General features: G+C 44.0%; 1 protein-coding gene and 1 pseudogene across 1 annotated transcript; one reads left to right on the forward strand and one right to left on the reverse strand.

The window, feature by feature from the left end:
* The first annotated feature begins 48188 nt into the window (after positions 1–48188).
* LOC123110605 (disease resistance protein Pik-2) lies at positions 48189–56436 on the forward strand. Its single transcript, XM_044531163.1, has 4 exons — positions 48189–48397; positions 48603–49656; positions 53258–53932; positions 54370–56436. Exons 2-4 carry the CDS (start codon positions 48607–48609, stop codon positions 56287–56289), a joined length of 3645 nt encoding a protein of 1214 aa, XP_044387098.1. The 5' UTR covers positions 48189–48397; positions 48603–48606; the 3' UTR covers positions 56290–56436.
* A 23730-nt stretch (positions 56437–80166) lies between these two features.
* On the reverse strand, positions 80167–107146 carry LOC123110606 (endoribonuclease Dicer homolog 2a-like; annotated as a pseudogene).
* Positions 107147–144179: the final 37033 nt, after the last annotated feature.

The following is a 144179-nucleotide window of genomic DNA, read 5'->3' on the forward strand; positions in this document are numbered from 1 at the left end:
CACTTGCGGTGCCGCCCCTAGGCAACTTGGGGTATCGTCGGTCGCCGTACGTAGTGTTCATCTGGTCGTGGCCTGAGAGGAGATAGGCGCGGCTACTATCAGGATGTCGGCACGCCGGGAGGCTTTGCTGGTCTTGTTTTACCATTGTCGAAATGTCTTGTAAACCGGGATTCCGAGACTGATCGGGTCTTCCTGGGAGAAGGTCTATTCCTTCATTAATCGCGAGAGCTTGTCATGGGCTAAGTTGGGACACCCCTGCAGGGTATAAACTTTCGAGAGCCGTGCCCGCGGTTATGTGGCAGATGGGAATTTGTTAATGTCCGGTTGTAGATAACTTGACACCAGATCCGAATTAAAATGCATCAACCGCGTGTGTAGCCGTGATGGTCTCTTCTCGGCGGAGTCCGGGAAGTGAACACGGTTTCTGTGTTATGCTTGACGTAAGTAGGTGTTCAGGATCACCTCTTGATCATTGCTAGATTCACGACCATTCCTTTGTTTCTCTTCTCGCTCTCATTTGCGTATGTTAGCCACCATATTTGCTTAGCCGCTGCTGCAACCTCACCACTTTACCCCTTCCTTTCCCATTAAGCTTTGCTAGTCTTGATACCCATGGTAATGGGATTGCTGAGTCCTCGTGGCTCACAGATTACTACGACAACAGTTGCAGGTACAGGTTGTGCGATGATCTTGACGCGAGAGCGATGTTTGCTTGTTTTGGAGTTCTTCTTCTGCTTCTTCGATCAGGGGATAGGTTCCAGGTCGGCAGCCTAGGCTAGCAGGGTGGATGTCGTTTGAGTTTCTGTTTGTGTTTCATCCGTAGTCGGATGTTGATCTCTTGTATTATAATGTTGTATTCGTGTGGCATTGTATGCCTTAGGTATGTATCCCCATCTATTATGTAATGTTGATGTAGTGATATCCACCTTGCAAAAGCGTTCCAATATGCGGGTCTATCCTTGGTGGGACCTTCGAGTTCCTTTTGGATAGGGTCGCATATTGGGCGTGACATCTAGTGTGTTCCATTTGCAGTGCCCAAAGTGCAAGGACCCTGCAGGTTTCTGCACCCTTGGCGAGACGCCACACTTGTTCCTTCTCATCCTAACACAGGATCTTAAAATGCGCACAGTATGTTCCTAGAATCCCCTTTTCTATCCGGGAGGGTGGGGTTTTTTGAACATGTTATCGACTAATTTGGAAATTTTGATTGCTATATTTGGATAAAAGTTACTAGTACCATGGTCAACAATGACGTGAAGGAGGAAATTCTTTCTAGATTTGCATAGGGAATTGCTACCTCTTGAGCACTGCATTGGATTTTCCCGAAGAGCAGAGGATGATGCAGCAAAGTAGCGTAAGTATTTCCCTCAGTTTTTGAGAACCAAGGTATCAATCCAGTAGGAGACCATGCACAAGTCCCTCGTATCTACACAAAACGATAGCTCCTCGCAACCAACGCGATTAGGGGTTGTCAATCCCTTCACGGTCACTTACGAGAGTGAGATTTGATAGAGATGATAAATAATATTTTTGGTATTTTTGGTATATAGATGCAAAGTGAAAAGTAAAAGGCAAAGTAAAAACAAAGCAAGTAATAAAGTAATGGAGATTGATATGATGAGAATAGACCCGAGGGCCATAGGTTTCACTAGGGGCTTCTCTCAAGAGCATAGATATTCTACGGTGGGTGAACAAATTACTGTTGAGCAATTGACAAAATTGAGCATAGTTATGAGGATATCTAGGTATGATCATGTATATAGGCATCACGTCCGAGACAAGTAGATCGAAACGATTCTGCATCTACTACTATTACTCCACTCATCGACCGCTATCCAGCATGCATCTAGAGTATTAAGTTAAAAACAGAGTAACGCCTTAAGCAAGATGACATGATGTAGAGGGATAAATTCATGCAATATGATAAAAAAACCATCTTGTTATCCTCGATGGCAACAATACAATACGTGCCTTGCTGCCCCTTCTGTCACTGGGAAAGGACACCGCAAGATTGAACCTAAAGCTAAGCACTTCTCCCATTACAAGAACTACCAATCTAGTTGGCCAAACCAAACGGATAATTCGAAGAGACTTGCAAAGATAACTCAATCATACATAAAAGAATTCAGAGAAGATTCAAATATTATTCATAGATAAGCTGGATCATAAACCCACAATTCATCGGTCTCAACAAACACACCGCAAAAAGAAGATTACATCGAATAAATCTCCACGAGAGAGGGGGAGAACATTGTATTGAGATCCAAAAAGAGAGAAGAAGCCATCTAGCTACTAGCTATGGACCCGAAGGTCTGAAGTAAACTACTCACACTTCATCGGAGGGGCTATGGTGTTGATGTAGAAGCCCTCCATGGTGGATGCCCCCTCTGGCAGAGCTCCGGAACAGGCCCCAAGATGGGATCTCATGGATACAGAAGGTTGCGGCGATGGAATTAGGTTTTTTGGCTCCTGTTCTGATCGTTTGGGGATACGTAGGTATATATAGGAGGAAGGAGTACGTCGGTGGAGCAACAGGGGGACCCACGAGGCAGGGGGCGCGCCCTAGGGGGGGCGCCCCCCACCCTCGTGACCGCCTCTTTTGTTCCTTGGAGCAGGGTCCAAGTCTCCTGGATCACGTTCGGTGAGAAAATCACGTTCCCGAAGGTTTCATTCCGTTTGGACTCCGTTTGATATTTTGTTTCTTCGAAACACTAAAATAGGCAAAAAACAGCAATTCTGGGCTGGGCCTCCAGTTAATAGGTTAGTTCCAAAAATAATATAAAAGTGGAAAATAAAGCCCAATATAGTCCAAAACAGTAGATAAAGTAGCATGGAGCAATCAAAAATTATAGATACGTTGGAGACGTATCAGGAATACATTGTGTTCTCATATTATTTTTCCTACAGTGCATTCCTTGCTCTGCCAGAACACATGTTCTCAACATGCTCGGCCTTGCCATAACTGAATACACCAGTTTGATGGTCACATTGAAGACAAGCCATGGATATAAGTTCCGAGTTGGGTTCATGAACCAAGAAGATCACTGCTATTTTATGGCTGAACTTGGATAAACTTTCATGTGTTACAGACTGAAAGTTGGCGCACAAATGTTGATGGAAATAGCAGAACCTGGTCTCATCTTCACTATGGTCTTCCACCCCGACGTTGTTACAATTGTTCATCCATGTTAGTTTTGTATCTGGTTCTTGTTTGTTGCATCAATTACTTCTTAATCCACCTATTCTGTCTAATTAATCACAATTTAACTTTAGAGGTAGCAACGAATATCTCACGAAGATGCTACTTCTAACTAATATTTCTTATAATTGGTGACACGTGTAGGTTTTTTCAAAGTTAAGCAGGCTACTCATTTGTTATTCTATAAGAACTCGACTTACTAATGGTACTAAAGTTGACTGGGACGACATCCACAAGTTCCTACACTTTATTGATCATCTTGAGGTCCTTGTGGGGCGTTTCAATGGTGGAAGGCCACGTGAGATATGTGTGCCACTGCTGCACTCATTGAACAGGTCCAACTGTGTCGAGAAACTTATGGTACGAGCTGTTTTCTGTTATATATGTTGTTCATAAACTCTTGCTTATACATAGTTTTACAGTTGTGATCTTCTTGAAACAGAAACTGCCCAGTTCTACTGTTCCTATACAGATGCCTGACCATGGTCGGGTCAGACTTGCGCTTGGTCACAACATGATGTTTATGTCGACCTACTCCATTCCCCTTGGAGGTGAAAAGATACTTATTCATGGGTGGTCTCAAATAATGAAGGCCCGTCCATCTTGGAGAATAGGACAGAAGGTTATGTTCATGCTTTTCCACGGCTCTAAAGTGAATATCATGTTTATTGGCCACATTGCCAGATGAAGCCGCTTTCAGAAGGTTTTGGATGCGCGGGGTGGCGCCTGGGCCTTGTCCTGGGGCTTGGCGGCCTCACCATTGGTTAACTGTAGGCAAAGTAGCACTATTTGAGGTGTGCTTTGTACGGTTGAACCTGTATAAGTACTCATACTGCTTTCAGCTATGGTTGTTAAGTGTCCCTGCTGGTTTCAGTTAAGGTTGTTAAGTACTCCTGGTGCATTTACAATCTCTCGTGTTTCTTCAGTCCTGTCTTCCTCCAGCCGCCAAAACCAAACCAGTGTCGGCGGGACCGCCCACTTCCGCCTCCCACGGCTGGCTGCGCCTCGGCGCACGCATCACCGCCCTACCATCTCCTAAATTGTTAACATTGACGTCCGAAGCCTCGTTGTCGTCCTCCGTGTGCTTTGGTGCGCTCGCCGCGGCGCCACCCTCTTGCGTTGTCAACATGGTCAACAAACAAGAGGAATTGGGAGAGGACTATACATGGAGAGGATGACAGTAGCGGCCCACCATGTGCATGGTCGTACGCAAGGAAGTTCCTCATTTTTTGTTATATATACTCCATTGTCAGCGTATGGAAAAAAGAAAATGCTTCCTCCTAGTGGTTTCCTGACATCTGGGACCCACGGCATTGTCAGCGTATATAGTCAATAGACAAGAGAACAACACAAGATCGACTGACACCTGGAACGTAGCTACTCGAGCAGTTTTTTTGGTTATCGTTGAGACGGAGCAGGGTTTCAACTGGGCTGTAGCCCGTCTAGCCTAGGCTTATATTTTATGTTCACCACATGACCAGCCCAGCTTTTTTTGTGAAAATGAGCCCAGTTTATTTTTTCTGAAGAATACCCAATCCAGGCCTACTTATTTTTCTATGCTTGATGGGCTACAACTCTTTCAAGACGCCTGCAAATCTTGAAAGTAATATGAAATGGGTTGTAAATATAAAAAACAGATGATAAGTTGGCAATTACTTTATAATTTCTTTTTTTCACATTTTCAGATTCCAATTTCACTGGGCTTTCACTGGTACGTGTCGGTGCTATACAAACGGGTTTTAACACCTTTCCATGACGGCATTTGGAACCGTCACCAAGTGAGTGTCAGCGATAGGGGGGTCCTTCCCACATGACCAAGAAACCGTCGGGGATAGGCCCTCCTGGCACACAAGCTGGCTCGTGTGCGATCGGATGAGGCATCGAAACCCAATTGTTTCCATTCGTATGTACATCCCACATGGTGAATCCCAGAAAAACATTTCCATTCGTTTGTATATCACACACAGTCAATCCAAGGAGTACGTTTCCGTTCTTAAGTACATCCCACACAGTGAATTTAGGGAAAACGTTTCCGTTCGTATGTACTTCCCACACAGTCAATCTAGGGAAAGCGTTTCCATTTGTATGTACATCCCAAACGATTATGCCGATATAGTCGTGTGAAAAAGGTGGACATCAACATTTAGTCTGCCGATATATTTGTGATAGGTACATTATTGCACACGGTTCAAGAATGTAAAATGTGTGCGGTGCCTCTACTAACACCAACGTATACATTTTTGTAACTGTGTGCGATTGGTATTCCTATCACACACGCACACTGGTTTGAAACGTTTGTCATATTACCATGAATCGCACACGCATATGAGACAAAACTGTGTGTGCGTCCGAAGGGCATCGCAAATGTTTCACGTCAAAGAACCGTCTGTTTTCTTTTTTCATCGCACATGCTGTTTTCTTTCTAACCATGTGCACATTATTTTGTTCGCTCTTGTACAACTTTTTTGGGTGTAATTTATTATTCGAATTGGAAATTTTGAAATATGAAATGTGCAATTCAAACTCTCAGCACAATGGTTCAACAACGAATCCATAAATAAAATTATCAGTACAATATATTTAGTAATTACAGGATTAGACAGCAATTAACTATGATGAACTACAATATTTGCAGGCGGTAAAGGTGAAGAGACAAGTGTGAATCATTTTGACTGCCGATGTTGTTGAAGAAGCGGAATTCCCATAATGTGCCTTCCTGCATGCCATAGGCATAAACAACTTTTGTCCAACCCCTTATGACAATCGCCCGCTCATCCTTCACCGCCTTCAGGAACACTTCTAGAGCATTATCATGGTAGCATGAATTATATACTTTAACCTTAGTTGCCTCCACTCCGATCATGTAGTTTGCAAGGTAATCATCAGTAAATAGCTTCGGAAACCACTGAAAAGAGAAAAATATCAAATCATGAGGTCTAATAGAGTAACTTGTTGTGGGCAGGGGGAAAAGGCAACAGATTACTTACCATCCTAAAGTTCACTGATGTCTTGGACAAAGTATAAATAAAGAGCTTAATTCCCATCACCCATTTCTTTCGCCTAACAATCTTTCTTAGTTTCCTCACTTGACATTTGTTCATGAATATCTCATTGCCCCATACGCAAAAGGGGTCGAAGCATGGATCAGTACCGCTCATATACGTACCTACAAGCAACCAATTAATGTTTGAATCTAAATGAGATTGCACAAATGATGTTAAATACAACTACCTACATTCCTAGGTACAAGTATTTTTAGATATTTCAATATGAACTACATACGGATGTATATAGAATTATAGATATAGTTTAGATTAGAATCTAGGTTCACTCATTTTGCTCCTTATGTAGTCTATATTGGAATCTCTAAAAATACTTAAATTTAGGAATAGATGGTGTATAAGACATGGGATGCAGCTAACCTCAAAGACAAACAACAACATCCCCCATTGTAGCCCTGTGTAAGTACATGGAAAGCCAATGTTAACTACAACAGGGTTAACATCCATCAAACATAGCAAATGGTAATAAAACGGCAGCATCTGTAGTGATATCTTTATTGCGAAAGAGTAGCACGGTAGCAAAGGGACAGGTTAAAAAATGGATACAACTATTAATTGCAATAGGCTTAACAACATCCTAATTCATGTTTTGTAAGTTTATATCCATTGAAATACAACTGTTTAAAAAGGGATACAACTGTTAATTGCAACATGCTTAATGTCCATTGAAACCGGTACTGATAAAAATGCAATTGGCAGAGTTAAACATCACAAGACAGGTGTTGTCAGAGCAGATATGTCCCAGTTGTCTATAAAAAGGTAGGGAAAATAGCTAAAACGTGTTAGGCATGTTTACTACAAGATGCTTAAGACATCGACCGTACAAAACATAGCCATTAATTGCAACTGGTATTGGTAAGATTGAACTGGTGAGTTCATACTTGGTAAGTCCTGAGAGGTAGTTGCTGGGGCACTTCATCTTGGCCAGATCCCACCCAAAGTCAGCAGCGGCGGAGGCGAGCTCTTCCTCCGGGTCGAAGCGTGGATCAGTGCCCCCGACATGTGTAGCTACAAGAAGCAAGTAAATGTTAGAAGCCAAACTGCAGTTGCACAAATGATGTAAAATACTGTAAGACATGGGATGCAACTAACCTCAATGACAAACAACAGCATCGCCCGTTATGGCCCTGCGTAAGTACATGAATAGGCATGTTAAGTACAACAGGGTTAGCATCCACCAAAAATAGCAAAGGGGCAGCATCTCTAGTATATCTTCATTGCGGAGAGTAACATGGTAGCAAAGTTTGTTGCTGGTATTGATGAAACTGAACTAAACAGTTAATACTTGAACATCACACAGTGTGCAATACTGAAATAAACAAGGCATGAACATGCTTAATACATCAACCGTAAAAAAACATAGCCATTGCAAGTGGTATTGGTAAGATTTAGCTGGTCAGATCATACTTGTTAAGTCTTGGGGGTAGTCGCCGGGGCACTTCTTCTGGGCCAGAGCCAGCACCATGTCGGCGAGGGCGGAGGCAAGGTGTTCCTCTGGGTCAACACGCACAACGGCCATCACGCCATGGACCGCCATCAGCTCCTCGACCTCCATGTGATATGTGGTTGGGCTTGCGCGACGATGCTCTGGAGGCAGGGACGATGGGGATTTGGAGGCATGAGGATGTTTCGCAGGCGCCATTTAAGCAATCAGGCCAGAGCCGTGATAGAGATCGGTTGGTTACCTGACTGGATCCGAGCAGAACATAGATGTGGTTGAAGCTGTGGTTGCGGTGGCAGTGGTTTGAGATGACGGTAGGGGGAGGCACGGGGGGAGAGGGGAAGTGGGGGTGGGGGAGATACTGAGGAAATTTGATGGGTGAGGATGTGGTTGAAGGAATAAATTCTGAAATCGTGCGCCTAACGAAAATTTCGCTGTGAAATTTGAAACTTGGGCGGGGGAAACACACAACAGAGACGAAGCGCGTAAAATACTCGTGTGCGACAAAACAGAAAATTAGCAGTTCCCGTCTCCAAAATATGCGCCTAATGAAAATTTCGCTGCGAAACTTGAAACTTGGGCGGGGGAAACACACAACGGAGATGAAGCACGTAAAATACTCATGTGCGAGAAAACAGAAAATTGGTAGTTCCCGTCTCCAAAAAAATTACACCTATAGTCAATTTTTTCGGTCAATAGTACGCCTGCTTTATTAGGAACCATCGCACAGGTAACAGACTTATGGATCATTAACGCAAAAAAATGCACACGGGTACGGCATAGAAACCGTGTTTTGTGATCTTCTAATGATTAATGCAAAAAAGCGCACACAGTCACACATGGTAATCAATGCTCAAAGCCCTCAAAGGATGCTCTTACCGACATTGTACGTTAATACTACAAAATTAAAGTACTACTGGTAATTTGCTCTAATACTACAAACTTAAACTACTTCTCATATGCTGCCATCGGGGCATGCTGGCCAGACGCCGGCGTTCTCCTTCCCGGTCTTCTAGGCGGCAGCCAACCGTGCTTCGATCTCTTCCAAGATCTCCTCATCACAGCGTGTGGCCTCTTCTTTCTTGCGGCGGCGGGACTCTCTTTTCTTGACTGCTTTCTGTTGGGAATGTAGTAATTTCAAAAAAATTCCTACGCACACGCAAGATCATGGTGATGCATAGCAACGAGAGGGGAGAGTGTGTCCACGTACCCTTGTAGACCGAAAGCGGAAGCGTTAGAACAACGCGGTTGATGTAGTTGTACGTCTTCACGGCCCGACCGATCAAGCACTGAAACTACGGCACCTCCGAGTTCTAGCACACGTTCAGCTCGATAACGTCCCTCGAACTCCGATCTAGCCGAGTGTCGAGGGACAGTTCCGCCAGCACGACGGCGTGGTGACGATCTTGATGTTCTACCGTCGCAGGGCTTCGCCTAAGCACCGCTACAATATTATCGAGGAGGACTATGGTGGAGGGGGGCACCGCACACGGGTAAGAGATCGAGAGATCAATTGTTGTCCCTAGAGGTGCCCCCTGCCCCCGTATATAAAGGAGCAAGGGGGGAGGGGCGGCCGGCCTAGGAGGGTGCGCGCCATGGGGAGTCCTACTCCCACCGGGAGTAGGACTCCTTCCTTGTTAGACGAGGAGAGGGGGAAGGAAAGGGAGAGGAGGAGAAGGAAAGAGGGGGCCGGCCCCCCTTGCCCTAAATCAATTCGGTTTGGGCCTTGGGGGCGCGCCCCACACTCCCCTTGATGCCCTCTATTTCCACTAAGGCCCATGTAGGCCCATTAAGCCCCAGAGGGGTTCCGGTAACCTCCCGGTACTCCGGTAAAATCCCAATTTCACCCGGAACACTTTCGATATCCAAATATAGGCTTCCAATATATCAATCTTCATGTCTCGACCATTTCGCGACTCCTCGTCATGTACATAATCACATCCGGTACTCCTAACAACCTTTGGTACATCAAAACTCATAAACTCATAATATAACTGTCATCAAAACCTTAAGCGTGCGGACCCTACGGGTTCGAGAACTATGTAGACATGACCGAGACACATTACCGGTCAATAACCAATAGCGGAACCTGGATGCTCATATTGGCTCCTACATATTCTACGAAGATCTTTATCGGTCAAACCGCATAACAACATACGTAGTTCCCTTTGTCATCGGTATGTTACTTGCCCAAGATTCGGTCGTCGGTATCCCAATACCTAGTTCAATCTCGTTACCGGCAAGTCTCTTTACTCATTATGTAATGCATCATTCCGTACCTAACTCATTAGCTACATTGCTTGCAAGGCTTATAGTGATGTGCATTATCGAGAGGGCCCAGAGATACCTCTTCGACAATCGGAGTGACAAAACCTAATCTCGAAATACACCAACTCAACATGTACCTTTGGAGACACCTATAGAGCTCCTTTATAATCACCCAGTTACGTTGTGAAGTTTGGTAGCACACAAAGTGTTCCTCCGGTAAATGGGAGTTTCATAATCTCATAGTTGTAGGAACATGTACAAGTCATGAAGAAAGCAATAGCAACATACTAAACGATCAAGTGCTAAGCTAACGGAATGGGTCATGTCAATCACATCATTCTACTAATGATGTGATCCCGTTAATCAAATGACAACTCATGTCTATGGTTAGGAAACATAACCATCTTTGATTAATGAGCTAGTCTAGTAGAGGCATACTAGTGACATTATGTTTGTCTATGTATTCACACATGTATCATGTTTCCGGTTAATACAATTCTAGCATGAATAATAAACATTTATCATGATATAAGGAAATAAATAATAACTTTATTATTGCCTCTAGGACATATTTTCTTCAGTCTCACACTTGCACTAGAGTCAATAATCTAGATTACACAGTAATGATTCTAACACCCATGGAGCCTTGGTGCTGATCATGTTTTGCTCGTGGAAGAGGCTTAGTCAATGGGTCCGCAACATTCAGATCCGTATGTATCTTGCAAATCTCTATGTCTCCCACCTGGACTTGGTCCCGGATGGAATTGAAGCGTCTCTTTATGTGCTTGGTCCTCTTGTGAAATCTGGATTCCTTTGCCAAGGCAATTGCACCAGTATTGTCATAGAAGATCTTCATTGGTCCCGATGCACTAGGTATGACACCTAGATCGAAAATGAACTCCTTCATCCAGACTCCTTCATTTGTTGCTTTCGAAGCAGCTATGTACTCTGCTTCGCATGTAGATCCCACCATGACGCTTTGTTTAGAACTGCACCAACTGACAGCTCCACCGTTCAATATAAACACATATCCGGTTTGCAATTTAGAATCGTCCGGATCAGTGTCAAATCTAGCATCGATGTAACCATTTACGACTAGCTCTTTGTCACCTCCATAAACGAGAAACATATCCTTCGTCCTTTTCAGGTATTTCAGGATATTCTTGACCGTTGTCCAGTGATCCACTCCTGGATTACTTTGGTACCTCCCTGCTAAACTTATTGCTAAGCATACATCAGGTCTGGTACACAGCATTGCATACATGATAGAGCCTATGGCTAAAGCATAGGGAACATCTTTCATTTTCTCTCTATCTTCTGCTGTGGTCGGGCATTGAGTCTGACTCAACTTCACACCTTGTAATACATATCAAGGTATGTGCTTTGTGAAAGTCCAATTAAGCGTCTTGATCTATCTCTATAGATCTTGATGCCCAATATGTAAGCAGCTTCACCGAGGTCTTTCATCGAAAAACTTTTATTCAAGTATCCCTTTATGCTATCCAGAAATTCTATATCATTTCCAATTAACAATATGTCATCTACATATAATATCAGAAATCCTACAGAGCTCCCACTCACTTTCTTGTAAATACAGGCTTCTCCAAAAGTCTGCATAAAACCATATGCTTTGATCACACTATCAAAGCGTTTATTCCAACTCCGAGAGGCTTGCACCAGTCCATAAATGGATCGCTGGAGTTTGCACACTTTGTTAGCACCTTTTGGATCGACAAAACCTTCTGGTTGCATCATATGCAAACCTTCTTCCAGAAATCCATTCAGGAATGCAGTTTTGACATCCATTTGCCATATTTCATAATCATAAAATGCGGCAATTGCTAACATGATTCGGACAGACTTAAGCATCGCTACGGGTGATAAAGTCTCATCGTAGTCAACCCCTTGAACTTGTCGAAAACCTTTCGCAACAAGTCGAGCTTTGTAGACAGTTACATTACCATCAGAGTCAGTCTTCTTCTTGAAGATCCATTTATTCTCGATGGCTTGCCGATCATCGGGCAAGTCAACCAAAGTCCATACTTTGTTTTCATACATGGATCCCATCTCAGATTTCATGGCCTCAAGCTATTTTGCGTAATCTGGGCTCATCGTCGCTTCCTCATAGTTCGTAGGTTCGCCATGGTCTAGTAACATGACTTCCAGAATAGGATTACCGTACCACTCTGGTGCGGATCTTACTCTGGTTGACCTACGAGGTTCGGTAGTAACTTGATCTCAAGTTTCATGATTAATATCATTAGCTTCCTCACTGATTGGTGTAGTTGTCACAGGAACCGGTTCTTGTGATGAACTACTTTCCAATAAGGGAGCAGGTACAGTTACCTCATCAAGTTCTACTTTCCTCTCACTCACTTCTTTCGAGAGAAACTCCTTCTCTAGAAAGGATCCGAATTTAGCAACAAAAGTCTTGCCTTCAGATCTGTGATAGAAGGTGTACCCAATAGTTTCTTTTGGGTATCCTATGAAGACACATTTATCCTATTTGGGTTCGAGCTTATCTGGTTAAAGTTTCTTCACATAAGCATCGCAGCCCCAAACTTTAAGAAATGACAACTTTGGTTTCTTGCCAAACCACAGTTCATAAGGCGTCGTCTCGACGGATTTTGATGGTGCCCTATTTAACGTGAATGCGGCCGTCTCTAAACCATAACCCCAAAACGATAGCGGTAAATCAGTAAGAGATATCATTGATCGCACCATATCTAGTAAAGTACGATTATGATGTTCGGACACACCATTTCGTTGTGGTGTTCCGGGTGGCGTGAGTTGCGAAACTATTCCGCATTGTTTCAAATGTAAACCAAACTCGTAACTCAAATATTCTCCTCCACGATCAGATCATAGAAACTTTATTTTCTTGTTACGATGATTTTCCACTTCACTCTGAAATTCTTTGAACTTTTCAAATGTTTCAGACTTGTGTTTCATTAAGTAGATATACCCATATCTGCTCAAATCATCTGTGAAGGTGAGAAAATAACGATATCCGCCGCGGGCCTCAACATTCATTGGACCACATACATTAGTATGTATGATTTCCAACAAGTCTGTTGCTTGCTCCATAGTTCCGGAGAAAGGCGTTTTAGTCATCTTGCCCATGAGGCATGGTTCGCAAGTACCAAGTGATTCATAATCAAGTGATTCCAGAAGTCCATTAGTATGGAGTTTTTTCATGTGCTTTACACCAATATGACCCAAACAGCAGTGCCACAAATAAGTTGCACTATCATTATCAACTCTGCATCTTTTGGCTTCAACATTATGAATATGTGTATCACTACTATCGAGATTTAATAAAAATAGACCACTCTTCAAGGGTGCATGACCATAAAAGATATTACTCATATAAATAGAACAACCATTATTCTCTAATTTAAATGAATAACCGTCTCGCATCAAACAAGATCCAGATATAATGTTCATGCTCAACGCTGGCACCAAATAACAATTATTCAGGTCTAAAACTAATCCCGAAGGTAGATGTAGAGGTAGCATGCCGACCGCGATCTCATCGACTTTGGAACCATTTCCCACGTGCATCGTCACCTCGTCCTTAGCCAATCTTCGCTTAATCCATAGTCCCTGTTTCGAGTTGCAAATATTAGCAACAGAACCATTATCGAATACCCAGGTGCTACTGCGAGCATTAGTAAGGTACACATCAATAACATGTATATCACATATACCTTTGTTCACCTTGCCATCCTTATCCACCAAATACTTGGGGCAATTCCGCTTCCAGTGACCAGTCTGTTTGCAGTAGAAGCACTCAGTCTCAGGCGTAGGTCCAGATTTAGGTTTCTTCTCTTGAGCAGCAACTTGTTTGCTGTTCTTCTTGAAGTTCCCCTTCTTCTTCCCTTTACCCTTTTTCTTGAAACTGGTGGTCTTATTGACCATCAACACTTGATGCTCCTTCTTGATTTCTAGCTCCGCGGCCTTTAGCATTGCGAAGAGCTCGGGAATTGTCTTGTCCATCCCTTGCATATTATAGTTCATCACGAAGCTCTTGTAGCTTGGTGGCAGTGATTGAAGAATTCTGTCAATGACACTATCATCAAGAAGATTAACTCCCAGTTGGATCAAGTGATTATTATACCCAGACATTTTGAGTATATGTTCACTGACAGAACTATTCTCCTCCATCTTGCAGCTATAGAACTTATTGGAGACTTCATATCTCTCAATTCAGGCATTTGCTTGAAATATTAACTTCAACTCCTGGAACATCTCATATGCTCCATGACGTTCAAAACGTCGTTGAAGTCCCGGTTCTAAGCCGTAAAGCATGGCACACTGAACTATCGAGTAGTCATTAGATTTTCTCTGTCAGACGTTCTTAACATCGTCAGTTGCATCTGCAGCAGGCCTGGCACCTAGCGGTGCTTTTAGGACGTAATTCTTCTATGCAACAATGAGGATAATCCTCAAGTTACGGACCCAGTCCTTGTAATTGCTACCATCATCTTTCAACTTAGTTTTCCCAAGGAACGCATTAAAATTCAACGGAACAACAGCACGAGCCATCTATCTACAACAAACATAGACAAGCAAAATACTATTAGGTACTAAGTTCATGATAAATTTAAGTTCAATTAATCATATTACTAAAGAACTCCCACATAGACAAACATCTCTCTAGTCATCTAAGTGATCACGTGATCCAAATCAACTAAACCATGTCCGATCATCACGTGAGATGCAGTAGTTTTCAATGGTGAACATCACTATGTTGATCATATCTACTATATGATTCACGTTCGACCTTTCAGTCTCCGTGTTCCGAGGCCATATCTGTATATGCTAGGCTCGTCAAGTTTAACCTGAGTATTCCGTGTGTGCAACTATTTTGCACCCGTTGTATCTGAACGTAGACCCTATCACACCCAATCATCACGTGGTGTCTCAGCACGAAGAACTTTCGCAACGGTGCATACTCAGGGAGAACACTTCTTGATAATTAGTGAGAGATCATCTTAAAATGCTACCGTCAATCAAAGCAAGATAAGATGAATAAAGGATAAACATCACATGCAATCAATATAAGTGATATGATATGGCCATCATCATCTTGTGCTTGTGATCTTCATCTCCGAAGCACCGTCATGATCACCATCGTCACCGGCGCGACACCTTGATCTCCATCGTAGCATCATCGTCGTTACGCCATCTATTGCTTCTACGACTATCGCTACCGCTTAGTGACAAAGTAAAGTAATTACAGGGCGCTTGCATTTCATACAATAAAGCGATAACCATATGGCTCCTACCAGTTGCCGATAACTTGGTTACAAAACATGATCATCTCATACAATAAAATATAGCATCACGTCTTGACCATATCACATCACAACATGCCCTGCAAAAACAAGTTAGATGTCCTCTACTTTGTTGTTGCAAATTTTACGTGGCTGCTACGGGCTGAGCAAGAACCGTTCTTACCTACGCATCAAAACCACAACGATAGTTCGTCAAGTTAGTGTTGTTTTAACCTTCGCAAGGACCGGGCGTAGCCACACTTGGTTTAACTAAAGTTGGAGAAACTGACACCCGCCAGCCACCTGTGTGCAAAGCACGTCGGTAGAACCAGTCTCGCATAAGCGTACGCGTAATGTCGGTCCGGGTCGCTTCATCCAACAATACCGCCGAACCAAAGTATGACATGTTGGTAAGCAGTATGACTTGTATCACCCACAACTCACTTGTGTTCTACTCATGCATATAACATCTACGCATAAAACCTGGCTCAGATGCCACTGTTGGGAACATAGTTATTTCAAAAAAAATCCTATGCACATGCAAGATCATGGTGATGCATAGCAACGAGAGGGGAGAGTGTGTCCACGTACCCTCGTAGACCGAAAGCGGAAGCGTTAGAACATGTTCAGCTCGATGATGTCCCTTGAACTCCGATCCAGCCGAGTGTCGAGGGAGAGTTCCGTCAGCACGACGGCGTGGTGACGATCTTGATGTTCTACCGTTGCAGGGCTTCGCCTAAGCACCGCTACAATATTATCGAGGACTATGGTGGAGGGGGGCACCGCACATGGCTAAGAGATCAAGAGATCAATTGTTATCTCTAGAGGTGCCCCCCTGCCACCGTATATAAAGGAGCAAGGGGGGAGGGGCAGCCGGCCTAGGAGGGGGCGCGCCATGGGGAGTCCTACTCCCACCGGGAGTAGGACTCCCTCCTTCCTTGTTGGACTAGGAGAGGGGGAAGGAAAGGGAGAGGAGGAGAAGGAAAGAGGGGGGCCGGCCCCCCTTGCCCTAAACCAATTCGGTTTGGGCCTTGGGGGGAGCGCCCCACACTCCTCTTGATGCCCTCTATTTCCACTAAGGCCCATGTAGGCCCATTAAGCCCCCGGGGGGTTCCGGTAACCTCTCGGTACTCCAGTAAAATCCCGATTTCATCCGGAACACTTCCGATACCCAAATATAGGCTTCCAATATATCAATCTTCATGTCTCGACCATTTTGAGACTCCTCGTCATGTCCGTAATCACATCTTGGACTCCGAACATCCTTCGGTGCATCAAAACTCATAAACTCATAATATAATTGTCATCGAAACCTTAAGTGTGCGGACCCTACGAGTTCGAGAACTATGTAGACATGACCGAGACACGTTACCGGTCAATAACCAATAGCGGAACTTGTATGCTCATATTGGCTCCTACATATTCTACGAAGATCTTTATCGGTCAAACCGCATAACAACATACGTAGTTCCCTTTGTCATCTTTATGTTACTTGCCCGAGATTTGATCGTTGGTATCCCAATACCTAGTTCAATCTCGTCACCGGCAAGTCTCTTTACACATTATGTAATGCATCATTCTGTAACTAACTCATTAGCTACGTTGCTTGCAAGGCTTATAGTGATGTGCATTACCGAGAGGGCCCACGGATACCTCTCCGACAATCGGAGTGACAAAACCTAATCTCGAAATACGCCAACTCAACATGTACCTTTGGAGACACCTGTAGAGCTCCTTTATAATCACCCAGTTACGTTGTGACGTTTGGTAGAACACAAAGTGTTCCTCTGGTAAACGGGAGTTGCATAATCTCATAGTTGTAGGAACATGTATAAGTCATGAAGAAAGCAATAGCAACATACTAAACGATCAAGTGATAAGCTAACGGAATGGGTCATGTCAATCACATCACTCTACAAATGATGTGATCCCGTTAATCAAATGACAACTCATGTCTATGGTTAGGAAGCATAACCATCTTTGATTAATGAGCTAGTCTAGTAGAGGCATACTAGTGACATTATGTTTGACTATGTATTCACACATGTATCATGTTTCCGGCTAATACAATTCTAGCATGAATAATAAACATTTATCATGATCTAAGGAAATAAATAATAACTTTATTATTGCCTCTAGGGCATATTTCTTTCACTTTCTGCCTTTTCCGATCCTCTTGTGCGGCTTTGGCCGCCTCTAGATCCACCACCCATTCGACCATGGCAGCCTCAAAGTCTGCCCACGTAATTGTGTGGCCACCGGCGGCGATGAACTCGGCGCGCCGAGATGCCATCGCTTCCTTACCATGTGTGCGGGCGCGGGCAGCGAGGAACGCGGTGCCGCGGGATGCCATTGCTTCCTTACCAGTTACTGTGCACCACAATGCCATGAAGGACGCTTGGAAAGAGCTCTGGGACAGAGGGGTCGGGTAGCCGTACAGTGTAGTGGTTTTTAAGAGCTCAACGACAAACGATAAAGGAAATTTGGCTTCCCTTACAATTTTCCTCGTTCATTATCGCACACGGCTCATCTCGGTCGCTTCCATAAACAGTGTGCGCTGAGGCTATTGTGTGTTGCATTATGATTGGCCAGAACCCCAGCCACGCGGATCACGCGTGTGCACCGTAGGATGCGCCGCGATTGAACGGCAATCCACGTCCCTCACATCACATCCGTGCAACTGTAGCTGGATTGGATTTATATGCGCGAAATGCCTAGAAAATGCACATAATCCCTTAAATATGGTAAATGAGCCTGGAAAAATGCCAAATTTGAACACGGTGATATGCAGGGTGTATGTTCTTCGTAGAAAAAAAACTCCAGGGCAAAGAACAAACAAAATTTGGATTCCCCTTCAATTTTGGTGATTTCCCTCTCGAAAGCATGGAACGTCCCCGACGATGGTTCGATTTATGAAGGGCGTGCATGACGACATAAGCCAAACCTTCTCAAATTTTCACCAGGGCATGGTGAGGTCATACCATGGCACGATACCAGGCGTCATGTTTTTCAATCATTTATTTCATTTTTTCTAAAGTTGAAAACACAATAAACAAATGTTTGTGGTTGACTATTGCCACACATTTCATCGAAATATCTGTCAATTCCTTATAAAAGGCATGAGAATTTAGTAAATGGCACAAGCATCGTTTTCCAGACCTTTCTTGTGCACCCTTTCATGCACCGATTGTTTGAACTTGAATTATGTGCATTAATGCCTAGAAAATGCACATAATCCCCTAAATATGCTAAATTTGAACGTGGTGATTTGCAAGTGTATGTTCATCTTAGAAAAAAACTCATGGACAAAGTACAAAGGAAATTTGGATCCCCCTTCAATTTTGGTGATTTCCCTCTCAAAACCATGAAACTTCCATGGTGATGGTCTGATTTATGAAAGGCATGCATGACAAAATAAGGATAACATTCTCAAATTTTTACCAGGGCATGGTGAGGCCATACCATGGCACCATGATACGTCTCCAACGTATCTATAATTTATGAAGCATTCATGCTACTATATTATCTGTTTTGAATGTTTATGGGCTTTACTAAGCACTTTTATATTATTTTTGGGACTAACCTATTAACCGGAGGCCCAACCCATAATGTTGTTTTCTTGCCTATTTCAGTGTTTCGAAGAAAAGGAATATCAAACGGAGTCCAAATGGAATGAAACCTTCGGGAGCGTGATTTTTGGAACAAACGTGATCCAGGAGACGTGGAGCTGAAGTCAGTGAAGCTTTGAGGAGGCCGCGAGGCAGTGGGGCGCGCCCACCCCCCTGGGCGCGCCCTCCACCCTCATGGGCCCCTCGTGGCTCCCCTGACCGACTTCTTTCGCCTATATAAGTCCATATACCCTAAAACCTTCAGGGAACACAATAGATCGGGAGTTCCGCCGCCGCAAGCCTCTGTAGCCACCAAAAACCTCTCGGGAGCCCGTTCCGGCACCCTGCCGGAGGGGGGACCCTCACCGGTGGCCATCTTCATCATCCCGGCGCTCTCCATGATGAGGAGGGAGTAGTTCACCCTCGGGGCTGAGGGTATGTACCAGTAGCTATGTGTTTGATCTCTCTCTCTCTCTCTCTCTCTCGTGTTCTTGATTTGGCATGATCTTGATGTATCGCGAGCTTTGCTATTATAGTTGGATCTTATGATGTTTCTCCCCCTCTACTCTCTTGTAATGGATTGAGTTTTCCCTTTGAAGTTATCTTGTCGGATCGAGTCTTTAAGGATTTGAGAACACTTGATGTATGTCTTGCCGTGCTTATCTGTGGTGACAATGGGATATTCACATGATCTACTTGATGTATGTTTTGGTGATCAACTTGCGGGTTCAATGAACTTATGCATAGGGGTTGGCACACGTTTTCGTCTTGACTCTCCGATAGAAACTTTGGGGCACTCTTTGAAGTACTTTGTGTTGGTTGAATAGATGAATCTGAGATTGTGTGATGCATATCGTATAATCATGCCCGCGGATACTTGAGGTGACAATGGAGTATCTAGGTGACATTAGGGTTTTGGTTGATTTGTGTCTTAAGGTGTTATTTTAGTACGAACTCTATGATAGATCGAACGGAAAGAATAGCTTCGTGTTATTTTACTAAGGACTCTTGAATAGATCGATCAGAAAGGATAACTTTGAGGTGGTTTCGTACCCTACCATAATCTCTTCATTTGCTCTCCGCTATTAGTGACTTTGGAGTGACTCTCTGTTGCATGTTGAGGGATAGTTATATGATCCAAGTATGTTATTATTGTTGAGAGAACATGCACTATTGAAAGTATGAACCTTAGGCCTTGTTTCCTACCATTGCAATACTGTTTACGCTCATTTTTATCATTAGTTACCTTGCTGTTTTTATATTTTCAGATTACAAAAACCTGTATCTACCATCCATATTGCACATGTATCACTATCTCTTTGCTGAACTAGTGCACCTATACAATTTGCCATTCTATTGGGTGTGTTGGGGACACAAGAGACTCTTTGTTATTTGGTTGCAGGGTTGTTTGAGAGAGACCATCTTCATCCTACGCCTCCCACAGATTGATAAACCTTAGGTCATCCACTTGAGGGAAATTTGCTACTGTCCTACAAACCTCCGCACTTGGAGGCCCAACAACGTCTACAAGAAGAAGGTTGTGTAGTAGACATCAAGCTCTTTTCTAGCGCTGTTGCCGGGGAGGTGAGTGCTTGAAGGTATATCTTTAGAGCTTGCAATCGAATCTTTTTGTTTATTGTTTTATCACTAGTTTAGTCTATAAAAGAAAACTACAAAAAATGGAATTGAGTTTGCCTCATACGCTTCGTCTTTTTAATATCTTTCATGAGAATGATGGAAAGGAAAATTGTGCTGAAGTGCTTGAAGAAGAATGCATTAAAATGTTTGGTACTAGATCTTTGTATGATGAGCATGATCACAATGTTGTTAGTATGAATTCCTTGAATATCCATGATGCTAATGATATGCATAGCCACAAGCTTGGGGAAGCTATGTTTGACGAAGATGATATTTTTTGTCCCCCAAGTTTTGGTATGCAAAGTTGTTATGATGATAGCATGCCTATTACCTATGATGATTATATTGATGAAAGTGGGTTTGGAAGAGTGTCAACTTTAGGAAGTAATGATCCCATTATTTTGGAGGATGTTGAATCTCATTGTGATGAATATGAAAGTGGATTTGGAGAGGTCATGACTTTGTTTAGTGATGAATCCACTATTTCGGAAGAGGTTCCAATTGATTATGAGAACAAAGTTGCTATCTATGATGATTACTGTGATGACTTGAATGCTATTAGGAATAATGATAATGCTACTATAGTAATCATGTTTTATAGCTTTTGTTTCAATAAAGTGCCAAGTAAGACCTTTAGGTAGCTTACGATGATAGTTGTGTTGATCCTGCTGAAAATCAGAAACTTTTGCACCCAGTAAATTAGTTTTGGTAATTCACAGAAACGTGCTTTTGATCTGATTCTTTTTTCTCTGGATTTGTACACAAATTTCTCAGGTCTTCCTACTTTGGTAGGATTTTTGGAGTTCCAGAAGTATACGTTTGATACAGATTACTACAGACTGTTATGTTATTGACAGATTCTGTTTTCTATGTATTGTTTGCTTATTTTGATGAATCTATGAGTAGTATCAGAGGTTATGAACCATAGATAAGTTGGAATACAGTAGATATTACACCAATATGAATTTGTAATGAGTTCATTACAGTACCTAAGTGGTGGTTTTATTTTCTTATACTAACGGAGCTTACGAGTTTTCTGTTGAGTTTTGTTTTGTGAAGTTTTCAAGTTTTGGGTAAAGATTCGATGGACTATGGAATAAGGAGTGGCAAGAGCCTAAGCTTGGGGATTCCCAGGGAGCCCCAAGGTAATATTCAAGGACAACCAAGAGCCTAAGCTTGGGGATGCCCCGGAAGGCATCCCCTCTTTCGTCTTCGTTCATCGGTAAATTTACTTGGAGCTATATTTTTATTTGCCACATGATATGTGTTTTGCTTGGAGCATCATTTTCTCTTGTTAGTATTTGCTTGCTGTTATTTAGAATAATGTTTTTCATCTATATTTCCAATAAAAATGTCAAGGATAGCCTTTATGATGCTTATTTTGCAAGTATACATGTTGCTGTTTCAAAATAGAAAGTTTCTGCTGTTGCAAAAATTCCCTAGAAAAGTCAGGGAATGATATAATGTTGAAAATTTTTGCATATTGAGCTCTGATAAATCTTCTACAGCATAGTTTTTGGAGTTAGGGAAGTATGATGAATCTTGCATTCTTTACAGACTATACTATTTTGGTAGATTGCTGTTATGTTTGCATTGTTTGCATATGTTTGCTTGTTTAATGATTCTATTTGAGGATAGGAGTACTAAATATGCAGAGACATTTAGTATGCAATGTTGAATAATAATCTTTGTGATTTGTTACAGTAGAAAATGATAAGGTTTTTGCATTGGTTTATACTAACTTATCTCATGAGTTCTTGTTGAGTTTGGTGTGGATGAAGCTTTCGAGATTTAGGAAACCGAGATATAGAATTAAGGAGACATAAAAGCTCAAGCTTGGGGATGCACAAGGCACCCCAATATAATATTTCAAGAAGTCTCAAGCATATAAGCTTGGGGATGCCCCGGTAGGCATCACACCTTTTTTCTTCAACAATTATCGGTTAGTATCGGTTGAGCCTAAGTTTTTGCTTCTTCACATGAGTTGTGCTATCCTTGCAATGTCATTTTGTTTTCCTTTGCTTGCTGTATGAATAAAATACCAAGATCTGAAATTCTTAAATGTTAGAGAGTCTTCACATAGTTGCATAATTATTTAACTACTCATTGATCTTCACTTACATCTTTTTGGAGTAGCTTGTCATTTACTCGTGTGCTTCACTTATATCCTATGAGTAAATGGTTGAATGAGTTCAATGTCATACATCTGAAATTATATATGTTTCATATGCTTATTCCGCTTGGAGTAATGACTTCACATCTAAGAAGTAGAGGTAGTAAATTTATTGAAGGTTAGCAAGCATTGTATTGGTCATTTGAACAATTCATGAAAGAATATTGAAGGAAGAGAAATTTCACATATAAATATACTATCTTAGACATCTTCTATGATTGTGAGCCCCATTAATTATTTTCAAACCTAAGCAAATTCGTTGAAGTTGGACAAGGAAGACAATGTAATGAGTTATGCTTGGGTGTATTTGTATAGAAGTTATATTGTTATAGATCCTCCAACATGTGGTGCTTGCTTTTTTAGAATCTTTGCTAGCCAAATATCTGTACTAAGCGGGAATACTGCTTGTGCATCCAAATCCCTTGAACCAAGTTTCTTCCATGAGTGTCCACCATACCTACCTATATGCGGTATTTACGAGTCGTTCCAAGTAAATCTGCATGTGCCAAACTCTAAACCTTCAAATAATAATTTGTTTTGTATGCCCGAATCGCTCATGTAGCGACTAGGGGCTGTCAGTATCTTCCATGCTAGGTGGGTTATTCTCAAGATGAGTGGACTCCGCTCATCATTCACGAGAAAAATGGCTGATAACTGGGATGCCCAGTCCCATGATCAAAAGATCAAAATCAAATCAAAAATAATTGCAAACAAAACTCCCCCGGGATTGATGTTAGTTGGAGGCACCCGTTGTTTCGGGCAAGCCATGGATTGATGATTGATGGTGGAGGGGGAGTAAAAACTTTACCATTCTATTTGGGAACCGCCTATAATGTATGTAGTATGGAAGATATTGGGAACTCTTGGTTATTATGTTGACAATGAAAGCATACCTCTCAAAATTATTTATCTCTATTTCAAAATCGAGCTCTGGCACCTCTGCAAATCCCTGCTTCCCTCTGCGTAGGGCCTATCTTTTACTTTTATGCAAGAGTCAGTAGTATTCCTTCTCATTCCTACCTACTCTTTAGTTGGCAAGCATCGTGTGTTGGGAAAAGATCTAAGCATATATGTCCATGCAAATATATTTGATCATGAATTATTATTGTTGACAATTATCGATATGATAAGTGAGTTGGGAGGCGAAACACTAAGCCCCTATCTTTCTCTGTGTTCAAATGATGCTATTTGTTCTAAGAATATTCTTTGAGTGGTAGCAATCATGGAAGACTATATGATAGTTGAGTATGTGGAGTTTGCTAAATCAAAGCTCTGACATAGACCCTTCTTGAAAATAAGATGAATTGTAATTGTTTGATGACTGAGAATGAAGTTTGCTAGTTTTCAAGAAAGTTTAGGGTCTATGCTTTAACATGTGAATAGCTTGTTACTTGATCTTGAGAAGTTTTATGAGATGAACTACTGTTATGATATATAATCATGCTAGAAAAGGTGATTGAAATTATCATTGATCAAACTTGTGCACCTGCTAGCATTCACACTTCATAAATTCTTTCTTTTATCATTTACCTACTCGAGGACGAGCAGGAATTAAGCTTGGGGATGCTGATACGTCTCCAACGTATCTATAATTTATGAAGCATTCATGCTATTATATTATCTATTGTGAATGTTTATGGACTTTACTAAGCACTTTTATATTATTTTTGGGACTAACCTATTAACCGGAGGCCCAACCCATATTGCTGTTTTCTTGCCTATTTCAGTGTTTCGAAGAAAAGGAATATCAAATGGAGTCCAAACGGAATGAAACCTTCGGGAGCGTGATTTTTGGAACAAACATGATCTAGGAGATGTGAGCTGAAGTCAGGGAAGCTTTGAGGAGGCCACGAGGCAGGGGGCGCGCCCACCCCCCTGGGCGCGCCCTCCACCCTCGTGGGCCCATCGTGGCTCCCCTGGCCGACTTCTTTCACCTGTATAAGTCCATATACCCTAAAACCTTCGGGGAACACAATAGATCGGGAGTTCCGCCGCTGCAAGCCTCTGTAGCCACCAAAAACCTCTCGGGAGCCCGTTCCGGCACCCTGCCGGCGGGGATCCCTCACCGGTGGCCATCTTCATCATCCCGGTGATCTCCATGACAAGGAGGAAGTAGTTCACCCTCGAGGCTGAGGGTATGTACTAGTAGCTATGTGTTTGATCTCTCTCTCTCTCTCTCTCTCTCTCATGTTCTTGATTTGGCACAATCTTGATGTATCGCGAGCTTTGCTATTATAGTTGGATCTTATGATGTTTCTCCCCCTCTACTCTCTAGTAATGGGTTGAGTTTTCCCTTTGAAGTTATCTTGTCGGATCGAGTCTTTAAGGATTTGAGAACACTTGATGTATGTCTTGCCGTGCTTATCTGTGGTGACAATGGGATATTCACGTGATCTACTTGATGTATGTTTTGGTGATCAACTTGCGGGTTCAATGAACTTATGCATAGGGGTTGGCACACGTTTTTGTCTTGACTCTCCGGTAGAAACTTTGGGGCACTCTTTGAAGTACTTTGTGTTGGTTGAATAGATGAATCTGAGATTATGTGATGCATATCGTATAATCATGCCCACCGATACTTGAGGTGACAATGGAGTATCTAGGTGACATTAGGGTTTTGGTTGATTTGTGTCTTAAGGTGTTATTTTAGTACGAACTCTATGATAGATCGAACGGAAAGAATAGTTTCGTGTTATTTTACTATGGACTCTTGAATAGATCGATCAAAAAGGATAACTTTGAGGTGGTTTCGTACCCTACCATAATCTCTTCGTTTGCTCTCCGCTATAAGTGACTTTGGAGTGACTCTTTGTTGCATGTTGAGGGATAGTTATATGATCCAAGTATGTTATTATTGTTGAGAGAACTTGCACTAGTGAAAGTATGAACCTTAGGCCTTGTTTCCTACCATTGCAATACTGTTTACGCTCATTTTTATCATTAGTTACCTTGCTGTTTTTATATTTTCAGATTACAAAAACCTGTATCTACCATCCATATTGCAATTGTATCACTATCACTTCGCCGAACTAGTGCACCTATACAATTTGCCATTGTATTGGGTGTTGGGGACACAAGAGACTCTTTGTTATTTGGTTGCAGGGTTGTTTGAGAGAGACCATCTTCATCCTACGCCTCCCACGGATTGATAAACCTTAGGTCATCCACTTAAGGGAAATTTGCTACTGTCCTACAAACCTCTGCACTTGGAGGTCCAACAATGTCTACAAGAAGAAGGTTGTGTAGTAGACATCACACCACGCCAGGCGTCATGTTTCTCAAGCATTTATTTCATTTTTTGTATGGTTGTTACCCAGTAAACGACGCGTTTATGGTTGACTATTGCCACACATTTCCTCGAAATATCTGTCCATTCCTTGTAAAAGGCATGAGAATTTACTAAATGGCACGAGGATGGTTTTCCAGACTGTTCTTGTGCACCTTTTCATGCACCGATTGTTCAAATTTGAATTATGTGCATTAATGCCTAGAGGATGCAAATAATCCCCTAAATATGGTAACTGAACACGGAAAAGTGTCAAATTTGAACATGGTGATTTGCAGGGTGTATGTTCATCGTAGAAAAAAAACTCATGGACAAAGGACAAAGGAAATTTGGATCCCCCGTCAATCTTGGTGATTTCCCCCTCGAAACCATGGAACTTCCTTGGCGATGGTTCGATTTATGAAAGGCGTGCATGATGACATAAGGAGAACATTCTCAAATTTTTACCAGGGCACAGTGAGGCCATACCATGGCACCACGCCAGGCGTCATGTTTCCAAGCATGTATTTCATTTTTTTATACATTAATTATGGGTTTGTTTGGCCTTTTTATACATTAATTGAATTTCTGGGCATTTAATGTGCATAATTCAAATTTGAACTATAAGCACATGCTCCAGTGCACCAAAGTTGGTTGAAAAATCACATGTGTGTCCTTGGGTGAATTTCTAGGTCCCATGCAGGAAATGGTAATGAATTTCAAACATCTGGGCGTCATGGCTCAGCCGGAAAGATTGAGGAACTTGGTTTTTTAATTCATTTAATCCAAAACACGCCTGAAAATCATGAAACTTAGCATGGTGTCATGACATGGCACCAAAATGCTGTGGTAATTTTTTTGGCCGAGTTGGGACAAGCTTTGGTATAAGCTGCTTGCAAACCGGAGCTTCTCTCAAGAAAGCTCGTGGTTCCGAGAGGGAACGTGTCACCTCCGTGTGCGAAACAACAGACGTACACTGCCTTTTCCTGCCTTAATTTGTTTACACATGAAAATTAGAGCAAATAGAAGTATCGTTCTAATTTTTGGAATTATTTCGGGTTCGTTTGGCCTTTTTATACATTAATTGAATTTCTAGGCATTTAATGTGCATAATTCAAATTTGAACTACAAGCACATGCTCTAGTGCACCAACTAGTGCACCAAAGTTGGTTGAAAAATCACATGTGTGTCCTTGGGTGAATTTCTAGGTTCCATGCAAGAAATGAGAATGAAATTCAAACATCTGGGCGTCGTGGCTTGGCCGAAAAGATTGAGAAACTTCATTTTTTAATTCCTATAAATCCAAAACACGCCTGAAAATCATGAAACTTGGCATGGTGTCATGACATGACACCAACATGATGTGGTAATTTTTCTGTCCGATTTGCGAAGGCGCACACATTAAAAATCAACAAAGTCATTTTGGAACAAGTGTTGTCACGTTAGAAATCGGAAACACAACTATTATTGAAACCGTGGGTGTTCTACTTACCAATTACATGCCGCCACGCGTCCCTTTTTTATTGGCTAGGAGGTGCCGTGCGGGGTAGCTATTTGAGTACGAGAGGCGTGCGATCAGACCCCTACATGTGCTCATCGAGAGGAGAGCCCTTTCACCTCTATCCGTTGCGCACCTCCCTCCCAACGTCTCCATTAATGGCCCCCGAGCCCCTGTTTCACGGCGTGGCTATGTCTCACTGGACTGAGATTTAAGAGAGAAAAGTGAAAATCTGAAAAGAAAGTTTTGCACGGATCTTAATGTAAGATTCGACGGACATATATAGCATCGACTGCGACTTACAGCAAGCATGATGAATATAAGGACGATGACAGTGGATAATAATTGTCTTGCATATCTAGGAAGATAACTAAAAAAGCCACATGCGGCTACGCCCGAAATACACAAGGGAAAAAGAAGAAGGAAGACACATACAACGATCTGGCTCGCTGATCTCTACTTTCTTGATGCGCTGCAGGTCGCGGAGACTAGTTCTCGTGGCGAGCAGCGATGATCTCTTTCATTAGTTTCATGTCCTTAATACGCCGCTCGGAAGTAACTGCGGATTCCTCCACCAGCCATTCGCGCTCGATGCGGAGCATGGAATTCTCGTCCATAAGTTTCTTGACGATGACACTCGTCCTCTACAACAAGGCAGCAGTCTCCTCCGCCTGCTCCGCCCTTCCAGCGATCTTCGCCCTCAGTAGGTCGCGGTCGGCCCGGAGTTGTTCAAACGAGGCATTCAACTCGTCTTGCAGCTTCATCCAGCCGGAGATCTAATCTATCTGGTTATGGACGATCGCATGCATGCTCCTATAAGAGTCCTCCCTACCCGCGAGAGATTTTCCCAGGCCCCCGTGACGCGGGAGGACATCTCTCGCGATGCGGCCGGACATCTCTGCTTCTTCCACGGCGCGACCGGACCAGTCTGCTGCATCGATGGCGCGGCGAGACCTCGGTGCTGCTTCAGCGGTGCAGCGGGACATGTCGGCTGCTTTCGTGGCTAAGCGGGACATCTCTCATGCTTCTGCTTCCATGCTCGCCTCTTCGTGGTGGTAATCTCTCGACCGAGAACTCAATCTGGCCATGGCAGACGCAAGAGAATGATGCTGAATGACTTGTTTGATTTTGTGGATGAGGAGTTGAGGAAGGAATGTGCAGTCATCTTGGCATAGTACAATATTTATAACCGAGTACTAATACGCTCCTCAGTGGGAAACCGTTTAGGTTTTGATCGGTGTGAACATGTTTGCAATTTGGAAGGTGACGGGACGCAGGCTCAAAATTTATTGACGATTCTATAATTTCTAAGTGCGGCACTATTCCTGGACGGCGTAATATGGGCACGCTTTCTCGGCCTCGTAAGTGGTGTTTGGTGCACCACAATAGGCAATGTTAGCACATGTCTTGTTCCAAGAACCGTGCGCGCTCGTTATTACCATCGCGCACGCTTCTTTTAATTAGAATGTGTGCCCGTCTAGCGCACACACGTTAATCTGTCTAACTGTTTCTGTTTGTTGTGGCTAATCGCAAATAGTTCATTCGTGTGAAGTGTATGCCATCAATCTCACACACCTTTGATCTGGCTGACCGTTTCTATTCTGTTTCCTAATCGCAAACAGTTAATCCTTCTGAAGTGTATGCCCTCAATCGCACACATCTTTATGTAGCTATCCGTTTCTATTGTTCCGCCTCATCACAAACAGTTAATCCGAGTGAACCTTATGTTGTGTATCGCACACGCCTTCATCTGGCTGCCCATTTCTTTTGTTCCTCCTCATCACAAACAGTTCATTGAACTAAATCGTATTATGTCGTGTATCGCACACGCAATTAAAATCTGAACCGTGTTTGATGCATCCGTCATCGCAAACATTTTGCACATTTTTGACGGTTCTCTTACACCACCGTTTGCGATTATTGCATTGCACACAGTTTCTCAAAGGGTCACTGATTGTAGTGTTGCGTTAGCAGCATCCTGCAGTAGTGTTTAGCCTAATTCAAATATATCTTCAAAGTACTTTAAATCTGGCTTGACATTTTGGTATTAAAAGTAGTTTGGAACCCACAAAACTATGCGAAATTTCGTTTAAATTTTTAACCCTGGCCCTGGCCAACAAAAAAACAGACTGCAATAAGTTCTTCAAGAAATACTCAGATGCCTCCTCTTGAGTTGGCATCCTGGCAGCCTTCTCCTTCCTTGCCTTCTCCTTCTTTTCTTGAGCATGTACAGATGATGGATCATTCTCATTCATGACAACCTCATTTTCCTCAAAGTCTGGATAAAGTGGAAAATGTTCCTTATCCAATTGATATTTTCCTGTGCCCATCTTTGAGTTAATCAACTCCTGAATCTGAGGGGCATATCCACAGCTCCTCTTCTGATCTACTGCAGTCCTCTTAATGGTTTCAGCATAAGGCTCATGACTTTAAACTTCTGTGGCACATCAAACAAATGCAACATGTTGATTGCATGCCCTCTGATCATGTTGTGGTCACCAGACTTAGGCAACAGAGTGTGCCTTAGGATCCAATTGATAGTTGGCAGCCCTGACAGAAGGAAGTGGACTGACCCAAACTTATGTGTTTCAACAGCCTTGTCTGGGATCTCCTTGTACATGTGTGCCATGGAATTGTGGTCCATCTTCTTCTTGGCATAAATGTCCAGGTCATCTTCATTTTCCTTTAGGGCATTGATCAGACTTGCCCATTCCTCAATAGTGGATTGGTACCTTGTACCTTCAGACATCCAAACTATCCTACCATCTGGATAGAAGTGTGCTGTGGAGTAGAATTGCATGATAAGTTCATCATTCCAGTTTGTGAGCTTTAGCCCAACAAAATCAGCAACTCCACAAGCAACAAAACTGTCTTGCACTCCAGGATAGTGCTCTTCATTGTCCTTGATGTAGGTCCAGTCGACCCACCTCATATCACAAACTATGGGCTTCTTATCCAACAAGATTGTCTCATAGAAGTCCTGTTGTTCCTTTGTATGGAACATGTAATCAACAACAGTTCTTCTCCTTGAGGCATATGGATCTTCCATCCTCCATATCCTCAACCCTGAGTCCTTCCTGATCCTCATGTCCTCAGCCACAGGATGGGCATCATTGTGGTCTGGTATCTTGGGCTTGAGCTTCCTTAGGACCTGTCCTTCTTCATCTTCCACATCAGCAACATTAGGCACTGGGGCCTTGTTCTTTTCAGCAGCTGGAATACTCTTGGTGTTCCTCTTTGGTGCAAGCTTGGCCTTGGGGTTAGCTTTGGGTGCTTCCTTGGGCTTAGATGTTGCAGCCCCTGATCTAATAGCATCACCCATAAGCTTTGGTGCCTTGGGTGCTGGTGCAGCAACCTCTTCTTCCTCTTCAGAATCTCTTCTCATTGAGGGCTTTCCAAGAACCTGGGCAGTTGTGGTTCTTGCTCTCTTCTTCTTCTTATCCTGACCAGCTTCATCCTCTGATTCAATGGTAAACTTCATTGTTTCTCCAGTGGGAATCTTCTTGGGTTTGGAAGATGTGACTTTCTTTGCAGGTGCCTCTTTGGGTTCAGTCTGTTCTGGCACTTGAGTGGACCTTCTGGCCTTGGGCATTGGTGTCCTCTTGGCAGGAACTTTCTTATTGAGGCTAGGCTTTGTATTCTTTGCTGAGCCATATTCCTTTTTGAGCACTACTGTCTTGGAAGTAGCCTCATCTTCAGCTGCCACATAGTCCTCATCCTCTGAGTCTGAAGTTCTCTTCCTCTTCTGCCTGGTAGCAGCCTTGGGCAGATTGCTTGGAGTGCTTCTGCTGCCTTCATCTGTTGAACTTGAGGGACTAGTGCCCTTGCTCATGTCAATTTGCTCTTCTGACCTGTTCTGGCTGTCACTCTGGTCTGACATGCTGCAAACACTGACTGCTGACCCTGTGAAGAGTTATAGATGAGATAGAGTGGATGAGCATCACAAAATGCAGAGATTTTTGCAAAAGAATGATTCAAAAATTCAGTTTTAGTTTTCTACAGAAAGCATTTCGGATCAACCGATTTTCAAACTCGGTGATACCGAAGCAGTTTTGGAACCAAAACTGATGAGCTCGGTTGGACCGAGTCACAGTTCGGTGGCACCAAGACTGCTAGGGTTTCACAAAGTCCTAAAATCGGTCTCACCGATTAGCAATTCTCGGTCAGACCGAGAGTCACTAGTGCAATGGCATAAGCCAAATCGGTGGGACCGAGTTTTTCAACTCGGTGGGTCCGAGATGGTTTCGGCGGAAACCTAACCCTAAAATTTTGAATCTAATCTAATCTACGGATTGCATTGACTGGATAGGAGTGTTTCAATCGTGGCAAGAATCAATAAGAACACAATGTGCTAGGAATCGGACGAGGATAGCACAGTGATCGAGTCCATACCCTAGCTTGGCGATGAACTCGCTACGGCGGCAACGGCGGGGGCGAAATCCGTTGACGGCGGCGGAGACCAGTGACAGGAGGCGGCTGGCGACGAGGGGACGATCCGGAGACCTTCGAGGCAGAGTGAGCTATTGCACGGGCGAAGGGGTTCGGAGAAATTTCCAAAATTTTGCCCGTGACTATATATAGCCCGACCCTGTTGGTGTGACCGAGTGGAACAACTCGGTGGCACCGAGATGCATAACTGTGTATAGTTACAACAACTCGGTGTGACCGAAAAGTTCAAATCGGTTGCACCGAGATCGAAAACTTAGATCGACTTAATGATCTCGGTAGGACCGAAATGGAGGAATCAGTCAGACCGAGAATCACAAAGAAGTTTTGGAAGTTTAAGTCTATGACGAATCGGGGACTCCTAGTGCTCCTCACACAGAGTTGTTCAAATCTGACTTGATCAAATTTTGTGATGTAGCATGAACAGAGTTTGAGATGAGAAAAGCATAGATAGCTAGAGAAGGTTCTTAGGCCTTCTTGTCCATCCACTTGGCAAAAAGAAAATAAGCCAAACAATCAAAACAACAAGTGGATGTCCTTGAATGGGTAAAATATGCACCAACATGCTCACACAATAAGATGGCAAATGAAATATGTGGCAAAGCATGCACAACCAATTCTAGCATCTATCAAACAATTGGCGATGACTAGGTCATCTATATATGAGTATATTGACTTAGGAGTCAAATGAAAGACATTTGATCATAGGTCATACTCATCGTTTAAGCTCAAGTGGGGTTACCACTTTTACATAATGCATTGATGTGTTCACATCATTAGAGTTGCTTTGACTCAATTCTTAGAGTTAAGCTCCCCCTAGATGTGAGATCCCCCCTTAGAGGGATGAACTAACCTTGGGTTTTGTCAACGATGACTTCATGTAGGGGTTGAAGATGTGGATGCTCAATGTTGATGTAGATCATTTGGAGCAATCCTTTGGAGTGAGTTGCACTTTCAACTTTCCTACATGGGTTAGTCCCACAAGGAACAAACAAGAATATCCATAGACATAGAGTGATGCACACACAAGATGATGTCCATGAAATCATTAGGTTACCTTGTCCCTTGCCTTACCAACATGAGGGTTTGTGACTCCTTGAACTAGTGCAACATGTGGAAGTTGATTGCACTTGTCCTTGCCATAATGATATGAGTGAAGAATGTTGGCGGAGTCACCCTCAAGAACTCTCTAGTTCTTCTTCTTCAGGATCCACATCATCTTGATGGGAATCCTTGGAGTTGTAGTTGTACTTGATGAAGTAGAACTTGACGTAGTCTTGGGAACCCACTTGAACGAGGCCTTAGGTGCTTCTTCAAATGCATCAATCTCTTCTTGAAGCTTGTCCTTGCCTTTGTTCTTGTGGTCTTGTGGTGGAAGATCATCTTGGGCTTGTGTTCCCTTGAAGGTAGTAGGATCATACTTCTCTTGTTGAGGAACAAACTTTGTCTTGGGGTATTGATCTTCTTCCCACTCAACTCCATTGGCATTGAACTTTCGTTCAAAACCAACACCTTGATTCTTCTGGTGCCTTCCTTGCTTGCGTACAATTTCCTCGAATTGCTTACTCCCGGTAAGGCTCTTGTAAACACCTTTCTCTATAATTCCCTTCAATGAGCTATTTTCTTGCTCAAGTGTAACTTGGCTAAGAGAATCATTAGTGGAATCAAGAGAACTACTAGAAGCAACAATATTGGATTTGACAGTGTTATTTTTACTACTAGAGGAAGTATCTTTCTTGTACTTGTTACTAGACTTGACTTGAGGCATGTAAGTAGATAAGAGTAAGCGCTTGGCAATTTAAGAAGAACTTTTCTTACGGAGATCATCATTGATTGCTTTTAAGAACTCATGCTCTTGCTCAAGATTGAGCTTTTCAAAGCGTAACTTCTCATGAGCCCTTAAAAGTTCTCGATGATCTTCGAAGATAGTTTCAGGAGCCAACTTAAGAGTGTTTAGTTCTTTAGTTAGAAGCTCAATCTTCTCCTTATCATTGTCATTCGTTTTATCTTGACTATCATGATTAATTGACGTTTCATCATAGTATTCATCACTAGAGTTGTCAACAAGTAACTCATCATCCACAAGCAAGTCATCTTCATCACTGTTGAAATCAACATACTCAGGATGTGTTACCTTTGGACCTTTGGCCATGAAGCATCTTCCAATTCCTTCATTTGGTGAATCAAATATGCCGTAGGAGTTGGTTGACACAAGTGCTAGACCGGCAACACCTTCATCTTGAGTATATTCGGAGTCGGAGTGATAGCTTCTCTCGGAGTGATTGTCGGAGTCGGAGCCGGATACCCATTCACCAACATGATCTTGATGTCTTCGTTTTGTGTAGCTCCTTGATGACTTGTCCTTCCTTTCTGAATCCTAGCTTCTCCGTGAGGGTCTTCGTTCATAATGATCATCTCTACTCCTCCTCTCTCTTGGTGGTGATTCTTCTCTTTTGCTTCTTCTTCTTGGAGAATCTTCTCTTCTTTTGTAGGGTGTAGTACACTCATTGTAATAGTGTCCGGGTCTCCCACAATTGTAGCAATTGCGCTTTCGACTAGAAGATCTTTTGTCATTGTAAGACCTTGACTTGGAGCTTCTTTCTTTGCTTCTACTCTTGTAGAATTTGTTGAAGTTCTTCACCATTTAGCTAAATTCTTCATTGAAGGTTTGTTTCTCACTTGATGATGTGGGGGCTTCACTTGAGGCTTTGTAAGCACCACTTGACTTGTTGTGAAGTTCCTCCTTATCCTTGAGTGACATCTCATGATCAACAATTCTTCCAATGACTTCCGTTGGCTTGAGATCTTTGTAGTTTGGCATCATTTGGATCAATGTGCACACGGTATCATACTTTCCATCCAATGCTCTTAGGATCTTCTTGATGATGAATTTGTCGGTCATTTCTTCACTCCCTAAGCCGGCAATCTCATTTGTGATAAGAGCAAGCCTAGAGTACATTTCAGCGACACTTTCACCATCCTTCATTTTGAACTTGTCAAGCTGACTTTGGAGCACATCCAACTTGGATTCCTTGACGGATTTGGTACCTTCATGCATATCAATCAAAGTATCCCAAATTTCCTTTGCATTCTCAAGACGGCTGATTTTGTCGAATTCTTCGAGGCACAATCCGTTGAAGATGATATCACAAGCTTGAGCGTTGTATTGCAGCATCTTCAATTCTTCCGCATTAGCTTCACGGTTCGGTTCTCTCCCATCAAAGAATTCACCTTGCAAGCCAGTACAAATAATTGCCCAAACGGCGGGGTTATGTCCAAGAATATGCATTTTCATCTTGTGCTTCCAACTAGCAAAATTAGTACCATCAAAGTAAGGACCTCTACGGTGATAATTTCCCTCGCTAGACGCCATACTCTCCTAGGTTGTGAAACCAAGGCTATGACCACCAAAAGCTATGGAAATCAAAGCAAATGGAGACCAAAGCTCTGATACCACTTGTAGGACCTTGAAGTATGTCTAGAGGGGGTGATTAGACTACTTGACCAATTAAAAACTTAACCTTTTCCCAATTTTAGAGTTTGGTAGATTTTAGCTATCTTAGGACAAGTCAAGCAATCATCACACAATTCAAGCAAGCATGCAAAGAGTATATGAGCAGCGGAAATTAAAGCATGCAACTTGCAAGAAAGTAAAGGGAAGGGTTTGGAGGATTCAAACGCAATTGGAGACACGGATGTTTTTGGTGTGGTTCCGATAGGTGGTGCTATCGTACATCCACGTTGATGGAGACTTCAACCCACGAAGGGTAACGGTCGCGCGAGTCCACAGAGGGATCCACCCACGAAGGGTCCACGAAGAAGCAGCCTTGTCTATCCCACCATGGCCGTCGCCCACGAAGGACTTGCCTCACTAGCGGTAGATCTTCACGAAGTAGGCGATCTCCTTGCCCTTACAAACTCCTTGGTTCAACTCCACAATCTTGTCGGAGGCTCCCAAGTGACACCTAGCCAATCTAGGAGACACCACTCTCCAAGAAGTAACAAATGGTGCGTTGATGATGAACTCCTTGCTCTTGTGCTTCAAATGATAGTCTCCCCAACACTCAACTCTCTCTCATAGGTTTTGGATCTGGTGGAAAGAAGATTTGAGTGGAAAGCAACTTGGGGAAGTCTAGAGATCAAGATTCATATGGTAGGAATGGAATATCTTGGCCTCAACACATGAGTAGGTGGTTCTCTCTCAGAAATGGTAAGTTGGCAGTGTAGGTTTGTTCTGATGGCTCTCTCCACGAATGAAGAGGAGGTGGAGGGGTATATATAGCCTCCACACAAAATCTAACCATTACACACAGTTTACCAAACTCGGTGGGACCAATTCAACAGACTCGGTCGGACCGATTTGGCAAACCTAGTGACCGTTAGGATTTTTGGTGGGACTGACATGCAACTCGGTGAGACCGATTTGGTTAGGGTTAGGGCATAACGTAATCTCAGTAAGACCGATTACACAAACTTGGTGAGACCGATTTTGGTAATAAGCTTTCCAGAGAGTTGGTCAGGTAAACTCGGTGGTACCGATTTGCTCTTTTCGGTGAGACCGAAATGTTACAAAAGGGAAACAGAGAGTTTACATTGCAATCTCGGTGGGACCGATCGCTCACTTCGGTTAGACCAAAATGTTACGAAGGGAAACAGAGAGATTACAATCCCATCTCGGTGAGACCGAGATCCCTATCGGTAAGACCGATTTGCTTAGGGTTTGTGGCAGTGGCTATGACTTTTGAAATCGGTGTTGCCGGATAGGAAGAATCGGTGCGACCGATTTTGGCTTTAGGTTTAGGTCATTTGTGGATGTGAGTAAGTAGCTGAGGGTTTTGGAGCATATCACTAAGCACATGAAGCAAGAGGCTCATTAAGCAACACCTCATCCCTCCTTGATAGTATTGGCTTTTCCTATAGACTCAATGTGATCTTGGATCACTAAAATATAAAATGAAGATTCTTGAGCTGTTGAACTTGAGCCAATCCTTTGTCCTTAGTATTTTGAGGAATCCACTTTCATCATCCATGCCATGCCATTCATTGAGCTTTCCTGAAATAATAGTCTTGGAATAGCATTAGCTCAATGAGCTATATGTTGTTATGAATTACCAAAACCACCTAGGGATAGTTGCACTTTCACACCGCATCTATGATGATACCGGGTTTTGTCACAGTTATCGTCATAGAAGTGTCATAAGCATGACAGGAAAAAAATTCGTTCGGCCCAAAATGTCATGGATGTGTCTATTTTTGTAGTGATATGATGTAAACCCCGTCTTTTTATCCTCGATGGCAACAATACAATATGTGCCTTGCTACCCCTACTATCACTGGGAAAGGACACCGCAAGATTGAACCCAAAGCTAAGCACTTCTCCCATTGCAAGAAAAACCAATCTAGATGGCCAAACTAAACCAATAATTCGGAGAGAATTACAAAGATATCAAATCATGCATAAAAGAATTCAGAGAAGATTCAACTAATATTCATAGATAAGTTGATCATAAATCCACAATTCATCGGATCTTGACAAACACACCGCAAAAGAAGATTACATCGGATAGATCTCCAAGAACATCGAGGAGAACATGGTATTGAGAATCAAAGAGAGTGAAGAAGCCATCTAGCTACTAGATATGGACCCGTGGTCTGAGGTAAACTACTCACGCTTCATCGGAAGGGCGATAGAGTTGATGTAGAAGCCCTCCGTGATCGATTCCCCCTCCGGCAGGATGCCGGAAAAGGCCCCTAGATGGGATCTCACGGGTACAGAAGGTTGCGGTGGTGAAAAGTGTTTTCGTGGATACTTCTGGTGGTTTGGGAATATATGTGAATATATAGGCGAAGAAATTAGGTCAGGGGAGTCAAGGGGGCCCACAAGGTAGGGGCGCACCCTCCACCCTTGTGGCCGCCTCGTGGCTCCTCCAACTTGATCTCCAAGTCTCCTGGGTGTCTTTTGGTCCAAGAAAAATCATCGCGAAGGTTTTATTCCGTTTGGACTCCGTTTGGTACTCCTTTTCTGCGAAACTCAAAAACAAGGAAAAAACAGAAACTGACACTGGGTCTAGGTTAATAGGTTAGTCTCAAAAATAATATAAAATGGCATATTAATGCATATAAAACATCCAAAACAGATAAAAAATTATAGATACGTTGGAGACGTATCATGTAACTCACAAACTAGCTCGTTTAACTCGTTAAGCTCGCTATAGACGCGAATAACAAAATATACACATTATGTATGCAATTAATCTACAAAAATATATTTGTAGACACATACTTTTCTTCACAAACCACAACAAGAGACAATTTACACTAAAGGTACACTCGGTACACTCTATTAATTACAACAATCCACAACAAATTTGATGCTTATCTCATGTACCTTCTGATTAACGAGTTTAATGAGCTAAATGAGTAACTCGTTAGCTCGGCTCGTTAAACTTTTTTGTTAACAAGTTCATATTCAAAATGACTCAACTCGTTAATCACCGAGTTCGAGTCGAGCCGAGCTAGGTCACGAGGTACTCGTTTAGCTCGCGAGTTTCGAGTTAAAATTCTAGCCCTATTTAGACTATCAGAGAATAAACCCTAGGATACCGCCTAAACTATAGGCAAACATGCACATAAACCCCTAAAATTGAACTGCAGAACATGGCAGAACAACCAAAATGGTCGTAGGTTAGGTTCTAACAAAGCTACAACGTGATCTTAGAGGGGGATATTGTTGGGGAACGTAGTAATTTCAAAAACTTTCCTACGCACACGCAAGATCATGGTGATGGCATAACAACGAGAGGGGAAAGTGTTCGTCCACGTACCCTCGTAGACCGTAAGCGGAAGCGTTAGCACAACGCGGTTGATGTAGTCGTACGTCTTCACGATCCGACCGATCCAAGCACCGAACGTACGGGGCCTCCGAGTTCAGCACACGTTCAGCTTGATGATGATCTCCGGCCTCCGATCCAGCCGAGCTCCAGAGATGAGTTCCGTCAGCACGACGGCGTGGTGACGATGATGATGTTCTACCGGTGCAGGGCTTCGCCTAAACTCCGCGACGATATGTCCGAGGTGGAATATGGTGGAGGGGGGCACCGCACACGGCTAAGGAACGATCAGTAGATCAACTTGTGTGTCCATGGGGTGCCCCCCCCCCCCCGCCCCCGTATATAAAGGAGCAAGGGGGGAGGCTGGCCGGCCCTTGGGGCACGCCAAGGAGGGGGGGAGTCCTCCTCCTAGTGGGAGTAGGACTCCTCTTTCCTAGTCCAACTAGGAAGGAGGAAGGGGGAAGGAAAGTGGGGGAGAGGGAGAGGGAAAGAGGGGCCGCGCCCCCCTCCCTAGTCCAATTCGGACTCCCCTTGGGGGGGCGCCACCTCCTGGGCTGTTGCCCTCTCTCTCCCCTCAGGCCCACTAAGGCCCAATACTTCCCCGGGGGGTTCCGGTAACCCCTCCGGCACTCCGGTTTTCTCCGAAATCACCCGGAACTCTTCCGGTGTCCGAATATAGTCGTCCAATATATCAATCTTTATGTCTCGACCATTTTGAGACTCCTCGTCATGTCCGTGATCACATCCGGGACTCCAAAAAAACTTCGGTACATCAAAACTCGTAAACTCATAATAAAACTGTCATCGTAATGTTAAGCGTGCGGACCCTACGGGTTCGAGAACTATGTAGACATGACCTAGAACCATTCTCGGTCAATAACCAATAGCGGGACCTGGATGCCCATATTGGTTCCTACATATTCTACGAAGATCTTTATCGGTCAAACCGCATAACAATATACGTTGTTCCCTTTGTCATCGGTATGTTACTTACCCGAGATTTGATCGTCGGTATCCAATATCTAGTTCAATCTCATTACCGGCAATTCTCTTTACTCGTTCCGTAATACATCATCTCATAACTAACTTATTAGTTACAATGCTTGCAAGGCTTAGGTGATGAGTATTACCGAGAGGGCCCAGAGATACCTCTCCGACAATCGGAGTGACAAAACCTAATCTCGAATTATGTCAACCCAACATGTACCTTCGGAAACACCTGTAGAGCACCTGTATAATCACCCAGTTACGTTGTGACGTTTGGTAGCACACAAAGTGTTCTTCCAGTAAACGGGAGTTGCACAATCTCATACTTGTAGGAACTTTGTATAAGTCATGAAGAAGGCAATAGCAGTATACTAAACGATCAAGTGCTAGGCTAACAGAATGGGTCATGTCAATCACATCATTCTCCTAATGATGTGATCCCACTAATCAAATGACAACACATGTCTATGGTTAGGAAACATAACCATCTTTGATTAATGAGCTAGTCAAGTAGAGGCATACTAGTGAATATAGTTTTGTCTATGTATTCACACATGTATCATGTTTCCGGTTAATACAATTCTAGCATGAATAATAAACATTTATCATGATATGAGGAAATAAATAATAACTTTATTATTGCCTCTAGGGCATATTTCCTTCAGTCTCCCACTTGCACTAGAGTCAATAATCTAGATTACATAGTAATGATTCTAACACCCATGGAGTCTTGGTGCTGATCATGTTTTGCTCGTGAGAGAGGCTTAGTCAACGGGTCTGCAACATTCATATCCGTATGTATCTTGCAAATCTCTATGTCTCCCACTTGGACTGGGTCCCGAATGGAATTGAAGCGTCTCTTGATGTGCTTGGTCCTCTTGTGAAATCTGGATTCCTTTGCCAAGGCAATTGCACCAGTATTGTCACAGAAGATCTTCATTGGTCCCGATGCACTAGGTATGACACCTAGATCGGTAATGAACTCCTTCATCCAGACTCCTTCATTTGCTGCTTCAGAAGCAGCTATGTACTCCGCTTCACATGTAGATCCCGCCACGACGCTTTGTTTAGAACTGCACCAACTTACAGCTCCACCGTTTAATAAAAACACGTATCCGGTTTGCAATTTAGAATCGTCCGGATCAGTGTCAAAGCTTGCATCGACGTAACCATTTATGACTAGCTCTTTGTCACCTCCATATACGAGAAACATATCCTTAGTCCTTTTCAGGTATTTCAGGATGTCCTTGACCGCTGTCCAGTGATCCACTCCTGGATTACTTTGGTACCTTCCTGCCAAGCTTATTGCTAAGCATACGTCAGGTCTGGTACACAGCATTGCATACATGATAGAGCCTATGGCTGAAGCATAGGGAACATCTTTCATTTTCTCTCTATCTTCTGCTATGGTCGGGCATTGAGTTTGACTCAACTTCACACCTTGTAGCACAGGCAAGAATCCTTTCTTTGCCTAATCCATTTTGAACTTTTTCAAAATTTTGTCAAGGTATGTGCTTTGTGAAAGTCCTATCAAGCGTCTTGATCTATCTCTATAGATCTTGATGCCCAATATGTAAGCAGCTTCACCGAGGTCTTTCATTGAAAAACTTTTATTCAAGTATCCCTTTATACTATCCAGAAATTCTATATCATTTCCAATTAATAATATGTCATCTACATATAAAATTAGAAATGCTACAGAGCTCCCACTCACTTTCTTGTAAATACAGGCTTCTCCAAAAGTCTGTATAAAACTATATGCTTTGATCACACTATCAAAGCGTTTATTCCAACTCCGAGATGCTTGCACCAGTCCATAAATGGATCGCTAGAGCTTGCACACTTTGTTAGCACCTTTTGGATCAACAAAACCTTCTGGATGCATCATATACAACTCTTCTTCTAGAAATCCATTCAAGAATGCAGTTTTGACATCCATTTGCCAAATTTCATAATCATGAAATGCAGCAATAGCTAACATGATTCGGACGGACTTAAGCATCGCTACGGGTGAGAAAGTCTCATCATAGTCAACCCCTTGAACTTGTCGAAAACCTTTCGCAACAAGTCGAGCTTTATAGACAGTTACATTACCATCAGCGTCAGTCTTCTTCTTAAAAATCCATTTATTCTCAATGGCTTGCCGATCATCGGGCAAGTCAACCAAAGTCCATACTTTGTTTTCATAGATGGATCCCATCTCAGATTTCATGGCTTCTAGCCATTTTGCGGAATCTGGGCTCATCATTGCTTCCTCATAGTTCGTAGGTTCATCATGGTCAAGTAACATGACTTCCAGAATAGGATTACCATACCACTCTGGTGCGGATCTTACTCTGGTAGACCTACGAGGTTCAGTAGAAACTTGATCTGAAGTTTCATGATCATTATCATTAGCTTCCTCACTAATTGGTGTAGTTGTCACAGGAACCGGTTCTCGTGATGAACTACTTTCCAATAAGGGAGTAGATACAGTTATCTCATCAAGTTCTACTTTCCTCCCACCCACTTCTTTCGAGAGAAACTCCTTCTCTAGAAAGGATCCATTCTTAGCAACGAATGTCTTGCCTTTGGATCTGTGATAGAAGGTGTACCCAACAGTCTCTTTTGGGTATCCTATGAAGACACATTTCTCCGATTTGGGTTCGAGCTTATCTGGTTGAAGTTTCTTCACATAAGCATCGCAGCCCCAAACTTTAAGAAACGACAACTTTGGTTTCTTGCCAAACCACAGTTCATAAGGCGTCGTCTCAACGGATTTTGATGGTGCCCTATTTAACGTGAATGCGGCAGTCTCTAAAGCATAACCCCAAAACGATAGCGGTAAATCAGTAAGAGACATCATAGATCGCACCATATCAAGTAAAGTACGATTACGACGTTCGGACACACCATTTCGTTGTGGTGTTCCAGGTGGCGTGAGTTGTGAAACTATTTCACATTGTTTCAAGTGTAGGCCAAACTCGTAACTCAAATATTCACCTCCACGATCAGATCGTACAAACTTTATTTTCTTGTTACGATGATTTTCCACTTCACTCTGAAATTCTTTGAACTTTTCAAATGTTTCAGACTTGTGTTTCATCAAGTAGATATACCCATATCTTCTCAAATCATCTGTGAAGGTGAGAAAATAACGATACCCGCCGCGAGCCTCAATATTCATTGGACCACAAACATCAGTATGTATGATTTCCAACAAATCAGTTGCTCGCTCCATAGTTACGAAGAACGGCGTTTTAGTCATCTTGCCCATGAGGCACGGTTCGCAAGTACCAAGTGATTCATAATCAAGTGATTCCAAAAGCCCATCAGTATGGAGTTTCTTCATGCGCTTTACACCGATATGACCCAAACGGCAGTGCCACAAATAAGTTGCACTATCGTTATCAACTCTGCATCTTTTGGTTTCAACACTATGAATATGTGTATCACTACTATCGAAATTTAGTAAAAATAGACCACTCTTCAAGGGTGCATGATCATAAAAGATATTACTCATATAAATAGAACAACGATTATTCTCTGATTTAAATGAATAATCGTCTCGCATTAAACAAGATCCAGATATAATGTTCATGCTCAACGCTGGCACCAAATAACATTTATTTAGGTCTAAAACTAATCCCGAAGGTAGATGTAGAGGTAGCGTGCCGACCGCGATCACATCGACTTTGGAACCGTTTCCCACGCGCATCGTCACCTCATCCTTGGCCAGTGCTCGCTTATTCCGTAGTCCCTGTTTCGAGTTGCAAATATTAACAACAGAACCAGTATCAAATACCCAGGTGCTACTACGAGCTCTAGTTAGGTACACATCAATAACATGTATATCACATATACCTTTGTTCACTTTGCCATCCTTCTTATCCGCCAAATACTTGGGGCAGTTCCGCTTCCAGTGACCAGTCTGCTTGCAGTAGAAGCACTCAGTTTCAGGCTTAGGTCCAGACTTGGGTTTCTTCTCTTGAGCAGCAACTTGCTTGCCGTTCTTTTTGAAGTTCCCCTTCTTCTTCCCTTTGCCCTTTTTCTTGAAACTAGTGGTCTTGTTGACCATCAACACTTGATGCTCCTTCTTGACTTCTACCTCCGCAGCTTTTAGCATTGCGAAGAGCTCGGGAATAGTCTTGTTCATCCCTTGCATATTATAGTTCATCACAAAGCTCTTGTAGCTTGGTGGCAGTGATTGGAGAATTCTGTCAATGACACTATCATCCGGAAGATTAACTCCCAGTTGAATCAGGTGATTATTATACCCAGACATTCTGAGTATGTGTTCACTGACAGAACTATTCTCCTCCATCTTGCAGCTGTAGAACTTATTGGAGACTTCATATCTCTCAATCCGGGCATTTGCTTGAAATATTAACTTCAACTCCTGGAACATCTCATATGCTCCATGACGTTCTAAACATCGTTGAAGACCCGGTTCTAAGCCGTAAAGCATGGCACACTGAACTATAGAGTAGTCATCAGCTTTGCTCTGCCAGACGTTCTTAACATCGTCAGTTGCATCAGCAGCAGGCCTGGCACCCAGCGGTGCTTCCAGGACGTAACTCTTCTGTGCAGCAATGAGGATAATCCTCAGGTTACGGACCCAGTCCATGTAATTGCTACCATCATCTTTCAACTTTGCTTTCTCAAGGAACGCATTAAAATTCAACGGAACAACAGCACGAGCCATCTATCTACAAACAAACATAGACAAGCAAAATACTATCAGGTACTAAGTTCATGATAAATTTAAGTTCAATTAATCATATTACTTAAGAACTCCCACTTAGACAGACATCTCTCTAGTCATCTAAGTGATTACGTGATCCAAATCAACTAAACCATGACCGATCATCACGTGAGATGGAGTAGTTTTCAATGGTGAACATCGTTATGTTGATCATATCTACTATATGATTCACGCTCGACCTTTCGGTCTCCGTGTTCCGAGGCCATATCTGCATATGCTAGGCTCGTCAAGTATAACCTGAGTATTCCGCGTGTGCAAAACTGGCTTGCACCCGTTGTAGATGGACGTAGAGCTTATCACACCCGATCATCATGTGGTGTCTGGGCACGACGAACTTTGGCAACGGTGCATACTCAGGGAGAACACTTCTTGATAATTTTAGTGAGAGATCATCTTAAAATGCTACCGTCAATCAAAGCAAGATAAGATGCATAAAGGATAAACATCACATGCAATCAATATAAGTGATATGATATGGCCATCATCATCTTGTGCTTGTGATCTCCATCTCCGAAGCACCGTCGTGATCACCATCGTCACCAGCGCGACACCTTGATCTCCATCGTAGCATCGTTGTCGTTACGCCATCTATTGCTTCTACGACTATCGCTACCGCTTAGTGATAAAGTAAAGCAATTACAGGGCGTTTGCATTTCATACAATAAAGCGACAACCATATGGCTCCTGCCAGTTGCCGATAACTTCGGTTACAAAATATGATCATCTCATATAATAAAATATAGCATCACGTCTTGACCATATCACATCACAACATGCCCTGCAAAAACAAGTTAGACGTCCTCTACTTTGTTGTTGCAAATTTTTACGTGGCTGCTATGGGCTTAGCGATAACCGTTCTTACCTACGCATCAAAACCACAACGATAGTTCGTCAAGTCGGTGTTGTTTTAACCTTCGCAAGGACCGGGCGTAGCCACACTCGATTCAGCTAAAGTGAGAGAGACAGACACCCGCCAGCCACCTTTAAGCACGAGTGCTTGTAACGGTGAAACCAGTCTCGCGTAAGTGTACACGTAATGTCGGTCCGGGCCGCTTCATCTCACAATACCGCCGAACCAAAGTATGACATGCTGGTAAGCAGTATGACTTGTATCGCCCACAACTCACTTGTGTTCTACTCGTGCATATAACATCAACGCATAAAACCTAGGCTCGGATGCCACTGTTGGGGAACGTAGTAATTTCAAAAAAATTCCTACGCACACACAAGATCATGGTGATGGCATAGCAATGAGAGGGGAGAGTGTTCGTCCACGTACCCTCGTAGACCATAAGCAGAAGCATTAGCACAACGCGGTTGATGTAGTCGTACGTCTTCACGATCCGACCGATCCAAGCACCGAACGTACGGGGCCTCCGAGTTCAGCACACGTTCAGCTCGATGATGATCTCTGGCCTCCGATCCAGCCGAGCTCCGGAGATGAGTTCCGTCAGCACGACGGCGTGGTGACGATGATGATGTTCTACTGGCGTAGGGCTTCGCCTAAACTCCGCGACGATATGACCGAGGTGGAATATGGTGGAGGGGCACCGCACACGGCTAAGGAACGATCAGTAGATCAACTTGTGTGTCCATAGGGTGCCCCCCGCCCCCGTATATAAAGGAGCAAGGGGGGAGGCCGGCCGGCCCTTGGGGCGCGCCAAGGAGGGGGGGAGTCCTCCTCCTAGTGGGAGTAGGACTCCCCTTTCCTAGTCCAACTAGGAAGGAGGAAGGGGGAAGGAAAGAGGGGGAGAGGGAGAGGGAAAGAGGGGCCGCACCCCCCCCCTCCCTAGTCCAATTCGGACTCCCCTTGGGGGCGGCGCGCCACCTCCTGGGCTGTTGCCCTCTCTCTCCCCTCAGGCCCACTAAGGCCCAATACTTCCCCGGGGGATTCCGGTAACCCCTCCGGCACTCCGGTTTTCTCCGAAATCACCCGGAACTCTTCCGGTGTCCGAATATAGTCGTCCAATATATCAATCTTTATGTCTCGACCATTTCGAGACTCCTCGTCATGTCCGTTATCACATCCGGGACTCCGAACAAACTTCGGTACATCAAAACTTGTAAACTCATAATAAAATTGTCATCGTAACGTTAAGCGTGCGGACCCTACGGGTTCGAGAACTATGTAGACATGACCTAGAACCATTCTCGGTCAATAACCAATAGCGGGACCTGGATGCCCATATTGGTTCCTACATATTCTACGAAGATCTTTGTCGGTCAAACCGCATAACAATATATGTTGTTCCCTTTGTCATTGGTATGTTACTTGCCCGAGATTTGATCGTCGGTATCCAATATCTAGTTCAATCTCGTTACCGGCAAGTCTCTTTACTCGTTCCGTAATACATCATCTCATAACTAACTTATTAGTTACAATGCTTGCAAGGCTTAGGTGATGAGTATTACCGAGAGGGCCCAGAGATACCTCTCCGACAATCGGAGTGACAAAACCTAATCTCGAATTATGCCAACCCAACATGTACCTTCGGAAACACCTGTAGAGCACCTTTATAATCACCCAGTTACGTTGTGATGTTTGGTAGCACACAAAGTGTTCTTCCGGTAAACGGGAGTTGCACAATCTCATAGTTGCAGGAACTTTGTATAAGTCATGAAGAAAGCAATAGCAGTATACTAAACGATCAAGTGCTAGGCTAACGGAATGGGTCATGTCAATCATATCATTCTCCTAATGATGTGATCCCACTAATCAAATGACAACACATGTCTATGGTTAGGAAACATAACCATCTTTGATTAATGAGCTAGTCAAGTAGAGGCATACTAGTGACTATAGTTTTGTCTATGTATTCACACATGTATCATGTTTCCGGTTAATACAATTCTAGCATGAATAATAAACATTTATCATGATATGAGGAAATAAATAATAACTTTATTATTGCCTCTAGGGCATATTTCCTTCAGATATAACTTATCGTACTTGGGGATGTGAGCCTTGCCGACGGGTGTCATCGTCGCCGCTCATAGATGCACAAGGACAATGCTGTCATCGCCTTGCAAACTTTGCCATGTTCAAACATCTCTCGTCACCGTGATATCGCATATCATGCTCCCCACCACCACCAGCATCATCGTCCTCGAGGAAGAAACAAAGAGGGCACATGGGCATGAAATGAAATGGCTCGAGAAGGAGGGGGTTGATCACAAAAATGCTAAAGGGAAGTAGTTGTGGCTAGACCAACGAGGTATCCCAACATGGAGTTGCGTATAAGGACCGTGTCAGAGCACTTAAGAACCGTTGTGATACACGTCAGCAAATTAGATGACATGTAATGCAGTTTACTCTAAGTGGAGCCCCCTTTCCGTTCATTCATAGACATAAGGATGAAACCGAATCGGATTCGGACAGATAATGCTTGTACCATAGAAACTCTATTTTTTAGGGGTTTAAAATTGAAACAGATATGGGGCGGGTGCAAATCAAATACTGCACAAATTGAAAATAAACACGATACAGTATCGTTTGGTGGCGGATCGAAAGTAAAAAAGAGATCATGAAAAGGGAGACCGGATAATACAATAAAATCAACCGCAACAACACATTTTCTTCAATTTATTTCATGTTTTTCGGTGGTATTCATTTGATGGGAAAAGATGTTCCAGTTGTCAATCTCAGAATAATGCGCCGGCTCAGTCTAATGAAGATGCTCGTAGAGATAGCGTGTGCGTGCCTCGGTTCTATATTGTGTCAAAGAAAAATCAGCCACCACCGATGATACGTGCACCGTACCCCTTCCAAAAAATTTCCCCCACCCCTTCTCCGAACCCTGCCTATCCCTCCCTAATCCTCAACTTCACCGAGACGGCGGCTCCCGCCGGTGCGCCGGGCGCGACATACCGGCAACAGGCGGCAGCAGGTGACGCGACTCCTCCACTAACCACCTCAACCTCCCCCGTGTTGCAGTCGCCGCCGACCTCCACCAGATCCGGTACGGTGCTCTTCTACCTCTGCCATCGGATTGGACAAGGGCGCGGGGCTCCGGCTGGCCCTCGGTTCGCCCACTCCACTGCAACACTTTAACGCACACCCTTGCAACCAAGCTCATTTTTCTTTTATTAACGACCCCCCTCAGTGGCTTGAGCACACCCTGCTGCATTAAGGATTAGCATTAACAATCGTTTACAACCGGGCAGCTAAATGGAGGCCACCGTGCTAAGTCTGGGCAAGTCTGTGGTGATTGGGGCGCTCAGCTACGCCAGGTCTGCCGGTGCTGGGGAGATAGCCTCGCGTCTTGGAGTTCAGCGTGATCAGGCCTTCATCGCCGATGAGCTGGAGATGATGCAAGCGTTCCTGATGGCCGCACACGACGGGCCAGAGGACAAGGACAGGGTGGTCAGGGTCTGGGTGAAGCAGGTCCGCGACGTGGCCTATGAGGTTGAGGACTCCCTCCAGGAATTCGCTGTCCGGTTACAGAAGCAGTCTTGGTGGCGTGTTGCCAGCACCCTTCTGGACCGGCGCCTCGTTGGCAAGCAGATGAGGGAGCTTAGAGCCAAGGTCGAGGATGTCAGCCGCAGGAACAAGCGCTACCGCCTCATCAATGGCGACGGCGCTGGTTCCAAGCCTAGCAATATCTCCACAACCACAAGTGAGTTCCCCGTTGCTGGCGTAACTATGTCTGGCACCGAGGAAGCTAGGCGGCAGTTGGACAAAGCAAAAATGGATCTCATTCGCCTGATCGGTTCCAAGAAGGATGAGGACCTTAGAGTAATCGCATTATGGAGAGCAAATGGTGATCTTGGGGAGACCTCTGTCATAAAAAAGGCATACGAAGATCTGAAGGTGGACAAGAAGTTCGAATGCTTTGCTTGGATCAAGTTGGTGCGTCCTGTCAATCCAACAGAGTACTTGCGGAGTATTTTGAGGCAGTTTTATGTAAATTCACTACAAGGGACAACTATGGAGGCCCAAGATCTGAGATGGATGGAGATGACAAAGGAAAATGATTTGGTTGGTGAGTTCAAGAGGTTTGTGAGTGCGAAGAGTTACCTTATTGTCCTCAAGGACATACATACTATTGAAGAATGGGACTGCATTAAAGTTTTCTTCTTAAATTACAAGAAAGGAAGTCGAATCATAGTATCCACAGAGCAAGTTGAGGTTGCTAGCTTATGCGTAAGACAACAGACTGCAGCAGCTGACCACAAGCAGTTGCATATGGACCAGGCTCTCTATGCTTTCTACGATAAGGTATTTTTTTTCTTGTCAAAATATACTCTGACTAGTGCTACATTATCTTCAGAGTCAACTAATGCAGTGATAATTAACAACAATATCTGACAGTAGATAAGGTTACCATTTCTCAGTAGTTTTTGTGCATTATTTACCAACATATAATCTGGTCCTGACACCATGGTGCTGAGTGTGGCAATGTTTAATGGTACGCTGATAGGAAGCAGACATGGAAGAACCACAGGGTTGGCGGTTGTCACCCAATTGTGTCTTAGAACAATCTTGCAGAAATGTAGGGAAAGGCTGCGTACAATAGACCCAAAGTGGTCGGACCCTTCCCCGGATCCTGCGCAAGCAGGAGCTACATGCACCGGGCTGCCCTTTTTATCAGTGAGATGTAAACGATTCCATTGGTGGATGGGCAAAATTGTCTGTGATGCAATTTAGACAGGAAATCAAAACTCAGTCAATAGTTGAAAGACGATAGGTGTACTTTTTTTCAAATAAAAATCTGATGGTAAATACATCACTCGGTCGCTTAGTTTTGTGGACCCTAATTAGAATCAAATTGCATTCATCAATTGATTACAAAATGTTATGGCATTGCCCTAGCTGATTGCGGTGTCAGCATATATCCAAATATTGATGTTTGAGCAACTGCAAATTGAGCAATTTCCAAAGATAAATGTAAAAATTGTACAACACTATACACGCAACTGTGTAGGCATGTCTTGTTGAAAATGAAAATAAAACGAACTTATCAGTTGCTAAACATACCATCCTTTCTTGGATAAAATCTTGCCAACTCTCCTGTTTTCTTTTGGCATCCAAGTTCCATCATTAACTCCTTCTTAGATAAGTGAGATGCATGGTTGTATTTGCCTTGATAAATATATGCATATTTGGCATTTCACATAGTTGCTTCTAAAGAAAATGATTACTTTATTCCCTTGAACCATTGACGAGTGTAACCCACAAAAATGTTTATCTCACATAGTCCTTAAACTCCTCACATTAGATAATTTTACTATCATTGGTGATTTTTGGATGTGTTCTGCGAAAAACCATTAAGGTTCACCAATGAGCATAGTTTTGACACGTCCAGCACATCATGGCGTGATACCAACAGAAGGGCCCCGTGTGACGAGCATCGACCTCTCTGTCATCCTGTTATCCTTAATTTCATGTTTCCTTCTTAAGCCTTGCTCACAACATTGAGTGTTTCCATATCAAAAAAAAAAAAAAAAAACATTAAAAGTAACACATGGGAGCGTTGCCTCCCACTTCTCCTGACTAGGGCGGCCCTGTCTGCAACTGCCGGTGCTATACTTACGCATTAGCGTTGGATAGTGCAGCCATGGAAGAACCACATCACCTTTCCTTCCCCTTTTCTTCACTATCGATAGGATGTCTCGGAGTGCTCTGCCATGGACGACCATTCCTGCTTGAGGAGCTAGATCACCATGTGTGGTGATCCTAGGCTTCATGTTTTACTGTTGGAATTGGGGCATTTTCTGTTGAGGATCGAATCTTTTGATTGAGATTTTTGGAGGTTGAGATCTGCATACCTTAATGCTTCAATCCTTGAAATTTTTGTGATTAATGTAATGAGGTTGAAACTACTTACTAAATTTCTTGATAGTTCAGTGAAAGGACTCAATTACGATTTTCTATAGTCATCCCATTGAATTTTGAAAGCTTATACCAAATTTGTCAAAGCTCACTCAAGTTTGCGAAAGCTTGTCTCTTTAAAATATTTATCTTTGGAAAATTTGGAAGCTCATAGAATGATAGTTCATACTTGAAAGCCCTATTATTTTGCATTTTTCTTCCTAAGTGTGTGTCTGCTTGCTGATGAATGCCGATGGAAGTGACTGCTCCAGAGGCTGAGCCGGACGTGGGAGGCGTCCGAAGGCAAAGCAAAAGGTGAAGGTGCAATCACAACGGTTAGCCAATAATTTGCAGTCCCCCATGCTTTTGATTTACACGAAAGACAGTCTCGTTAGATCACCTGATTTCCACTGCAGCTTCTTCTCTCTCTCATCCACGCATCTTGCGTTCGCGACCATAGGGACTGGCATTGGAGATAGCAGACTTTGTGGGAAAGATGCCTACGTTTATGTTCTTGTAACAGGCTAACAGCCATGGATTCAGATGGTGGCGCTTCTCTCTCCTTGTCACCAATGAAGAAGGGAGAACGATGGGGAGGGATATGATGCGACACAGGGCCTGCGTGATGCTATTCGGTTGGTGAGATGAGGTCTAGGGTGCTTTATTTTGTCTGCCGGGCCAGCAGCTTCTCAGACACATTAAAGGTGTTGGAGCAAATGTTGGTACGGTATTGTCGCTGATTGACGTGTGGGATGCAGAGAAGAGAGGAGATCAGCAAATCTCACACTTGTCTTGCTGGGCACTTACATCCCGCGTTGTAGATCCAGGCATGCTGAGCATTAGGAGCTCATTGACGCTGATATTCTTATGGTCCCTATTCTTATCTCTTAGTGATGCATCTAGATTGGTAAGAGTGTTTCAGCCTACATGTTCATCTGGTCTTGGCACTTACATCGTAGGAGATGGGATCATTTTAGGTTTACATATGTGCTTTATGGCGTGCTTTTGTGGTGCTGAGCCCATATCGATGATCGCTTATTGACTAATACTGCTCTTGTAATTGAATTGTAACTTCTTTGAAATGCAAATTACATAATTTTTACCTAGTTTTCCTTGGAAATTATTTGATTGTGAACAATGGAAAATGTCATATGAATATTTGCAAAAATTAAAAGGGAAAAAATGCAGCAAGACACAGCTCTAGGAGCTGGTGTAATGCAGAACTACAACTCTGGGTTTCTTTAGCTTATACCCTGGACACTAGGGTAACAAAAAGAACGTAAACAAGTCAATTAGTCAATTACGATGAAATCTGACAGACGGGGCCTGCATGGCATTTACTATGACAGTGACTTGGCTCATTTTCGGCTTCAGTCGGTAGGTGAGCTCGGTTCGAGCAGAGCCGCCTCATTGAGCTCTACAACAAAAACCTTGACTTAAAAAGACCAGCCAAAAGATTCAAACTTCTAAAAAAATCTTAGAAAATTCTAGTAATTAATCTATCTTCGTCAAGTGTTCTGGGAACGTTTTAGCACATTTTGGTGAGCCATTTGAATGTCTGGATTTTTTTTGTAATTCTCTACCAAATTTGAAGTCTAAGCCAAAATGCACTCAAACTTCCCTAGAATACTTATGGAATGTAGATTGAGTTACTAGATTTTCTTTCATATTTATTTGGAAAATTAGAGTTTGCTTTAAAATTTGGCCCACAATTTAAAAAGCAACCAATTTTTTTAAGAGCTTAGTGAACCGGCAATGCTCAAGGCGAACTCACCTATCAGCTTAAGCCAAAAATGAGCTGCCCCTGCCATAGTCAATGCCATGTGGGCCACATCTGTCGGATTTCATTTTACCTGACAGAGTGGGGTATCAAAACCCCTAGAGTTGTAGTTTTGTGTTACAACAACCTCTAGAGTTGTGTCTTGCTGCAGTTTACTCAAATTAAAACTTGCTGAAACATTACTGGGGAATAGAAGGCAGCACCTAATCATTATCTATTTGTGTATAGGGTTTGCAAGATGGAGCTGATGCAACTGAGGCAGGGTCTAGCTTTAACATAGCTAGTATGACTAGTAGCAACTCTGCAGACAACAAGAGCCTCACTCACACAGAGACGACGATAGCTGATTTTAAGGAATATGAGCAGGTCGGTCGAGAGAAAGAAAAATCTGATATTATCAAACTAATTTCAAATGAAGTTAACCAACAGCTTGATGTGGTTTCTGTGTGGGGAATGGGCGGTCTTGGGAAAACAACACTAGTTAGAGATGTGTATCAAAGCCAACACCTCAGCGTCAAATTCAGGTACCGCGCTTGTGTAACGATTATGCATCCCTTCAATTGTGATGAGCTCATCAAGAGCTTAGCTCGACAATTAGATGCAGAGGATTATGAAAATAAAGAGGAAACAGGCTTAGCGGGTGGCAGAACAAAACCTAGGCTCCAACGGTCACTAACAGACATTTTAGAAGGAAAGAAGTACTTGATTGTTCTTGATGATCTATCATCTGCCACAGAATGGGACTCTATAATACAGCATTTACCTGCAAGGGAAACAGCAAGTCGTATCATAGTCACCACAAGGTCAGAAAATATTGCTAGGCACTGTTCAAAGAAACAAGGGAACATATACAAGCTTCAAATTCTGGGGTATGAAGATGGACTTAACCTCTTCATGGAAAAGGTACCTGTGACCCTATCATCATGCATTCGTCCTATTTGTTTAATTTCTACCCCCTCTGTCTCAAAAATAGTGTCAAAAAAGTCTTACATTTTGTGACGGAGTATTTTGCAAGTGCCAAGAATATATATCTTTGGCTAAAAATTATATCTTTTCTTTAATGGTTTTTTTTATCACACACAATCTGTATTTTGACAAGGTTCCCCCTCCATATTAATTCAATACGTTGAGATTATTTTAGAAGATAGTTAAAACCCTGTGGGGACATGACTGGCTGGAGTATTTCATGTGCCTAGTTAGTAGCTACTTGCATGCTTAATTGAAGAACTAACGGTGCAATTTAACTTTGTTAATAAACTTTTAAAGCACAAAATCTATTTTTAGGCTTGCAGCTAATTAAGTTTTGTGGCAACTAAAAATTTAAATTGAACACGTTTCAGGTATTTCACAAGATTACATATCTGAATGATGAATATCCGGAGTTGGTTGAACAAGCAAATCTGATCCTAAAGAAGTGTGATGGACTTCCCCTTGCAATTGTCACCATAGGTGGCTTCTTGGCAAACCAACCTAAAACCGCTTTGGAGTGGATGAAATTGAATGACCATATTAGTGCCGAGTTGGAAATGAGTCCTGAGCTTGAAAGGATAGCAGCAGTCCTTAACAAAAGTTATGATGGTTTACCTTACCATCTCAAGTCATGTATGCTGTATTTCTCCATCTTCCCCCAAGATGACAAGGTTAGCCGGAGACGCCTGGTGCGTCGGTGGATTGCAGAGGGCTACTCAAGGGAGTTGCGTGGCAAGTCCGCGGAGGAAATAGCGGAGAGCTATTTCATGGAGCTCATAAGCAGGAGCATGATCCTACCATCTCAAGAATCCATTCATAGTAGAAGAGGAATTGACTCCTGCCAAGTCCATGATCTCATTCGTGAAATTGGTATCTCAAAATCAGCAGAGGATAATCTTGTTTTCACATTGGAGGAAGGCTGTGGATTAAACAACCGGGGAACAATACGCCATCTTGCCATAAGTAGTAGCTGGAAGGGAGATCAGTGTGACTTCAAGAGCATAGTGGACATGTCTTGTATAAGATCATTAACGGTGTTTGGGAAGTGGAGGCCATTTTTCATGTCTGAGAAGATGAGGTTGCTGCGAGTGCTGGACCTAGAGGGGACATCAGGTCTTGTTGATCATCATCTTACGGGCATTGGGAAGCTTCTTCATCTAAGGTACCTTTCTTTAAGAGGATGTGATGATATTTATCACTTGCCAGACTCATTGGGTAACCTGAGGCAGCTGCAAACACTAGACGTTACATATACAAGCATAATGGAACTACCGAGGACCATTATCAAGCTTAGCAAGCTAGAGCATATTCGTGCTGGGAGCATTGGAAGTAACGATGGTGGTACACGTGAAACATTTGCAGACACCCTATGCACTTTGGCTTTGTCATCAATGGCATTCTGTGTGGGATGTTGCGCACCTCAGGTTCTGAAAGAGGTAATGGATATTGATGGTGACCCTAACAGGCGTGATGTATGCACTGCGTGTTGCTGCAATAAATTACCTTCTGCCGCGACGCGCCAAAGTCCAAATGGTGTTGAAGTGCCAAGGGGGACTCGCAGACTGAAAGCCCTGAACACAATGGGTGTTGTGAATGTCTCAGGATCAAGGGGTAAGGCTGTTCTAAACGACCTAAAAAGTCTCACCAGGCTGCGGAAGTTAAGAGTGACTGGCATCAATAAGAAAAACTCTCAAGAGTTGTGTTCAGCCCTTTCAAAGCTCAGTTGTCTGGAATCCTTGTTGGTGCGGTCAGAGGGAAACCCTGGTTTATCTGGCTGCTTGGATGCCCTACTGTCCCCTCCGAAAAAACTACAGAGCCTCAAGCTGTATGGTAACCTGGTGAAATTGCCCGACTGGATGGAGGCGCTCCGGAATCTCGTGAAGATGGAGCTGCGGAGCAGCAGGATATTGGAGGTTGATGCGGCCATGCAGGTCCTCGGCAATTTACCAAACCTGGCCATACTGCGTCTGCTGAGGCACTCATTCACTGGTGAAGAGCTTCGTTTCAGTCTCAATCGGGACGCGGCATTCCCGAGTCTGACGGTGCTGGAGCTCAGCCTCCTAGACAAGCTCGAATCGGTGGAGTTCCAAGGAGGGGCAGCCCCAAAGATTGAGCTGCTGCAGTTTCGTGGCTGGCGTTACAAAGCCAACACGGTGTTGTTTGCAGGGCTTCCTTCTCTCCCGAGCCTCAAGGAAGTTTTGCTCAAGGGTCGCTATGAGGATGGCTTCGTGGATGACTTGCGGGCCCGGCTTGCGGGTAATCCAAACAGACCTGTTTTGAAGCTCAACTGAATTGCTTCAGACTGCGTATTCCAGATTCGATCGATAAAACCTACACTAGTAGTATACATATATCTGTGAACGTCAAAAGCTTCAGTGATGATTTATACGTGTACACGTAATTGGTCATAGTAGTATATACATAAGCTGTTTGGTTTTTATCTCTACTGCAAGAAAAACTCGTACTCTCTCCGATCCATATTACTTGTCTTAGATTTGTCTGGATACGGAAGTCATCATTGAGAAGAATCCAGTCTGGCCATTATGCTCCAGTTTATGTGTCTGTTGGATCGAAATTAAAGCTCCATACATATATATGCTGGGTTATAGATTGGGGTCGATTTAATCTGTAGAGAAGAGCTGGGTTATAGATTGGGATCGAGAGCTCCATACATGCAAGCTTGCTAGTGTATAATCTTCTCAGCGGCAGATGGAAGCCTGGACCTAGATCCAAGCTAGTATTGTTCAGCAGGTTGCAAAACTTGTTATGCTTACTTTCATGACGCAGATATACTCCTCCGGTCCTTTTTACTCTGCATATAAAAATTATCTAAAGTCAAGTTTGACCATATTTATATAAAAAATATCAACATCTATCATGATAAAGTTATACAATATGAAAATTTAAGTCATGACACTTCTATTGATATTGATTTCGTATTGTGAAGGTTGGTATTTTTTCTATAAAATTGGTCATACTTTATGAGGCTTGACTTTAGACAAATCTTATGTGTGAACTAAAATGTACATGAGGGAGTATTTTGATCTGTGCCCCAAGTGCTGTAAAATATTGGCGGTGTTGCCTCGTCATCATTATACAAAAGCGGGGTTGGGGGAAACCCCTTTTTTAATTCAAAAAAGTGTATTTCTTCTCAGCAGCAGAGCCCGAAGCTTGAACTAGATCCATCTTAAACAGTAGTGGAACAAGGTGCTCAATCACGAATACGGTTGGGATGTCTCAGGCCCCTCCCAATGCTCCACCTTGTACAGGTGCTAAACTTGTCAACTAAGCAAAAAATCTGATGTGGTGTGCTAGTTAAGAAGAGAGAGAGTAGTATGGTGACCCAGGAAGAAACGGTGCTAAGCACGTATACCTAGGTGGAAGTACAATTCTGAGTCTAGAGCTAATTAAATGCATGAAGCTTAGCACCTTTGCATTGGGGACTTGAGTTGCTAAGACATTTAATATACTTAGCACCATATCTAAGCACCTTTGCATTGGGAGATTTCTCAGCTAGCTTCTTCGAGCGGCCGCATGCAGCACTCCATGTCGAGTCCCGTGCCGGTGTCGGCGTGGCTGTGGTGCAGCTTGATGACACGGTCGCTTTTGACCATGGCGCGCCAGCTCCGGCATACGAGCCTGAGCCGCCCAAGGCCGCGGGGCGGCAACCGGCGTATAACTATAATACATACTCATTTCTTCTATATTTTCTCATAAATTTAGATATCATTTAATTTCATATACCATGACAAATCACTATGACTAGACAAAATTTCATCAATTGACATGGCAAATTTACAATCTTTCTTAGCTACCATCTTTCGTTTCAATAAATAGTTGCCATGGCATTTTTTATATGAATTTGCTATGGTTTTTCATAGACTATGGCAATTGCTATTCATTTTTCAGAGATTGTTTGCCATGTCAAGGCACCATATTCTATAAATTTCCTTACGGGACTTTGGTATGGCCTTTTGCATGTGTGTGAGCTGCCCTCTCAATTTTTTTGTCACTTTGATGTAGATCCATGTGAAAGATTACGGTTATTTTTTATTCTGCTATCTATGATTCATAGCATTTTTGGAGACTTTTGGCAAGTCTCCAATTTTTGCCAGGGCTATTTTCATTTTTCACTAAATCTGTTGTTCAAACCCATATATAGACGCATGATGGGCCAAGTAGTTGCCGTGAAAATTAAGTTGACATTAGGTTTTAAGGAATCCATATATACACGTATGGCTCTTTTTACTTAGATCATGGCAAAAAAAATATTTTCTCTTGCAACATGACAAAAGAATACTTTCTATGCGACCATGGCAATATAAGTTCATGGAGGACGGCATTTGTAGTTTATGTATTGTGGCAAATTATCTCTCTTTTGCAACAATGGCAAAAAAATATTTTCTAATGGAACATGGGAACTTAAGTTCTCGGAGCTTGGCAAATGTAGTTTATGGGGCATGGCAAATTCTATTATGTTACACCCATGGCATTTTAACTTCACACCCCATGGCAAATTTAACCTTACAACAATGGCAAATTAGCTATACAACTCATGGCAAAATTTAATCATAGTCCATGGCAAATTCGATCTTACATCCATGACAATTTGATTTTTACAACCCATGGGAAGTTTATTTTTATAGTGCATGGGGAAATTAACCTTGCAGCCATGGTAAATTAACTTAGAGCCATGGCAAATTTTGCTCATAGCCCATGGCATTTTTTTACCTTTTTCCATTGCAATTTATTTTAAAACCATGGCAATTTTAATTTAAAGTCCATGGAAACTTGGCCTTTAAACCATGGAAAAATTAACTTTAAATCCCATAGCAATTTAACTCCACAGCCCATGGCAAATTTATTTTATATTTACCATGGCAAACCTACCTAATGTACCGTGAAAACTCCGACCATGTGGCAAACGAATTATGCATACTGTTGCCATCATGCCAAATAGATCTATGTAATGTGACATAAACATTTTTTATAACCTTTTGCACTTTGATCTTTGATTTTTCTTTTTTTCCAAAACTTTATGCCATGCTTTTAGATGGCAAATTTCCAAGCATTTTTTTGCCATGCTTTTTGCCTTGTCCATTTTGTTATATGTTTCATATTTGCCATCATGTTTATTAACCACACCGCAAAACTTAAAGTCTCTTTACTATTTTTTTTCCACAGCAATTTTTAGCATTTGCATGATTTTCTTGGCATCTTATAGTAACAATTCGTAAATTGTTGTTTTGTAGTATACACCATGGCAAAGACTTGTATACTACATAACATGTCAAATTGTTTGTACCCCGAACGGCCCGTGAGCTCCCGTGACTAGGCGACTAGGGTTCCCCCTCCCCACCTCCCGCCGCCGCCGCCGACCGCCGGCCCCGCGCCCCACCTCCCACCTCCGCCCCCTTCCTCCCTCCCCTCTCCCCCGTCCGGACCCGCCTCGTGCCGCCTACCCGGGAGGTGGCCGGGGTGGAGCTCGTGCCCCTCTTCCGCGGGCCCCCTCCTCCCCCTTTTCCTCTCGCCGCCACCGGCGGTCGCCCCCGGCGATGGCCCGGGTGGCTCTGGCGGCGGCGGGCCTTCCCTTTCCTGCGCGCGCGTGCTCCCTTCCCGGGGAAGGGAGGCGGCGGCGGTGCTGCTTGGCGTGGCTGCGGTCCGGCTGCCCTGCGACGGAGGCGGCGGCAAGCGTGGTGTCGGCGCCGCTCCTTGGCGGCGGGGCGACGTGGTGGTGCTGGGTGGCCTCGTCGCGACCCCGTCCCAGATCTGGACCCGGCGGGCCCCATCTGGGTCCTAGCGGGCCGGCTCCCCGGCATGGCCTCGTTGTCTGCGTCGCGGTGAGGAGGAGCAGCTCGGATGTGGGGCGTCGGTGTCGACGGCGTGCCGGCAGCAGCGCGAAGGCGGGAGCTTTATGGGCCCACGAGGGCTCGGCCGGGCCTGTGCGACCACGGGCTTGGTGTGCTCCTGCTATTGCGTCCGGACGGCTACCGTCGCATACGGTGGAGGTGGGGCCCTCTCGCGTGCCGACGATGCTGATGCCCTAGTCCCGGTTCTGATTCTTCGCCACGTTGTTGTAATGCCCCGGATACAACTTTCCATATTCGTAACTCCAACTTTTGCCTTTTCCGGAGATGCGATATGATATTTCCTTCGTGGTTGGGTTTTTGTCTTTTGTTTTGCATTTTGTTCATGTCATGCATTTCATCTCATGGCATCTTGCGCATTGCATCGGCATCATTTTCTTAAAACTTACATCCGCTCGTAGTTGCCGCTTCTTCCGTGTCTCGGTTGACCTTCTCTCAGATCAACCGGACCGCTCTCTTCTCTCTCTTTTCTGAGCTCATCAAATCCCTTGCCTTCGTTGACCGTTCCGAGACCAACCGGGTTTTTCGAGTCCCTCTTGTCTGGCCACTTAATCTTTCTCCACAGTGCATAGACCCCTCTCGTGCGTGTCCGAAAATTGTCCCGAACCCGAACCGCCCAATCATCACCGTTGCATTCAGATCATCCCCAAACATCTATAAAACATCTTCGCTTTCTTATTTGGCTCCCTAACTTATATATCTCGGGCCGTTGATTACGATCGGAGGGACCGGATAGCCCTAGGCTAAACCACTTGCTATATATATATGCAGATGAAACCCTAGCCCTGTCCCATCCATCCATCAAATCCTCCCCGCCGCCACTCCTCTATTCCTTGGGATCGCTCCTGATCCAAAATCCACCAACCAGAGCCAGCACCCGATCCAGATCCTCTCCCGCCTCCGACCACCTCCCTGGTTTTGCGCCGCCGACCAACCACAGCCGCCACCTCCTCGGTTCCCGAGGCCCAGCCTCCTCTCGCTCTCGTGCGTGAGCACGCGCCCGAGGAGCTCGAGCAGTGGAGCCCCGATCCCGCTGCGCCAGGCACCCCTGCATCCTCCCGTGCTTCCCGTGCGCGCCACCCAAGCAGCAGCAGCAGATGAGCACCGCCGGCCCTCCTCTTCCTCCTGTCTTCTCCTTTTCCTCGTCTCTCAACTTCCCTCCTCTGCTTCCTATCGCAGGAACCGGACGCAGCTGTCGAACGCCATGGATTCGCGCCAAGAGCTCCTATGGGCCCCGAGGACCTCGCTGCCGGGATCCCTTCTCCTCGTCTTCCTCCGGTCACCTCCAGTGCCGCCATCCTCTGCGTCAGGAGGATGCTCGAACCTCCTCTGCTTCCCGCTCGCCCGCACGTGACCGCATCAACCTCCCCTGCTCCGTTCGTCGCCGTCTCTGCCAGATCCGGCGAGTCCCTGCACCCCGACCTCGTCCCTGGCTCCAGGTCACCGCGCCGCCCCATCGGAGACCGCCAAGTCCATCGCCGCCTGCTCTGCCCGTCCTCTGCATCATGCCAAGTCCCGCTCCTACCTCTGTTCGAGAGGAGGCTGCAGACGCGCTTGGTCGCTCGCGTTGACCACGACCTGCCCATCTCCCTTGCCTCTTGGGCCACCAGCAACCTCCACAAGCCGGCCTGCTTCGGCCTCCCTCCACCACCGGTCCGACCTGGCCCTCTGGTGAGAAGCCCAGTCCGCTCGAGATACGGCCTAGTTCCTTTTTTTTACCGTCTCTGAATATGTCCAATTATCCAAAACTGCAGTTTTACAGAAAACCCTCAAACATCATGCACATAATAACTCTTTAACCGTGCATCACATGTAAATAATTTATATATGTAAATGCTTAGAATTTTGTGTAGATTAATAATATGCCACTTTCATCCATGTTAAAAATGTTTAAAATGTTGTTTGCATTTATTTTACTCAAATGCCATGTTAAAATGATTTATTTCATAACTAAATAACCGTAGCTCGGTTTTAAATGTTCTTTATATGTAAATGGGGTGGAAAAATGCATAGATTAACATGGTGGTATTACTTTGCATGTTTAACAACTCCAAAATTGTGTATAGGGCAGAACAGTACCAAATTCGAAATATGCATATGGGGATTTTCCGGAATTGTTGTTTGTTGTTTCCGGCCTCATTTAAACTTGCCTAAATAGTTAGTTTACTTTTGTTACACCCCTTGCCATGTTTAAAAACATTTAACATTGTTGTGTACCTAAACGAGAGTGAACTAAATAACTCGAATGTGGTGTTTTGTCAATATGCAACTCGTTGCATATTGAGCTCCACTTAAATTGTAGTATTCTTTGTTGCACTTTGCCATGCCATGCCTCATTAAATCGGACATGCATCATACTTGTTTGTGCATCATGCCATGTTTATGCTTGTGCATTTACCATGTTGTTTGTTTATTTCCGGTGTTGCTTCTTAGTTCCGATAATGTTGCGATTGTGAGGATTCGTTCGACTACTCTCGTTCGTCTTCTTCATGGACTCGTTCTTCTTCCTAGCGGGATTTCAGGCAAGATGACCGCTACCCTGGATCTCACTACTATCATTGCTATGCTAGTTGCTTCGTTCTATCGCTTTGCCGCGCTACCTATCTCTTGTTGATCAAGCCTCCCAAATTCCATGTCAGCCTCTAACCTTTTCACCCTTCTTAGCAAACCGTTGTTTGGCTATGTTACCGCTTTGCTCAGCCCCTTTTATAGCGTTGTTAGTTGCAGGTGAAGTTGAAGATTGCTCCATGGTGGACAGGATTATGTTGGGATATCACAATATCTCTTACATTATTAATGCATCTATATATTTGGTAAAGGGTGGAAGGCTCGGCCTTATGCCTGGTGTTTTGTTCCACTCTAGCCGCCCTAGTTTCCGTCATACCAGTATTATGTTCCCAGATTTTGCTTTCCTTACGTGGTCGGGTGATTTATGGGACCCTCTTGACAGTTCGCTTTGAATAAAACTCCTCCAGCAAGGCCCAACCTTGGTTTTACCATTTGCCTCACCACCACCCACCTTTCCCTTGGGAGTAATTAACCCAAGGGTCATCTTTATTTTAGCCCCCCCGGGCCAATGCTTGTCTAAGTGTTGGTCCAAATCGAGCGATGTCCGGCGCCCCCTGGGCAACCAGGGTCTATGCCAACCCGACGTCTTGATCATCCGGTGTGCCCTGAGAACGAGATATGTGCAGCTCCTATCGGGATTTGTCGGCACAGCGGGCGGCTTTGCTGGTCTTGTTTTACCATTGTCGAAATGTCTTGTAAACCGGGATTCCGAGACTGATCGGGTCTTCCTGGGAGAAGGAATATCCTTCGTTGATCGCGAGAGCTTATCATGGGCTAAGTTGGGACACCCCTGCAGGGTTATAAACTTTCGAGAGTCGTGCCCGCGGTTATGTGGCAGATGGGAATTTGTTAATGTCCGCTTGTAGATAACTTGACACCAGATCCGAATTAAAACGCATCAACCGCGTGTGTAGCCATGATGGTCTCTTCTCGGCGGAGTCCGGGAAGTGAACACGGTCTTTGGGTTATGTTTGACGTAAGTAGGAGTTCAGGATCACTTCTTGATCATTACTAGTTGACGGCCGTTCCTTTGCTCCTCTTCTCGCTCTCATTTGCATACGTTGGCCACCATACTTGCTTAGTCGCTGCTGCAACCTCACCACTTTACCCCTTCCTTTCCCATTAAGCTTTGCTAGTCTTGATACCCATGGTAATGGGATTGCCGAGTCCTCGTGGCTCACAGATTACTACAACAACAGTTGCAGGTACAGGTTATGCGATGATCATGACGCGAGAGCGATGTTTGCTTGTTTTGGAGTTCTTCTTCTGCTTCTTCTTCGATCAGGGGATAGGTTCCAGGTCGGCAGCCTGGGCTAGCAGGGTGGATGTCGTTTGAGTTTCTGTTTGTGTTTCATCCGTAGTCAGATGGTGCTCTTATGTAAGATGATGTTGTATTCGTGTGGCATTGTATGCCTTTTGTATGTATCCCCATCTATTATGTAATGTTGATGTAATGATATCCACCTTGCCAAAGCGTTTTAATATGCGGTTCTATCCTTGGTGGGACCTTCGAGTCTCTTTAGGATAGTATCGCATATTGGGCGTGACACTGTCCTCACTCCGCGATGCCGTGGTGAGACGGCGTGGGGGCCTCATGTCCGCGTTGGCGCAGGGTAGTGGTTGGTCTGGTGGCTGGATCCGGAGCTCCCGAGGTGCGGGTTGGGGTTGGGGGAAACCCCTGTCGGCGTGTCCAACACCGGCGCGGTGACGCCTGTGGGCGCCACCTGACCTTCCGGGAGGGAGTCGAGGGCTACCCTTCCTCTCGCCTCGTCGGGTACCGGGGGAAACCCTTGGCAGCAGCGTCGTCATCGTCGCGATCCTTCTTGGAGGTGTTGATAGGTGCCGGCGCTCCGGAGTCTTGGAGCCTAGTGGAAGATCCTGGTGGGCGCAGTGGTCGCGAGGCTTCTTCGTTTTTGTTGATCCGCCGTTGTCGGCATTTGTTTCTTTGTTCTTTCTCTGTCTTTTCTTTTGGGCATGACTGTGCTGCTTCCGCCCCAGCACCTGTCCCTATATGGTTCGGTTGGTTGCTTTGTATACAAAGCGGGGGAAACCCTTTTTCGGCGAAATTGTTTGTACCCTACATGGCAAAAACACTCATATCTCGTTTGTTTGTTTTTCCTCTATTTTTATACATAATAGTTCCCTTTTCTAGTACAGTTTCTCACTTTTTAATTCTTTTGGGTAAAGGGGATTGTATTGGGCCAAGAGGCCTAAGTCAAATTGTTTTCGATGGGCCAGAACTAGGACATCGCACGTTCATTTGGGACTCGTTCCCAGTGAACGTTTCGTTCGATCTGGGAAGGGCTCCCAAAAAACATTTGGGAGACGTTGGGTTCCAAATTGAAAATAGGCATATCCACTTAAAACTAACTGCACTTCAATGAAGTCCAGTTCGCACCAGGGCTAACACCGTCACCGCGAGGTTCGGTGTTGTACATCTTGTCATGCCAAGTGTTAAAACGGTGAGTGCGACTGAGTTTGGAATCTTCGTCTAGAGCCATTCGCCTGACAAGTCTTGGGCGAGGAAAGGGCCACGACCAAGCACGTCATTGAAATGTACGATGATCCTGTGTAGGAGTGTGTGCGCTTCTTCGTCCACCACGGTGAGCACCTTCAAGACAATGCACGGGTCATAGAGCCACGCGTTCACCTCTAGCTTGTCCCTCTCCTCCAGTAACACGATGTCAATGAGCCCGCAATCGAGCTTCTTCAACATGCCATTGACAGCGTCCGACTCCCACGCCTCTTCGGGAGCCCTTGGAAGAGCTGCATCTTATACTCCATAGCACCCGAAGTGTGTGCATTGCTCGGTTCCATCGGCCAAACTTGATCCAGGCGCCGAGGCACTGGACCTGCATCAACGCGTCCATTACACGTGTGCACCACTCGTAGTTGGGGAATGTGAGCCACAAATCATGCTCAGAGCCTCATAGTGCAATTTGCTACTCAGTTAAATTGTGTGAAAGTGCGCTGCATATCCGTGAAATGAGCTGAAATGGAGTCTTATAAATACTCCTTGTCAAAAAAACGCCTTACATTATGAGATAGAGAGAGTCTCTAAACACCAGTCGGCTGGTGGTTTGCAACAGGCGCGTACGAAGCGATAGCCGTTCGATCCGCATCCAACGCCCCGCGTCGTCCCTGTTGCGCGCAGCGCGGGTGGCGCTAGCCATTATGTGTACTCTCCGTTGCTGACTATGGGTCCCCCCGAAACCACCCGTCTCGCCCAATGCGCACGATCCCCACTCGCCCCCTCTCCCTCTTCGCCCGCATTACTTCTTCCTCCTCTGCTGCTGTGGTTTCCATTCGAATCTCCTGTCGCTCCCCCTCCCCCTCGTCCGCGACGGTTCCTGGTGGTGGCGCGTTCCGGTTCGCAGCGGACGGCGTCTGAATCTGCGGTGAGGAACGCATTCCCCACCCCTGTTTCCTTCCTATTTTGCTCTGCCGCCGGTCCGCCATTGATTTAGGCTGCATAGAGCCTTCGAATCCGGTGGTTTGTTGTTCCCATTAGGTTAGATTAAGGCCGGCTTCTAGTTTCTGAGTCGGCGTTGAGCAGCGCATCCTCCCTTCCCCCACCCACCCACCCGCCCCGCTCTGTATTTCCTGTCGCTCCGCCTTCATGCTTCATCGTTGATTTTTGGTGCTCGGACCCTTCGATTCTAGCCGTTGTTGTTGCTATTAGGTTAGATTAGGTCGCCTTCTAATTCCAGTTGAATATGGTTCGGACATCTGGTTTAATTTGTGGTAAGCGTAGGTGTGGATAGGTCTTAGTGGTGGTAAGTGTGGTCGGTTCTCATAAGGATTTTGGTCTGGTGTTAGTGTTGTGGATGTGGATGTTTAGGACATCCAATAGTGTTTGGTGTTTATGGATTTCAAGTTGTGCATCAGTGGCTGAGGATTTGAAAAGTAACCCTAAGTTTTTTCACATAATGTTGTTTTATGTTGGTTTTGTTTGATGCGGTGTGTCTATTGATTAGGCTTTGTGGTGCTCCAATTAGCATGTTTACAATGCTTGATTTGCTTGTGATGTCTTGTTCTGTTCAAATATCATGATGTTTATATTGAACTTGCCAATGACATTGCACTCAAATTACCAGATGCTGAAACTCTGTTATTTATCGGTGTTGTCTTGTTATGGTTAAATTATCATGATGATGGTATTACACTTACCACTGTCATCTTACTGTAGTTACCAGTAGTTTTTCTAGACTAACTACATGCAGCACAATGCTCATTTCTCATTCATTTGTCTGGTTGGTTTATTAATGAACATGTGTGAATGCTATTTCTTATCACTGGTAATTTGGTTGTAACTTACCAATTGCATTGTGCCTCAATTATCAGTCACACATGCTTTTATATACCTGTGCCATCTGTTTTACTTTTTTTTAGCAGGTACGATGAACCAAGTGCAGTTTGCTTGTTTCTTTTTATCAGCTGTATTATTGCTTTGTCAAACACCAGTTTTATAAATGTTGCAGTTAATTGTGATATCAGTTTTTCAAAGTCATCTAATGGTTTCATTCGCTTTCCTTTTTTTCCTACGTGTCAGGGAGACAATGCCGAGGAAGAGCAAAGGAGATGGTGATGGAATCGATGAGGTTCCTTCGAAAAAGGCGAAACGCCCTCCTCCGCGGAACAGAGCCTCACCCAGTTCGCTTCTTCTAGCATGCAAGGACATGAATGATGACAGGAAGGGTGCCATTGATGATATGGATTTAACTAGCCTTCGGAATATCCAATGTGACCATCTATTCAACAATCTCAGTGTGTGGCTTGCTGATCTCTACGACCCCAATTCGCGTGAGGTGGTCGTACCAGGCCGAGGCAGGCTTCCGGTCAATGAGGAATACGTGCATCGTGTTATGGGCGTGCCGCGTGGAGGGAATGATGTCCCTTACAACCTCCCTTCTGAAGCTGATATTGAGTTAGGGCTTGAGTTGTTTGGCGAGCTTGGATATGCCCCTAAAATGACTGATCTCGTTGATCTCATAAAGGGTTCTGAAAATTCTGATGATACTTTCAAGCGTATGTGGCTTCTGCTTGCGGGGAATACAGTCATTGCCCCGACCACCTCCAACAAAGTTAGCCCCCGATGGTATGCTGTGCTGGTAAGTTTTTTTGTAATTATGTCATTTTCTTTCTTGTGTGCCTGATAACTTTACTATATGTCAGTGTGGTAACTTTCATATTTTATTGTGGTGCATTCGGTGAACTTTAGTTTCTTTTTGTTTTTTAACTTGCAGCGTGACATCAATGGTATTAAAAATCTCAATTTGTCCAAATTTATTGCTGATGAACTACACAAGGCGCTGCTGAAACGCAAACCTACCAGTGGTTGCCTTCTCTTCTACAATGTAAGTGACGATGCTTTCCTCTTACCTTCTCTTTTGTCATTTGTCATTTCTTTGTCATTTTGTGTCTGATTTTTGTTTGTGTTTACCATGATGCTTGTGTTTTTCTTATCAGCTATTGTACATTCATGCGATTGATCTTTCTGGACTTGGCATCGTATTGCCTGATGGTCCTTTTCCCATCAATGTCTGGACAAAGAAGCTGATAACTCTTATCCTCAACAAGGATGTTTAGGCTGACAAAGTTTCTTTCGGGAAACTACCGGTAATCTATATCTATGTTTTTCAGTTCACAGACTGCTTTGCAACTGCATTTTCTTTTCATTGTTTTTTGTTGTTACTTATCTGTCATGTCGCCACATTTTTTCCAGTTGAAGCCTGAGTTTGGCATGAATTTATGTCTGTTTGGTGGTCTGGAAGGTCTTGACAAGTTTATGCATGTTCATACTGCCCCAAGCTGTAGTCAAGAGGTGAGCATGTAACCTAGTTTCTTGATTTTTTTTGCTATTTTATGTTCTTTCATTGGCTGATAACTTAATTGTTGCACTCAATGTGGTGACCCTCTTTTGATGCCAACCTGACACTCTTTACTAATTTGTTTGTTTGCAATGTGTCATATCCTCTATAAAATATAATAATTATGATGCAACCATGTGATAATTCTTAGTGCAATGCCTTGATAACTTTGTAGCATTCCTGTGATAACTTGATATCATGATAACTTTGGTTGCATTTATTGTGATGATTCTTAGATAACTTAAGTTTTTTTGCTGATATCTAACTGTGTTGTTTTAGCTTTCTCGTATATTGATCTTCATTTTCATGGTGACTGAATGTTTGCTAAATCATGAATACATTCATTTGTTTACTGCAACGACACCACACATTTGTTTTTGGTATTGTTCTTTTGTGTGTGCTTTTTTGTTAACTTCATGATAACTTTTGTTGCATTTTGGTGATAACTTACTAGTTATTTCTATTTTTTTTGCATTTTTATGTTGAACAAAAATTTGCCAAATCAACTCAGATAGTTGCTCGGTTCACGTCCGCCATGGCTAGCATCCTAGGCAATCTTGTGGAATCATTCACCGCTTTAGATGATGAGGGCCATTCAGATGCATCCCGTCAGCTAGACGCTGGATTGAACGTTCTCTCCTCTGCCGCCCGTACGACATCAAGGACTACGCGCTCATCGCAAGGCAGGCGGCCAGAAAGCGCTGGAAAGAATGTTGCTGAAGATTCTGACAGTGATGACGAATATCACGGAGGCAATGATTCTGATTCTGACGCTGACTCCGATGATGATGACGATATGGACTATCGAGTTGTTCGTCGTCGCCGTAAAGATCCTTTTGTTGCTTCAGGCAGTGGTACCGTGGATGTAGATATGGGCAGCGGTCTAGCTGATGATGACACCACACATCCTGATGGTGCAACTGTCAAAGCTCATGATGGCACAGGACCAGATGTTGAAGACACTCCTGTCTGCCCTGTCGATGATAACCTCAATGAGTCTCAGATCTTACTCACTGGCACATCTCATGCAGCATCCGTCGAATCAGGTGATGGAGGGCTTAGCCAGCAAGGTCTGACAGACACGCAAGCTGAGGCGGCCACTGAATCTTGTGTCAAGCGGTGCAGTACTCAGCTTCTGAAAAATTTGGCTTACCAGAGGCGCAAGAAACTGAGGCTACCATCACCCTCCCGTTCAGCTTCACCAACTGTGCCATCACCCCCCCCCCCTGGTCCAACTTCACCAGTTGTGCCTCCCAGCCCATCGCAAAGGCCGTCTTCACCAATTGCACTGTCAGCATCTGAGATTCATTTAGCTGTGAAGAAAGTTGTGGTCTAGGAGCTTGGTATACGTGTGGCTGAAAAGGGAACCGGTGTCTCCGTCCCACTATCCACCGTGCGGAAGGAGGCCCCACGCAGGTGAATGATTATTTCCATGGTTCTTTTTATCAATTATGTGCCTGAAACAACATGGTAAATACAGTTGTTTGAGTAAGGTAGTTTGGGTAATTTCATGCTGGTAATCAACTTGCTCATTTTTCCTTTGTAGGGCACCCGGAAAACAATCTGTTGCTGCTAAGGATTCAGGGATTGCACCAGTGAAAAGGTATTCACATTCTTACTTTCGTTTGTGTTCAGTAGTTATTTTGTTCTTGTTGTCTAATAACTTATTTTGATAAACATTGATAACTCAACTTTGCCCCCCTGATAATTTTAGAGTTACCAATCTTGATAGTTGTATGTGCTTGTAACATTTGGTTATTTTTTTCATTCAGTGCACCTATGAAACAAGTTGCTGCTGCTAAGGGTTCACCAAGTGTATCAGGAAAAAGGTGTTCACATACCTTTCTAATTTGCAGTTATTCAAAACTAATTGTTGGTTTTTTGTTCATATCATTTGATAACTTTATATTTATAGTCCTTGATAACTCTGTAATTTTTTCCCTGGATGCTACTTAATACCTGAAGTATGTGACATCTTTTTTTGATTGAAACATGTGGTAACTTAGGTTTTACAACATGTGTAATCTCACTACTACCCTTGTGTACCGATTTTTTTCAGTCATTAAAAGATAAAATTGCTGTGAAAAAGGTGAAATTCGCCAAGACCAGATCCTCTCCACGACTAAGGGTAACATTGTCGCAGACAACGTCATCAGATACAACATAAGTTATCCATCTTGATGAATCTCCCACGGCGACATCTCCATCTGAAAAAGCAGCAGCATCTAGCAAGGGCGCATCTGATGCTGTTGCGGCGACATCGGCTGGTGTTTCTGATGACGCTGTTTTTCAGCTTGCTGCAGCGGCAACTGTTACTGTTGTTGTTGAAGATATCGCCAGCGTGGCTGTGGCGGCTGAATGTGAAAATGAAGTCATCCCAAATAGAGTGCATGATGGAAATGAAGGTATTTCTGTTCGCCATCACCTTTGTTTTTGTTTCTTGTATGTTATGATGTTTTATGTTGACGATGTGTTGAATCTTTTTCCGTTGTAGCCGTTTGTGTCACTGAGAAAGTTGTGGGAGGTACCCGAGTCAATATGCCTATTGATACGGCTACAGCTGGAGGTCAAGAGAATGATGCCCATAATCCTGTTGGCACAGGTTGGTAACTTAACTTTATTATGTTGATAACTTGTCTGTTTAATCCATGATAACTCAAGTTAATGTTCTGGCACTAACAAATACAATGTCCTCTACATGTTTTCCTGATGCATTTTTTCCTTATTTGTGTGTTACTTGTGATGTTTGAAGCAGTAGCTGACCCTACGTTGGAGTCGAGCACCCCTGGAGCTGGAGAATACGATGGTAATTTTACGCCACCCAGCTGCTCTCTTGGGCTTGATGCCATCTTTGGTGCGAGTCCACAAGTGCCACCATCCACTGAAGCAACTGCAACGGCTCAAGTTGCACCAGCATTGGCTCAAGTACCACTTGCAGCACCACAAGCATCGGCGGAGGTGCCATCTGTTCATGTACCATCTGCAGCACCAGAAGCACCTGCGATGGCGCCATCTGCTCAAGTACCACCTGCAGCACCAGAAGCACCTGCGGCGGCGCCATCTGCTCAAGCACCACCTGCAGCACCAGAAGCACCTGCGGTGGCGCCATCTGCTCAAGTACCACCTGCAGCATCAGCTACTGGCCCTGTCGCCGTTCTAGGGCTCGCAGCTCCCGTTGATGCTAGCTCGAACGGCAAGGCAGTGATGAAAGTTACCAAGGCGCAACCGGTTGCTTGGGCTCCGCCACCAACTCTGGTAAGTGAAGACCTTATGTCTTCGCTTTTATGCAGCGAGAGTGATGGATTGAGATATGTCAGTGTTCATCGTATTGTTTGTGCCTTGGTGTGCTCTTTTTATTTATGTGTTTGGAACTTGCTGTCATTCCGTGTGTATGGATGAATGTAATACTACTTCTATGCTTTGTGTGATGTAAATGAACATATGTGCTTTCAGTACCCGGAATATATATTTCTGTTGTGTCCGCTACAATATTTTTTACAATGCTAGCATAGACGATAACTCCATCCTCTTCCCCCCCCCTGGTAACTTTGTCAGTTTTGAAAGCCAATGTTATCCATTAATGACTTTTAGTAAGCGCGTGATACGTACATCTCCTATCATTGCCTATTTATTTTCCTTAATTTATTGTCATGCTGACAAGACAATACTGCACTGGTAGTAGAAGGTGTGTACTCTTATTCATCTGAAATTTTTTATTATTCCCTCATTTTTAATCACCCTGATAAGTCTATATGACACTATCTTGGTAACTCAAATGTTCAAATCCTGACAATTTATGATCCATTGACACCATAACTCCAGCCACATATGCATTCTTTACCAATTCTGGGCTATACAATTCTTTTTGGTCTTCTTTTTTACATGTTATGATGATTTGTTGATATCACAGTTGTTCCTCGTTATGCACCAGTGTTATCTAATTTGTTCCTTAAAAGGCCCATACATGTGTGCTGGTAATCCACATTCACATTACCTGGTATCTTTATATTGTGTTCCTGATAACTTTTTGTATCTTGTCTCAATTTTTAATACTTGTTTTTTTTGCAACAATTTATCTTGTTTATCACTACTGTTTATGTCCTCATCGCTCTTTTTTTATTTAAGTAACACCGGAAGCTGGTCGTGTGCAAGTGTATGATGTTGAGATTGACGATGATGAGGTTCTCATGTGGTGGGAAGAATTTGAGCATGACAATCCAGCATTAAAAGGGAGATCTAATGTTCAAATAGGTGATTTTTTTTCTGCTCCATGAACATTGCAACCCTTGCACAAACCCCTTTCTTTGTTTTTCAACTATGGACCATCACTTGATAATCAATACATGTGGTAGTTGATAAGTTTTGACCCATCACTTGATAATTCTTTCTCCCATCTGCTGATAACTCATGTTTTTCTGTTTTTTCTGTTTCTACCAGACAACCCTCAAAGTCCAACATTTGTTACACCAGAGTTACCACCTCGCACAGAGCATTTAGTACGCAGTTCAACCCCTAAATCCTTTATTCAGAAAGTTAGGGTCACCCACCCGTCCAATACCTGCTCCCACCTTTTGCCACCCTCACACCGAGCGAGGAGGAAGAGTATGTTTACAATGAAGTTATCAAGCATACTACTGATTCTAACTCTAATATTAAAGAGTATGTTTCCATCCATTTTCTCATCTTTTTTAACATAAATCATTATTTGTGTGCCATTTTTTCAAATGTATTTTTTAAATCTTTTTTTTTTGTATTTCGTAGTGTTAGGGTCATCGACATTGATGGTAGGTGGGTCACCCTCGGTGAGCTTGCCAATTGTGTGAAGGGAGTTGGGCAACTATCAACCAGCATTGCCGAGTTACATGTTCGCGTTCTCTAGTATAAGGAAACGCCAAACAGGCTCATCTTCTCTTGGGTGCTATATGTGTATCTGTTGATAGGAGACTTCAAATCCAAGTGTTTATTGAAGTATTTTCGACGGGACAAGTCTTACATTCTTAGTCACCAGGATCAGGTATGTTATGTTTGCTCGATCTGGTAACTTTACAGTTAGTGTCTTGGTAACTTCCTGTTAATATCATGTAACTTCCTGTTATTTGCGGATATTGTTTGTTCTTCATGTCATGATAACCTGTTTCATGCACACTGGCAACTTTGACCTTTCTGCCCTGATAATTTCTTTTTCTAGTTGCCTCCCATGTGAATTTCATGACCATTTGTTATCTTGGTAATTTTGTTTCTTTTCCAACTCCTTCTATGCTTACTGCCTTTTAATTTTTTGCAACTGCTATTCCCTGCTTTGCAAAAGTTGGGCCGCGGTCCAGATGACACGCATTGGTATGTGTTGTCACTAAATCTTAGGGTGAAGCGGTTTGAAGTTCTAGATTCATTGCGTGAACAAGATAGTCCTTCTCTTCTCGAGCATGCGACAAGATACATGAACGCTATAAAGAAGGCCTGGTTGATAAATTACAAGGACTCGCATTGTGTACATTGATGTGTTGAAACAGGATAATGGGTTAGTTGTGGATTATTCACTCTCTTTTTAACATCCCACTACATGTTTCTCATCCCTGTTTATTGACCCGATCGCAAACTCCAATTAAACTAATTTTGTGTTGTTTTTTTCATCACAAATGTTTCAGCATTGATTGCGGATTTTTCGCCTGCACGTACCTTGAGGTGTGGGATGGCAAAAATGTTCCAGCCTTAACTCATGAACAAATTCCAGCTCTCCGGAAAATTATGACATTGAGGTGGTTAGATCATTATCAAAACAAATGCAAACAGTGGCGTTATCATCTATTCGGCAGCGGGTGATGAGGTGATATTTTTTTTACGACCGTGTGATAACTTCTATCAAACTGTGATGATAACATTTTTACATGAATCTGTCATGACAATGCCATGGAGCAAAGTGTTGACATGCTGTTTTACTATAGTATACACAGTCCAAAGTCACTGACTATATGATATAATTCACTACTATGATTATAATTTGTTCATAAGCAATTTTTAGAAGTGCAAGCAGGCCTAATTTTTTGTTCATAAGTAATACAATGCAGTGTCGGTAGCCTTCAAAAAATGTGGATATAAAAATATTGGATTTACAAATCCATGTCAATTCCATCATACATTGCTGGTAACTGGCATAATAGTGTACTGATAGCTTGGTTAAGATATAAAAATTTTGGATTTACAAATCCATGTCAATCCCATCAAACATTTGCTGGTAACTGGCATAATAGGTTACTGATAGCTTGCTTAAATTATAGATATACACTTTTTGCATTACAAAGCCGTGATAAATCCATGATACAATGCTGATAACTGGAATGTTATGGGGCTTGTAGCTTGCACATTATGGTCCATGAAAAAAATGCAGCCACCATCTTCCATTTTAATAGCACCTTCTTCATTTATCTTGCTAGAGGAGATTTGCATGTGCGTCTGTCATGTTCCAGACTCCCGCACACACCACATTTCCTTTTTGGCTTGGGTTTTGCAATCTCAAAACCTGACTGCTTTCTTTTTGATTTTGGCCACCCCTTCGTTGTAGTCTTGAGAGGGTCTAGTATCAACTTTGTGTTTGAGGACGGAGCTGCATCAGGATGTGGGGGCTGGATGACAAAAGCATGATTGATTTTTCTAGCATGTATCGTCACCCACACACTTTCTTGCTGTGTGGTAGGGTTACCCTGTCGCTGCACATTAGTAGCACTTTCTTGTTGTGTGGCGGGGTTCTTCTGTCGCTGCATATTAGTGGCACTTGTTTGCTGTGTGGCTGGGTTCTCCGGATGTCTTGCATCGGGGGCATTTTGGTGCTGTGTGACAGGGTTGTCTTCATTCATCCGCCCCACAGGTATCGAGCAGGGATCCGGCTGTCCTTGAAACGATCCTTTTGCTTCTTCCTTTTTCTTTCTTGCTTTTTTAAGTTGATTGTTCTTCAGGGTTTCAAGCTCCTCCTTGAAATTATATAGGCGTTTTCTTGCCAATCTGGTCCCGTCATCTGTTAGGCAAGCATCTTTGGCCGATGCCTTAAATTCTTTAAGAATTGACGTGTATCGCATGATGCTTTTCCCCTCCTCTGGCATCGACTTCTTAACTGTCGGTTGTTCGAAATCAGGTTGAATAAGATCCTCCTCTGGATCCCAAGTCCACCTCTTTAGGATGTACTTTTCAGGTATCTCGTATACCCCAATTTGGTCCATAACTCGTAGTACGTGCGCGCACAGTAGCCCGTCACGATCAAACTTGCAGCAACTACACGAGTATGTCTCTTCATCCATGTTTGCTTGCACATGGTAGTCCCTGTCTCCATATTTTGGTATTATCCCCCGCACTGAGCTGACCTTGAAAGTACCATCATCCAATGCGTCGCATCTGTATGCTAATTTCACCTTCATCTCCACCTGGAACTTGCAAAACAAGTTATGTGTGTACAGCCCCCACACCTGCATCTCCAGTGGGTTCATCGAGTACATTTCAGTTTCTTTGTACATTGTTTCCAACTGCTCTTTTGACACGCTAGCCATCACCTTATCATGTATCGCAGTGTACTGTTGTGCGAATTCGACCATTGAGTTGTTTGGGTTGACATACTTCTTGAGCACAGAGTTAAAACCCTCGCTTCTTGCCGTGGTCTACAAGAACGGGAAAAAATCATGCATATAGTATACCGGGACCCAACACTTCATGTTCTCCCACAGCCATTGGAAATGCTCGTTGTCAGTCTGGCCATACGCTTCCATCATCACCCACCACTTGTGCTCAAACTCCTCAACTGCATTCATAATATAAACATGGTAACATCAAGTATTGGAGGATGGTAACATCTGTTCAAACATATTTGGTAACTAGGAACACCACTGCTGTTGATAATTCTGTCACACACACATGGTTACTTTAGTTGAAGCATCATGGTAAGTACTTTGCACACAGGATAAGTTTTTTTCCAAAGCGAATACCACTCTGTGTGTAGTACAAGCAACATTTTTAACTAGCAACAAAAAGATACTCATATCAATCAGCACTAGCTGGTGATTGAAAAGTTTTGTTGTAACTAGTGGGGTGAACAACTGAAATGTGTACATCAAACATGAACATGATAGGGGTAGTACAGAAAGCAATTAATGTAGGTAATTTTGTTATAATCCTCTGGTAACTTGTCACCTTGTTAGATGGTAATTGTTGTTATCATGCATCTAAACCCATTTTCTATGTGCCCATTTTTCTGTGTTTTAAGTTAGTGAGGGGTGGGAAGTAAAATACCAGTCAGGCTGTTGTCAACACAATCCTTGAATGCATTGTTTAGTGGGTCATTATCAGCCATCAGCTTCCCAAGCTTCTCTTGTGCTTTTTTCATTATATGTCAGCGGCAATTCCTGTGTACTATCCCGATGAACACCTCATCAATAACACTCCGCATTGCAAAATCTTGATCTTTTATTATGTTCTTTGGCGCAATTCCACCCATTGCATGCAAGAATGCATTAAACAACCACACAAAGTTACCAGATAGTTCGTTTCGAACAAATCCACAACCAAATTGGATTGACTGCCCATGGTTATTAATGCCAATGAAGGGTGCACAGGGCATTTTATACATGTTTGTCATGTATGTTGTGTCAAATAAGATGACATCATTGTATCTAGCATATGCCCTACGCGACGCACCATCTATCCAGAATAAATTTTCCACTCTGTCCTCATCATCAAGCTTTATTCTCCAATAGAAATCTGGATCTTGTGCCTTCATATCTGGGAAGTACGAGATTGTGCTCCCCACATCAGCATGGCGGTACTCCATCCGGAATTTAGCTCGTTGGTTTGCAATGTCCTTTGTTGTGTATGGTACATCTTAGGATTCCCGTAGAACCATTCCATTAGTTGCATCTGTCTTGCTGTCTCTATGTTGCATCCGTGCAATATCTTTAAGAAGTCCTACTCATCTTTTGGAATGTTCCTATGTGTTGATAGGAACTTTGTCAAGGACGGCTTTCTTATTAGAGGGTGGTTGTGGTCGTCGTTGAAGCGTTTGACTCTCCACCGCGCATCTGTGTGGGTGATGTAAAGGTGGGCCGGACATCCCGACCTCACAACCTTCCCTATTTTCCTCTTCTTCACGATGCCTTTTGGGTCCTGCACATCCTCTGTCTCCTCCTTGTTTGTTTTTGGCTTGCCGTATTTCCCACAAACCAAGAGGACTCTGCTTACAGTATTGTCTTTGATTGTTTTTCTGTATTCCAGTCTCATTCCAAACCCATGTCTCAGTGCATATTGCCTGTAGTGTTCATAAGCTTCCTCAAAAGTATCAAACTTCATCGTTTCATCAGGAGGTTTCGGTGTGGAGTATGCCTCGGTATTTTTGTCTCCCTGTTCAGCATTCTCTCCCCCTGTTTCTGGACTCGCTGGCTCGCTGACTGAATGATCAAAGAAGCTTTCTCTCCCCCCTATGATGCTAGTAGTCGATTCTTTGCTTGTCTCTCGAACCATTGGGTTGCTTCTAGATGTAGCACCTGTAATGTTTTTGAAAGTTGTTATTTTGTGTTATATTTTCTGCATGCCAAAACTAGTGGTAACTTGTACTCCAGTTGCTTGGTAAAGTTTGCATGCATTAAGATGTTTTTTGTAGCTGTAAAGTGAAAGCATGTAATTCCAATTGCAATACAGATTGCATGATAATTCGTATGCAGTAAGTGTGGTAACTGTACCTAAATTCATGGTAACCTGTGTGCATCAAGCTACGTGATTTGTCAACTGTTTCATGGTGAATGTGATAGTTGTAAATAACATAGGGTGGTAGTTGCAATTCAAGTACGATGGTAACAAGTTTGTGTACAAAAATGTGGTAGCATGGTAAATGTTTTACCTTCATCTGTTTTGGCAGAACCAAAGCTTGCCGTGTGTGCATATTCACACTGTTGGTTTGTCCCCACACCACTTATCATGATATCCACATTACCCCCGTTGTCATGCGCCATTTTCTTGTGTTGCAGCACCTGCTAGCACATATGAATGCACCCATTAATTTTCCACAATTACAAGCAATATTGATTATTTTTTCACAACAACTATATTTTTTTCCTTTTACTGCACTGATTACTTCTTTTTTATAACATGTATCTTTTTGGCAGTAACCAGCATATGGGAGTATGACAGCGATAGTTTCTATCAACCTCATTTCATGAACATCATTTTTTATCAAAAAAGTCTGGTGGCAACAATGTAAACCAACACATGTTATTCTTGTAGTGTTTTTAGCACCTTTGGTTCTGAGTTTTCCTGGTAATTTGTAATGAATTAGCATGATAACTTGTTCTGACATGGGTTTGTTTAATATTAAAAGGAAAAAAGGATCTTTTTTATGTTGAATAAGTCTTAAAGGATGCTGATTACTCAATGCACACACTCTGGTAATCTATACTCAATCGAGATGTTGAATCACTTACCTCCTTTCTTTTTTGCCTGATTATGATGAAATTCAGACGAACTGATGTAACCCCTGTGATGTTCTTGTGGTAAACCGGGGCCCTCCCTCAAATCCTTGTGTTTTGGTGGTGTTTTTCGTGGTTTCCTTTTTTTTGGTGGATCAGATCTGGGGTCGAGGTCGCCGGCGATGGAGGAGCGTCGGGGAGAGAGGAGAGAACTGATCAGGGCAGGTGGCTGTTTCTTGCGATGGAGGTAAGAAACTAGGTTTTGGGTTGGTAAGTCACGTGCAGGAGGGGGGAGGTGGGCCAAAGGGGCTGTGTTAACTGTCTTGGGCCTCAATGTGTTGCGCGCGGTGGGCCTCGCGAGAGAAGGCTGGGTCGTGGGTGGAGCTGCCGAAGTGGGTCACGTGCGGGAAGGGACGCAGGTGTACGATCGTGCGGATTTGTCGCTAACCACCAGTCGGCTGGTGGTTAGTCGCGTCCAATAAATATATAAAACAGGAGAGAAATTTTTTATAAGGTGCTGGTTTAGGGAATTTGACTTCCCACAATAAAGCCATTACAAAAATTTAAAGGACCATTTATTTTATTTTTTTGCACAACTTGCGTTTCAAAGTATTTCATCCTAAAAAATTACACACAACACATCACGCTCCTTGTATACTTGATAAAAATCAGATATTTTTTTGAACCGAGAAGTTTGAATTTTGAATTTTTCAAAAATTTCAGCCTCCATGGAGGTCAAACTCCAAAACGCTCTACTCCCTTTAAAACCATTATAAAGGCCCAATCTTTAAGCGAATCTAGCCACAGAAGACTTCATTTGTCAGAGTAGATGACAGGCAACAGGTTGTTTGTTCGGTGATCTTCTGCAGCGGCAGCCATGTCTAGTTCTCTGCTTTGTCAAGTAGTCGCAGGTGGCTAAGTCATAACATGGATCTTCATTTAGCTCCACCGGACTTCTATAGTGTGGATTGAGTCGACGTTCACCTACGGCAAAGTCAGAGTCGTTTGCTCAATGTTAAGGATGGTGATGACATCACTAGAGAAGAGATGACGATGACACATGCATTCTGTCTCAATGAGGCCCTCCTTGTAATGGTGTGAGTGGGTATCTTTGTGTGCCACTCAGCGGTTGTGACGGTTTTTCATAATTAACTAGGCAATCTGATTTTCACTCGGTTTTTCATAATTAACTTTACTACTCTTTTCTTCTTGCAGGAATCCTATCATTTCAAAATTAATAGTACAATGACCTGCACGTATGTGCCTCCCCTAAAAAGGATACCTGCACTGCACTGCACTGCCCTATGGAGAGAAGGATTTTCCAGCGTCCCACTCAAGAGTCAAGATTGTGCTATTTTTTTTGACAAGGAGAATATATTAATATCGCGGAGATAACAAGATTGTGCTTACAACTGTACAAGTAGAAAAGTAGGAATACTATAGCATTGGCGTCTGTACCATGGCTCTGAGAGACTTTGCCCGTACTTTACAGATGTGCAGTTCAATAGATGCTTCCTAGATCATGAACAGACCAGATTTCATGATCTAAATATTCACATGCAATAATTGGGCTGCACATTTGTCAAGTACACGCTACTCCCACAAAAACTTCAAAAGGCTACCTACAGGCTAGTTACAATACAAGTGAAGTCAGAAGGAGCTACACAGTGTTAGATCATTTGCAAATGCAGCGTGTCATGGCACTATAGCCTTCAGATTATTTAGCAGCGACTTCGCTGCAAGCTTTTTGGCGACAATCTTATCAGGGCCAGTTTCTGTTGCTGAGTAGGTAGTGCCTTCTACCTGTACCTCCGCAACCACCGAAGATACTCCATCTTTCTGGGCCTTTGTGTAAGAACTGCTATAAGACCTGCGAGCACAAAATTCCTGCAGCAGTTTCACTGGGTCACGCTCAACCGTCTCCGGCGTCGCGAGAGGCTCCAATAGCTGTTTCATGCTTTTCCAAACCACCTCTTTGTCATACTTGCTGTCAAGATAAATGGCACCAGCTAATGATTCAATAACATCCCCAAGAACCTGCTTTGTTTGCAAATAAGCAGCAGGCAAAACATCAGTTATGTGACGGAAATGAAAAGAATCCACAAGTGGACAAAATATATGATGCATATGAAAATCTAGAAACTGTATCCAGATTAGAAAGCCTATAGAGCAACCACGTCTCAAGACTCTCTCAACAATAGTTGTTCCAAACACCCTGCACAGTTTTAGAACTTGAATTTGTATTTGAACTCATATTCTAGTCCAAAGCTAATGAACAAAGAGCATGTTGAGGGAAAGAGGTGATAGTTTTGTCATCAGCCATTGCCTTATCCCTATTAGATACGTGATTCAATAACCTGAATCGAATATTTGTTATCCAGGCAATGATGTGTATTTGCATAAACAAAAATGTAAGCCAAGCAAATTTGGATCGGTAATAGGTCGCCTACAGTCGCACTCAAAAGTTGGAAGGTGATATTTTACAGATTAAAATAAGGAACTGCACAGTAACCAGTACCAGCCTAGGTTGGCTGTGAGTCTGGTGATTTTGTATCCCTGTCTTGCAACCATGGAATGAATGGTACATATGTTTTGAGGGGTTACTGAAAGAGTACAAGCAAATACCAGACCAAGCAAAAGCAGAAGTGCAAGAAAGCATGGAATGAATAATAACTATACGGATCAAAATCATCAAACAGAAGAAGAGCACCTTGGGTAGACCAATGCCAGCTTCCCAACCATGTGATGGACCTGTAAATGGCTGCTTAAAATTCTCAAAGTAGTAAGCCATCCTTCCGTGCAATTGTAATGACGAATGAAGAATGTGCTTGTTTAGTCCTGCTTTAGCAGCTGCATGCGCATAGCAATTGTTGTTGACGGAAGCAGATCTAAGATCTGTCAACAATTCTGGAGTACATTCAGGGTACTGATTGTAGAAATATATAGTGAAGAGATGGTCCAACACAGCGTCACCGAGAAACTCAAGCCTCTGCACAAGGGCATAAAATTGTAAGAACATCACTCAAAGAAATTACCCAACTATTTATACATCTTGATATAGACTTCAATTCAGCTACAGTGTATATTCTTCAGAGTGCTACAATTGAATTTGCATACCAATAGAGTCAACCATAGCAACCAAAAGTTTCTATCAAATCTCACGTTCTCGCTAGTCGCTAGTCTTCAAAATGACTAATATAAACTTTTGTGGTGTCATCAAGACAACAAGAACTTCTCATTCTTTCATCAGAGTGTAGAAGTGCAGGCTACCATAAACTGGAAGGGTCCACCTTTTGGCACCCCAATTGTATAAGTGGGCTACCATAAATCAGCTGGGTCGATTTTTTGGCACCTCAGTTTCAGTCCAGCCCACTAAAACATTTTAAGTGCATCTAGTTATATCTGAAACATCAGTATGCAAAATCTAAATTTGTGATTACATAAGCCAGACATGGTGTAGTAACAAAAAGATCTTACTCGCAGACTACTAATCTTATCTCTAATCTGAACTAAATGATTTTACTTATGAACAATGTAAATGGAGGATCTGCATGCAAGAATTCCAGAAGGTGCTGCTTATTTCAACAGTAGCAGAGCCACTGCAGCTTGCACATGACACCATTCACTGGCGGAGCTACAGCCAGGCCAAATGGCCATGGCCCGCCCAGCCAATAGCGAAAACAGTGAGGGGTTAAGACCAGACTGGGTCATGAGAGCACAAATGGTGGCCTTTCCTTTGTACTGGCCCGCCCAGATTCGATACTATAGCTCCACCACTGACACCGTTACTTACCGTTCACAGTTATTTATCCATCAAGCAAACTTGTTAGGGAGTCAATAATTCTCTTCTTGAATGAGCAAAAATATGTTTGTATTTCCCGATATTTTTAAAAGGTTAATATAACATAATACTACCTCCGTCCTGGTTTATTGGTCCCCATTGTATTCTGTGTCAAATTTTGACCATAAATTTAACAAATAAAATGTTCATGCATGTGACCAAAAATTATATCATTGAAGACTATGTTCAAATACGAATCCAACTATATCATTTCTGTTGACATGCATTAATATTTTGTCAGTTTAAATCATCAGTCAAAATTTGGCACAAATTACGAAGGGGGCTAATAAACCAGGACGGAGGTAATACTGTCATGTACTCCCTCCGTCCCACAGTATAAGAACGTTAAGCTTGAAAAACGTTCTTATACTATGAGACGGAGTAGTATTTCATTAGGCTTAGTCCTGTATCCTCAATAATTATCTTCTTGAATGAGCATACGTATGTGCTGTTGTGTTTCCTGACACTTTTAAAATGTTAATATAATACAATAATGTCATATATTTCATTATGCTTAGTCTTGTATGGATATAGTTCAGCTGGATATTAACTACTAGATTATATTCATGTATATCACAACAACAACAACAACAACAACAACAACAACAACAACAACAACAACAACAACAACAACAACAAAGCCTTTATTCCCAAACAAGTTGGGGTAGGCTGTATTCATGTATATCACAATATATATAAAATGCATTAAATATTATTTTCTATAGACTTCATGCATTAAAAGAAAGTTAGTGCGGTTGCATAGCCAATTTATCCCACAGGCAGGCACGTAGTGCCATGGTTACCACTTACCAGTGTAGCCACAGTGTTTATATCTATGTACTTGATGAAGAAGGAAGTTCTATGAAAGATAAAACAAGGAGGAGCTACTGAAACTAAGATAGAGAGGTCCAGAGGTTTTCATATCAACCTGATAGCATGCAGTAGCGCCAGCAGTCTGGTATGACCCATGTGTCAATGCTTCCACTAACAATGAGGTATCCTTGAAGTCATAAGCAAGAATCATTTCCAAACTTCTCACGTTGATGAACTTTTCATATTTTAATACAATCTTCCTTTCAAGTGGAATATTGCTGTGAAATTCTATATCCAATCCTAATGATTTTAGGAAAACAAATGCAGCCTGTTCTCCGGCAGCACCAAGGTAGGCTCCAATCAACGCCTCAACTGTATCTGCTATTCTCTTACTTCTAACAGACATTTTTCTCAAAGTGTGCATATCATTGGAGCTTAAAAAGGAAATTTTGCTGTTACCACACATGTCGTAACCAAGCCCTGGAATGATCCAACCTTTTGGGTTAAACTCTTCCCCTTGAATGTAACCCTGGCAACCAAACAGAAGGGGAACTAATGTTATCTAGCAACTGATAAAAAAATAATGATCATATATTCTTAATTCTGTGCAGTGTGAGGAAAAAAGATGCTAGTATATTAAAGAAAAAAGGCGTAGCTCCCGCTTGCACAGGGTCCGACCACTTTGGGTCTTCTGTATGCAGCCTTTCCCTGCATTTCTGCAACAGGCTGTTACCAGGATTACCCGTGTCCTCATGGTCACAAGGCAACAGCTTTACCACTGAGCCAATGCTCCCCATCGATGCTAGTATATTGTAAAAGGAAAATAACAGTGGGGCGGAAGCCTTTTTCGGTAAAAGGAAAACAAACCGCATGCAACTTTAGCAGTGAATAATTTTTGTTCACATGGAATTTATATTTGTTTGCATAAACATGGAATTTGTGTTTCATTGCATAACCTGGTCTTAGCCATGTCATACCAGAAAGTAGGAACAGATATAGCAATGCCACGAATTGAATGTATTAGCAAACCGTTCGCTGCCCAGCCCCCAGCTTAGGAAAAATCTGCACAAAAGATGACAAGAAAATTGTATCCTCGTTACCCTGCAGGAACAGCCCAGCTCACTCGTTGGCAGTTGAGCCACTGCTCAGATAGTGCATGCAAGTGGAACAGATAAGGGAAACCCCAGACCCACCAATGCTAGTGAGAGAACATAGGTCAGACCAACCTTCAGTATTTGCATAAGGTGATGTGTCGGCTCTATATATTTGTTCCTTTGGCCTACGATTACAACTGGAAACAGCACTTGATCCCTTATTTTTCCTAAGCTGTGGGCTAATGCGGAACACTGCCTAATGTTGGGACAGCAATTAGGTATGTCCAAACATGGTATGCATAATTAGATAATGGATGTGAAATAATTTTGGGCTCCATAATGCAGCATGACATTGCAAGAGCAAATATACTTCAGAACAAAATGACTAGCTTAAAAACAAAATTACCACAAGATTGTTGTTGCAGGCCAGCTGGCATAGAGCTGCATTGGAGATCAAGTTTTTCTTCATCTTGGTTAATGTTCCCTCATGCTGAAGCTTGTATTTGCCATACAAATGTTGTGTGGCGACGTACTTGAGGAAAGAATCCCCCAGAGTTTCTAATGATTCCTGTGAAAACTCCTCTTGGCATTCCTTGGTTGTTACTGCTTCTAGAATCTGCAAGTGAGTTGTAAATATATAAAGAAAATTCCAAGTATAAGAAATACTCACTGGGAAGAATTCCAAGTTAAATATTCAGAGTCCCATGTATACTGGCTACAGCATCAAGGCACCCCACTATGGACTAACCAGTCTCAGCCCTATATATTATTGTAATGATAAACAACAATGAAAAATTAGAGCTTATGTTTCACTACTGTCGGGGCCTCCCCAATAGCTTTCGGTAAAAAAGAACTTATGTTTCACAATGGAAAACTCAAAGCTGGTATTCTTACTCCAAACCTAGAAAAGTAGCACACTCACATTGCCAGAAATATCTATTCTGAAAACTTAAAAAGGGGGGAAATACAAGTTTCCTTCTGACATGTAAGAATATATTAGCTATAAGTTGGAAATCAAACAGAAAATTTTGATCAGAAAAAGAACCTTCAGAGCTGGTATGGCAAACTGCTGCATTGTTGGGCCCAGTTGATTTTTCAACTTTGCTGAAAGAAGCAGACACTGGATGCGGTACATTACAGAAGGAATGACCGAGAAGCTGTACAGGGTATTATTAGACACCGGCGAGATGACTAGTCTGCAGAGCTCAGGTGGCAACTCAACACCATGTGAAGTGCGCGATTCTACAACAAGGAAAGGTATGATCAAGTCAGTCATGGGCGCAGCTGTAACAAACAAGCTCTTCTAATTGACGTATGGTCAAAGTAAGTACTAACTCATTATGCATATTCAATCGATAGTTATGCAAAATATACATGCTTCCTAAGGCCCCTATTTTGAGAGGGCTTAAGCATGAACGGCAAGATTCTGTAACAAAGTATGATCTCATGGTCGCAGCTGTAACAACCAATCTCTGGTAAATAGTATGATCAATTACTGATAAGTGTTTAATTCTAACTCATTGTGCATGTTTCATTAATGCATGCTGCCCATGAAACCTGATTTAGGTGATATACAGCGCAGGCCTCCAGAAACTCCAGCGCATAGCGGGTGGTTAAAGCGTGCTGATAATGTCAAGAGAGGTCTGTGTAGACCAAACATAACAATGGAGGAGTCAGTAAAAGAGAAATCTGAAGGACTGGAATATCACCAAAGAACTAGCCATGGACAGGGCTGCGTGGAACTTAGCTAGCCACATGCAAGAACCATGAGTTGGTTTCGAAATCTTATGGATTTCAGCTCTAGCCTACCCCAACTTGTTTGGGACTAAAGGCTTAGTTGTTGCTGTTGTTGTTGTTAAGCACGAGCTTAAAAAATAAAAAACATATGACCCTACTCAAGATGCTTTTCACCTTCAAGCATTCCAACATAGGGGGCAGCCTCTGCTAATTCTGGGGAGTGAGGATGGTGAAGGCTGAAGCCAGTCACTACCAAGTTCTGTAAGAACCCCTATCCAGAAAGCAATTTATCCAAAAATTGCTGCTGCGCCCCTCTGTGTCCACATTTAGGCCTTTTGAGCCATACCTCTGAGTCTATCCAAGTGTCGACTTCCTTCCAGCGCCACACATGACAGGGGGTGTTGAAGTGTGCCCTTTCCATCAGTTCGTACTTTTGGTTGGGTTGGCTAGTGCATGAAGCTTAACGGTACCACACCTGTGCGTGTATATATACTGGCCTATGGCCACCTGGGAGTACAAGTTGACATTTCCCTAACATGGTATTAGAGCCTAGGTTTTTTTACCACACTTGTACGTGTACTAGAGGGTGACGCGCGCTTTGCCGCGCAGTTCTTCGTTCATGAGTTAAGTCATTTTTTAAAACCAAAAACCAAACATCAAACCGAACTGAGTTGACAGACATTTCTAATTTATTCGATTTATGTTGTTCAATTTGGTGTTACCATTGCTAGTTGTTAGGCGTGCAGGTGTATCGTCAGTTTTCATCGTACATAAACCAAACTGAGCATATATATACACCAAAATGGACCTTTATTTCCTCTAACTTTCTTCATTTGTTTTCCCCCCAAAAATGTTCCTACTTTGCTGGCACATGTAGACATCCAACCGTGTTGACACATAATCCATCTTGACACGTTCGTGTGCGCATAGGCCCAAACGTAGCCCACAACTGATCCGCCCTGACATGCGGGACCACCAATGCAAAAAAAAAGCCTCACACCAAGAGGCAGCATTCCAACAGAGCTCAATATCTTATATTTATTACTCTCTTTGATCCAAGATAAGTGTTGTGGTTTTAGTTCAAAATTGAACAAAAATCATAGTACTTATTATTTTGGATCAGAGGGAGTAGAAATTATACTACTTTTTTTCATCGTATGTATCTCTAGGAGGAAAAAAGAGAGAGAGAAGGGTGCACGTACTATATATAATTGTTGTGTATACATATGCAGAACGAAATTCAGATAAACTGTTTTTTAGTAGTAACTCTATATTGAAATGGCCAAACAGTTCTTTAAAGAGTGATGGCCAAACAACATGTTGAATAAGTTGTGCCTTCTCTCTGACTGACCTATACGTGCCTTTTGGCAGGGGATTTCTGCAGTTGTGTTGCTAGTTATACATGGATGCAGCGCACCGTGAATTATTATGAAATTTTTTTTGGAGCTGGGTCACTGTGAGATCAAAGCACTCATTATGCCTGGAAAATGAAGAAATTGCAGACGACATGCATGGCGTAAGTACTCTCACAATTTAAGGAAGTTTTGATGCCGATTGTTACCCCTTGGTGCGATGTGCTGGAGGTCATGCATGTCCTTGACGGGCCTCAGAGGAAAAACCATGATCTCTGGGATGATGAGACTCAACGGGGTTCACCTAAAAGCGAGTCAGGTGGCCTCCGTGCTGATACATCTGGCCTAGGCGGAGGGTAAGGCATGGAGGGCGTGTGGTGGTCCAGGAGTACTACTTCTTTGGCGCAGGGCATGGGGAATCGATGTGAGCATATGATAATTAACGCATGCTTATCAAGAACACCGGAGGAAGCGCGTTAGGCGGCAGCGCATCCATGTTCACACCGAAAATTGATTCTACTCATCTCAGGAACACACATCGACTATCCTCTTCCCCCAAAAATCATAATCCTTTTTACCCACACAAAAATCATACCCTCAATCCAATGCCCTATTACACAATCAGGAGATAAAAACCAAGAATGGAGAAGGAAATCAATGCATCACAGGAAACACCAACAGCCCACCAAGCCCTGCAACCGGACGTCGAGTGAACACCTCCGGCCACCCAGCAAACCGGACAAGGGCGATGTGGAAGACGAAGCCTCAGACGGCAGGACCAGCTCACTCTCCCCGAGAAAACAACAGTCACCAGCGCAGGGAACACCGACGCCGTCTCTAGGAACCGACGCACAGCCGTCGCCAACAAAAACAATCGAGAAGCGAGAGACGCACGCAACCACCGAAACGTACGCAAAAAAGGCCCATTACAACCGCCACGACTCACAGCAGGCCCATATACAGGTATAGGCAGCGTAACACATATTAACAACTGGACTCACGAACTGGCTCCAAAGACCCCGATTCACCAGGAGCTCTGAATTCTTGGGAGCTTAGTAACTCTAGTGATATATATGGCCACTTGGAATACAAGTTGCAATTTCCCTAACATGGTATTAGAGCCTAGGGTTTTATCCTCCCCACGCACGCACAACTCCCCAGCGCGCCGGATGAGGGCACGGTGCACACGCCGAAGGAGGGAATGGTGCACACACCGGAGCCGGCGACATGTTATTTGTATATGTCAGTTGAATGTGCATGATGCTTTATCTTTTGTTCATGCAACTTGTTTAAAAAAGCTGTCCATGACTGCTTTTGAAATGATATGAAACGTTTTAATCCAAGTGTTTGAATGAAGTACGAAAACAATTGGAGGCTGAGATATGGTGACTGACCAGTTTGCACGTCTCCAAAATTTCATGGAGCATGCTCCATATGCGTTTTGGCGACTGCACATGGCAACTTTGCTAGAGTTGCTCATATCAATTTGGCAACTCAACCGCAGTGGTTTCCAGCCCCTTCTCAACAAGATGGTCAGCAAATTTGCGGGCTAGATAACTAAGACCGTGTCCAAAGGCAGTAGAATCATCATGATACAATCAATACCATTTGCAGCACTAACTCAAACATTTCTTGTCAAACATAGTAAAATGGGTGTGCGGCGCCATGATCAAGAAAATCAAGAATTTCCTTTGGTGGCGTCGGAGAGAGGGCAATGGGGGCAGCTGTGCGGTGGCGTGGCATGACATATGTTGCCTAGCTGAATTTTGTGGTCTTGGTATAAAAGAGCTCAGAAAGATCGGCCGGAGACTTAGGGCGCGCTGGTCTAGGTGAACCTTCAAAGCCTTGGACAAAAATTCTGCTGAAGGATAAATGGAAAACTGTCATGTTGCTGGGCTGGTTCATGCCGCCTTGAAGGTCATTGTTGGCAACGGAACACGAGCCAGATTCTGGACTGAAAGGTGAATTGACGGTTCGCGCCGGTCCTAGTTGCCGCGGCCCTGCCACGCACATTGAAAAGGACCCTGAAGCCCTGGGGAGGTAGGATGGATCCATGATATCTCAGGAGCTCTCAACACGCAAGGGATCGTGGAGCTCATCGACATAGTCGAGGTCATCAACGCCCACTCCCCAATACCTGACACCAAAGATCAGCTCATGTGGAATGGGCTTTGTCCAAGTCATATGACTACACCGCACATTCTACTCATCACACTTTCTTTGCCGGCCACCAAGGGAAAGAAAGTATGAACAGGCGGCGAGGCGATGCTCAACTCGATCATTCAGGGCCAGAAAGTGTCTGATTCTTAGTTTGGTGAGACCTAGGGGAAGACCAAGGTGGCAAAAGGAAAGCAGTCAATTTTGCATCGAGAAAGGACAGCCAGATGGTGCAGGGGAAGACCCAGGTATGCAAAGGGAAGGAGCCCATTGTGCATCCAAAAAGGCTTGCAGGATGGCGTCTTGTCTTCGCAGACACAATGGGGAGGATGCATGATTTGTGAAAGTTGACACAGATTAAAATTCATTGTTAAGAGAATTCACATTTTAGGACAGAATATGATTAGCTGTATAGAACCCCAGAAGGGTGCGTAGTACACTCTGATTTTACAGCATGAACACACACCAAGTTCAAAGTTAAAACAGCTTGAAGATTTGCCACGACCCACATAATAATCAGGTCATACTCAGTTATAGACGATCAGAAACTGCAAATCAGCATCTGCAGAATGCCCAGACAGCGGTTGGCAGCACCCATGTCATATGAAAGAATGACTAAAAATACGCTTCTAATAAAGCATGCACGAGTCAAAACTAACCTTTTTTATTTTTATAATGGCGCTTCTGGAGGAAATTCCGCACTTCAACAGGATTCCTGGCTGCCAACAGGGGTTGATTTTCATGTGTTAGACTGAGTCCATGCCTGAAAAAGCAATCAGTGAGGACATATATATTCGGGTGCAGATAGATTAACACTAAAAGGACAAACTTATACCTAGTATTGAAATAGTTTATGTAGGTAAGGGCACTGCCATCACGAAGGTGCAGAAGAGATTTGGAGTTTAAGTCAAGGAACCCATTAACAGCATAGAATTTGCTATTGTGAGGGGTACAAACAATGGAATTTTGAAGCATGCATCTGCACAGAGGACCATCTTTTGTTTGCAGTAAATCAACTTGTTTACAAGAATGGCAATGTCTGTTATCCTTATTACTGGCATCATATACTTGCGAGGTCGAGAACTTGATACTGCACCAATCAACTTTGCCAGAAACTAAGGGTAGCAGTAGATAGACAATTCCAATGGACACTTGCATCTCATGGGAGTATTTAACAGCATTAATGACCTCAGAATGGTCTTTATTAATAAGCAAAGAAAGAATAGTAGTCTGAAATCTTCTTGCCATAACTACCTGAACAAACAAACATTATGCTATTCATCACGAAGACTAGCACAGAAAAAATTCCATTGATGAAACGGAGGAAGGACTATATAAGAATGATAATATCAAACATAAGCCCCTAACTTACCTGTTCTTGATTCAAATGAATGATTCCCACATATTTCATGGCAACACTAGCATTGTCTTGCTCACCAAACAATTTTAGTGAGGTAGAGACAAAGTCTGGTCCCAAATCACATTTCACAGCTAGAAGTATATCATTTGGACAATAAGTTGTTTTCAAGCACCCTTCTACTGAAATCTTGTAGCAATAATATATTCCAAGACGAGAAAAGGATAACCAATTGTACACAAATTCCTCTGGAAAGTACTCAGGCTGCTCGTGTTGGTATTTCTCAACAACTACAAGAGGAACGATGAAGCAATGTTAATGCGCGAGGCCAATCCAATAGCATGTACATATTCATATTGAACAATATTATGCGGCAAAGAGGGAATACGTTTGCGACGAGTAACCTTGTATTTTTCAATCTGAGTTCTTAGCCTACACTTTTCAAGTATAATGAAAATCCAAAATCAACAAGTACCAAGTATAATTCATGTAAGATAACTTTGTACTGTTGAATATATTTCAATATGTTTGTACCAGAAGAGCCAATTGTAATTATGAGCCTAACCTACCATGCAACATGAGTACCATGACTATCTAGGATAAAATCATTTGGCATAGGTTGAGTTTTGCAGTTTTTAAGAACCCAAAGAAGGCCCAAAGAACTCAACATTATCAACTACCCTGAGAGCACTTTCTTCTCTTCGTGGTAGGCTGTCAGGAAAGAGTCTCTTTAGTCACCAACACTACAAATTAAATTACCACTATTACGACTTGCACAATGAACTAGCACAACCTGCATAATCAACCATCACAACTTGCACAATAACCTACATAATCAAACAGCACAACCTGCATAGTAAACCCCCTGCATAATCCATCACAGCTAAATATGCATAAATTACAATAGCTGGACCAAGTGAATTAGTTAGTTTTTAATGATAAGCATACCAATGTCGGGTTCTTCTTCACATGGAAAACCAAATTCTGGTAACAGATAATCTGTTAGAGCGCCGACAGCATGTAATTCTCGGCAGGCCTTAAGACAAACTGCCTTTTTGAGGGCAGAAACTTCTCCTTCTGTATTAACAGCCTGCACAGGGCTGCTATTGGGAAGGTACAGGGTGCAAGTACGTAGTTCCTTGTCAATAATGAATCTCGGTAGAGGTTTAAAGTATCTGGGACAGAGATATAATCCATGAGAAACATAAGATACTTGTGCCAGAAAATGATTTGCAATATGAAACAGAAGGAACCATAATTTAAGGTACATAGAACAGACTCATCAGATGGGAGCTTCGAGCAGAAAAAATAAATCAACTGGACACTGGAGTTCATAGTCACAGTTGCTCCAGTGGATTCAACACGGTAATATTCTTCCTGCAACAAGGTGTCTTCAAGTGGTTGACACATAGTAGATGCAAGCTTCAGAGATGCTTCCCGCATTATTTGCCCGCTTGCAAGAAACTTCAGTGTCTTAGAGTGGGCCTCTGCATCCCCCCTGATACAGAAAGAACAAGAAGTAAAATGATGAGAACAAAGGTAAAGTAGGGGTTGCTTGCAATTCAAGAGGAAACTGTACAAATAAATCAACTTAAGACACAACTTGAGTATATCATTTTTTTCACTGTAGCATGAATCCACATTTTGTAGCTAAACAGAAAAATGTGATCAGTAGGAATAGAATTAACAGATCTGATCAGACTACTGATAATAAAATAGGCGCTGAATAGTTTCCACCAATAACCGAGCAAAAAATCGGACGGTTTTCTACTCAAATATAGTTATCTCGATTGAAAACAGATCCATACCATGTTATGGTTACCTGCGGTTTCCATACAGATCTGACAAGAAAACATATCAGAATTTGGAATCATACCGGCACTCACATCACGCCAACTTGCAATATTAAGTGAACACTAGGAAACACTAGTAAATTTTGGGTTCTTAATGAAAAAGCAAACAAGTGGCTTTTGAACTTGGCCTTTATTGATTGTTTCAGATTTGAACATAACAGGATTTGGAGTCATATCGGCAGTCCCATCAAGCCATCTCACAATATTAATTGAACACTAGCATTTAACATCTAACCAGGTATGCTTAATCCAATATAAACAATTCAACTGATAAATGAAACGCACTGAGTAATATAGGTGAACAACAATTTACTGGTACTAATAACCAAGGATTATATACTGAGCACATGCTATTCAACTGATGAAGTGGGAAAAGCTGTGGATAATGTCCACAATATAGAAGACAAAGATTTTAATTTGCATGAAGATGAACAATTAAATAAAATTTGTGCTGGAAACAAAAAAATAGCAACATAAATCAAAAGACATGCCTTCTAACAAGCAAAACATAGTCAGAGTTTGGCATCCGAGCTCGACCACGTGACTGTATAAAGCTGCGCCCAGTTGTGGGTGGATCAAAGCGAATTACTAAGTGACAACCTGGCACATTCAGCCCCTCCTCCAATACTTGTGTAGTCACAATTATATGTACCTACAGGAACATCCCTTTCCTATCAGAGAATTATCATGTCATTAACATAATGTGAGCACAGGACAACAGTATTAATGGCGAACCTTTCCTCCTTTAAAGGCGTCAACAATTTCCGTTTGTTTATTTCTACTCTGGTTGTGAAACATAGGTCTGTTTCCTGCAATGTGTTTAACAATCCACCCAGGCATTTGATTGATAGTGGACAGGAGACTCCAATACAATGCTTGTAACAACTCTCTCGACAAATACAATGCATCTTAAGTCTTGCATGTGCCTGAAAGAGAGAGAGATTATTCTACTGAAACAAAATGAACTTAATGAGAAACTACACATGCACAAAAAAAAAGTGTTGTTTTAGTCACTAAATTCGTGTAGAACGAAGGAACTAATCACATTGACAGTGACCATGTGACATGTTTATGTAAGTTATGCACTGTACCATAGCCATCCCCTTGTCCAATATCTCTGTTTACTGGTCCATTTCTTGGATGTTATTTTTCAGAATCTCAACTTCATTTATACCCATGTCCCACTTTTTACTGGTCATTTCACTGGACTGAGGCTGAAAGTTGATGTTTTGGGGAAAATGTAATTAGACAAAATGAGTACAGCACTATTGTTCACCACATTCTAATTAGATCGATCTTGGAACATCCAGGATAAATAGGCTAGACTAAGAGATACAAACTAAACCCTTGATTCATTGTTTGATTGATAAGGGGTACAAGTCCTCGTATATATGGAGATAGATAACTTGGATCTCAAGTAATCCTATCTTTCCTAACTACCGGGATATTATTCCCTAAACGGATAACTGGGGCACATGACAGTTGTAGCAAAGCCAATGCAATCAAGGGAGTAAACATGTGAACTAAATTGGCATACTAAATATAAGGTCCAAGTATTTTACCACCTGTATTCCAGAAGAAACTGAACAAGACAATGAACTTTAGGTGTCAATAACCCATCTTGCAAATCAGCTGCAAAATCTTCACCAATATGACCTATGAAAATAGCAGAGGGTCAAAAAAACCATGGTATAATAGTTAACTTTGTGTTTAAACAGATCGATGGTATCTTTCACCTCATTTCAAGTTAGGATGATATGTTCACAAGTGAATTTTAATTTGTTGTCGTATAACATTTTGCTTGGTATATGGATAGCAGATGTGATATGATACAACATTAAAAGCAGAGCCATTTACGATTTGACAGACAGATACCAGATGTGATATGATACACCATGAAAAGCACAACCATGTGTTGTGCCATCACCAGGTATACACAACTTACGAATCAGTACAGTGCTTTACTGACAAATAATGATTACGAGTTAATAGTAGCAGCATTGGAAGAATAGTCATACACCAAATAACTCGTACAAAATTGACTTTCAGGAATATATAAGCTGAATAGACAACGAAAAATCACAACTGCATGTCTACCTCTCTTTGAAAAACATGAGAGTTCCCTGTATACTTCTTCACTATAGCTTCTAACAAAGCCTTCAACATTCTTATCCAGTTCTTCACCCCAGAAAGATAAGAATTGTTCGTTAGTTGTTGAGTGTATCTCAGCAGCCTGAAAATAATTAAAAAAAAGGTTAAGGCATTTCAGGGCTACACAAATGTAATACAAGCATGCATCATTGTATGTTCTCACACCTTTGCTGCTAGCCATACTCCAAGATTAGCTGTGCAATATAAGAATGCCTTGTGTAGTTTTGATATCCCTTTCTTCGCATTTTTCCGAGACAATCCATGTAGATTTGTCTTGAGGACTTCTAAATGCTAAGAGAATGTAAACATGTTAGGTTACTGAATGTGTTAGAAGACAAGGCATGCATATACAAAAAACTACTATATCACACCAACACAAACAGAATGCCGGGGAAAAACAAAATGTGAAAACAATTGTATAGCAACTTTCCAACTATGCAGACATGGCTGTATTTAATAAGAAAAGCAAATCATGCGATATAATTATTACTTCAACTTCCACTTGGACTAAATATAGATGCTAAATTTGATCATAGTTTATTATGTTACATAAATAGAGAAAATTATGCCAATATTATTTAAGAAAAAACCAACTTTAGGTCCTTGAGCTGTTTACCTTACCTCTGTTCAACTCACACCCTCAACTTCAAGGCCGTTAAACTTGCATCCCTCAAATATCAAAACCATGCAACTAAGCGCTGGGCCCTAAACTGACCAGGACCTAATGTTAGCATGCTTTAGTGTACATGCCAGTTGTAGTCCCCTGATTTGCAATACTTTGCATGTATGAAGAACCGTTAGGGCTCTCTTCCTATGATGCATTGCTTTCTTACAAGTACTTGTGGCTGGACCTCTAACAGCACTGCTTGGCAGTCGATAGGTTGGAGTGTCACAATCTCTGTGCTCTTTGTTCCCAGGTGCCGAATCAATGGAAAGTCGTGAGTCGTGACCTCCTTGCCCAGGCCTCGACGTGCGTCTTCAGCCATCTCTTCCGCTCCGACCCTGGCTTCGACTTCAAGGCCGTGATAGCCCCCATGCCTGAGGTGATAAGCGACGCCCTAGCGGAATGGGTGGAGGACCACGTGGATGCACTGAGCGTACGGTTCGCCCCTGACAGCCGCGAAGACCGACGCGGGACCGAGGAACACGAGGGCGACGATGGCGAGGACAGCGGCGTCACGTCTCCTTAGGTCGCCCCTCTTTTCTTTCCTGCCGGTACCTGAGGCTTACTAAAATCCTTAATGATGTATTGAGCAACTTTTGTCTTCTCCTGAGGCTTGCTTTTCCTTCATGTCTGCTTTCGCGCTTTATGTCATTAGAAGACAGCCCCCACGCGGGGCTTGACCTTGACCATCGTTGGTATGCCAGGTCGCGATTCCTGGGCAAGGCCAGGAGGTGAGAGCGCCAGGGCTAGCGAGTGCTCCTGAGGCGAAAAGCTTGGGGGGGGGGGGGCAGCGTGCTCATTGGCTCGCTCATGGGCGTCACGCAAGGACATTGGACACCAAGGCCTTGGTGGGGTGGTGCGCGCGGGTGCAGGCCCGCAGCCCAGGGCCCGGCTACTTGGGCTCTTAGTGCCGTTGGGACTGACCCAAGCGTGGGCACCAAGCCCAGCCCCCGCTCGCGCGTGGCTCATGAGAGAGGCTTTGGGCATGCCTAGCTGACGAAAAGAATGAAACCCAGAAAAATGCCACAAGAAAAACAAATTCCTTTCATAGAGAAGACGCGAACGCGAAAACCACAGTCTTTACTTAGAGAAACTGCAAACTCGTTTACAAGCAAAAAGGAAAAGGCTACCGCGTTCGGCACCTTCATTGATCTTCCCACCAGCGCGGAGCATGGGGCCTCCACTTGGGCGTGGGCATGATTGTTGTTCGATCGTTTCGCCAGTCCGGAGCATGGGGCTTCCACTTGGGTGTGGGCTGGAGCTCCCACGAGGCCGTAGAGCGGCGCACCGGGAGACTCTGGGGCGTGTACAGCCCCACCTCATTCTTACGTGAGATGGTCACGGGTAGAACTTGCGAAGGTGTTGGATGTTCCAAGCGTTCTGCACAGGAACTCCATCCTCCGTCTCCAGGTGTGCGGCGCCTGGCCTGGAGACGTGGGCGACCCTGAAAGGGCCTTCCCACATGGGCAAGAGACCTCCCTGGATAGGATCCGCCTCAGGACGAGGTCCCAGAGCTCGAGAGTGCGTGGGCGGATGTTGCGGCTGTGGTAGCGCCGCAAGGCCTGCTGGTACCTCGCGGCACGGAGGGCAGCCTGACGGCAGGCCTCCTCGAGGAGCACAAGGTCGGCCCCCCGTGAGTCGTCCTGGCGCGCCTCATCGAATGCGAGGACTCACGGGGAACCATGTTTGAGCTCGGATGGGAGGGCCGCCTCGGCCCCGTAGACGAGGAAGAAGGGAGTCTCACCAGTGGGCTTCGTCGCGGTGGTGCGGATGGACCACAACATAGACTGCAGCTCGTCCAGCCAACCCTTGCCGCAGGCCTCAAGCTTCTTCTTGAAGCTCCTAGTCTTGAGGAGCCTGAGGACCTCCGTGTTGGCGCGCTCGGCCTAGCCATTGCTCCGCTGGTGCACCACCGACGCGTAGCATATCTGCATCCCAAGGCTAGCACAGTATGACGTGAAGAGGCCGCTCGTAAACTAGGAGCCGTTATCAGTGATAATATAGTTGGGGACACCGAACCGGCTCACAAGGCCCCTGATGAACTTGACAGATGAACCCGCCGGGATGGTGCACACGGGCTCCACCTCCGCCCACTTGGTGAACTTGTCGATGGCGACGTAGAGGTAGAGGTAATCGCCAGCCACGAGAGGGAAAGGGCTCAGTATGTCCAGCCCCCATACCACGAAGGGCCACGAGAGTGGGATCTTCTGGAGTCCTTGCACGGGCTGATGGATTTGCTTGGCGTGAAACTGGCAAACTTCACAGGACTGGACCAGCTTGGTGGCGTCGCGGAGCGCCGTGGGCCAGTAGAACCCGCTGCGGAACACCTTACCCGCGAGGGTACGCGACGAGGAGTGATGTCCGTAGTCACCCCTACGGATGTTAGCTAGCAACTCGCGCCCTTGTTCCTTTGAAATGTGCCGCAGCAAGACGCTATTGGGGTGCTTGCGATATAGCTCGCCGTCTTGTAAGCAGTAGGCGGTGGCCTGCCGGGCCACACGCTCTGCTTCTGCATCAAAGTGCATGACCCACCCGACAGGCACCTCATCCCCAGGCAGGAGGGACCTGTCCTCATGAGGCTCCTCCCCGCATGTGTCTGTCCACTCCGGCACGAAGTCGGCAAGAGTTGCTCCCTTGATGACTCTGGGGTGGCCCTGAAAGTAATGCCGCAGCTTCCAAGAGGCGACCAGGAAGGCAAGGAGAAGTTTCTGCTGCATAGGATAGCGCGCTCGCGCATCCCTCAGCACCGTGCTCACAAAGTACACGGGGTGCTCGACGAGGCGTGTGACTTCGGCAGGGGCTTGCTCTTGAAGGGGCGCGCGAGGCTTGGGGGCGCTGGCTTGAGACGCGGAGGGCTCGCGAGGCTCTGGCGGCTCGAGAAGCTTGGAATGTCCGGGGAGCTTGGAGGGCTCGCGAGTCTCGAGAAGCCTTTCCTTGGTGCCGACGCGTTCCTCCCGCAGCGCTACGAGCGCGGCAATGGCCGTCTGCGGGGTGGCCGCCAGGTATAGGACCAAGGGCTCACGAAAACGCGGCGCCACTCGTCGGACTCGTGAGGTACCTCTTGAGGTCTTCGAAAGCCGCATCCACTTCAGGGGTCCACTTGAAGGAGCCTATCCTCTTCATCAGCTTGAAGAAGGGCGAGGCGCGCTCGCCTAGCTTGGAGATGAAGCGCCCCAAGGCCACTTGAAGGGGAAGCCGAGAAGCTTGCCGGAGGGGACTCCAAAGACACACTTGTCGGGGTTGAGCTTCAGGCTGACCTTGCGCAGATTTGCGAACGCTTCTTCCAGGTCCTTGATTAGCATCTTGGCTTCGCGCGATTTGACCACGATGTCGTCGATGTAGGCCTCCGCGTCCTCCCTAGCTGTGGCCCCCGCGTGATGTGCATCAGCCGCCGGAAGGAAGCGCCGACTCTCCACAAACCGAACGTCATGCAGGTGTAGCAGAACACGCCACACAGGGAGATGTTGTCTTTTCCACATCTTCCGCTGCCATCTTGATCTGGTCATAGCCCAAGAATGCGTCCAGGAAGCACAGCAGGTCACATTCAGCGGTGGAGTCCACGATCTGGTCGATGCGTGGGAGCGGGAAAGGGTCCTGGAGGACGTCTCTTCACCAGGAGTCCCTTGATGTTGGGGCTTGTTGAGGCTCGTGAAGTCGACGCACATGCGCTTCTTTCCACCTTTCTTGGGGACGATGACTGGGTTGGCGAGCCATTCAGGATGACGCACCTCTCGAATGACCCCAGCTTCCTGCAGCTTGTGCACCTCTTGGACGATGAATGCCTACTTCTTCTGCTTGATAGGACAAGCGTTAGAACACCGCCAAATGGTGCTCGATTACTTCCCTCGGGACGCCGGTCAGATCAGACGCCTTCCAGGCGAACACGTCCTTGTTCGCCCGGAGGAAAGCGACGAGCGCGTCCTCCTGCTCAAGGGGAAGGTCGGCACCGATGGTGAAGGTAGGACCCGCGCTGCTGCCGTCAACCGATTCCCTCTTCGTTTCGGCGCGGTCCTGAGAGAACAGCTGCTTCTTCCTCGTAGGAGCGACCTCCGAAGGCCCGACCCCATCTGCGAAGCCCATGCACGAGGCTGCCGCAACCCTGTAGGCGCGCTTGAGGGCCCGGACCGCATCCTCCTTGCTTCCGACGACAGTAATAACGCCTCTGCTGCCGGGCATCTTGATTACGTTGTAGCTGGGGTGGGTCGCCGCCATGAACTTGGCAAGCGTGGGGTATCCCAGGATGGCGTTGAACGGAAGGCCGATGCGGGCCGCGTCTAAGTCAATGAGCTCGATGTGGTAATTATCGCGGGTGCCAAAGGCGACGGGGAGGCGCACCTGCCCCAGGGGAGCGGTAGAGCCGTCGGTCACCTCTGAGAAGGGCCTCGTGGGCATGAGCTGGTCATAAGGCACTTGGAGCGTCTCGAAGGTCTCGACGGAGAGGACGTTGAGGCCGCCGCTGCCGTCGATGAGGGTCTTGGTGACAGAGACGTTGCTGATGGTGGGTGTGCACAACATGGGAAGCGCGCCGACGGCGGCTGCGGACTTGGGGTGGTCTCAGGAATCAAAGGTGACGACGCACTTGGGACGCGCGCGAGGCCACGAAGCCTCGAGCTGGGGCCGCGCAGCGTTCGCCCCGCGAAAGAGCTGCTTGGAGTGGCAATTGGACGCAGGCGCCTGGGACCCACCGAGGATGCACTCGACCGCGTGGGGCCCCTGGAGCACAAAGCGCGCAGCGAACCGACCGCGTAGCTCGCCCTAGGAAGAGATCGAAGCTTCAGGAATGCTGAGGAGCCAGGAGCGCGGGGCGCCCACGAGGGCCAGGGGAAACCAATTCGCCATGGCCTTGCCGCCACCGCCCGCCAACAGGATGCTTTGGGTATAGAGCCAGAGAAACTCCTCGGGGTCAGCAGCGCCATCGTAACGCGGAGGCAGCACCGATATGTACCTTGCTGGCCAATTCACCTAGCGAAGGGCAATGGTGAAAGCCAGGCAGCCCACAGCGCTCAAAAAAACGACGGGGTAGGCAATGGCAAGCGCATGCTCAAAGAAGAGGCAACGGTTGCTGCTTCCAGCGGGCGCCGTCTTGGCAACGCGGGCCGCTCAGCGCGAACCCGACGAGCGTCGGCCATGGGGTCGATGGAGTAGGAACAGAGCGAAGAGGAGGAACTTCGGCACACCCCTACCTGGTGCGCCAAATGTCGGAATCGGGGCTCCGGGGACCCAACAAAAGGTTTGAACTCTAGGCTCACATAACTCCACTAAGCTCCGGCTCGCTGCTCACTGCCTCACGACGACGCTTCGATGTGCTCGAGCAAAAGGAAAGAAAGACACGACAAGGCAGTTTACCCAAGTTCGGGCCACCTTGCGGTGTAAGACACTACTCCTGCTTTGTGTTGATTGCCTCACGAAGAAGGATGAGTATGAGAATACAAGGAAGATGAACTGCCTCTGGAGGGCTCAAGATTCGACCTCCCTTTATGATGGCATCTAGCCTATACTTATACTGGCCCTGGCCTCTTCCCCTGAAAACTCTAGGTGGGAAGGGTTGCCACAACGGCCAAATTCGAAGGGGAACAGGAGTACAACTTATCCTGACTAAAGATGGTCTCCGCCTGCAAAAGCTTCTGTCCATGACGCGTTGGTGGGCTCGACGATGACCTCCATCCTGGCGAGCCCGCTGTCCTGGTCTTCTTGCACCGAAATAGCAACCTTTGGAGATTGCTTTGGGAACGACGCGTTGTCCTTGCTCCCTTAGCATGAAAGAGGAAAACATCCTTATCCGCGCCCGCTGGCGCCCTTCTGGCTCCGCTCGTCGTGGCTCGCATCACCCACGTGCAACGCGAGGCGGGGTGTGGCAAGCCTAGACATATCCGCCCCGCGAGGGGCCTCAAGAGGCAGCCTCGGGAGACTGCCCGGCGCGAGGCCTTCGGGGAGCTCCTGACGACGCTTGCTAATGCCCACCTCGCGAGGCGGGGGCCCTCGTGACGATCCTGCTCGTGAGGTCTTGAAGATGGGCTGTGTTGGGCCCACGCCAGGCGTCGTGCCTTGGGCCGCGGGCAGACGTGCCTAGGTACCCCAGTCCCACTGGCCTGACACCGCCTTCCAGAGATGTAAACTACAACACCTCGCGATGCAAATTTGCATCTCCATCTACAGGAGATGTAAAAAAGCGACTACCCGCCAACCGCCCAACTGCCAATTCCTTTCCCCTCCGCGCGACCAGCCGCTGCCCAACTCCCGGCCGCCGCCCACCGACGCCGACGACCCCGTCGCCTTCTCCGACTCCGCCGACGGTGCCCTGACCCACCTCACGGCAGCAGCCGCCTCTGCGCCAACTTACCCAATGCGGCCGCCTCCGCCTCGATGCCGCCGCCGCCCTGGATTTGCCCCACCCTGACCGGTCACGCTGGAGGCTGCGAAGAAGAATGGGGCCGCCAAGCCTCGCGGTGGAGCGTGAAGCGGCCGGCGGCTCGGGGCCGCAACCCAATGGGGAACCAACCTCGGCCGACGAAAATCTCGAAGCCAGTCGCGGCTTCGATGGGCGATTTGCAACCGCCAGCGACCATGGTGTCCTCATTCGGCTACGGTGCTCCTCATCCACCTCCTCCGCCGCCGACGGCCATGGAGGAAGATGTGTCCACGCCGACGGCGACCGCATCCAACGTGTTTGTTGATGTCGCAAAGCTAAAAAAATCTTGTGCATTTCTTTGTTGTTCCAACTGTCGATTCCAATGGAATGTGTAGTTGATTGTGTGTACTTCCATTTGTAGTCTCAATGATGAAGCTTTCATGCACGCTACAAATGTGACAAATGATGATTATTCACATGAGTATGCATCACAAGAATATGAAACTCCACAATATGGTAATGACAATCTTGACATGGATGATGAGGGCTTTGTTTTGAAGGGAATAACCGCAAATTATACGAACGCCGAAGATGTGTTGATTTGCATCGCTTGGAAAAAAGTCTCAAGATGCAACCGTTGGGACCGACCAATCGGCCATCACATATTGGCAACGCATCAAGGATTCCTTCGATGCGCGCAACACTAGCGGACACTATCGCTCAAGTGACTCCCTTCGTCAACGTTGGGGCACCATCAACGCCGAATGTCAAAAGTGAGCGGGTTGCTTGGCAAATGTTGATCGCATGAACCCAAGTGGTTGCGGTGAAAGTGACCTGGTAATAATCATTTGCTATTCATGTGTGGTTTCTCCATTTTCCACAAATATTGAAATGTTCACTAATTTGATGATGACATCTTGATCGTTTTCTTGTAGAAAATGATTGCGCAAGGATTATTTCAAGAGAGGAACAACAAAGGAGAGAAGAGGAAGAAGAATGGAAGAGCTCAAGGATGAGGAGAAGTGGAAAACTAGAGAAGTTTTCAATGCTTCGGAGAAGAAAAGTGTGGTGGTGGAGGATGAGAAGTGGAAAACTAGAGAAGTTTTCGATGCTTCGAAGAAGAAAAGTGTGGTGGTGGAGGATGAAGAAGATGGCTCGGGTGAGGAGAGGAGGAGCCTCATTCCTCACTCAACGACTAAATCCTATAGGCCCGATGGAACTAAGAAAGTAAAGGGATCGAAGGCCGGAGACAATGATCTCAAGGATGGATTTGATGCCATTGTCACAACGGGGAAAGGGTATGCGGAAGAAAAAAATTGTTGAAGCTCAAAGAAATTGAGGAGAGGAGTGAAGCCGAGCGATGGAGGGCGGCAGCCGAGGAGAAGAGGGTGGCGGCCGAAGAGAGGTTTGCAGTGGCCGAGAAGAGAAAGGTTGAGCTTGAGGAGAGAAAGGCGGCGGCCGAGGAGATGAAGATAGTCGAGGAGAAGGCACTCAAGTTTATGTTCATGGACACATCTACTCTTGATGCCAAGGTAAAGGCATATGTCGCACTTTGTCGCGATGAAATGCTCATGAAGAAGCAAATGCTCATTAGAAGCATGATGGGATGAGGAATGGGAGGGAGGAATGGGAGGGGGAATGGGAGGTGCCATGGGAGGAGGAATGGGAGGTGGAATGGGAGGGTACATGAACATGATGGGTAGTGCCATGAATGGTGCATTTGGTGGAAACATGGATGGTGGCTTCAGAGTACTGGGAGGTGGAATGGGAAGTGGCTTCGGAGTAATGGGAGGTGGAATGGGAAGTGGCCTCGGCGGCAACATGACCGGCATGGGAGGTGGCTTCGGCGGCAACATGATGAGTGGATGGGAGGTGACTTCGGCGGCAACATGATGAGTGGCATGGGAGGTGGCTTCGGTGGCAACATGGGCGGCATGGGAGATGACAATGAAGGTTCTTCCGGTGGAGTTCGCGGCAACGAGACTTCAACACAAGAAAACGTCGAGAAAGAAGCCATTGATGATGATCATACCACCGTCGACAATGGCACTAGTGACAACGGAGAAGACACAAATTGAGTGATGTCCATGTGCATTTTCATTTATTGGACCAACAACTTCGTTTGAGACAATTGACTTTTGCTTGTAGGATTTAAAACTATGGTCGATGATGCACTTCTGTTGCTATAATTACAAAAATTCGATGTGCAAATGCGGCTGGCGGCAGCTGAACAGCAGCCGCGTGGCCGGCGGCCGATTTTACATCTCTAGTTTGCATCTTCTATTGGAGTTACTCTTTTACATCTCCGTTTTGCATCTTCTGTTGGAGTTGGCACTTTTTTGGAGATGCAAAAGGCACTTTTGGGAGATGTAAATTTTTACATCTCCAAATTTGCATCTTCTATTGGAGATGCTCTTACCAGAAACAATTTGCTAAAAGGGGGGTGTACTGGAAGTTCGAAATGTAGGTTCTGTAATGCTAAATGTGACAGTTGACCATCTGTTCATACACTGCTCGGTGGCAAGATATGTCTTGGGGGTGGTGGACAGTGGCTTTGTTTAAAAACGGACTTCCTTCTGTGCAAGAGATCTGTAGCTATATTATTGGGGTTCCTGGTAAGATTAGGAGTGTGGTTGCAGTAGGGTTAGCTGCAATTTTGGGGGCTATATGGAAAACTAGGAATAAGGCATCCTTTGAGAACGTTTTCTCTTATGATCCAACCACTGTAATATTGTTCTGGCTTACAGAGACGAGAACTATGAGGAATGCAAGCCAAAGGTGCAAGAACGCTACTGCAGGTGGCAGCTAAAGTTTTTAGTAGAAATAAAGGTTGGGCGCCGGCGGTCGTGAGGCCAGCTGGGTGAACACAAGGAGGTTGCTGAATTGTGGCGGTTTTTTATGCTTTTATGTAGATGTTTTGTAATGATGCCTTGAGAAACTTTGTGGTAGAATTTTGCCTGGTGGTTTCCTGTTATGTTTTCAGCATGTGGATTGTGTTAAAAGTTTGGAACCACCCTGAAGGAACGGTCCACCCTGACTTCCGTATTATCAATTTCATTGAGAAATGGAATTGGGCGGAAACCCCTTAATTCAAAGAAAGAAAGGGACAAACAGCATACCTTTTCTTGCAACCTGTCCAAACAAGTCTTAATATGGTTATGTGAGTTGGATGGGATGATATAATCATCGTACTGCACAATCCTCGTAGTGGCAAATGGTATGTATTCCGATAAAGCCGATTCATTGTCAACTGTGTACACCTTCAACAGAAAATACACAAAAGTATTCCTCATGCGTGAAAAAATTAGGAATGATGATTATCATAGGTAAAGGGTACTCCCTCCGTTCCAAAATAGATGACCCAACTTTGTACTAACTTTATACTAAAGCTAGTACAAAGTTGAATCATCTATTTTGGAACGGAGGGAGTACATGTGAATCTATACATGGCCTGACCTTTGAATTCAATAGATTCTCCAGTTCGACGATTCGTTTAGAATAGCTCTCTTGCAGCAGATCTATGGAAGGAATAGTGTGACAGATTTGGTCGAACTGAGAGGATGTTTGTTCAAAAAATAATCTTTGAGGATGTAAAACACATATACAAGTTCACAGCTTCGTCCTTACTTTTTGAATCTGTGGGTGAAGCAGTCATCCCAAATATCCTCGGCAGCGGGCCCCGTGGTCTAGAATTCATTACAGGGTGGTAGAATTCCTACAATGAAAGTAAACTGAAGGATTTTACTAAATTGGTTAGTGGACCAAGACTTCAACTGGAACAGTAAATGTGGCCAATATACAGGTGGTAAAATGAGCAGTCATGATCTCACTTGAGTTGATACTTATACAAGTAGCTAGAGAACAACAATGTTTCAAACTGACTATTACATCCTCAGTATCAAATTGCAGGGTGTTTTTAACTGTCCAATATCGTGATTCGCCATACAATTAATCTAATGGTTACAGAAACTTGACATTGTTGGATTCGTATTCAGTAAAGCTTTCTTATGATTGCGATTTTGCAACCAGTAACGGAGTATTGTATGAGAAGTCCCGGTCGTTTAGATTTGGACAGTAAAATACTGCTCTGTATTTAGAAACGGAGGGAGTGTGTTGGTGGGTGCGACAAAAAAAGGGAAAGCTTCTAAAAAGTCAGATTAACAAAACCAAAAGGGAACAGAGCGGTTGTAACTATTGGGACCTTGAGAATGCACGCATACGGGGAGTTGCCCTTGGCGCGGTGGCACTCGTCGAAGATGAGCAGGGCGATGTCCTGGAGGCTGAAGAAGCTGTGGCGGAGGTTGTCCAGGAGGATCTGCGGCGTCATGACAAGCACCTCGGCGTCGTCCACCACGCGGCGCCAGATTGCGGCGTCCCAGAAGTCGACGCCCATGTCGCCGGTGAACTTGGACACGCGGAGGTCGGTATGCGCCTCGATGACCCGTGCCTGCTGCTCCACGAGCACGCGGGTGGGGACGAGGAAGACGGCGAAGTCCCGCGCCGGCTTCCGCACGCGGTGCGCGTACGAGCGCAGCAGCAGCCCCGCGATGAGCGTCTTCCCGGCCCCCGTATCCAGGAAAGCCACCGTGTTCCCGCTCATGGCCCGCTCCAGCGCCTCCAGCTGGTACCTGCACGCACGCACGCACATTCAGTGGCGTTTCCTGTCGCGGTGCATACGCGCGCGGTGGACCAACACTCACCATCGGGCTACGATCTCCGGATCCTCCTTATGTGCTTCCCCTGTCGCGTCGGCGGCGGCGGCGGGGGCGGCGGCGTCACTCATGGTGGTGACTGGTGAGGTTCTGGGGTGGCGCGAAAGCGAAATCGGAGGCAAGACGGCGGCGGCGGCGCCGACGCTTGGCTGCAGCGGAGGCGCAGGGGTGAATCTGTGTCGTGCGCCCGTGGGGTTTGATTTGGCGAGGCGGGGCGAGGCTTAGGGGCGAAGGTTTTGCTGCTTGGCCGCTTCGGGTGCGCTTTTTGACTCGAAAGGGGGAGGGGGGAGGAACGGAGGAGACCTGCTCGGGACCATTGCCGTTTGGCGTCAGACGATGCGGCAGGGGAGGGAATCTCGCTTTCACGGGTGGGAATAGTGGCGTCGTCCTTCGCCGGTCGCGGTGGGGGCTGTTTCTCATCTTTTCCGATTCCATTTGTTGCTCCGTATTTTTCACTTTCCTTTTCCCTTTTCTTCGAAATTGTGCATTCCGCCTCGGTAGTACCCATAGTTACTAGTACTATTTTCTAGTTTCTAGAATAACTAGAAAAAAACATGCGTTGCAACGAGAGGGAAAAAATACCACACGACCCTAACACAATAACCATGACTCGAGACCCCGATAGGTCCATCCTTTATTTATTTCAACAAGGCATCTTATCAGTCTTGTCATTTATCCTTCTTCCCATTCTCGCCGATGGACATGCGTGGTTATAGATGGTTTCTTTCTTCTCCAATTTGTTTTTGTTAAGGTGTTCATTTTCAATTTGAATCGGCACATGTACAAAAAGAAGACAGATCGTCCACTACTGATTAATGTTCCATCCTAAACAACATTTAAAAAATTATTAACATGTGAAACAATATCATATTCAGATTCTACATATATTTTTCTAAACAATTTTCATATATAACATGTTAAAATTGGAGTTAGAGTTTAAAAGATATGAAATTTTTACAGCATTTGAATCTGTCCCTAAACAACATTTAAAAATGGTTAACGGGTAAAACTAAAATCATATTCATATTGTGCACATTTTTCTAATCAATTTTCATATATATAGCATTGTTTAAAAGATATGAATATTTGAAAAACAAAGACAGCATTTGAATTTGTCCCTAAACAGCATTTAAAAATGGTTAAAGGGTAAAAATAACATCATATTCATATTTTACACATTTTTCTAATCAATTTTCATATATAACATTCTAAAATTGGAGTTACGGTTTAAAAATTATGAATATTTGAAGAAAAAAACAAAAGATATGAATATTTTTATAGCATTTGAATCTGTCCCTAAAGAGCATTTAAAAAATTTTAACGGGTAAAAATAACATCATATTCATATTGTACACATTTTCCTAATCAATTTCATATATAACATTCTAAAATTGGAGCTACGGTTTAAAAGATATGAATATTTGAAAAAAACATTTAAATCTATAAAAAAAAGTTATTTTCTAGACGGACGGCGGCTTAATTAACCGAAATCTCAGGGGGGGGGGGGTTCTGAGTAAATCGAAGAGTTCTCTATTCCCACTTGAAATAGGACTGCGGGTTGATTAACCGAAACATTAGGGGGTTTTATGCAAAAGACGGAACGTTTTGCTCTCACTTAAATTCAGACCGCGGGTTGATTTCACGAAACTGCAGGGATTTTTTTGCAAAATGTACGGCGACGGACGACCAGAAGTAGTCACTGCTTTATTATTAGGGAAGATACTCCTAGTTTATTGTAGAGTTAAAATGGTAAGCACGAGTGTTGACTTAGTCCATAGAATTCAAAACTTTTTTTGCAAAAAATCAGATCTATTATAAAAATTCATCGGAAGTACAAAACACCTCAACTATAATAAAAATTGGAAAACGCTTACTCACATCCGGATGCACGCAGTTGTCCGTGCGACCGTCTCGCGCGTCGTCGGATCGCGCAGCATCGGACGGTGCAGACGCGTTCTTACCAGGGGTGTGGACACGTGTGCCCCGGGAATTATTGTTATTATTATTGCTTCCACCCCCGTTAGCTCGTTCCCCCTATATGCTTCCACCGCTTTCCATCCCCATCCCCTCCCTAGCTCTGGCGACGAAGCAGGCGACTACGAGATCCAGAATCGTGGCGGTGGCGAGGGAACTAGATGTTGCGGGGACCGCAAGGGAACAGGAGGTTCGGGCGGCGGTGAGCATCAATCGGCCACGTCACCGAGCTACATGCCCCCCTATAGTTGCGGCGGCGGACGAGAGGTATGGTGTCCTGCAATTCGCAGCATCCCCCCCCCCCGCCTGCTTGATCTCCCTTTAGAGCTTCATTTTGCGGTTAATCCCAGTAGTTCCCAGCGTTGGATGAGTAGATCCCGGTCGAATGCATAGTATACAACAGTTTTTGTTCGTTCGTGGGTTTTACTTGAGCTGTTACTCCCTCCATGTCGCCAAATTCATCCACATTTCACCTAGGGTTTGTTGTCTAGATCGGATTAATTTGGTTCCATGTTGTAGCTAGGGTTTATAGTTGAGATTTTAGAGGTAGGGGCGAGATTGTAGAGGTAGGTGATGAGATTTTCAGAGTTGGATGACTAGATTTCTCAGTGGTCTCATTTGTGATGTTGCTATTTGGTCAGTCAAGATTAGGTTTATGTTGCATTTGTTGTTAAGATTAGGTTTTTGAGATGAAAGTCAGTGTATTTAGTGTCTTATTGTTTGTTTTATTTCTACATTCAAACAAGATTTTCCATCTTATAGTGTTTTGCTGCATGTAATTATTTCAGGCCTTTTCTCTTGAGCTGGTTGTGTCGTGTGGCTAATTGTTTAGTTTTTCTACATTTATCCACTTTGAAGTAATGACAAGAAAGGAATGATCATTTTATTTGCTTCATTGTTATGCTTGGTAGATGTTGAGTATGCTGGAATCTGAATGCCCGTCGCTTTTATAGTTAATCTGTAATGTTGTTTTTACCCAATACATTTTTATTGATTTTGATTTTTGCGGCTACATGTCAGAGGAAGAAGTAATGGAGTCTGATATTGCATTCAGCCAACGCTTCGCAGCAAAACGATTGCGAGAAGTTGCGAAGACAAAACTTAATCCTAGCCAGAGGCGCTACATAAATGAAACTGGCTTTGGTGACCTCACGAGCATCCCACCTTTCACAGCGTCACATGATCTGATGGAGTGGTTAACACTGACACTCTGAAAGCACAAGTGCTCCTCGGGTGATTTTGGTAATTAATGTCAACATATCTTTTGTTGGACTAATACTTTTACCTAGTATGTTTCCGATAAGTTCAACAATGGAGTGGCATGGATTAGAGAACGTGGAACCCCTTCAAGATGCTAAGGACAAAGGATTGGCTCAAGCTCAAAGTACAAGACTCTGCATTTTCCATTTTAGTGATCCAAGATCACATTGAGTCCATAGGAAAAGCCAATACTATCAAGAGGGGATGAGGTGTTGCTTAAAGAGTTTCTTGCTCAAAGTGCTTAGTGATATGCTCCAAAAACCCTCAACCACTTTCTCACATCCACATATGTCCCAAACCAAAAGTCAAACTCGGCCTCACCGAAACTGTCTATCCGGCGCCACCAAGTTCAGTTGACATAACCACTGCCACAAACCCTAGTCTTTTCGGTCTCACCGATAGGGATCTCGGTCTCACCGAGATGGGATTGTAATCTCTCTGTTCCCCTTCGTAACGTTTCGGTCAAACCAAGATGAGCGATCGGTCCCACCGAGATTGCAATGCAAACACTCTGTTTCCCTTTCGTAACGTTTCGGTCCAACCGAGATGAGCGATCGGTCCCACTGAGATTGCAATGCAAACACTTTGTTTCCCTTTCGTAACGTTTCGGTCCAACCGAGATGAGCGAATCGGTCCCACCGAGTTTGCCTGAACAACTCTCTGTGTGTCTATTACCAAAATCGGTCTCACCGAGTTTGTGTAATAGGTCTCACTGAGATTACGTTATGCCATAACCCTAACCATATCGGTCCCACTGAAATTCCTAACGGTCACATTATTTACTAAATTGGTCCGACCGAGTTTCACGATTCGGTCCCACCGAGTTTAGTAAGTTGTGCGTAATGGTTAGATTTTGTGTGAAGGCTATATATACCCCTCCACCCACTCTTCATTCGTGAAGAGAGCCATCAGAACATGCCTACACTTCCAACATACATTTTCTGAGAGAGAACCACCTACACTTGTGTTGAGGTCAAGATATTCCATTCCTACCACATAAATCTTGATCTCTAGCCTTCCCCAAGTTGCTTTCCACTCAAATCTTCTTTCCACCAAATCCAAATCCTGTGTGAGAGAGAGTTGAGTGTTGGGGGGACTATCATTTGAAGCACAAGAGCAAGGGGTTCATCATCAACACACCATTTGTTACTTCTTGGAGAGTGGTGTCTCCTAGATTGGCTAGGTGTCACTTGGGAGCCTCCGTCAAGATTGTGGAGCTGAACCAAGGAGTTTGTAAGGGCAAGGAGATCGCCTACTTCATGAAGATCTACCCTAGTGAGGCAAGTCCTTCGTGGGTGACGGCCATGGTGGGATAGACTGTTGGAAATATGCCCTAGAGGCAATAATAAATTGATTATTATTATATTTCCTTGTTCATGATAATCGTTTATTATCCATGCTAGAATTGTATTGATAGGAAACTCAGATACATGTGTGGATACATAGACAACACCATGTCCCTAGTAAGCCTCTAGTTGACTAGCTCGTTAATCAATAGATGGTTACGGTTTCCTGACCATGGACATTGGATGTCGTTGATAACGGGATCACATCATTAGGAGAATGATGTGATGGACAAGACCCAATCCTAAGCCTAGCACAAGATCATGTAGTTCGTATGCTAAAGCTTTTCTAATGTCAAGTATCATTTCCTTAGACCATGAGATTGTGCAACTCCCGGATACCGTAGGAGTGCTTTGGGTGTGCCAAACGTCACAACGTAACTGGGTGGCTATAAAGGTACACTACGGGTATCTCTGAAAGTGTCTGTTGGGTTGGCACGAATCGAGATTGGGATTTTGTCACTCCGTGTAAACGGAGAGGTATCTCTGGGCCCACTCGGTAGGACATCATCATAATGTGCACAATGTGACCAAGGGGTTGATCACGGGATGATGTGTTACGGAACGAGTAAAGAGACTTGCCGGTAACGAGATTGAACAAGGTATCGGTATACCGACGATCGAATCTCGGGCAAGTACCATACCGCTAGACAAAGGGAATTGTATACGGGATCGATTGAGTCCTTGACATCGTGGTTCATCCGATGAGATCATCGTGGAACATGTGGGAGCCAACATGGGTATCCAGATCCCGCTGTTGGTTATTGACCGGAGAACATCTCGGTCATGTCTGCATGTCTCCCGAACCCGTAGGGTCTACACACTTAAGGTTCGATGACGCTAGGGTTATAAAGGAAGCTTGTATGTGGTTACCGAATGTTGTTCGGAGTCCCGGATGAGATCCCGGACGTCACGAGGAGTTCCGGAATGGTCCGGAGGTAAAGATTTATATATAGGAAGTCCTGTTTCGGCCATCGGGACAAGTTTCGGGGTCATCGGTATTGTACCGGGACCACCGGAAGGGTCCCGGGGGCCCACCGGGTGGGGCCACCTGCCCCGGGGGGCCACATGGGCTGTAGGGGGTGCGCCTTGGCCTACATGGGCCAAGGGCACCAGCCCCTAGAGGCCCATGCGCCAAGATATAGGAAAAAGGGGAGAGTCCTAAAGGGGGAAGGCACCTCCGAGGTGCCTTGGGGAGGATGGACTCCTCCCCCCCTCTTAGCCGCACCCCTTCCTTGGAGGAAGGGGCAAGGCTGCGCCTCCCCCCTCTCCCCTGCCCCTATATATAGTGGAGGGGAGGGAGGGCATCCATACCTGAGCCCTTGGCGCCTCCCTCCCTCCCGTGACACCTCCTCCTCTCCCGTAGGTGCTTGGCGAAGCCCTGCAGGATTGCCACGCTCCTCCATCACCACCACGCCGTTGTGCTGCTGCTGGATGGAGTCTTCCTCAACCTCTCCCTCTCTCCTTGCTGGATCAAGGCGTGGGAGACATCGTCGAGCTGTACGTGTGTTGAACGCGGAGGTGCCGTCCGTTCGGCACTAGGATCATCGGTGATCTGAATCACGACGAGTACGACTCCATCAACCCCGTTCACTTGAACGCTTCCGCTTAGCGATCTACAAGGGTATGTAGATGCACTCTCCTTCCCCTCGTTGCTGGTCTCTCCATAGATAGATCTTGGTGACACGTAGGAAAATTTTGAATTTCTGCTACGTTCCCCAACAGTGGCATCATGAGCTAGGTCTATTGCGTAGATTCTTTGCACGAGTAGAACACAAAGTAGTTGTGGGCGTCGATATTGTTCAATATGCTTGCCGTTACTAGTCTTATCTTGATTCGGCGGCATCGTGGGATGAAGCGGCCCGGACCAACCTTACACGTACGCTTACGTGAGACCGGTTCCACCGACAAACATGCACTAGTTGCATAAGGTGGCTGGCGGGTGTCTGTCTCTCCCACTTTAGTCGGATCGGATTCGATGAAAAGGGTCCTTATGAAGGGTAAATAGCAATTGGCATATCACGTTGTGGTTCATGCGTAGGTAAGAAACGTTCTTGCTAGAAACCCATAGCAGCCACGTAAAACATGCAAACAACAATTAGAGGACGTCTAACTTGTTTTTGCAGGGTATGCTATGTGATGTGATATGGCCAAAAAGGATGTGATGAATGATATATGTGATGTATGAGATTGATCATGTTCTTGTAATAGGAATCACGACTTGCATGTCGATGAGTATGACAACCGGCAGGAGCCATAGGAGTTGTCTTTATTTATTTGTGACCTGCGTGTCAACTTAAACGTCATGTAATTACTTTACTTTATTGCTAACCGTTAGCCATAGTAGTAGAAGTAATAGTTGGCGAGGCAACTTCATGAAGACACGATGATGGAGATCATGATGATGGAGATCATGGTGTCATGCCGGTGACGATGATGATCATGGAGCCCCGAAGATGGAGATCAAAAGGAGCAAAGTGATGATGGCCATATCATGTCACTATTTGATTGCATGTGATGTTTATCATGTTTATACATCTTATTTGCTTAGAACGACGGTAGTAAATAAGATGATCCCTTACAACAATTTCAAGAAGTGTTCTCCCCTAACTGTGCACCGTTGCGACAGTTCGTGTTTCGAAGCACCACGTGATGATCGGGTGTTAGATTCTAACGTTCACATACAACGGGTGTAAGACAGATTTACACACGCGAAACACTTAGGGTTAACTTGACGAGCCTAGCATGTACAGACATGGCCTCGGAACACGGAGACCGAAAGGTCGAACATGAGTCGTATAGAAGATACGATCAACATGAAGATGTTCACCGATGATGACTAGTCCGTCTCACGTGATGATCGGACACGGCCTAGTTTGACTCGGATCATGTAATCACTTAGATGACTAGAGGGATGTCTATCTGAGTGGGAGTTCATAAGATGAACTTAATTATCCTGAACATAGTCAAAAGGTTTTTGCAAATTATGTCGTAGCTCACGCTATAGTTCTACTGTTTAGATATGTTCCTAGAGAAAAATTAGTTGAAAGTTGATAGTAGCAATTATGCGGACTAGGTCCGTAAACTGAGGATTGTCCTCATTGCTTCATAGAAGGCTTATGTCCTTAATGCACCGCTCAGTGTGCTGAACCTCGAACGTTGTCTGTGGTTGTTGCGAACATCTGACATACACGTTTTGATAACTACGTGATAGTTCAGTTAAACGGTTTAGAGTTGAGGCACCAAAGACGTTTTTGAAACATCGCGAAACATATGAGATGTTTTGAGGGCTGAAATTGGGATTTCAGGCTCGTGCCCATGTCAAGAGGTATAAGACCTCCGATGACTTTCTTAACCTGCAAACTAAGGAGAAAAGCTCAATTGTTGAGCTTGTGCTCAGATTGTCTGAGTACAACAATCATTTGAATCGAGTGGGAGTTGATCTTCCAGATAAGACAGTGATGGTTCTCCAAAGTCATTGCCACCAAGCTGTTAGAGCTTCGTGATGAACTATAACATATCAGGGATAGATATGATGATCCTTGAGGTATTCGCGATGTTTGACACCGCGAAAGTAGAAATCAAGAAGGAGCATCAATTGTTGATGGTTGGTGAAACCACTAGTTTCAAGAAGGGCAAGGGCAAGAAGGGATACTTCATGAAACGGCAAATCAGCTGCTGCTCTAGTGAAGAAACCCAAGGTAAAACCCAAACCCGAGACTAAGTGCTTCTGTAATAAGGGGAACAACCACTAGAGCAGAATTACCCTAGATACTTGGTAGATAAGAAGGCTGGCAAGGTCGATAGAAGTATATTGGATATACATTGTGTTAATGTGTACTTTGCTAGTACTCCTAGTAGCACCAGGGTATTAGATACCGGTTCGGTTGCTAAGTGTTAGTAACTCGAAACAAAAGGCTACGGAATAAACGGAGACTAGCTAAAGGTGAGCTGACGATATGTGTTGGAAGTTTTTCCAAGCTTGATATGATCAAGCATCGCACGCTCCCTCTACCAAAGAGATTGGTGTTAAACCTAAATAATTGTTATTTGGTGTTTGCGTTGAGCATAGACATGATTGGATTACGTCTATCGCAATACGGTTATTCATTTAAGGAGAATAATGGTTACTCTGTTTATTTGAATAATACCTTCAATGGTCTTACACCTAAAATGAATGGTTTATTAAATCTCGATCGTAGTGATACACATGTTCATGCCAAAAGATAGTAATGATAGTACCACCTACTTGTGGCACTGCCACGTAAGTCATATCGGTATAAAACGCATGAAGAAGCTCCATATTGATGGATCTTTGGGCTCACTCGTTTTTGAAAAGTTTGAGACATGCGAACCATGTCTATTGGTGTATATGCATGAAGAAACTCCATGCAAATGGACCGTTTTGACTCACTTGATTTTGAATCACTTGGGACATGCAAATCATACCACATGGGCAAGATGACTGAAAAGCCTCGTTTTCAGTAAGATGGAACAAGATAGCAACTTGTTGGAAGTAATACATTTTGATGTGTACAGTCCAATGAGTGCTGAGGCATGTAGTGGATATTGTTATGTTCTTACTTCACAGATAATTTGAGTGGATGTTGAGTACATTTACTTGATGAATCATGAGTCTGAATTATTGAAAGGTTCAAGTAATTTCAGGGTGAAGTTGAAAGATCGTCGTGACAAGAGGATAAAATATCTATGATATGATCATAGAGATGAATATCTGAATTACGAGTTTGGCACAGAATTAAGACATTGTGGAAATAGTTTCACAACTAATACAGCCTGGAACACCATAGTGTGATGGTGTGTCCGAACATCATAACTGCACCCTATTGGATATGATGCATACCATGATGTCTCTTATCGAAGTACCACTATAGTTTATGGGTTAGGCATTAGAGACAACCACATTCACTTTAAATAGGGCACCACGTAATTCCGTTGAGATGACACCGTATGAATTATGGTTTAGAGAAACCTAAGCTGTCATTTCTTAGAAGTTTGGGGCTGCGATGCTTATGTGGAAAGGTTTCAGGCTGATAAGCTCGAACCCAAAGCGGATAAATGCATCTTCATAGGACACCCAAAACAGTTGGGTATACCTCCTGTCTCAGATTCGAAAGCAATAAGGGATTGTTTCTAGAATCGGGTCCTTTCTCGAGGAAAAGTTTCTCTCGAAAGAATTGAGTGGGAGGATGGTGGAGACTTGATGAGGTTATTGAACCGTCACTTCAACAAGTGTGTAGCAGGGCACAGGAAGTTGTTCCTGTGGCACCTACACCAATTGAAGTGGAAGCTTATGATAGTGATCATGAAGTTTCGGATCAAGTCACTACCGAACCTCGTAGGGTGACAAGGATACGTACTACTTCAGAGTGGTACAGTAATCCTGTCTTGAAGGTCATGTTGCTAGACAACAATGAACCTACGAGCTATGGAGAAGCGATGGTGGGCCCAAATTCCGACAAATGGTTAGAAGCCATAAAATCCGAGATAGGATCCATGTATGAAAACAAAGTGTAGACTTTGGAAGAACTACTTGATGGTCGTAAGGCTGTTAGGTACATATGGATTTTGAAAGGAAGACAGACAATGATGGTAAGTGTCACCATTGAGAAAGCTCGACTTGTCGTTAAGATGTTTTTCGACAAGTTCAAGGAGTTGACTACGATGAGACTTTCTCACTCGTAGCGATGCTAAGAGTCTGTTGGAATTATATTAGCAATTACTGCATTATTTATGAAATCTTGCAGATAGGATGTCAAAACATTGTTTCCTCGACGATTCTTGAGGAAAGGTTGTATGTGATACAACCGGAAGGTTTTGTCTATCCTGAAATATGCTAATAAGTATGCAAAGCTCCAGCAATCCTTCTGAGGACTGGAGTGAGCATCTCGGAGTTGGAATGTATGCTTTGATGATGATCAAAGATTTTGGGTGTATACAAAGTTTATGAGAAACTTGTATTTCCAAAGAAGTGAGTGGGAGCACTATAGAATTTCTGATGAGTATATGTTGTTGACATATTAATGATCAGAAATGACGTAGAATTTCTGGAAAGCATATAGGGTTATTTGGAAAGTGTTTTCAATGGAAAACCTGGATTAAGCTACTTGAACATTGAGCATCAAGATCTATAAGGATAGATCAAAACGCTTAATAGTACTTTCAAATGAGCACATGCCTTGACGTGATCTTGAAGGTGTTCAAGATGGATCAGTCAAAGAAGGAGTTCTTGCCTGAGTTGTAAGGTATGAAGTTAAGACTTAAAGCTCGACCATGGCAGAATAGAGAGAAAGGAACGAAGGTCGTCCCCTATGCTTAAGACATAGGCTCTACAGTATGCTATGCTGTGTACCGCACCTGAAGTGTGCTTTACCATGAGTCAGTCAAGGGGTACAAGAGTGATCCAAGAATGGATCACAGGACAGCGGTCAAAGTTATCCTTAGTAACTAGTGGACTAAGGAATTTTCTCAATTATGGAGGTGGTAAAAGAGTTCGTCGTAAAGGGTTACGTCGATGCAAGCTTAACACCTATCCGGATAGCTCTGAGTAGAGATACCGGATACGTATAATGGAGCAACAATTTAGAATAGCTCCAAGTAGAACAGTTATTTGGAATAGCTCCAAATAGAACGTGGTAGCTGCATCTAGGAGATGACATAGAGATTTGTAAAGCACACACGGATCTGAAAGGTTCAGACCCGTTGACTATAACCTCTCTCACAAGCATAACATGATCAAACCCAGAACTCATCGAGTGTTAATCACATGGTAAATGTGAACTAGATTATTGACTCTAGTAAACTCTTTGGGTGTTAGTCACATGGGGATGTGACCTTGAGTGTTAATCACATATCGATGTGAACTAGATTATTGACTCTAGTGCAAGTGGGAGACTGTTGGAAATATGCCCTAGAGGCAATAATAAATTGATTATTATTATATTTCCTTGTTCATGATAATCGTTTATTATCCATGCTAGAATTGTATTGATAGGAAACTCAGATACATGTGTGGATACATAGACAACACCATGTCCCTAGTAAGCCTCTAGTTGACTAGCTCGTTAATCAATAGATGGTTACGGTTTCCTGACCATGGACATTGGATGTCGTTGATAACGGGATCACATCATTAGGAGAATGATGTGATGGACAAGACCCAATCCTAAGCCTAGCACAAGATCATGTAGTTCGTATGCTAAAGCTTTTCTAATGTCAAGTATCATTTCCTTAGACCATGAGATTGTGCAACTCCCGGATACCGTAGGAGTGCTTTGGGTGTGCCAAACGTCACAACGTAACTGGGTGGCTATAAAGGTACACTACGGGTATCTCTGAAAGTGTCTGTTGGGTTGGCACGAATCGAGATTGGGATTTTGTCACTCCGTGTAAACGGAGAGGTATCTCTGGGCCCACTCGGTAGGACATCATCATAATGTGCACAATGTGACCAAGGGGTTGATCACGGGATGATGTGTTACGGAACGAGTAAAGAGACTTGCCGGTAACGAGATTGAACAAGGTATCGGTATACCGACGATCGAATCTCGGGCAAGTACCATACCGCTAGACAAAGGGAATTGTATACGGGATCGATTGAGTCCTTGACATCGTGGTTCATCCGATGAGATCATCGTGGAACATGTGGGAGCCAACATGGGTATCCAGATCCCGCTGTTGGTTATTGACCGGAGAACATCTCGGTCATGTCTGCATGTCTCCCGAACCCGTAGGGTCTACACACTTAAGGTTCGATGACGCTAGGGTTATAAAGGAAGCTTGTATGTGGTTACCGAATGTTGTTCGGAGTCCCGGATGAGATCCCGGACGTCACGAGGAGTTCCGGAATGGTCCGGAGGTAAAGATTTATATATAGGAAGTCCTGTTTCGGCCATCGGGACAAGTTTCGGGGTCATCGGTATTGTACCGGGACCACCGGAAGGGTCCCGGGGGCCCACCGGGTGGGGCCACCTGCCCCGGGGGGCCACATGGGCTGTAGGGGGTGCGCCTTGGCCTACATGGGCCAAGGGCACCAGCCCCTAGAGGCCCATGCGCCAAGATATAGGAAAAAGGGGAGAGTCCTAAAGGGGGAAGGCACCTCCGAGGTGCCTTGGGGAGGATGGACTCCTCCCCCCCTCTTAGCCGCACCCCTTCCTTGGAGGAAGGGGCAAGGCTGCGCCTCCCCCCTCTCCCCTGCCCCTATATATAGTGGAGGGGAGGGAGGGCATCCATACCTGAGCCCTTGGCGCCTCCCTCCCTCCCGTGACACCTCCTCCTCTCCCGTAGGTGCTTGGCGAAGCCCTGCAGGATTGCCACGCTCCTCCATCACCACCACGCCGTTGTGCTGCTGCTGGATGGAGTCTTCCTCAACCTCTCCCTCTCTCCTTGCTGGATCAAGGCGTGGGAGACATCGTCGAGCTGTACGTGTGTTGAACGCGGAGGTGCCGTCCGTTCGGCACTAGGATCATCGGTGATCTGAATCACGACGAGTACGACTCCATCAACCCCGTTCACTTGAACGCTTCCGCTTAGCGATCTACAAGGGTATGTAGATGCACTCTCCTTCCCCTCGTTGCTGGTCTCTCCATAGATAGATCTTGGTGACACGTAGGAAAATTTTGAATTTCTGCTACGTTCCCCAACATAGACAAGGTTGCTTCTTCGTGGGCCCTTCGTGGGTGGAGCCCTCCGTGGACTCGCGCAACCATTACCCTTTGTGGATTGAAGTCTCCATCAATGTGGATGTACGATAGCACCACCTATCAGAACCACGGATAAAAAATCTCCGTGTCTCCAAATTGCGTTTGCACACTCCAATCCCATCCCTTTACATTCTTGCAATTTGCATGCTTTACTTTCCACTGCTCACATACTCTTGTCATGCTCGCTTGATATGTATTGTGAATGTTGAAACTTGTGCCAAACTCCACTTGAACTTAAAGAAGTTAAAAACTGCAACTTTTCTCACTTAGAGTCTATTCACCTCCCCTCTAGACACCTCTTCTCGATCCTTTCAATTGGTATCAGAGCTTTGGTCTCCATTGCTTTGGTTTAAACACCTTGGAGGAAGATGGATGAGTCTACGTCGGGGATCTTAGACATAGAGTGTCTATACTTGATGGAGAGTATTTTCATGAGTGGAAAAATGAGATGCTTGTGATTTTCAATGAATATCATTTGAACAAGTACGTTACTAGCCCTTGTGCACCTCATGTTGATCCTATGCATCCCACCCTTGATGAGTCAATTGACATGATTCACAATCTTAGAACTATTGGTCTTATCACTAGAGGTTTGCCTAGAAACTTGATAGCTTGCTTGCCTACTCTTAAGTGTGCCTACACCATATGGAAATTTCTTGAGGAACGTTTTCCAAACTATTCCTTGCAAAATCTAGATGAAATTCTCCATAAGTCTATTGCCTTGAGTAAGATGAATTCCAATGACCCTAAGTTTGGTGATTGTCTATTTGAGCTTACAAATCTTATGCGTGCCAAAGGAGATGTTGGAATTATTAGCGATATTATTTCCGAAGCTATTAGAATTCATAAAGAAGATCATTGTCAAACTCATTCTAATAAATCACCCTCTCTAGGAATTGATCCATCACATGACGATGTTGAACATGGATACTATGATAAGGATGATGATAGTGACTTTGATCTTGATGATGCAATGAGACACTTTGGTCTTATGGCAAATCTTCGGGGATACATGGCAGGAGGAAAGGAATGGGTTCTTGATAGTGGATGTACCGATCACATGACCAGAGATAAAGATATGTTTCGTGAGCTTGCTGAAAATGACGGCCCTCGAAAGTATGTCACTTTTGGTGATAACTCAAAGGGTAAGGTGGTTGGCATCGGTAAGGTGGCCATCTCACATGATAGCTCCATACAAAATGTCATGCTCGTTGAATCTCTTGGGTACAATTTACTTTTAGTATCTAGACTTGCTGATTTCAGTTTCAATGTCCTATTTACTGAAGTAGATTGCCAAGTATTTCATAGAGATAATCATAAAATGGTCTTTACCGGTATATGTAGAGGTGATCTTTACATTGTTGATTTCACTAAAAAGGCTCAACCTAGAACTTGCTTAATTGCTAAATCCTCTAAAGGCTGGTTGTGGCATAGACGGTTAGGTCATGTGGGCATGCGAAACCTTGACAAGCTTATAAAAGGAAATCATATCCTTGGCGTTAACGATGTCATATTTTATAAGGATAGACTTTGCAGCGCTTGTCAAGCAGGTAAACAGGTTAGAGGAAGGCATCCCTTGAAGAACATCATGACCACAAGGAGGCCGCTCGAGCTACTTCACATGGATCTTTTCGGTCCCAACGCCTACAAAAGTCTCAGTGGAAATTCTTTTGGTCTAGTTATAGTCGATGGTTTTTCAAGATTTACGTGGGTGTTCTTTCTCGATGATAAATCGAAGGTCCAAAAGATCTTCAAAAACTTCGCTAGGAAGGCCCAAAATCAATTTGAAGTGAAGATCAAGAAGGTTCGCAGCAACAACGGAACAGAGTTCAAGAACGCAAATGTGGACACCTTTCTTGATGAAGAGGGGATTTCATATGAGTTCTCGACTACATACACACCTCAACAAAATGGAGTTGTTGAGAGGAAGAATCGGACGCTCATCGGAATGGCGAGAACGATGCTTGATGAGTACAAGACGCCGAAGCACTTTTGGGCGGAAGCGGTTGAGACAGCTTGTCATGCAACAAATCGCTTGTATCTTCACAAGCTACTCAGCAAGATGGCATACGAGCTCCTCACCGGTAACAAACCCCAAGTTGGATACTTTCGAGTATTTGGCTCGAAGTGCTACATTCTTGATAAGCATCGTCGTTCTAAATTTGCTCCTAAATCTCATGAAGGTTCCCTACTTGGTTATGGCTCAAACTCTCACTTACTGTGTCTACAATAATTTCACCCGAAAGTTTGAAGAGACGGTAGATGTGAAGTTTGATGAATCTAACGGCTCACAAGTAGAGCAATTTCCAATTGATGTAGGAGACAAAGACCCTTCGGAAGCAATCCAAGACTTGTCTATTGGCAAGATTCATCCAACGGAGGTGAAGGAGAGTACCTCGTCCGTCCAAGTGGAAGCTTCCACCTCACGACAAGGTGAACCAAGAGTTGATACGGAAGCATCCACAAGTGGGACACACCAAGACGAAGAAAACGAGGAAGTACACCAAGATGAATATCAACAACCTCCTTCTCCACCACGACAAGAGAACGACAACGTCAACAATGAAGAAGGCTAAGAAGAAGAACAAGATGAAGAAGATGTTCCACCCAGATCCAAGCAAAAGCTTTCACGAGTTCGAGCAAGAGTTGCCAAAGACCATCCCGTCGAGCAAATCTACAATGATATCCAAACGGGGAGAATCACTCGCTCTAAATCTCGTTTAGCTAACTTTTGTGAACATTATTCATTCATCTCTAGCATTGAACCTATGAAGGTTGAAGAAGCATTGGAAGATCCGGATTGGATAAATGCCATGCATGAAGAGCTACACAACTTTGAGAGAAATCAAGTTTGAACATTGGTTGAGAAGCCCGACAACAACCACAACATCATTACCAAATGGGTGTTTCGCAACAAGCAAGATGAAGATGGACAAATAGTTCACAACAAAGCACATCTCGTCGCCCAAGGCTACACTCAAGTCGAAGGTATGGACTATGGTGAGACATATGCCCTCGTTGCTAGACTTGAGTCCATTCGCATCTTACTTGCCTATGCTAATCACCATGATATCACCTTGTACCAAATGGACATTAAAAGTGCTTTTCTAAATGGTGAAATAGAGGAGGAAGTTTATGTTAAGCAACCTCCCGACTTTGTCAATCCTAAGAAACCTAATCATGTTTACAAACTTCACAAAGCTCTTTATGGTCTTAAACAAGCTCCTAGAGCGTGGTATAAATGCTTGACCAAGTTCCTTACTGAAAAAGGCTTTGAAATTGGAAAAATTGATTCTACTCTTTTTACTAAAAGGGTTAATGGAGAACTATTTGTGTGCCAAATCTATGTTGATGATATTATATTTGGTTCGACTAACCCTCACTTTAGTGAGAAATTTGGAAAGAATGTCGGAGAAGTTTGAGATGTCTATGATGAGTGAACTCAAATTCTTTCTCGGTTTGCCAATCAAGCAAACTAAGGAAGATACCTTTGTCTCTCAAACAAAGTACACCAAGGACTTATTCAAGAAGTTCAATATGCAAGAATGCAAAGGTATGACTACACCCATGCCTACTAGTGGACATCTTGATTTGACCAAAAATGGTGAATCGGTTGATCAAAAGGTTTACCGCTCCATGATTGGATCATTGTTATATCTATGTGCCTCTCGTCCCGATATTATGCTAAGTGTGTGCATGTGTGCACAATATCAAGCCGCTCCTAAATAATGTCATCTTAAGGCTGTGAAAAAGATAGTGAGATACTTAATACATAAACCAAATTTTGGCATTTGGTATCTTAAGAGGTCCTCTTTCGATCTTGTTGGTTACTCCGATTCGGACTATGCCGGAGACAAGTTTGATAGAAAGTCCACTTCGGGTACTTGTCAATTCCTTGGTAGATCTCTTGTGTCTTGGTCCTCCAACAAACAAAACTCGGTATCCTTATCCACCACAGAAGCGGAATACATTGCTGCTGGTTCATGTTGTGCTCAATTACTTTGGATGACCCAAACTCTTAAGGATTATGGGATATATGTGAAACATGTTCCATTGCTTTGTGACAATGAAAGTTCTATCAAGATTTCTCACAATCCTGTGCAACACTCTCGAACTAAGCATATTGAAGTTCATCATCATTTCATTCGAGATCACGTTGCCAAAGGGGACATTAATCTTAAGCATGTTCGCATCGATAAGCAATTAGAGGATATATTCACTAAACAACTTGATGAGAAAGTGTTTTGTAGGTTGAGAGGTGAATTAAACATCATTGATGCTTCAAACTTGGAGTAGGAACTCCTTTTTGGATACATGCAAGGCATGAGCCTATGACTAATCCTTGATATTTCTCTTATGATGATAATCTTATGTCTTGGATACATTTGCACCTTGCATGTTATCTAACCCGTGTAGGTACTTGGATGAATCTAAATCTATGAGATTGCAACCCACTCACATCTTGAGCAAATCTCTACATCACCAAGTCTCTACACAATGGTGGTTGAAAACAAGGAAGCACGAAACCCTTCAAACATATCCTTTGACAAATTCTATATTAAGTTTCATGATTGTCATTTTGGATACACAAGTGCTCTTCCTTGCAAAAACTAACCCATGTAGGTAGATGAACTCAAATTCCAAGTGGTGCTCACAACTCTTGATGAGCTACATCAACCTTGAGCAACCCACACAAGTTCAACTACATGATCACGATCAACACCACCACCCAAGGTATGTTATTCCATCTTCGAGAAGCTTTACTCCAAGTCATGAGTCAAAGCAACTCAACAAGATGTGAATACATCAAAATGCTTAAACGAAAAATGGTAACCCCATTTTGAGCTTAAACGATGAGTATGACCTATGATCAAGTGATCTCACTTGACTCCTAAGTCAATATACTCTAACATAGGTGACACTGTCGCCGACCAATTCTAGATGAAGTTCTCTTGTGTCCTTTTCTGTGCTCTTGCATTTGTCTCATGCATATTTGTTTCCCCTTTCAAAAAAAACTTCATCTAGATTTCTTCTTTGTTTCTTTTTGTTCTGCATTCCCTGCATCCAATTCCTTGCAAATCCTTGTGAGATCTTACTTGTCTAGTGAGCTGAGGTGACAAGTGTTTTCTCTATGATGAACTCGGTCACACCGCTTTGTTGCCTTCGGTCCAACCGAAATATTTTGGTGCAACCGAAGCACACGACTCGGGAGGGAAGAGAGAGGGACCCAAGATGCTTGGTGTTCAAGAGAAGAGAAGTCACATGTCTTTAAGAGGGGAAAGACATGTTCATATTTGATTGTTTGCATTAGCTCTGATTCTTTTCTTTGCTCTGGTTTTCTGTTTCCTATCTTCTCCCAGTATACCATGCTAGATTTAGGGGGAGCAAGACAACTAAGGGAAGGAAATCCTTGAATTCATTGCACATCTTTACCTTTGGGGACATGTCTATAGCAAATGGGGTACTTAGTACTCACTCTCTACATGTCATCCCAGTCTTGGTACTCTTGTGGTTTCTTTTGGTTGCTCTAGTTAGTAGGTGTATCTGTGTTATCTAACCTTGTTTACGCAGGTTCATTCCTTCCTAAGCCAACTCAAGACCACAAGGTAAGTATATGCATCACAGTCATGTGTATGAGGATTTTCTTGTTGATGTACATACTGTTTGCAAGAACGACTCATGAGCATGAAGGTACATTTCCTATATTTCACACCATTTGCTCTGATGCATATAGCCAAGATACATGTAACACATTGCTTACTCTGTCATGATTATGCATTCACATGTTCCTATATTCCATATTCACATGATTGCATACATGTAGGGGGAGCCTATGCATGTTACATATCTTTCCAAAGCTTTACTTGTTATTCTCTATATCTTTACCTAAAGCTTTGATGTATGTTGTCATCAATTATCAAAAAGGGGGAGATTGAAAGCACAAGTGCTCCCTGGGTGATTTTGGTAATTAATGTCAACATATCCCTTGTTGGACTAATACTTTTACCTAGTATGTTTCCGATAAGTTCAACAATGGAGTGGCATGGACTAGAGGATGTGGAACCCCTTCAAGATGCTAAGGACAAAGGATTGGCTCAAGCTCAAAGCACAAGACTCTACATTTTCCATTTTAGTGATCCAAGATCACATTGAGTCCATAGGAAAAGCCAATACTATCAAGAGGGGATGAGGTGTTGCTTAATGAGTTTCTTGCTCAAAGTGCTTAGTGATATGCTCCAAAAACCCTCAACCACTTTCTCACATCCACATATGTCCCAAACCAAAAGTCAAACTTGGCCCCACCAAAAATGTCTATCCGGCGCCACCGAGTTCAGTTGACATAGCCACTGCCAGAAACCCTAGTCTTTTCGGTCTCACCGATTGGGATCTCGGTCTCACTGAGATGGGATTGTAATCTCTCTGTTCCCCTTCGTAACATTTCGGTCAAACCGAGATGAGCGATCGGTACCACCGAGATTGCAATGCAAACACTCTGTTTCCCTTTCGTTACGTTTCGGTCCAACCGAGATGTGCGAATCAGTCCCACCGAGTTTGCCTGACCAACTCTGTGTGTGTCTATTACCAAAATCGGTCTCACCGAGTTTGTGTAATCGGTCTCACCAAGATTACGTTATGACCTAACCCTAACCATATCGGTCCCACCGCGTTGACATGTCGGTCCCACCGAAATTCCTAACGGTCACATTATTTACTAAATCGGTCCAACCGAGTTTCACGATTCGGTCCCACCGATTTGGGTAAGTTGTGTGTAACGGTTAGATTTTGTGTGGAGGCTATATATACCCCTCCACCCACTCTTCATTCATGAAGAGAGCCATCAGAACATGCCTACACTTCAACATACATTTTCTGAGAGAGAACCACCTACACTTGTATTGAGGTCAAGATATTCCATTCCTACCACATAAATCTTGATCTCTAGCCTTCCCCAAGTTACTTTCCACTCAAATCTTCTTTCCACCAAATCCAAATCCTGTGAGAGAGAGAGTTGAGTGTTGGGGGGACTATCATTTGAAGCACAAGAGAAAGGGATTCATCATCAACACACCATTTGTTACTTCTTAGAGAGTGGTGTCTCCTAGATTGGCTAAGTGTCACTTGGGAGCCTCCGTCAAGATTGTGGAGTTGAACCAAGGAGTTTGTAAGGGCAAGGAGATCGCCTACTTCGTGAAGATCTACCCTAGTGAGGCAAGTCCTTCGTGGGCGACAACCATGGTGGGATAGACAAGGTTGCTTCTTCGTGGACCCTTCGTGGGTGGAGCCCTCCGTGGACTCGCGCAACCGTTACCCTTCATGGGTTGAAGTCTCCATCAACGTGGATGTACGATAGCACCACCTATCGGAACCACGGATAAAAAATCTCCGTGTCTCCAAATTGCGTTTGCACACTCCAATCCCATCCCTTTACATTCTTGCAATTTTCATGCTTTACTTTCCGCTGCTCACATACTCTTGTCATGCTTGCTTGATATGTATTGTGAATGTTGAAACTTGTGCCAAACTCCACTTCGACTTAAAGAAATTAAAAACTGCAACTTTTCTCACTTAGAGTCTATTCACCCCCCTCTAGACACCTCTTCTCGATCCTTTCACACTCGTGAGCTCAGGTATTGCACCCACCTCTTGTCTTCTTCTTTTTTTCTTGCATCATGTCTGCAACATATATTTATTTCTTCTTAGGTCATGTTGATAACATCCAATGAATACATTTTTTGGATTTTTAGGCTAAGTCGGAATAAGGTCAATGTGTTCACTAGAAACATGGTGAAGAAGGTTTTCATTATCCCATCAGGCAACAGAACAGTTGAGCTTTTCAAGAGATACAAGCATTGCGAGCTCCGCAACATTTATCACAAGAATGGTAGGGCTCCAATTGCGCATACAGTGGATGTGCTTCATTGAGCTAGGAATGATGATGGCGATACTACGAACTAGCAACAGGGTGCCCCTAGAGTACTTGAAAAGCCTTAAAGAAATGTACAAGATTACTGAATTTGCTTGGGATGAGCATGTTTTAAGTGTTGCAATGCGAGAGGTCAATAAGTGTCAGGACAAGATAAAAAAACATGCTACTTCTTCATTCTGGGCTGGGGTTGCTTCCCTATGCTTGCGGTATCTTTCTTTTTGGCATTTTTCTATCTATTGTGACATGTTTTTGTTTTTTATAATCACATTTTTTATTTTTCGTATCTGATATATTATTTTGTGTCCTCTTATTCAGGTTATTTACATGGACCATTTGATATTTCCTCAAGCTGCCATCAATGATAGAGGCGAGGGTCCTAATCTTTCGATGAGATGATAACTATTGATTTGGTGGAGTCGACTTTGACGATCCGACTACAAACATGCAACGATGTTGCGCCTGAGTAATCGCTAAACCAATCTCCTGAGGTTACTGACGATGCCAGAAGCACAATCAGCTTGAACACTTAGGTATATTCCTGCATGTCATCAAAGAACAAGCACGAATATGATAATGCAATCTGAATATTGCGAATATATGTGAAGTATTGATAAAAGTTGGGATCCAAGAGCGGTCTCTGTCTGGTCATTTGACACAAACAAAGTACACGAAGTTGCAATGGCTAACTTTTAACTAACCAGTCCTAAGGAAAAATCTACAGTTGTATCTACTTATATAGGAGCAAGGGGAGGCGGCCAAGAAGGTGGGAGGATGTCCCAAGGCAGCCTAAAACTAAACCTAGGTCGTACAAGGCTCATGGGCCCAAGTGGAGGTCATGCATCACCTTTGGACTTGTAGCTTGAGTCGGATTCTGCTGTAGTGTCAGATTATTTCATCAATATCTCAATCTTCGGATGAATTTGAAGGTAAACCCAATTGGGTTGTAAAGTGCACGAAATCTAGAAAAAAAGAATCACCCATTTCGGAGTCCGGGTGAAGAGATATTGGCGTTTTGAATCAGGTATCTCTGTGCAGTCCGAATCTGAGTCTAGAACATGAGAGACTGGACCCTATCTTCTCTTGTGCTAAAAGTTATGTGAGAGAACTTCTTGAACAACACCTAAACGTCTCTTTTTCCCTTATCTTCATATGTGGATTGTACAAGTGTCTGGTAGTTCTTTAATTAGGCATGAAACAAAGAGAGATGAAGTATTTTTGTTCCATATAACATAAATAAATTACTGCATAACTTTTATCAAAAATCACCTCAAATAAATATGCCTATGCAATATTTGTGATCATATCCAAGGTAGCCATGTCCTTATCATCATCCCTTATCGAAAACAAAGTTGTCCTCAGTGTTGCTTCATCAATAATTAATTCAATGGGTGCACTCAAAGTTTTTGGTATTTCAGTTGTTTGGTCACATGATGTTGGGGATATGACTATTGGGTATGACCCGCCCAGGAGTCACCGAGCCGACACATTGTGTATGAGCCGACCGGGACTCTGTAAGCCTCCGGGCATCAGCCTGTGTATATAAAGGGGTGACCCGGCGGCGGGTTAAGGCGAAGAAACAACAAGTCGAGAACTAGGTCAAGCGTATTCGTTCCCTGGTAATCGAAACCCAAGCAATACAACCTAAAGCAGAAATAGGCCTTTACCTCGTTGCAAGGGGCCGAACGTGGGTAAACTCTTTGTTGGGGATATAACTATTAGGTATGACCCGCCTAGGATGGCCGGGTTATACCTATGGCGATTCATCATATGAAGCCCAAGACGATATTTGAAGATGGAGGTTCAGTTAAGGGCCCAAGGCCCAAAGGCGGCTTAAGGCCCGTAGAGATAAACCGCCATATATGTATGACTTGTATTGTAAGGCAAGAATAGATAGTCACTGAGCCGGACACTGGTTATGAGCCGGCCGGGACTCCGTGAGCCGCTGGGCGTCAACTTCCGTATATAAAGGGACGGCCCGGCGGCGGTTCAGGACAAGAAACAACAGATCAAGAGCTAGGTCAAGCGGATTCGCTCCCTGGTAGCCGAGACATAAGCAATACCACCTCGAACTGGATTAGGCCTTTACCTTCACCGCAAGGGACCGAACCAGTATAAACTCCCGTGTCCTTTGTCCTGTTTTAACCCCTTTAAGCTTCCTAGTTGCGATGGCTCCACAACTAAGTCCTTTTGCTAGGACATCTGCCGTGACCTTTCGACGACAGTTGGCGCTGCTACCTGTTGAGCACTGCGTTGGTTTTCCCTTGAAGAGGAAAGGGTGATGCAACAAAGTAGCATAAGTATTTCCCTTAGTTTTTGAGAACCAAGGTATCAATCCAGTAGGAGGCTCCTCAACAGTCCCACGCACCTACACAAACAAACAAGAACCTCGCAACCAACGCAATAAAGGGGTTGTCAATCCCTTCACGGTAACTTGCGAAAGTGAGATCTGATAGAGATAATAAGATAAGATAAATATTTTTGGTATTTTTATGATATAGATTGGAAAGTAAAAGATGCAAATAAAAGTATATGGAAACTTCTATGATAAAAGATAGACCCAGTGGCCATAAGTTTCACTAGTGGCTTCTCTCAAGATAGCATAAGTATTACGGTGGGTGAACAAATTAATGTCGAGCAATTGACAGAAAGTGCATAGTCATGAGAATATCTAGGTATGATCATGTATATAGGCATCATGTCCGTGACAAGTAGACCGAAACTATTCTGCATCTACTACTATTACTCCACACATCGACCGACTCCTGCCTGCATCTAGAGTATTAAGTTCATAAGAACAGAGTAACGTATTAAGAAAGATGACATGATGTAGAGGGATAAACTCATGTAATATGATATAACCCCCATCTTTTTATCCTTGATGGCAACAATACAATACATGCCTTGCTGCCCCTGTTGTGACTGTGAAAGGACACCGCAAGATTGAACCCAAAGCTAAGCACTTCTCCCATTGCAAGGAAGATCAATCTAGTAGGCCAAACCACACTGATAATTCGAAGAGACTTGCAAAGATAACCAATCATACATAAAAGAATTCAAAGGAGATTCAAATACTTCTCATAGATAAACTTGATCATAAACCCACAATTCATCGGATCTCGACGAACACACCGCAAAAAGAGTTACATCGAATAGATCTCCAAGAAGATCGAGGAGAACTTGGTATTGAGATTCAAAGAGAGAGAAGAAGCCATCTAGCTAATAACTATGGACTCGAAGGTCTGTGGTAAACTACTCACAACTCATTGGAGGGGCCTTGGAGATGATGTAGAGGCCCTCCGTGGTCGATTCCCCCTCCGGCGGAGCACCGACGAAGGCACCAAGATGGGATCTCGCGGATACAGAAGGTTGCGGCGGTGGAATTAGGTTTTCATGGTGATCCTCAGGGTACGGGAGTTTATATAGGCGAAGGAGGTAGGTCGGTTGAGCAACAAGGGGCCCACGAGGGTGGGGGCGTGCCCACCCCCAGGGGGTGCGCCGGGCACCCTCGTGGCCGCCTCGTTTGTTGCTTTAAGTCCACTCCAAGTCTCCTGGTTGGCATTTGTTCTGAAAAGATCGCTCTCGAAGGTTTCATTCCGTTTGGACTCTGTTTGATATTACTTTTCTTCGAAACACTGAAATAGGCAAAAAAACAGCAATTCAGGCTGGGCCTCCGGTTAGTAGGTTAGTCACAAAAATGATATAAAAGTGTAAAGTAAAGCCCATAAACATCCAAAACGGTAATATAATAGCATGGAACAATCAAAAATTGTAGATACGTTAGAGACGTATCAAGCATCCCCAAGCTTAATTCATGCTCGTCCTTGAGTAGGTAAATGATAAAAACAGAATTTTTGATGTGAATGCTACCTAGCATAATTCTCAATGTAATTTTCTTTATTGTGGCATGAATTTTGAGATCCAAATGATTCAAAATAAAGGTTCATATTGAAATAAGAAATAGTAATACTTCAAGCATACTAAGAAAGCAATCATGTCTTCTCAAAATAACATGGCTAAAGAAAGTTCATCCCTACAAAATCATATAGTTTGGTCATGCTCCATCTTCGTCACACAAAAATGCTCTCATCTTGCACACCCCCGATGACAAGCCAAGCAATTGTTTCATACTTAAGTAATCTCAAACTTTTTCAACTTTCACGCAGTACATGAGCATGAGCCAAGGATATAGCATTATGGGTGGAATAGAATATGATAATGGAGGTTGTGTGGAGAAGACAAAAAAGGAGAAAGTCTCATGTTAATGAGGCTAATCAATGGGCTATGGAGATGCCCATCAATTGATGTCAACATGAGGAGTAGGGATTCTCATGCAATGGATGCACTAGAGCTATAAATGTATGAAAGCTCAACAAAAGAAACTAGTGCGTGTGCATCCAACTTGCTTGCTCACGAAGACCTAGGGCATTTTGAGGAAGCCCATCGTTGGAATATACAAGCCAAGTTCTATAATGAAAAATTCCCACTAGTATATGAAAGTGACAACAAATGAGACTCTCTATATGAAGAACATGGTGCTACTTTGAAGCACAAGTGTGGAAAAATATAGTAGCATTGTCCCCCTTTTTTGGCCTTTCTTTTTTTGGCCTTTCTCTTTTTTTGGCCTTTCTTATTTTATTTGGCCTTTCTCTCTTTTTTTATGGGACAATGCTCTAATAATGATGATCATCACACTTCTATTTATTTACAACTCATGAGTTACAACTCAAAACTAGAACAAGATATGACTCTATATGAATGCCTCCGGCGATGCACCGGGATGGGCAATGAATCAAGAGTGACATGTATGAAATTATGAAGGTGTCTTTGCCACAAATACGATGTCAACTACATGATCATGCAAGGCAATATGACAATGATGATGCATGTCATGATGAACGAAACAGTGGAAAGTTGCATGGCAATATATCTCGGAATGGCTATGGAAATGCCATAATAGGTATGTATGGTGGCTGTTTTGAGGAAGATATAAGGAGGTTTATGTGTGATAGAGCGTATGTATCACGGGGTTTGGATGCACCGGCGAAGTTTGCACCAACTCTCAAGGTGAGAAAGGGCAATGCACGGTACCGAAGAGGCTAGCAATGATGGAAGGGTAAAAGTGCGTATAATCCATGGACTCACATTAGGCATAAAGAACTCACATAATTATTGCAAAAATCTACAAGTCATCAAAAACCAAGCACTACACGCATGCTCCTAGGGGGATATATTGGTAGGAAAAGACCATCGCTAGTCCCCGACCGCCACTCATAAGGATGACAATCTAAGAACACCTCATGTTTCAAATTTGTTACACAACGGTTACCATACATGCATGCTATGGGGCTTGACAACTTCAACACAAGTATTCTTTAAATTCACAATTACCCAAATAGCATGACTCTAATATCACCACCTCCATATCTCAAAATAATTATCGAGTATCAAATTGATCATAGCATCCAATTCACTTCCTATGATAGTTTTATTATACCCAACTTGGATGCCCATCATTCTAGGACCAATTTTATAACTATAGCAAATACCATGCTGTTCTAAAAGACTCTCAAAATAATATAAGTGAAGCATGAGAGATCAACAATTTCTACAAAATTAAACCACCGCCGTGCTCTAAAAGATATAAGTGAAGTACTAGAGCAAAACTATCTAGCTCAAAAGATATAAGTGAAGCACATAGAGTATTGTAATAAATTCCAAATCATGTGGGTTTCTCCAAAAAGGTGAGTATAGCAAGGATGATTATGTTAATCTAAAAAGCGAAGACTAATATCATACAAGACGCTCCAAGCAAAACACATATCATGTGGAGAATAAAAATATAGCTCCAAGTAAAGTTACCGATAGACGAAGACGAAAGAGGGGATGCCTTCCGGGGCATCCCCAAGCTTAGGCTTTTGGTTATCCTTGAATATATTGGGGTTCCATGGGCATCCCCAAGCTTAGTCTCTTGCCGCTCCTTATTCCATAGTCCATCAAATATTTACCCAAAACTTGAAAACTTCACAACACAAAACTCAACAGGAAATCTCATAAGCTCCGTTAGTGCAAAAAAAAAAACCACCACATAAGGTACTATAATGAACTCATTCTTTATTTATATTGGTGTTAAACCTAATGTATTCCAACTACTCTATGGTTCGTACCCCCCGATACTAGCCATAGATGCATCAAAATAAGCAAACAACACACGAGAAACAGAATTTGTCAAAAGCAGAACAGTCTGTAGCAATCTGTAACTTTCGAATACTTCTGGAACACTAAAAATCCTAATAAAATAGGGGGTCCTGGGAAATTTGTCTATTGATCTATAGCAAAAAGAATCAACGCAAAATCACGTTTCTGTGATTTACTAAAATTGTTTTCGTGCGTGCAAAAGTTTCTGTTTTTCAGCAGAATCAAATTAACTATCACCGTAGGTTATCCTATAGGTTCTACTTGGCACAAACACTAATTAAAACATGAAAACACATATAAACAGAAGCTATATGAAATATTTATTACTAAACAGAAGCAAAAAGCAAGAAACAAAAATAAAATTGGGTTGCCTCCCAACTAGCGCTATCGTTTAACGCCCCTAGCTAGGCATAAAAGCGAGAATAGATCTAAGTAGTGCCATCTTTGGCATTCAATTCATAAGTAGCTCGCATGATAGGTTCATAAGGTAATTTGACTTTCTTTCTTGGAAAGTGTTCCATGCCTTTCCTGAATGGAAATTGGAATCTAATATTCCCTTCCTTCATATCAATAATTGCACCAATTGTTCTAAGGGAAGGTCTACCAAGAATAATAGGACATGAAAGATTGCAATCTATATCAAGAACGATAAAATCTACGGGCACATAATTCCTATTTGCAACAATAAGAACATCGTTGATCCTTCCCATAGGTTTCTTAATGGCGGAATCTGCAAGGTGCAAGTTTAAAGAGCAATCATCAAAATCATGGAAACGTAGCACATCACATAAAGTTTTCGGAATCGTGGGAACACTAGCACCCAAATCACACAAAGCATAGCACTCATGATCTCTAATTTTAATCTGTATAGTAGGTTCCCACTCATCATAAAGTTTTCTAGGTATAGAAACTTCCAACTCAAGTTTTTCCTCATAAGATTGCATCAAGGCATCGACAATATGTTTGGTAAAAGCTTTATTTTGACTATAAGCATGAGGAGAATTCAACACGGATTGCAACAAGGAAATACAATCTATTAAAGAACAATTATCATAATTAAATTTCTTGAAATCCATAATAGTGGGTTCAATGATATGTAAAGTCTTGACCTCTCCAATCCCACTTTTACCAAATTTAGCATCAAGATCTAAAAACTCCGAATTATTGGGACGCCTTTTAATTAAAGTTGACTCATCTCCAGTGAAAGATTTAATAGGGGATACATCAATAACTTTTAGATCTTCATCATTATTTTCATGGAAACTAGAAGAACACGCTTTTATAAAGCAATCTTTCTTAGCACGCAACCTAGCGGTTCTTTCTTTGCACTCATCAATGGAAATTCTCATGGCTTTGAGAGACTCATTGATGTCATGCTTAGGTGGAATAGATCTAAGTTCAAAGAATCAACATCAAGCGAAAGTCTATTAACGTTCCTAGCCAATTCATCAACTTTAAGCAATTTTTCTTCAAGCAAAGCATTAAAATTCTTTTGAGAGATCATAAATTCTTTAACACTATTCTCAAAATCAGAGGACATCTTACTGAAATTTCCATAAGAGTTGTTGTAGGAATTACCATAATTATTAGAGGAATTACTAGGAAACGGTCTAGGATTAAAGTTTCCTCTATAAGCATTGTTACCAAAATTATTCCTACCAACAAAATTCACATCCATAGATTCATTATTATTCTTAATCAAAGTAGACAAAGGAATATCAATAGGATCAATAGGAGCACTCTTAGTAGCAAACAATTTCATAAGTTCATCCATCTTACTACTCAAAACATTAATTTCTTCTATAACATGGACTTTTTTACTAGTAGATCTTTTTGTGTGCCATTGAGAATAATTAGCCATAATGTTATCAAGGAGTTTAGTAGCATTTCCATAAAAGTGCCTCCCGCGGCCGAATCTAAAAGATTTCTAGAAGGAAAATTCAATCCGGCATAAAAATTTGTATGATCATCCATAAGTTCAAACCATGAGTAGGGCAATTGCGAATCATTAATTTCATTCTTTCCCAAGATTGGGCAACATGCTCATGATCAAGTTGTTTAAAATTCATAATATCATTCCTAAGAGAGATGATCTTAGTGGGAGGAAAATATTTAGAGATAAAAGCATCTTTGCACTTATTCCATGAATCAATACTATTCTTAAAAGACGAAAACCAAGTTTTAGCATGATCTCTAAGTGAAAACGGAAATAACTTCAATTTAACAATATCATTATCCGTATCTTTCTTCTTTTGCATATCACATAGATCAACAAAATTGTTTAGATGAGTAGCGACATCTTCACTAGGGAGGCCAGAGAATTGATCTTTCATAACAAGATTCAACAAAGCAACATTGATTTCACAAGATTCAACATCATTAAGAGGAGCAATCGGAGTGCTAAGGAAATCATTATTATTGGTATTAGAAAAGTCACACAATTTGGTATTAGCTTGAGCCATCATGACAAGCAATCCAACACACAAGCAAACAAAAAGGCAAGCGAAAGAGAGAGGAGATTGGGAAAGAGAGGGCGAATAAAACGGCAAGGGTGAAGTGGGGGAGAGGAAACGAGAGGCAAATGGAAAATAATGTAATGCGAGGGAGATGAGTTTGTGATGGGTACTTGGTATGTCTTGACTTGAGCGAAGACCTCCCCGGCAACGGCGCCAGAAATCCTTCTTGCTACCTCTTGAGCACTGCATTGGTTTTCCCTTTAAGAGGAAAGGGTGATGCAGCAAAGTAGCGTAAGTATTTCCCTCAGTTTTTGAGAACCAAGGTATCAATCCAGTAGGAGGCTCCTCAAAAGTCCCACGCACCTACACAAACAAACAAGAACCTCACAACCAACGCGATAAAGGGGTTGTCAATCCCTTCACGGTAACTTGCGAAAGTGAGATCTGATAGAGATAATAAGATAAGATAAATATTTTTGGTATTTTTATGATATAGATTGGAAAGTAAAAGATGAAAATAAAAGTAGATGGAAACTTATATGATAAAAGATAGACCCTGGGGGCCATAGGTTTCACTTGTGGCTTCTGTCAAGATAGCATAAGTATTACGGTGGGTGAACAAATTACTATCGAGCAATTGATAGAAAAGTGCATAGTTATGAGAATATCTAGGCATGATCATGTATATAGGCATCACGTCCGTGACAAGTAGACCGAAACGATTCTGCATCTACTACTATTACTCCACACATCGACCGACTCTTGCCTGCATCTAGAGTATTAAGTTCATAAGAACAGAGTAACACATTAAGAAAGATGACATGATGTAGAGGGATAGACTCATGCAATATGATATAAACCCCATCTTTTTATCCTCGATGGCCACAATACAATACATGCCTTGCTGCCCCTGCTGTCACTGGGAAAGGACACCGCAAGATTGAACCCAAAGCTAAGCACTTCTCCCATTGCAAGAAAGATCAATCTAGTAGGCCAAAGCAAACTGATAATTCAAAGAGACTTGCAAAGATAACCAATCATACATAAAAGAATTCAGAGCATATTCAAATACTTCTCATAGATAAACTTGATCATAAACCCACAATTCATCAAATCTCGACAAACACACCGCAAAAAGAGTTACATCGAATAGATCTCCAAGAAGATCGAGGAGAACTTGGTATTGAGATTCTAAGAGAGAGAAGAAGCCATCTAGCTAATAACTATGGACCCGAAGGTCTGTGGTAAACTACTCACAACTCATCAGAGGGGCCTTGGAGATGATGTAGAGGCCCTCTGTGGTCGATACCCCCTCTGGCGGAGTGCCGACGAAGGCTCCAAGATGGGATATTACGGATACAGAAGGTTGCGGCGGTGGAATTAGGTTTTCGTGGTGCTCCTCGATGTTTTCAGGGTACGGGAGTATATATAGGCGAAGGAGGTAGGTCGGTTGAGCAACAAGGGGCCCACGAGGGTGGGGGGCGTGCCGGGCACCCTCATGGCCGCCTCATTTGTTGCTTGACGTCCACTCCAAGTCTCCTTGTTGGCATTTGTTCCAAAAAGATCGCTCCCAAAGGTTTTATTCCGTTTGGACTCCGTTTGATATTCCTTTTCTTCGAAACACTAGAATAGGCAAAAAAATAGCAATTCGGGATGGGGCCTCCGGCTAGTAGGTTAGTCCCAAAAATGATATAAAAGTGTAAAGTAAAGCCCATAAACATCCAAAACGGGTAATATAATAGCATGGAACAATCAAAAATTATAGATAAGTTGGAGACGTATCAGGCGCCCATCGTGGGGCCAGCGCACGGTGGCTTTGAGTTCTTAAAGGGCAACTTCGAAGGGCTCAAGGGATACGCTGTGGGCCGGATGGCCAAGAGTCATCGTGGCAAGCTCTACATCGATGACGCAGGCTGGGGCTCTGATACCGGCTCAATTGAGTACGGGTACCGGGTCCCCTTCGGTGCTATCCACGTCTTCATTGGCAAGATCAGCGAGCCGGGCCCTGAGCCGGACATCTGCACCGACATCATCAAGATGGCTCAGCGTGCGAGAACCACCCGAGTTCTGCCCGCCGTGAAGCGTGCCTTCATGGGATGCATCCATGGAGCGGAATTTTCAGAAGGATCTATGTCTGGCGGTGAGATGGCCAGCTACTCTGATGGTGAGTCATCCACAGGCGAGACTGATTTGTTGTATCAACTACAAGATGGCGGGCTTGGGGGTTATACCGATGGCAATAGTATTCCGGACCCCTATGAGCCGCCAAACAGAGTCGGGATCTTCATGGCCGACACGCAACCTGGGCAAAACTCTACGGCTGCGGCAGTAATGACTTTCAGGTCAGCAGCGATGACGACAGCCGGGGCAGGAGGCCCTGCGCGTCCGCCAGCTCAAGTTTTGATGGCTTTACTAGATAATTTGACAGCTCTGTTAACCGCCGTGATCAGCCCGACGGATCAAGCTCAACATGATGTGGAGGTGGAAAAAGTTACGTGATGAGATAGCGCTAGATAAGGAAGACCTGGCGGCGAAGGACGTCAAGATGGCCGCGGAACGAGCGGCTTTGGATGCTCAGGCCCAGCGGATTCAGTCGGAGGCTTTCCAACTTACGATGGATCAGAATGCATCAAATGAGATCATGAGGAGAAGGCACCAGTTCCGTCTACCTACGGTTTATGAGCCTAGAAACCTTTTCCGCACGCCCGGTGCAGGGCCCAGTAACCCGCCGGAGATAAACCGGGCTGCGGCGCCCGGGGCTGGGATGCCGGTTCAACCGCGTGTGGCGGAACTCCCTCGCCTGAATACTGCTCCACCTCACCATGTACCAACACCACCAGGTCATTATTCTAATCCTTTGGAGAACACGATCGCTGCGGCGGCACGATTGGCGGCTCTCCCGGTGGATGGTGACTCTCCAACGGTGGTTGAAACACGAAGGGTAGAGAGGTTCAGATAGCCTTGGCGCAGCAGGAGGCATATTCTTACAGCCGAGATAGGATCCACTTTTGACCCCCCGCCCAAGCCGGAGCGGGAGCTATAGCAGGCCCATGGACTCAATAGCCGTGTCAAGCAACACCCAACGCCGAGACCAGCCGCGCGGGCATGATCGGACGTGTGATGGAGCTCCTAATTTGGTTGATCAGGACAAAGTGCGTCAAGAAGCCGAGAAGGCGGCTCAGCAGGCAGCTACCAGCCCCTTCCGGTTTATCCAACGACCTCGGTCGAGGAAGGTGTGACCTCAAGATCTACGGGTGTACCCTGCTTGGTGCCGGCTTTGTGTAATGAGTGTTTGCCCAAGGATTTCAAAGGACCACGAAAGGTGCCTAATTACATGGCCGACTTACCCCCTGAGGCGTGGATTGAAAGTTATGAGCTGGCCAAGGAGCTACTGGAGGTTAGTGACGCTACGTGTGCCAAATACTTCACCATGATGCTGGATGGGACGACCCATACTTGGTTAAAGGGACTGCCTGCCAACTCCATCGGGTGATGGGGAGAGTTGAAGGCCCAGTTTATTCAGAACTTTAAAGACACATGCAAACAACCCATATCGATTGTGGACTTGACTGATTGCAAGCAAGAGGAGGGTGAATCAACGACCCATTGGGTGCGCCGGGTCAAAGCTATCATACATTCATCTGATAACATGAACGCCGGTTCTGCGGTCTTAATGTTGGAGAAAAATTGCCGTTTTTTGCCTCTGAAACAGAAGCTGGGGCGGCTCAAGCGCGACTATAATGACATGGGCTAGCTGATGGCAGCTCTAGTCAAATATACCGACTCTGATAGTACCAAGGACCCTGAGTCTGATGATGAGAAGACAGGGAAGGGAAAGAAGAATGACAACACTAAGGGCCCGCAGCATAACCCGATGAATCAAGGGGGCAACGGTAAACGCAAGGCTGATGGTAGCTCGGAGTTTGTGACTAACACCAATGCACAGGGTAACAATCAATGTCGTAAGAGGAGGTCGCCTGCTCGGACCGGCGGGTCAGGTCCTACTCTTGAGCAGTTGCTCAATCAGCCCTGTCAAAGGCATGGCACGCAGGGGAAACTAGCCATTCACCTTTGGAAGGATTGTACGATTATGAAGGCTTTCAAAAACTCTAACTCGTTTGACAGCGATCAAGGGCCGGGCGGCGGCTCAGGTGGCGGCGGTTCCCAAGGTCCGGATTATGGAGGTGGTGGTTCTAATTCCGGCTTCCAGAGCCACCAAAATAATCAGGGTGGATATAATCAAGGTCATCAGGGTGGTTACAATTAGCAATCCGGACAGGGAGGTCAGCAGCAGCAGCAATCCGGATTTCAAAGTAATCCCAAGCAGTTGAATAGTGGGCAGTATCATGTTTTCACCACAAGCTTATGCAAGCGGGGCCAGAAGCTCCATGAGCGGGCCGTAAACGCCGTTGAGCCGGCAGTTCCTCGTTACCTGCGATGGTTTGAGAAGCCCATTCTGTGGAGTAGAGCGGATCACCCTCCCCGAGTTGACAATCTGGGTCACTTGTCCTTGGTGGTGGCGCCTCAAGTTGGTGGATAGAAATTCACTAAAGTGCTCATGGATGGAGGTAGTAGCATCAACATCCTTTATTATGAGACCTTTCGTCGCATGGGGTTAACTGATAAAAGTCTTAAGACGTCCAACACTGTTTTCCATGGAGTGGTGCCTGGTAAGTCGGCGTACCCGGTGGGCAAGATTGAGCTGGAGGTGGCCCTTGGAGATGAACATGATTCCAGGGCTGAGAAGTTAACCTTTGAAGTGGTCAAAATCAGGAGCCCGTACCACGCTCTGTTTGGACGGCCGGCTTACGCCAAGTTCATGGCACGGCCGTGTTATGTTTATCTGCAGCTCAAGATGCTGGGTTATAAAGGGACCATCACGGTGCATGGAAGTCGCAAGATAGCTCTGGAATGTGAAGAAGGTGATGCTGCCTACGCCGACTCTGTCTGTGCAACAGAGGAATTAAAGTTTTACAAGGACAATGTTGACCCGGTGGATATGACGTCTTTGAAATAGCCAACTACAGAGCATGAGCCGGTGATGGAGTTTAAATCGGCCAATGACACCAAGCTGGTTGATTTTGTTCCTGGCGACTCATCCAAGCAGTTCAGTATTAGTGCTAATTTGGATCCAAAATAGGAAAGCGCACTCATCGAGTTCATCCGTGAGAACCGGGACATCTTTGCATGGAAACCTTTTGACATGCCGGGTGTACCGAGGGAACTCCCTGAGCACACTCTTAATATTGATCCAAAATTTAAGCAGGTCAAGCAATTCCTCCGGCGGTTCAACGGGGAGAGGCGTAAGGTCATTGGTGAAGAAGTGGCCTGGCTCTTGGCAGCTGGGTTCATTGTTGAAGTTTTTCATCTAGAGTGGTTGGCTAACCCGGTGCTAGTGCTTAAGAAGAATGGCACCTGGTGCATGTGTGTGGATTACACGGACTTAAACAAGGCTTGTCCGGCTGATCCTTTTGCTCTCCCTCGTATTGATCAAATCATTGATGCTACAGCGGGATGTGAGCGTTTGAGCTTTTTGGATGCTTATTCTGGTTATCATCAGATCAAGATGGCAGTTAAGGACCAGGAGAACACGACTTGCATTACTCCCTTTGGAGCCTTCTGCTATGTGTCTATGCCTTTTGGGCTCAAGAGTGCCCAGGCGACTTATCAGCGATGTGTGCAGAATTGTCTTCACAATTAGATTGGACGCAATGTTCATGCTTATGTGGATGACATTGTGGTGAAATCCAGAGAGAAGGAAACTTTGATAGATGATTTGAAAGAAACCTTCGATAATCTCCAGGTCTACAAGATGATGCTTAACCCGGCCAAATGCAATTTTGGTGTACCAGCATGCAATCTTTTGGGTTTTCTGGTTTCTAACAGAGGCATTGAAGCTAACCTGGAGAAGATCAGGGCCATTGATACGTCTCCAACGTATCTATAATTTACGAAGTATTCATGCTATTATATTATCTGTTTTGGATGTTTATGGGCTCTACTAAGCACTTTTATATTATTTTGGACTAACATATTAACCGGAGGCCCAGCCCACCTATTTCAGTGTTTCGAAGAAAATGAATATCAAATGGAGTCCAAATGGAATGAAACCTTCGGGAGAGATATTTTTGGAACGGAAGCAATCCAGGAGACTTGGAGTGGAAGTCAGGGAAGCTTCGAGGTGGCCACGAGGCAGGGAGGCGCGCCCTACCCCCCTAGGCGCCCCCCACCCTCGTGGGCCCCTCGTGACTCCCCTGACTGACTTCTTTCACCAATATATGTCCATATACCCTAAAAACATCGAGGAGCACAATAGATCGGGAGTTCCGCCGCCGCAATCCTCTGTAGCCCCCCAAAACCAATCGGGACCCTGTTCCGGCACCCTACCGGAGGGGGGATCCCTCACTGATGGCCATCTTCATCATCCCGACACTCTCCATGACGAGGAGGGAGTAGTTCACCCTTGGGGCCGAGGGTATGTACCAGTAGCTATGTGTTTGATCTCTCTCTCTCTCTCTCTCGTGTTCTTGAGGTGGTACGATCTTGATGTATCGCAAGCTTTGCTATTATAGTTGGATCTTATGATGTTTCTCCCCCTCTATTCTCTTGTGATGAATTGAGTTTTCCCTTTCAAGTTATCTTATCGGATTGAGTCTTTAAGGATTTGAGAACACTTGATGTATGTCTTGCGTGGGATACCCGTGGTGAGAATGGGGTATTCTATGGATTCACTTGATGTATGTTTTGGTGATCAACTTGCGGGTTCCGTGACCTTGGGAATCTATGCATAGGGGTTGGCACATGTTTTCGTCTTGACTCTCCGATAGAAACTTCGGGGCACTCTTTGAAATTCTTTGTGTTGGTTGAATAGATGATTCTGAGATTGTGTGATGCATATCGTATAATCATGCCCACGGATACTTGAGGTGACATTGGAGTATCTAGGTGACGTTACGGTTTTGGTTGATTTGTGTCTTAAGGTGTTATTCTAGTACGAACTCTATGATAGATCGAACGGAAAGAATAACTTCGTGTTATTTTACTACGGACTCTTGAATAGATCGATCAGAAAGGATAACTTTGAGGTGGTTTCGTACCCTACAACAATCCATTCGTTTGTTCTCCGCTATTAGTGACTTTGGAGTGACTCTTTGTTGCATGTTGAGGGATAGTTATATGATCCAATTATATTATTATTGTTGAGAGAACTTGCACTAGTGAAAGTATGAACCCTGGGCCTTGTTTCCTAGCATTGCAATACCATTTACGCTGTCACGCCCACGATGCGGCTATATCTCCCACATGTCGAAGCACGACTTAGAGGCATAACCGCATGGTGGTTTTGTCTCAAGAAGGGTCATTTTCACACAATCCCATGTAATGAACAAGAATGGGATAAAGAGAGTTGGCTTACAATCGCCACTTCACACAATACATAAATAAGTCATACATCATTCAAATACACTCATAGACCGACTATGG

Source organism: Triticum aestivum, chromosome 5B (genome assembly GCF_018294505.1).
Source record: "Triticum aestivum cultivar Chinese Spring chromosome 5B, IWGSC CS RefSeq v2.1, whole genome shotgun sequence".
In the NCBI taxonomy this organism is placed as follows: domain Eukaryota; kingdom Viridiplantae; phylum Streptophyta; class Magnoliopsida; order Poales; family Poaceae; genus Triticum; species Triticum aestivum.

Coding starts and splice junctions, on each gene's coding strand:
- LOC123110605 (XM_044531163.1), top strand. CDS start 48,607: ATGGAGGCCACCGTGCTAAGTCTGGGCAAGTCTGTGGTGATTGGGGCG. Junction 49,657..53,257: donor TCTATGCTTTCTACGATAAG/GTATTTTTTTTC, acceptor ATTTGTGTATAG/GGTTTGCAAGATGGAGCTGA. Junction 53,933..54,369: donor TTAACCTCTTCATGGAAAAG/GTACCTGTGACC, acceptor AACACGTTTCAG/GTATTTCACAAGATTACATA.